General features: G+C 42.1%; 1 pseudogene; it reads left to right on the top strand.

The window, feature by feature from the left end:
* Positions 1-32,090: 32,090 nt before the first annotated feature.
* LOC133086963 (centrosomal protein of 78 kDa-like) lies at positions 32,091-84,398 on the top strand (annotated as a pseudogene).
* The last annotated feature ends 59,781 nt before the right edge of the window (positions 84,399-144,179 follow it).

Raw genomic sequence — 144,179 nt, 5'->3', positions numbered from 1 at the left:
CTCCTGCAGGGAAGCGCGCACAGCAGGCAGAGGCAGCGAGTCCTGCAGCACACAGGTACTCACAGCGGAGAAGCAGTCGGCCGTGTTGTCGTGGGGCAGCTTCACCCAGTGGATCATGGCCTGAGGGTGGCCTCGGGGACGCTAGCTGTGGACACGATGCCCAGACCCGTCTGGGAACACCGGCTCGCCTCCCGGCCTCTCGGGCGCCCACTGCCCGGCCGCTGTGGCTCCGCAGCGTGCACAGGTCCTGCGTCTCAGCCAAAAGACATAGGGCCACAGGCCCCAGCTAGGCCGGCCCCTCCAAGCCGCGCTCCCATGCCTCCTGCCACGCCGCATCGCCGGCAGGTGGCGCGGGCCTCATCACCTTCTGTGCCACGGGGATGCGGTTTAAGCCTGCGGGCAGCCCTGTGGGGGTGGGGCTCGAGGACGTCAGCGCGCTTGCCGTGCGTCAGCACGCAGCCCCGCCTCCCATGGGCACCCGGCCTGAGGAGCAGGGGCCGGAGCTTCTAGACTAGGGCAGCGTGAAAGTTAGGTGGTGTGGAGAATTTGGGGTTTCCAAAAAGCATTTGCTGACTCATCCAAACAAAAGTGAGATATGGTTGTATCAACGCATTTTAAAAGTAGTTTAAACTCCCGATAAGTGTCTGTGCTCGCACTGCCCAGGAGAGAGCGTGCACTCCGTGAGGGACACATGAAAGGCTGAGTGAATGTCTGCCTGTGGACCGTTACCTGGTGCGCGGGTGTGTGAATTTCTGCGGAGAGCTCTCAAGTTCTGTAGTTTCTGCTTACTTGACATGGTTGTTGGCAAATGGTGACGTGTTCCATGCATTCAGGAAGTTATTGTGACTACTAATACTCACTTTGTTCTCACTGTGAATGTCTGTGTCCTAATATTTTCTTTTTATAAGGACACCAGTCATATTGGACTAGAGCCCACCCATGTCACCTCATTTTACCTCAATTACCTATTTAAGGGCCTTATCTCCAAATACAGTCATATTACGAGGTATTGGGGGTTAAGACTTCCACATATTAACTTGAGCAGGACACAATTCAGCTGATAATAGAAGGTAAAAGTAATTTAAGCAAGTAAGTAACTACTTTTTAAAGTGAGTTGCTTAAAGATATGAATTTACTCAAGAAGAACAACAAGAACAAATTACATAACACTGTATGTTATACAAAGATATTAAATTAATCATCATAACATCCTGAGAGATGGGCACTAAATTAGACTAAGCAAGATTAAGCAACTTATCCAGAATTGTATAGTTAGTACTTTCCAGAATTTAAACCAGGTATTTTCCCAGTTCCATTCTACATTATATTTTCATTTCATTATTTGAAATGAATTTTGAGTCTTCATTTTGCTTAGTTTCAGAAGTTATATGGGGCAGAGGGCAGACACCAGAAGCAAGAAGAACTACAATCCTGCAGCCTATGGAACAAAAACCACATTCAGAGGAATACAGACAAGATGAAAAGGCAGAGGGCTATGTACCAGATGAAGGAACAAGATAAAACCCCAGAAAAACAACTAAATGAAAAGGAGACAGGCAATCTTCCAGAAAAAGAATTCAGAATAATGATAGTGAAGATGATCCAGGACCTCAGAAAAACAATGGAGGCAAAGATCGAGAAGATGCAAGAAATGTTTAACAAAGATCTAGAAGAATTAAAGAACAAACAAACAGAGACGAACAATACAATAACTGAAATGAAAAATACACTAGAAGGAACCAATAGCAGAATAACTGAGGCAGAAGAACGGATAAGTGACCTGGAAGACAGAATGGTGGAATTCACTGCTGCGGAACAGAATAAAGAAAAAAGAATGAAAAGCAATGAAGACAGCCTAAGAGACCTCTGGGACAACATTAAACACAACAACATTCATATTATAGGGGTCCCAGAAGGAGAAGAGAGAGAGAAAGGACCCAAGAAAATATTTGAAGAGATTATAGTCAAAAACATCCCTAACATGGGAAAGGAAAAAGCCACCCAAGTCCAGGAAGTGCAGAGAGTCCCATACAGGATAAACCCAAGGAGAAACACACCAAGACACATAGTAATCAAATTGGCAAAAATTAAAGACAAAGAAAAATTTTTGAAAGCAACAAGGGAAAAATGACAAATAACATACAGGGGAACTCCCATAAGGTTAACAGCTGATTTCTCAGCAGAAACTCTACAAGCCAGAAGGCAGTGGCATGATATACTTAAAGCGACAAAAGGGAAGAACCTACAACCAAGATTACTCTACCCAGCAAGGATCACATTCAGATTTGATGGAGAAATCAAAAGCTTTACAGACAAGCAAAAGCTAAGGAATTCAGAACCACCAAATAAGCTTTACAACAAATGCTAAAGGAACTTCTCTAGGCAGGAAACAGAAGAGAAGGAGAAGACCTACAATAAAAAACCCAAAACAATTCAGAAAATGGTAATAGGAACATACATATTGATAATTACCTTAAATGTAAATGGATTAAATGCTCCCACCAAAAGACATAGACTGGATGAATGGATACAGAAACAAGACCTGTACATATGCTGTCTACAAGAGACCCACTTCAGACCTAGGGACACATACAGACTGAAAGTGAGGGGATGGAAAAAGATATTCCATGCAAATGGAAGTCAAAAGAAAGCTGGAGTAGCAATACTCATATCAGATAAAATAGACTTTAAAATAAAGAATGTTACAAGAGACAAGGAAGGACACTACATAATGATCAAGGGATCAATCCAAGAAGAAGATATAACAATTATAAATATATATGCACCCAACATAGGAGCACCTCAATACATAAGGCAACTGCTAACAGCTCTAAAAGAGGAAATTGACAGTAACGCCATAATAGTGGGGGACTTTAACACCTCACTTACACCAATGGACAGATCATCCAAACAGAAAATTAATAAGGAAACACAAGCTTTAAATGACACAATAGACCAGATAGATTTAATTGATATTTATAGGACATTCCATCCAAAAACAGCAGATTACACTTTCTTCTCAAGTGCCCATGGAACATTCTCCAGGATAGATCACATCTTGGGTCACAAATCAAGCCTCAGTAAATTTAAGAAAACTGAAATCATATCAAGCATCTTTTCTGACTACAATGCTATTAGATTAGAAATCAACTACAGGGAGAAAAAGGTAAAAAACACAAACACATGGAGGCTAAACAATATGTTACTAAATAAACAAGAGATCACTGAAGAAATCAAAGAGGATATCAAAAAATACATAGAGACAAATGACAATGAAAACATGACAATCCAAAACCTATGGGATGCAGCAAAAGCATTTCTAAGAGGGAAGTTTATAGCTATACAAGCCTACCTCAAGAAACAAGAAAAATCTCAAATAAACAATCTAACATTACACCTAAAGGAACTAGAGAAAGAAGAACAAACAAAACCCAAAGTTAGCAGAAGGAAAGAAATCATAAAGATCAGAGCAGAAGTAAATGAAATAGAAACAAAGAAAACAATAGCAAAGATCAATAAAACTAAAAGCTGGTTCTTTGAGAAGATAAACAAAATTGATAAACCATTAGCCAGACTCATCAAGAAAAAGAGGGAGAGGACTCAAATCAATAAAATTAGAAATGAAAAAGGACAAGTTAAAACAGACACGGCAGAAATACAAAGCATCCTAAGAGACTACTACAAGCAACTCTATGCCAATAAAATGGACAACCTGGAAGAAATGGACAAATTCTTAGAAAGGTATAACCTTCCAAGACTGAACCAGGAAGAAACAGAAAATATGAACAGACCAATCACAAGTAATGAAATTGAAACTGTGATTAAAAATCTTCCAACAAACAAAAGTGTAGGACCAGATGGCTTCACAGGTAAATTCTATCGAACATTCAGAGAAGAGCTAACACCCATCCTTCTCAAACTCTTCAAAAAAATTGCAGAGGAAGGAACACTCCCAAACTCATTCTATGAGGCCACCATCACCCTGATACCGAAACCAGACAAAGACACTACAAAAAAAGAAAATTACAGACCAATATCACTGATGAATATAGATGCAAAAATCCTCAACAAAATACTAGGAAACAGAATCCAACAACACATTAAAAGGATCATACACCACGATCAAGTGGGATTTATCCCAGGGATGCAAGGATTCTTCAATATATGCAAATCAATCAATGGGACATACCATATTAACAAATTGAAGAATGAAAACCATATGATCATCTCAATAGATGCAGAAAAAGCTTTTGACAAAATTCAACACCCATTTATGATAAAAACTCTCCAGAAAGTGGGCATAGAGGGAACCTACCTCAACATAATAAAGGCCATATACGACAAACCCACAGCAAACATCATTCTCAATGGTGAAAAACTGAAAGCATTTCCTCTAAGATCAGGAATGAGACAAGGATGTCCACTCTCACCACTATTATTCAACTTAGTTTTGGAAGTCCTAGCCATGGCAATCAGAGAAGAAAAAGAAATACAAATTGGAAAAGAAGAAGTAAAACTGTCACTGTTTGTAGATGACATGATACTATACGTAGAGAATCTTAAAAATGCTACCAGAAAACTACTAGAGCTAATCAATGAATATGGTAAAGTTGCAGGATACAAAATTAATGCACAGAAATCTCTTGCATTCTTATGCACTAATGATGAAAAATCTGGAAGAGAAATTATGGAAACACTCCCATTAACCACTGCAACAAAAAGAATAAAATACCTAGGAATAAACCTACCTAAGGAGACAAAAGACCTGTACGCAGAAAACTATAAGACACTGATACCAACAGATGATACCAACAGATGGAGAGACATACCATGTTCTTGGATTGGAAGAATCAATATCATGAAAATGACTATACTACCCAAAGCAATCTACAGATTCAATGCAATCCCTATCAAATTACCAATGGCATTTTTTATGGAACTAGAACAAATCATCTCAAAATTTGTATGTAGACACAAAAGACACCGAATAGCCAAAGCAGTCTTGAAGGAAAAAAACGGAGCTGGAGTAGTCAGACTCCCTGACTTCAGACTATACTACAAAGCTACAGTAATCAAGACAATATGGTACTGGCACAAAAACAGAAACATAGATCAATGGAACAAGATACAAAGCCCAGAGATAAACCCACACACCTATGGTCAACTAATCTATGACAAAGGAGGCAAAGATATACAATGGAGAAAAGACAGTCTCTTCAATAAGTGGTGTTGGGAAAACTGGACAGCTACATGTAAAACAATGAAATTAGAACACTCCCTAACACCATACACAAAAGTAAACTCAAAATGGATTCGAGACCTAAATGTAAGACCAGACACTGTAAAACTCTTAGAGGAAAACATAGGAAGAACACTCTTTGACATAAATCACAGCAAGATCTTTTTTGGTCCACCTTCTAGAGTAATGGAAATAAAAACAAAATAAACAAATGGGATCCAATGAAACTTCAAAGCTTTTGCACAGCAAAGGAAACCATAAACAAGACGAAAAGACAACCCGCAGAATGGGAGAAAATATTCGCAAACGAATCAATGGACAAAGGATTAATCTCCAAATTAGATAAACAGCTCATTCAGCTCAATATTAAAGAAACAAAGAACCCAATCCAAAAATGGGCAGAAGACCTAAATAGACATTTCTCCAAAGAAGACATACAGATGGCCAAGAAGCACATGAAAAGCTGCTCAACATCACTAATTATTAGAGAAATGCAAATCAAAACTACAATGAGCTATCACCTCACACCAGTTAGAATGGGCATCATCAGAAAATCTACAAACAACAAATGCTGGAGAGGGTGTGGAGAAAAGGGAACCCTCTTGCACTTTGGTGGGAATGTAAATTGATACAGCCACTATGGAGAACAGTATGGAGGTTCCTTAAAAAACTAAAAATAGAATTACCATATGACCCAGCAATCCCACTATTGGGCATATACCCAGAGAAAACCATAATTCAAAAAGACACATGCACCCCAATGTTCATTGCAGCACTATTTACAATAGCCAGGTCATGGAAGCAACCTAAATGCCCATCGAGAGACGAATAGATAAAGAAGTTGTGGTACATATATACAATGGAATATTACTCAGCCATAAAAAGGAACGAAATTGAGTCATTTGTTGAGACGTGGATGGATCTAGAGACTGTCATACAGAGTGAAGGAAGTCAGAAAGAGAAAAACAAATATCGTATATTAATGCATGTATGTGGAACCTAGAAAAATGGTACAGATGAACCGGTTTGCAGGGCAGAAGTTGAGACACAGATGTAGAGAACAAACATATAGACACCAAGGGGGGAAAACCGCGGTGGGGTGAGGATGGTGGTGTGCTGAATTGGGCGATTGGGATTGACATGTATGTATATAAAATTGATGACTAATAAGAACCTGCAGTATAAACAAACAAACAAACAAAAAAACAACTAATACTAAACTTTCTTTGGGTTATTTGTATGGAAATATGTTAATATAAATGTTTCAGACATTACATGAAATTTCTAAAAATCTTATATGTTCTGGTATATAATGTTATAAGTCATAAGTCTAGTTATTACATTCAAATGTATATCTCATAAATAACTAAATTTCCTTGTCAATTGCATCATTATGAACTTTCATCAAATCTTTAACCGTGGTCATTTGTAAGTCTTTTGTCATTTACAGACAGTTCTGGGTATACTCTGATGCTTTTGCAAAAATGTTCCTATAAAAGGGTTTCATCTTCAAGGAATTCATGGAAAAGACTCTGACAAGTACAGTTTTCTGGTAACTGATTATACTGCTGAACTGAATGAATAAGCATTTTCAGAACTCTAATGGAAAACTGATGAATTCATAAAAGTGCTAACAAAAGATCAAGATAAAAAAATTAATTACATGGGACTGAGTGAACTGATGAGGATGATTATAATTTTTGTGACTTTCTGTTTGAATAAAAAAAAAAATCCCACAAGGACACAGAGGCAAAAAATATACAAATCAATTTTCATTGCAAAGTAAAGGAGCTGTTACAGTGGAGGATTACTGGACTGAATGTCAATATTATGACATATTATGAGTGTGTTTCATGTTTGGTAATTGCAATCATTGTTGCTTTTGTTGTGGTCATCCAGTTACAATGCTTGGTGTCAGTTTATTTGTCTCTTGTAAAAATAAAATACAGTGTAAAAAAAATAAGCTGTTATGTTCATGCAATGGAAAAGTGTACAGACATTAAGAACAAGATACTCTTTTCTATGAGATTCTCTTTTCATTGAACTCATCAGTGCTGCAAAAACAATGTTACATAATAGTTTTTTTAAACATTATATCAGGCATCTTCATCTTATCCTGCATTTATTGCCAGTGTTACTAAAGTTTATCATTTACCTCTTTCTCTTTTAGATATATAATTTCTTCTTATTGTGGAAGCATTCATCAATCCCTATTTTACTCTTTCTTTTAAATTAGAAATGAATATTGAATTTTATAAAATATCTTTGGGGGATATTTCAAATGATTGTATAGTTTTGTTCTCCTTTGACCTTGTTATATGGTAAATTATATTTTGTCATTTTATATTATGCTATTTATTATATATGGTATTATGTTTACTAACTGCATTTATTATATTATAATTAATTATAATTAAGGTAGCATTTTGTTTCAGATAGACAAAACAACCAGTGGAATAGGAAGCATCTTAAAATCAGATGCAAGAGCATAAGGGAATTGAGATTAAAATAAAATTGACATTTTGGATAGTAGCAAAACTTATTTAACAAAAGTGGGAAAATATGGCTATCATTAATAAATTCTAGATATAGCAACTAGTTAAAAGTAAAAAAATAATAAACTGTAAAAGTATCAGAAACCTGGGAGACTTGAAATAAATTATTCATGAGGAATACCCTTCTAAGATACAAAGAAAAAAGGATACATTTCATTATATAAGAATTAAAATTTTCCTCATGGCAAAATGCTCTACAAAGGTCAGAAAACAAGCAAAAGAAATTGGGAAATATATTTAGAAATAGATATGCTTTCTTTGCAACTTTTGAGAGAAGCACATGTTTCTTTTTCCTTTAACCTGTTATGTGGGTATTAATCTATAATTTAAGTGTATGGTTCCTTTCCTTTAACCTGTAATGTGAGATTTAATCTATATTATAAGTGCATGGGTCTTTTCCTTTCATCTGTAATGTGAGTGTCAATATGGGGCACTGTTTCCAAGCACAGACTTTGGATGTTCCTGTACTGGTCCCATCACTGACCATCCACAAAAACGTGCAAATGTTACTTTACTTTCCTGGGGGTTAGAGTCTTACCTAAGAAATGGAAGCAAAATAGAACCGTCCCCCAGGGATAATAGAAGGTTTAAAGGAGTAAATATGTAAATGACTTAGCACAGTGCCTAGTACAAGAGAGATCAATATAAGTACTTATCAATTTTTTAAAGAGACAGATGAAAGAAATAAAATGTGATTTCAATCTATTGATATATATTCTTGACATTAAACTACCTTTTCATTCACTGGATGACCTAACTTGCTCATGCTTTTTCTTACTCTAGTGAACTTGGGTAGCTAATATCATAGTTTAAAATTTTTGCTTTTATATTTACAAGTAAATTTGACCTGTAAATTTCTTTTTCCTTACAGTCCTAATCTATTTTCAGTATTAGGATTATATAGACTTCATAAGATGAATAAAGGAGCATTCTTCCTTCGCTATTCTCTAGTTTTTCTTTATTAATATTGATGTTATCTGTTTAAGAGAAGTTTGATAGAATTCACCTCCCAAACGATCTGGGTGGGTCTGGTGTTTTCTTGGTGAAAGATTGTAAACTTAATTCCTTTACTGGTGAAAGAATTCCAGCTATATATTTCCTCTTGTGTCAGTTTTGGTAAACTTTAGGAGCTAGGAAATTGTCCACTTTACATAAATGTTCAAATTTACTGGCATTTCATATATTCTGTTTGTACTCTCTGCTATAACATTGTCCTGATTCTTTCTGTATATTATTTACTTATGTTTTTGTTTTGCTTAATCAAAGTGTGTTTTTTAAATCTTTTCAAAGAATATTATTCTGACTTACTAAATCACCTCAATTTTATACTTTTTTCTGTTTTATTAAGTTCTGCTCATATCTTTATTATCTATTTTTTCTATGTTTTCAGGGTTTATTGTTTTGCTCTTCTGGTGTCAATTAAAACACTTGGTTATTAATTTTAATAAATCTTTTTAGTTATAAATAGTTGAACTTTTTGAAGATGTCAGCTTAGTTGTAAGTATCTAAGGGTCAGCACCTCCACATAGTTGCTGGCCTAAGCCTTAGTTCACCCTATAGCAATGTATATATTGACATTTTTCCCCTCGACTTTCTGTGTTTTGCTACTTCTCACTTTTCTTTGGAGAGAAGCCCTTTGAAATATCCTTTACTTATTTTACAGCCAATAAGTCTTTAAAATAATGTGTATTTTTAAAAGTAAATCTACTTATATAATTAGGCAGAAAATCTGATCTGCCATATTTTTTAAAACAGCATAATTTCACTCTTCTTCATGATTCATCTGCTGTTTTACACAACCTTTGAGTTTCTAGCTTTATCAATGACATGTACTTTAAAAATGTTTTAAAGATCCTACCCAGTCTTTTAAAACATCCTTGTTCCTTGTTTCAGTTCTAGTTTTATGTATATTTTCTGCCTTACACTTGATAATTCCAACATCTGATGGATGGCCTTGGGAATCTAATTCTGGTATTGATTTTTTTTGCTGATTCTCTCCCATTGTAGCTGATTTCTTCATTATTGTGTAAATTTAGATCATGAGCTCATGTTTAGTTAAACTTTATCTGCGGGAACGGTATAGGCCTGGGTTGAAGGTCTACCTCTCCAGAAAGGGTTTAGTTTTGTGTTTGGAATACCACCGATTTAGGAGCATTTTAAGTTAATTTCTTAGCTTCTGTTTGCAAGTCCGCAAATAAATGTGCAACCCAAACACTGTGAACACAAATCTGGGGTTCAGAATTCTCAAGATTTCCTACCTGTTTCCTACCCAGAGCAGAGGCCAAGAGAATTTGGTCTTAGTCTCCCTTTGCCAGCAGATATTTTTTCTCCTGGCACACCCTTTCATTAAAGGTGAAGCTAGGGATAGATAGGTTTAGTTCTAACTTCCCATCTAGTAGGGATGGAGTCTTACCTTCTGCCTCCCATGTGGTCATGGCCATTTAAAAACAAGTCTCTATGTCAGGTGTGTCATTAAACTATGGCTTGTATTCCAAATCCAGACAACTGCCTATTTTTTATGGCCTATGAGCTATGAATAATTTTCACATTTTAACTGGTAACATTTTAAATGGTTACCTAAGTACCTAAATAATATCCTCAATTTTGCCTCTTTGGTCTACAAAGCCTAAAATATTTGCCATTTGGCTCCATAAAAACAGGATTTCCAGCCTCTGTTCTAAGCTATCAAGATTTTCAATCTACTCTTAATATAGCTATAACTCTCACACACATACCACCCTTCTTTCATGAGTCCTGGAAATTTCTACTGCACACTTCAAAAATCAACCATGCACTTAAAAATAAGTTGTTTACATTTAACCTAGTATACCTAACTCTTTTCTTTTAGGAGAGTTTTTCAAGTAATCTTGCCCACCGTATTCTTCAGAGCTTCATTAACAATGGCAAAAAATTAAAACAACTTAACATTCAACAAATGGGAATTGTTCAAAACAATTATAGAAGCACATACAGTAGAAAACTATAAACTGTTATTGAGACATAACTACTTTTATTCTTAGGGACCTATGTTTATTTACATCCCATTTGTTTAAATAAGTATATTTCTGTGTATGTATGTATATAATCATGTATTTATATACACATACATTATTTGTGTGATATATTTATAAAAACATATGAAATACATACCTATACATATACCTTTGGTTTATATTTGTATACATCCACAAGAATATATTTATATATATCATATATTTATATACATTGAACTGAAAACTGGTAGTATACATATATAGTGTATAAATGTGTGTATATGTGCATGTGTAGACAAACAGGTTGAGAGATATGTAAGCATAATTTAGACAGGGTTCAAGATTTTAAAAGTAGTTATATGTAGGTAGTGAGATTATGGCCCATTTGATTTAAAATATTGCATATTTTTACATCAATTGTTATGATGAACAGATTCCTATGTAAATAAAATTATAAATAGCTATACATACTTGTATGTGTAATGTATAATTAAAATATATATCGTTTTATATATGTATTATATTTATATTATATACTATAATCGTCATAATACATTATATATTGTGTTATATAGAATATATTAAACATAATGTATTATATCAGATAATAATAATTATATATTTATATATTATGATATAATTGTTTTATAATCAATATTACATGATATATCATATTAATATTATGAATATATTAAGCATATGTATACATTATATTAGTCATATATTTTGTATACAATATATGCTATGCAAAAATATATATTAATATAATACATAATTGTTATACATTAATATAAATAGTAATATATTACATTTATACACCAATATAATATTTAATATTGGTATGTTTATATTATATTTAATATATACATAGCTAATGCTCTTTAAAGCCATCTGCTACAAGAAGTAGAATAAGACCAGGAATATAGCCAAAGCAAATTCTAAAAATATAAGATTATTTATATTCATTTATATGTCATTTTCCTGGAATCTGCATCTGGCTATTAGAGAGCACACACAGCAGAAATCACCAAAAAGTGCCCAGGAGGACATGGGATCCTTTATTTATTGGAACCTCAAAGGAAACATAGTGCTATTCAGTCTCCCATCAAAGAGCCAAGAGCAAATCTTGCAGCACCCAGTAAAAGCCCATTCGAACAAAAAAGCTTTTCCACTTAAACTTGAAAAAGTTAAGTTCCCAAGAGACCCCCTACATCAACCACCGAAGGTCATTTGGCAGTAAAAACAATAACATTCACCGAACAACAAAAAATCTAAAACAATAGTTGTTTTACCAAAAAAAATCCCAGCAGCTAATTAGTGTCTTTCCTGTTTGAAAGAAGGAGGTGGGAAGTGGACAGAAGACCTGATAGGAAAGATAAAAAGAAAAGGAAAAGGAAAATAAAAGTTTCCAGTTTGAAAATCAAGCTGTCTTTTGCATCCCTTTCGTCCCAAGATCACCAAGCCACTGTGGAGGCTTTTTCCTCCTTTCCTTTTCTTTTCATGAGACTGATCACAACCAGCACTGCAGAGTCCATCGAATTAAGGAATGCTGTTGCCTACATGTGTGAATGAACTGTGAGTAAAGTGCTGAAGTAGAGGGGACCTAACTTGAAAAGTCCTCATGAATGTCCATGTGGCTGAGCAGGAAGTTAACCTTTCATAGATGTGCTAAAGAAGAAAAGGTGGGTTTTATTTTATTTACTTTTCCCTGGACTGTGTTGAATGACTATCATCTATAAGTTCAGGCTACTTTTTGCTGAGGATTAATGCACTGGGAGAGCTGAGAGAAAACTGAACAGTAGAGCTGTCTTTTTCTTGACCAGTTCACCTTACTTTCCCAAACTCTAAGTCTTTCCCTAATTCTTTCTCCTTTTTATTGTAGTAAAATGAACATAACATAAAATTCACCATTTTGATCATTTTACAATTCACTGTACAATTCAGTGGAATTTAGTACTGTCACAATGCTGTGCAACTGTCACCACTGCCTAGTTGCAAAACATTTTCATCACCCCAAAAGGAAACGTACACCCATTTTAAGCAGTCATTCCCTATTTCCCTCTATTCCAAACCCCTGGCAACCGCTAATGTATAATATTTTCTGTTTCTGTGGATTTGCCACTGCTGGACGTTTCATACAAATGGAACCATACAATATGTGGCCTTTCGTGTCTGACTTCTTTCACTTAGTTGCATACATAATGTAACATGTATCAGTAATCCATTCACATTTATGGCTGAATTCCCTGATCCTGTTTTCTTCATACTGTTTGAATACAAACTTAAAAATACGTTAAGAGTGAAGCTCTGTTTTAATGGCACATCTATTAGGCCAATTCATTTAAAGAAGGTGAAAATGGAGATACTGTTGTGAAATGATAATCATTGAGAAGCCTCAGCCAATTTGATAATGAAAAGTTCGGGAAATGTTGCAAAAAATTATTTGCTTTATATTAAAAGCCTTTTAAACAAGGATTCAGGAGATTGTCTTTTTCTTGCAGGTAACTTAAATGAGGTAGAAGAAAATAACTGTCCTTTAAAACAGATTTTGAAAGGATTTTATTTATTCTTAATAGACGAATGGGAGTACAGGTTGTTCACATCCAATATGGACTCCCTGTCCAAACACTGTTTATCATTCTAGCCACCATTGTCGAATTATATTTCTTGAGAGTAAGGCAGCTTAATTCCTGCATATTACTTTTTAAAATTCATCTATCAAATCCATTAATACAGTATAAACGAGATATGTTCATGTTTCAGTGCAGTTCAAATATCAGGTATAAAGAATCCCCAGTAAGAAAAAGAATCCTATATCTCTTGCCAGAATGTGGTCAGCTCTGGGGTGCTTTGCTAGCTGAAAGACACTTTTATTGTTAAGAGGATAGAGGTTGTTTAAGAGGGATGAGAGCCAAAAAATTTTAAGTATTTGTATGTGTTAAGAACAGTGCTAGGCTATCTCATACTCTATAACAGTCAAGGCTCACTATTTTACGTATGTGAAAAGGGAAGTTATAAGTGTTTTAGTAACTTACTAAAAGACACTCAACCAGTAAATTCAAGCAAGAATTCAATCCCAAATCTGTCACACTGAAGTTTGAACTAATACTTGACATTAATAAAAATAGCACTAAATTAAAAGTTCACAGATATTTTTTATTTCATACTCTTTCACTAACCCTCTTTGGAGATAAATCATTTCATTTACATGGGCCTTAGTTTTCACAACTATAATAGTTGGAAGCTTGACTAGATGATCTCTATGTAGTCTTCCAATTCTAAAATGTTCCGTTAATTTGGATTCCTACAATAATTGTCCTTGCAATACATGCATGCTGCCACCAAGTAGCAGTAGAGACTACTAGTTCCTTTTTTATCCCTAGTGGTGAGTGTATTTTGACATCAGACTTATCCGTCAATAATACAACCTGTTGATATAACTATAAAATAACAAAATAATCTGGTATTATTCCCTGTAAAGCAGAAGCTTTACATTGTGTCTATGAATCGTATCAGAATCACCTGTAGATTTTTAAACATAGAGGAAATCCAGAACCCATTGAGTGAGAATCTTCAGAGACGGGAGTTGGGTATCTGGATTTTTGGGCTCCCATCATTTATATATTTTATTTTATTTTATTCTTTGCCTATGTACAATATTTGTCACATCCTCTTGAATCTTTAACAATTTTTGTTCTAAAATTTTAGAATATTCCATAATTTTCACCTTGTTTTCATAAGGTGTTATCTGTTACGTTTATTCAATCTTGTGCTTCTCCTGGTTAAGACTTTTTTTCTTTTTTTGGGGGGGCCCTGCCTCATGGTTTGCAGGATCTTAGTTCCCTGACCAGGGATTGAACCCCAGGCCACCAGCAGTGAAAGCGCCAAGTCCTAACCACTAGACCACCAGGGAATTCCCAAGACTTCTTTTTTAAATGACTTTTTTCCCACTCTAATTCATTCCTGGGATCAGTTTCATGTCTGAACATTAAACCAACCTTGGATTACTAGAATAAAGCCACTTTGATTGTGATATATTACTGTTTTACATACCATGGATACAGTTTGTGCTTTTCTTTACAAATTTTCCATGTATGTTCAAAAGAGAAACTGGCCTGTGATTCTATTCTTGTAATATTCTTTTTAGTTTTCATCTGAAGCTTATGTTGGGCTTATAAAAATTTTGAGCAATATATTCTTTTCTGTTTCCTGGAAGATTTTTATGTAAGATTACCGCTATTTCTTCCCTAAATATTTGGAAGAACTTACTTGGAGAGCCATTTATCCCTGGAAATCATTTTCTGTAAAGGTACTTAAGTATACAAACAACTTTCTGAGTAGATATAGATTTTTTAGATATTTTTTCTTTCTTGGGTTAGTCTTGTTAGGTTGTATTTTTTAAGAATGTGTAATTTTGGATGAATTTGCAAATTTATAAATATAAAATTATCATAATTTTAACAGCTTTATTGAGATGTAATTTACATACCATAATTTCAACGCTTTAATGCATACAACTCAGTGGTTCTTAGTGTAACCACTAAAAGACGTGTGTAACCATCACAACAATCCAATTGTAGATTTTTGTCCCCCACAAAAAAACCCACTACACATTAACAAGGTTTTTTCATTCTCCTCAACCCTCTCAGCCCTAGGCAACCACTAATCTCCTTTCTGTCTCTACAGATTTGCTCTTCTGGGCATTTCATATAAATGGGACCATACAATATGTGATCTTTTGTGAGTGGCTGCTTTTACATTACAAAATGCTTTCATGGTTCATCCATGTTGTAACATGGATCAATATTTCATTCCTTTTTATAGCTGAATGCTATTCTATTGTATGGATATTCCACATTTTGTTTATTCATTCATCAGATTGACATTTGAAATTTTTCCACCTTTTGTTTTTAGAAATATGCTTCTGTGAACATTCACGTACAAGCTTTTGTGCAGACAGAAGTTTTTATTTCTCTTAGGTATATATTTAGTAGTGAAACTGCTGGGTCATAGGGTAACTCTATGTGTAACACTTGGAGGAACTGTCAAGCTGTTTTGTAAAATGGCCACACCATTTGATATTCCCACCAGCAATGTATGTGGGTTTCAATCTCTTGTCTTATAGCCTAGCATGTCATCTATGCTGGAAAAATGTTTCACATGTAGTTGAGAAGGATGAGTATTTTACTGTTCGGTTGAGTGTTCCATAGACATTTATTAGGTCTTGATAATTCATAGTGTTGTCCAATTCTTCTATATCCTTATTGATCTTCTGCCTAATTGTTTTATCCATTACTGACCATGGAGTACTGAAGTCTCTACCTAATGTTGTGGAATTATCTATTTCTTCCTTCAATTCTTCATGAATTTTGGTATTTTCTTCTTCATGTATTTTGGTTTTATCTTGTTCAGGGCACATATGTTAATAATTTTTGTATCGTCCCTTTTTTTATCATAAAATGTCCCTTTTCATATCTAGTAATTTTTTGTTTTAAAGTCTATTTTTTCTGGTATTAGTATAGCCACTTCAGCATTCTTAGGGTTGCTATTTGCATGATGTATATTTTTTCATCCTTTTACTTTGTTCACATTAGACCTTTGAATCCAAGGAGTGTCTCCTGTAGAAAACATTTTTTTAAACCCAGTTTGACAATATATGCCTTTTGATTGTATTGCTTAATTCATTACATTTGGTTTTTATTATCGATATGGTAGAATTTACTTATGTCTAACATTTTACCTTTGGTTTTTACATGTCTCATGTTTTTGTTTTTTGTTATTTTTGTTGTACCTCCATTTTGCTTTTATATTAAGTGGATATTTTCTATTGTAACATTTAATTCCTTTAATTATTTTTAACCACATTTTTTGAGTAATGGCTGCACTAGAGCTTATGTAATACATCTTCACAGAATCTCTTCAGATTTATAGTAGCTTCATTCCAGTGAGAAACAGAAACTGTACTTTTATAGAGCTGTATTCCTTCCCCTCTTTTTTGTTTTTATTACATTTATATATGTTACATACTAAACAACATATTATTATAATTATTACTTCACACAACCTTATCTTTTAAAGGAGCTTAGAGAAGAGAGTAGAGCAAATAAATATTTATACAGTTTGTTGGGTTAATCTATTTATTTATCATTTCTGGCTCTCTTCCTTTCTTCCTGCAGATTCAGGTTATGATCTACTGTCATTTTTATTCTAATACAACTTTGTTCCACTGCCTTCTTTGTGCCATATCATCAAATGTATGATATTTCTTTATGTTATATACAGAACAATCGAAATATAGTCATACTGTTTATGCACTTACTTTTAAATTTGTTAAGAGAAGAAAGGAGAAGAAATTTGAAATTACATTATCTTTTATAATTCCCTACACAACTGCTCTAGTCAGCATTCTTTGTTTTGTTTTTATGGCTTGAGTTACTGCCAGCTATCATTTGAAGAACTTCCACTAGTATTGCTTGTGAAGCCCGTCTGCTCATAATGAATTCACTCAGTTTCTGTTTCTGTTTCTGTGTTAAGGTACAGTCTTGATGATAAGTTGTGGAGTGTTAGGAAAAACTAAAATGCAATGTACTATATGATGTATGTTTTACTGAAGTGGCTTTGTCAAATTATAATGATTTATGATAGAAATCACCTAAAGCTAGCATCACAATTCTCCAGGAATGTTCTGTAGAATGCTGCTGTTAATGATGAATATGTGAATCCCAAAGCTTTCATTTGCATTGACCTTATCATCATTAATTCTTCTCCCAACAATGCCATAACTAGAGTTGAGTTCTAAAGTGTACCTTCCTCTTTTCCCATAGAAATTGTCCCACAATTTCAAAAAGTTCTCAAAGGTGAAAAAGTGCACACGACGTTTATCACGTTTGCAAATGCCAATGAAAATGCTAAGGTAACACTGTCCAAAATGCAATATTTTCTGTGAGAGCACCCAATTTTAAACAAATACACATATTCTAAATACATCTTAGATCTGTGACATGTTTTGGCCAATGAAGTATGAGCAGACATGATGGCCTTAAATGAGTCGCAGAGGCCTTAAGTGGGCTTTTGTGGTTGGGCTCACCTCTTATGTTTCAGTGAACTTCGTGAGAAGACAGGGCCTGGGAGCTGCAGCCTCACAGTTGGGCTCCACAGTAAGGTGTGTGGGACAGACCTCAAACTGACCCAAAACACGGAGCAATACCAGCCATCTAGAGGTCTAAAAGACAGCCACTGCAGCTAACCCATAGGTCCAAGAAAAATAAATTCTTATTTATGTAACTGAATTTGGGGAGATTTGTTCCAAAGCATTATCACAGCAAGAGCTGACTAATACAACATCTTCCAAATCACTGTTATGTACATGGCTGCCACCATGCCTACATGTAAGGCAATTGCGTACTCAAACTTTCAGAATTCTTGAATTCTTGGTTCCTCTACAGCACAATGTACATGGCTAAAGTTTCCCCAAATAACTTCACTAATGTACCACAAAGATCTCCCTAAACTTTTATTAAATGTAATGCAAAGTTCTTTCTATTCATTTTCTGTTTCTACATAGTTAAAATGCTTTTTATCAATCTAAAAGGATGGAAAATTGGAACAAAACATCTTTGTGGATAGCTGTTTTTCACAAAGGAAAACAAAAAGGAAAGGCATTTCACTGAGTGTAGAGCACTAATGCCCCTAGAGCCTCTAAATGCCAAGTGAACAAAGGCACTTAATAAATATTGAATCCTGCTCTCTCCACTTGAGAGGGAGAGCAAGCTATTCTAAAGTGGTGGAGGGATGCTCTTAGCAGCTATTTGCAACACTCTGTGAGCCTGGACACTGTGTAGCTACAAAGAAACCTTTTGTCTAAGGAAACTAAGTAAAGAAACTTGAAAGTGGAAAAAGAGAGAAAGAATGAGAGAATACCCTTCACATGGTGACTCATTCACTTATTCGTTCATTTACCAACTATTTACTATGTGTATAATACTGTGCTGAGAACTGCAGAGAACACGGAGATGTACCCCTGTTCTCAGGGAGGTTAGATACCAGAGAGGGAGATAAGATGTAGATGCCTTATGGCAGCTCCACATATGTACTGTTAAAATGTTTACAAGTTCAGGGGAGAGAAGGAATCCAGAAATTGCTTGGATTCTCAGTGAAGTTTTCCCAGAGAAGGAGGTGTAAAATAGATTGACTAGAAAAAAAAAATTAATGTCATAGGTAGATATGAAAGGGAGCAAAGATGCAGAGACAATTAGACCCAGTTATTTTTTAAAAAGTCTAGAAAGTGAAATTAAAGCCAAATTATCGAGGGTCTTGAATGTCAATCTTAAGAGTTTGGCTGTATTGTGCTGACAATGGGTGCCATGGACAGTTTGGAAGAGGGCAATGGCATAACCCAAGAACCTTGGGAGGTGTAATAGAGGTTGTAGGGAGGAAGATAGGAAGACATGCTATTCTCTGAAGCAATCATCGTAATCCAGGTGTAAAATAATAAATGGTAGAACCGGAGTAATGGCAAAACAGATGGAAGGGAGGAGTATGAAAGACACTAGAAAGAAAAACTGTCAGGGCTTGGTCCTTGGTTGGATACAGTCATTTCTCCATTTAACAAAGGTTATCAGTAACTGTGCTAGTCGCTGGGAATCAAGAGTAAGCAAAACAGAGGATTAACCAAGATGGCGGAGTAGAAGGACATGCTCTCACTCCCTCTTGTGAGAGCACCAGAATCACAACTGGCTGCTGGACAATCATCGACAGGAAGACACTGGACTTCACCAAGGAGGATACCCCACGTCCAAGGACAGAGGAGAAGCCACAGTGAGACGGTAGGAGGGGTGCAATCAGAGTAAAATCAAATCCCATAACTGCTGGGTGGGTGACTCACAGACTGGCCAACACTTATACCACAGAAGTCCACCCACTGGAGTGAAGGTTATGAGCCCCACGTCAGGCTTCCCAACCTGGGGGTCCAGCAACCGGAGGAGGAATTCATAGAGAATCAGACTTTGAAGCCTAGTGGGAATTGATTGCAGGACTTCGACAGGACTGGGGGAAACAGAGACCCCACTCTTGGAGGGCGCACATGGAATAGTGTGCACATCGGGACCCAGGGGAAGGAGCAGTGACCCTGGGGGAGACTGAACCAGACCTACCTGCTAGTGTTGGAGGGTCTCCTGCAGAGGCGGGGGCTGGCTCTGTTTCACCATGGGGACAAGGACACTGGCAGCGGAGGTTCTGGGAAGTACTCCTTGGCGTGAGCCCTCCCAGAGTCTGCCATTAGCCCCACCAAACAGCCCAGGTAGGCTCCAGTGTTGGGTTGCCTCAGGCAAAACAACCAACAGGGAGGGAACCCAGCCCCACCCACCAACAGTCAAGTGGATTAAAGTTTTACGGAGCTCTGACCACCACAGCAACAGTCAGCTCTACCCACCATCAGAGCCTTCCATCAAGCCTCTTAGATACCCTCAACCACCAGAGGGCAGACAGCAGAAGCAAGAAAAACTACAATCCTGCAGCCTGTGGAACAAAAACCACATTTACAGAAAGATAGACAAGATGAAAAGGCAGAGGGCTATATACCAGATGAAGGAAGAAGAAAAAACCCCAGAAAAACAACTAAATGAAGTGGAGATAGGCAACCTTCCAGAAAAAGAATTCAGAATAATGATAGTGAAGATGATCCAGGACCTCAGAAAAACAATGGAGGCAAAGATCGAGAAGATGCAAGAAATGATTAACAAAGACCTAGAAGAATTAAAGAACAAACAAACAGAGATGACCAATACAATAACTGAACTGAAAACTACACTAGAAGGAATCAATAGCAGAATAACTGAGGCAGAAGAACGGATAAGTGACCTGGAAGACAGAATGGTGGAATTCACTGCTGTGGAACAGACTAAAGAAAAAAGAATGAAAAGAAATGAAGACAGCCTAAGAGACCTCTGGGACAACATTAAATGCAACAACATTCGCATTATAGGGGTCCCAGAAGGAGAAGAGAGAGAGAAAGAACCAGAGAAAATATTTGAAGAGATTATAGTCGAAAACTTCCCTAATATGGGAAAGGAACTAGCCACCCAAGTCCAGGAAGCACAGAGAGTCCCATACAGGATAAACTCAAGGAGAAACACGCCAAGACACATAGTAATCAAAGTGGCAAAAATTAAAGACAAAGAAAAATGATTGAAAGTAGCAAGGGAAAAATGACAAATAACATACAAGGGAACTCCCATAAGGTTAACAGCTGATTTCTCAGCAGAAACTCTACAAGCCAGAAGGGAGTGGCAGGATATACTTAAAGTGATGAAGGAGAAAAACCTACAACCAAGATTACTCTACCCGGCAAGGATCTCATTTAGATTTGATGGAGAAATCAAAAGCTTTACAGACAAGCAAAAGCTAAGAGAATTCAGCACCACCAAACCAGCTCTACAACAAATGCTAAAGGAACTTCTCTAAGTAGGAAACACAAGAGAAGAAAAGGACCTACAAAAACAAACCCAAAACCATTAAGAAAATGGTCATAGGAACATATATATCGATAATTACCTTAAACGTGAATGGATTAAATGCTCCAACCAAAAGACACGGGCTTGCTGAATGGATACAAAAACAAGACCCATATATATGCTGTCTACAAGAGACCCACTTTAGACCTAGGGACACATACAGACTGAAAGTGAGGGGATGGAAAAACATATTCCATGCAAATGGAAGTCAAAACAAAGCTGGAGTAGCTATACTCATATCAGATAAAATAGACTTTAAAATAAAGAATGTTACAAGAGACAAGGAAGGACACTACATAATGATCAAGGGATCAATCCAAGAAGAAGATATAACAATTATAAATATATATGCACCCAACATAGGAGCACCTCAATACATAAGGCAACTGCTAACAGCTCTAAAAGAGGAAATTGACAGTAACACAATAATAGTGGGGGACTTTAACACCTCACTTACACCAATGGACAGATCATCCAAAATGAAAATAAATAAGGAAACAGAAGCTTTAAATGACACAATAGACCAGATAGATTTAATTGATATTTATAGGACATTCCATCCAAAAACAGCAGATTACACTTTCTTCTCAAGTGCCCATGGAACATTCTCCAGGATAGATCACATCTTGGGTCACAAATCAAGCCTCAGTAAATTTAAGAAAACTGAAATCATATCAAGCATCTTTTCTGACTACAATGCTATTAGATTAGAAATCAATTACAGGGAAAAAAACGTAAAAAACACAAACACATGGGGGCTAAACAATACGTTACTAAATAACCAAGAGATCACTGAAGAAATCAAAGAGGAAATCAAAAAATACATAGAGACAAATGACAATGAAAACATGACAATCCAAAACCTATGGGATGCAGCAAAAGAAGTTCTACGAGGGAAGTTTATAGCTATACAAGCCTACCTCAAGAAACAAGAAAAATCTCAAATAAACAATCTTACCTTACACCTAAAGGCAATAGAGAAAGAAGAACAAACAAAACCCAAGGTTAGCAGAAGGAAAGAAATCATAAAGATCAGAGTGGAAATAAATGAAATAGAAACAAAGAAAACAATAGCAAAGATCAATAAAACTAAAAGCTGGTTCTTTGAGAAGATAAACAAAATTGATAAGCCATTAGCCAGACTCATCAAGAAAAAGAGGGAGAGGACTCAAATCAATAAAATTAGAAATGAAAAAGGACAAGTTACAACAGACACCGCAGAAATACAACGCATCCTAAGAGACTACTACAAGCAACTTTATGCCAATAAAATGGACAACCTGGAAGAAATGGACAAATTCTTAGAAAGGTATAACCTTCCAAGACTGAACCAGGAAGAAACAGAAAATATGAACAGACCAATCACAAGTAATGAAATTGAAACTGTGATTAAAAATCTTCCAACAAACAAAAGTCCAGGACCAGATGGCTTCACAGGTGAATTCTATCAAACATTTAGAGAAGAGCTAACACCTATCTTTCTCAAACTCTTCAAAAAAATTGCAGAGGAAGGAACACTCCCAAACTCATTCTATGAGGCCACCATCACCCTGATACCAAAACCAGACAAAGACACTACAAAAAAAGAAAATTACAGACCAATATCACTGATGAATATAGATGCAAAAATCCTCAACAAAATACTAGCAAACAGAATCCAACAACACATTAAAAAGATCATACACCACGATCAAGTGGGATTTATCCTAGTGATGCAAGGATTCTTCAATATACGCAAATCAATCAATGTGATACACCATATTAACAAACTGAAGAATAAAAACCATATGATCATCTCAATAGATGCAGAAAAAGCTTTTGACAAAATTCAACACCCATTTATGATAAAAACTCTCCAGAAAGTGGGCATAGAGGGAACCTACTTCAACATAATAAAGGCAATATATGACAAACCCACAGCAAACATCATTCTCAATGGTGAAAAACTGAAAGCATTTCCTCTAAGATCAGGAATGAGACAAGGATGCCCACTCTCACCACTATTATTCAACATAGTTCTGGAAGTCCTAGCCACGGCAATCAGAGAAGAAAAAGAAATAAAAGGAATACAAATTGGAAAAGAAGAAGTAAAACTGTCACTGTTTGCAGATGACATGATACTATACATAGAGAATCCTAAAACTGCCACCAGAAAACTGCTAGAGCTAATTAATGAATATGGTAAAGTTGCAAGATACAAAACTAATGCACAGAAGTCTCTTGCATTCCTATACACCAATGATGAAAAATCTGAAAGTGAAATTATGGAAACACTCCCATTTACCATTGCAATAAAAAGAATAAAATACCTAGGAATAAACCTACCTAGGGAGACAAAAGACCTGTATGCAGAAAACTATAAGACACTGATGAAAGAAATTAAAGATGATACCAACAGATGGAGAGATATACCATGTTCTTGGATTGGAAGAATCAACATTGTGAAAATGACTATACTACCCAAAGCAATCTACAGATTCAATGCAATCCCTATCAAATTACCAATGGCATTTTTTAAGGAGCTAGAACAAATCATCTTAAAATTTGTATGGAGACACAAAAGACCCCGAAGAGCCAAAGCAGTCTTGAGGGAAAAAGACGGAGCTGGAGGAATCAGACTCCCTGACTTCAGACTATACTACAAAGCTACAGTAATCAAGACAATATGGTACTGGCACAAAAACAGAAACATAGATCAATGGAACAAGATACAAAGCCCAGAGATAAACCCACGCACCTATGGTCAACTAATCTATGACAAAGGAGGCAAAGATATACAATGGAGAAAAGACAGTCTCTTCAATAAGTGGTGCTGGGAAAACTGGACAGCTACATGTAAAAGAATGAAATTAGAATACTCCCTAACACCATACACAAAAATAAACTCAAAATGGATTAGAGACCTAAATGTAAGACCAGACACTATAAAACTCTTAGAGGAAAACATAGGAAGAACACTCTTTGACATAAATCACAGCAAGATCTTTTTTGGTCCACCTCCTAGAGTAATGGAAATAAAAACAAAAATAAACAAATGGGACCTAATGAAACTTCAAAGCTTTTGCACAGCAAAGGAAACCATAAACAAGACGAAAAGACAACCCGCAGAATGGGAGAAAATATTTGCAAACGAATCAACGGACAAAGGATTAATCTCCAAAATATATAAACAGCTCATGCAGCTCAATATTAAAGAAACAAACACCCCAATCCAAAAACGGGCAGAAGACCTAAATAGACATTTCTCCAAAGAAGACATACAGATGGCCAAGAAGCACGTGAAAATCTGCTCAACATCACTAATTATTAGAGAAATGCAAATCAAAACTACAATGAGCTATCACCTCACACCAGTTAGAATGGGCATCATCAGAAAATCTACAAACAACAAATGCTGGAGAGGGTGTGGAGAAAAGGGAACCCTCTTGCACTGTTGGTGGGAATGTAAATTGATACAGCCACTATGGAGAACAATATGGAGGTTCCTTAAAAAACTAAAAATAGAATTACCATATGACCCAGCAATCCCACTACTGGGCATATACCCAGAGAAAACCGTAATTCAAAAAGACACATGCATCCGAATGTTCATTGCAGCACTATTTACAATAGCCAGGTCATGGAAGCAACCTAAATGCCCATCAACAGACGAATGGATAAAGAAGTTGTGGTACATATATACAATGGAATATTACTCAGCCATAAAAAGGAACGAAATTGAGTCATTTGTTGAGACGTGGATGGATCTAGAGACTGTCATACAGAGTGAAGTAAGTCAGAAAGAGAAAAACAAATATCGTATATTAACGCATGTATGTGGAACCTAGAAAAATGGTACAGATGAGCCGGTTTGCAGGGCAGAAGTTGAGACACAGATGTAGAGAACAAACATATGGACACCAAGGGGGGAAAACTGCGGTGGGGTGGGGATGGTGGTGTGCTGAATTGGGCGATTGGGATTGACATGTATACACTGATGTATATAAAATTGATGACTAATAAGAACCTGCAGTATAAGAAAACAAACAAACAGAACAACTAATACTAAACTTTCATTGGGTTATTGGTATGGAAATATGTTAATATAAATGTTTCAGACATTACATGAAATTTCTAAAAATCTTACATGTTCTGGTATAATGTTATAAGTCATAATCCTAGTTATTACTTTAAAATGTATATCTCAGAAATAACTAATTTTCTTGTCAACTGCATTATTATGAACTTTCATCAAATCTTTAACCGTGGTCATTTTTAAGTCTTTTGTCATTTACAGACAGTTCTGGGTGTACTCTGATGCTTTTGCAAATATGTTCTTATAAAAGGGTTTCATCTTCAAGAAATTCATGGAAAAGACTCTGACAAGTACAGGTTTCTGGTAACTGACTGTACTGCTGAACTGAATGAATAAGCATTTTCAGAACTCTAATGAAAAACTGATGAACTCATAAAAGTGCTAACAAAAGATGAAGATGAAAAAAAAATTAATTACATGGGACTGAGTGAACTGATGAGGATGAGTATAATTTTTGTGACTTGCTGTTTGAATTTAAAAAAACAAAATCCCACAAGGACTCAGAGGCAAAGAATATACAAATCAATTTTCACTGCAAAGTAAAGGAGCTGTTACAGTGGAAGATTACTGGACTGAATGTCAATATTATGACATAGTATGAGTGTGTTTCACGTTTGGTAATTGCAGTCATTGTTGCTTTTGTTGTGGTCATCCATGTACAATGCTTGGTGTCAGTCTATTTATCTCTTGTAAAAATAAAATACAGTGTGTGTGTGTGTGAAAAAAAAAAAAGAGTAAGCAAAACAGTCATGATCTCTTCCTCACGGACCATATGGTAAACACCTATCTAAAACTGGCTGTGAAATGTGATGAAGGCTATAAGCGAGAGGTACCTGGTGTTATGTGAGCTACGGTAGGGGGATGTGATGAGTTGAGTAGGTAAGTGGATACTTTCTTGACAAAGTGACACATGAGAAGAGATGAGAAGGATGAGGAGGCATTAATCAGTGGCAAACTAAACAGAAGGACATTTCATGCAGAGGGGCAGCATGGGCAATGTGCCGTTGTAAGTATGCAGGCCTGAAAGGAGGCCACTGTGGGCTGGATGATTGAGAATGAAAGGAAGGAGGTGCAAGACGAGGCTGCAGAGATCATGCTCCATCATGCCCAGGGGATGTCCTGCCCTGCAGACTAGCACACCCAGAGTGCCAGTGCACAACAAGATGAGAAGCTTGCTCTAGAATGCAAGTCAACACACTGCTTCTTTCATCAAGAAAGTCTTGCCTGTTAAACTAAACAGTATATCTAGTGGACATATGATTTACATTCTGAAGCAAGCTCCTTATCTTACAGAACGGCAACAGTTCTCCACCGGGAAGCCAGCCTGTGACTCCACATTTTAGACCACTGTGAGGAGGTTTGTCTTTATCCTAAGAGCAATGGAAAGTCACAGAAGTATTTGAAGAGGAGATGGTGGTGTCTGCGTCATGGAACATGGATTGGAAGGCAGCCAAAGTTAGCAGAAAGAAGACGAGGAAGTGTGTGTCTGAACCCTTACTTTCCTGGTGAAAGAGGAGGTATCCTCTTCAGGTGAGAGAGCAAGGACACACAACAGAGTCTAGTGGGACATGAAAAGAGTGGAGAAAGAGTAATTGTTAACAGCCATAAGTAAGGGAGTAGAAAAAAGAAATGGGGACCACACGTCAGTTAAAATAAGACAGCCTATGTTGTTGACATAGCTCTGTGACTGGATCTAACAAAACACATTGCTCTGAAAGCAGGTCCAGAGAAGATGAATGTTAGAGATGAGCAGAATGCATCTGCAGTGAGGTTCCATGGGAAGGTAAAATGGCTTGGCAGTCTGGGTATAATGTTGTCGTGATGGACCAGCAGTCAACTACAGGGAATCAGAGGTAAAATGATACACTGTATTCTAGTCAAACTTACACTCACCAGAGACCAGAAGGAGGAGAGCCCGTGTCTTGTACTGCCCAGTAGCCATGTCCCTCCCAGGTCAGGTACCTGCAGGGAAGCCCAGGCATCTTGTCTTGGGCCAGGCATGCACCTGGCTTGTCAGAGGGTCCCAGAGGTGCTGTGGGGAGGCAGCTTTTGCTCACCATGTTCAGGGAAGCTAGAACACACCAGATGCTGAAAGGAGAACCAAAGCCACTATTGAGCCATAATTAAATGTAAGGAGGGAAGAGATGATCAGGCAAGCCTTGACTGCCAGACAGAAAATAGGTAAGCTCGAGGACAACACATTTTAAGTTAATCTGTTACATGATTAATTAATATGATAAAGCTTCCCTGAGCTTCATCTGTGGGCAGTAGCCACAAGGTGCTAGTAATGACTTATATGGAGAATAGATGAGAAAGTTCCAGGAGTCATTAATCAGCACTTCCTGTGTACCAACACTGTGCTAGGCATAAGGAATATAAGGATGAATGAAACACGGTCCCTGCCTTCAAAGGGCTTATAGTCCATGGAAGGAAAACTATCTAAAAAGATGCTTATCGCTGGAGACAGTAAGTATTATGATACAGGGATGTCAGGGAGCAGAGTAGTGAGGCACTAAACAGCAGGGGAGGAGAGATGAGGGTTAGGGAAAGAAGGCCTCCCAGGGAAGCTGGCCCCCAACCTGAGGCTGGGAAACAAGCAGATGTCAGCTCACTGTAGAGCAAGCGGAAGAGGAGGGTCTTAAGTAAAGAAGCAGCATCTGTAAAGGCCCAGGCAGGAATGATAGAACATCAGAAACTACAAGCTGGTCCACATGTCTAGAGAAGACATTCAGGAAGGAATGAAGCCAGAAGTAAGACAAAAGAGGTAGTCCAATCGTGAAGGAGCTTATATGCCAAGCTAAGGAACACAGATCTGATGCTGAGGACAATGAGAAATATGCAGCTTTCCAGGAGGCAGTTTGATGTATGGAGAGCGTTATCTTTCTTAGAAGACATCACCCTGGAGGGGGAAGTTAAGCCTGAACAGGAAAAAAGATCACCCAGAGAAACTGTGAAATGTCCAAAGGGGTGGACGCTGAGGATGGGAACCTAAAGAACACCTACATTGAAACTGGGTAAGCAAGAGACACCCAAGAGTGAGACTGAGAAGAAGGAAGTAGAGAGGCATAAAAAAATCAAGTGGCTTGATGGAAAACGCAGAACAGGGAGCTTTAATTAGACAGGAGACGACTACATTAAGTCATGCTAGAGACTAAAAAAAATGGACATAGTGACACAGAAATCATACTGACAAGGATTCCCACTCTCACCACTTACATTCAACATAGTTTTGGAAGTCCCAGCTGCAGCAATCAGAGAAGAAAAAGAAATAAAAGGAATCCAAATTGGAAAGGAAGAAGTAAAACTGTCCCTATTTGCAGATGCCATGATACTACACAAAGAAAATCCCAAAGAGCCACCAGAAAATTACTAGAGCTCAACAATGAATTTAGTAGAGTTGCAGGATACAAAATTAACACTCAGAACTCTGTGGAACTTCTATACACTAACAATGAACTATCAGAAAGAGAAATTAAGGAAACAATCCCACTTACCATTGCATCAAAAAGAATAAAATACCTAGGAAAAAACCTACCTAAGGAGGCAAAAGACCTGAACTCCAAAAACTATAAGACACTCGTAAAAGAAATTGAAGGTAACACAAACAGATGGAAAGATATTCCATGTTCTTGGATTGGAAGAATCAATACTGTTAACATGACCGTACTACCCAAGGCAATCTATAGATTCAACACAATCCTTATCAAAATGCCAATGGCACTTTTCACAGGACCAGAACCAAAAAACTTTTGAATTTGTATGGAAGCACCAAAGATGCCGAATAGATAAAGCAATCTTGAGAAAGAAGAACAGAGCTGGAGGAACCATGCTGTCTGACTCCAGACTATACTACAAAGCTACAGTTATGAAAACAGTATGGTCCTGGCACAAAAACAGACATATAGATCAATGGAACAGGATAGAAAGCCCAGAAATAAACCCATGCATTAATAGCAATATACGACAAAGAGGGCAAGATTATGCAATGAAGAAAAGACAGTCTCTTCAATAAGTGGTGCTGGGAAAACTGGACAGCTACATGTAAAAGAATGAAATTAGGACATTCTCTAATGCCATATACAAAAATAAACTCAAAATGGATTAAAGAGCTAAATGTAAGACTGGATACTATAAAACTCCTAGAAGATAACATAGGCAGAACACTCTTTGACATAAATCACAGCAATATTTTTTTTGATCCATCTCTTAAAGTAAAGGAAATAAAAGCAAAAATAAACAAATGAGACCTAATGAAACTTAAAAGCTTTTGCAAGCAAAGGAAACAATCAACAAAATGAAAAGACAACCCACTGAATGGGAGAAAATATTTGCAATGGATAGGACCAATAAGGGATTAATAGCCAACATATAGAAACAGCTCATAAAACACATCAAAAAAAACTAACAACCTGATTAAAACATGGGCAGAAGAACTGAATCAACATTTTTCCAAAGAGGAAATGCAGATGACCAACAGGCACATGAAAAGATGCTCGACACTGCTAATCATCAAGGAAATGCAAATCAAAACTAAACTGAGGTATCACCTCACTCCTGTCGGAATGGCTATCATCAAGAAGAGCACAAACAACAAATGTGGGCAAGGATGTAGAGAAAAGGGAACCCTGGTACAGTTGGTAGGAATGTAAATTGGTGCAGCCACTGTGGAAAACAGTATGGAGGGTTCTCAAAAAACTAAAAATAGAACTACCATATGACCCCGCAACTCCACTCCTGGGTATATATCCGAAAAAAACAAAAACACTAATTTGAAAAGATACATGCACCCCAATGTTCGGAGCTGCAGTATTTACAATTGCCAAGTTATGGAAGCAACCTAAGTGTCATCAAGAGATGAATGGATAAAGAAGATGTGGTACATATAACCAATGGCATACTATGCAGCCATAAAAAAGAATGAAATTTTGCCATTTGCAGCAAAATAGATGGACTTGGAGGGCATTATGCTAAGTGAAATAAGTCAAACAAAAATAAATACTGTAGGATATCACCTATATATGGAATCTAAAAAATACAAAAAACTACTGAATATAATAAAAAAGGAGACTCACAGATATAGAGAACAAACTAATGGTTGCCAGTGCGGAGGGGGGGGAGGGGGCGATACAGGGGTGGGGAAGTGAGAGATGTAAACTACTGGGTGTACAATAGGCTCAAGGATGTGTTGTAGAACACAGGGAGTATAGCCAAAATTTTGCAATAACTGTAAATGTAAAGTAACCTTTAAAAATTATATAAAATTTTTTTCAAACAGAAATCATACTGAAAATTGGAAACAATTTAAATGTCCATCAACAGGAAAATACACATATAAATTATTGTATTTCCCTACATGGGAATCCTACATAGCGAGGAAAGTACATGAACTACACAGATCTTTACGTGTCAGCATGGATGAACCAAGCAAAGATAACACTAAATAAAGCAAGTAACAAGAGAAAACATAGTAGAATACTATATGCTGTTTAAGAATACTTAAAAATGTAGCCTAAAAATAAAGACATCCATGGCAGTGATGGAGACCAAGTTCAGATGAGTGGTTACCCAGGGTCAGCTGGAGAGTGGCTGTTGTTTGGGAAAGTGGTTACAGCAGGCTCTTCAGCAGGAATGGTAATGGTTCACCTCACACGCTGGCTGGAGGACGGAGGAGTGTCTGCGATGTTATAATGTGAGCACGCTGCATGTAAAACCCATTGCTGACCACATCTAGGGGATCTGATGCGCGATTGCTGGTAGTGGGTGGAGGTATCCAGAAGGTGGTGGTAGAAGAGGAACGTTGTGCACGTAACGCCTAAGGCCTGACCAGAGGACGACCACTGTTCTAGAAACTGGACACAAATCCAACTTCTAAGGCCAATCTTAAGAGACAAACTGAGGCATGTTTAAAATTTTAAGACTTTATGCGAGCAAAAATAGATTCAACTCAGGCACCACCAAAGCGGAAGTGGTGAGGAGCACTCCAACCACAGGAGCTGCAGAGATGTTTATTTTAAAAGGGCAGAAGCAAAGCAAGGAAAAGACTGATTTGCTATAGCTTTAAAGCCTAGTTGGTGGTTTGTGACTGGTTGTCCTCAACGGTGTTCATCACCCTGAGGCGTTGACAGGCTTAGATTTTGGTTGGTTTACGTAGGGGGCCGCATCACTAGAGCCACCGCAGTCTAACGGCCTCCCTGAAGGGTTAATTTACTAACACCAATTGCCTGAGTCCTTCCTCTTACTCAGTCACTTCACTTCCTACGCCTCAGTTTCTCTTCTGTAAAGTGGATATTCAGTAGTAAATTCTCTGTGGAGTTGTCAGTACAAAACAAAGTGATTATTAGTAACCACGATCATGTCCTGAATGCATGGAACACGTCACCATTTGCCAACCACCGTGTCAAGTCAGCAGAAACTACAGAAATTGAGAACTCTCCACAGAAATTCACACACTCGTGCACCAGGTAACGGACCACAGGCAGATGTTCACTCAGCCTTTCATGTGTCCCTCACGGAGTGCACGCTCTCTCCTGGGCGGGGCGAGCACAGACACTTAGCGGGAGTTTAACTACTTTTAAAATAAGTTGATACAACCAGGTCTCACTTTTGTTTGGATGAGTCAGCAAACGCTTTTTGGAAACCCCAAATTCTCCACACCTCTTACCTTTCGCGCTGCCCTACTCTCTAAGTTCCCGCCCCTGCTCCTCAGGCTAGGTCCCCATGGGAGGCGGGGCTGCGTGCGGACGCACGGCGAGCGCGCAGACGTCCTCTAGCCCCGCCCCCACGGACCCGCCCGGAGGCTTAAACCGCAGCCCTGCGGGGCGGAGGGCTTTGATGCTGGCGCCAACAGCCGGCGATGGGGGCGGCGCGGGAGAGCGGCCTGGAGGGGCTGGCCTAGCTGGGGTCCGTGGCCCAATGTCTTCTGGCTGCGACGCCGGTCCTGCGCACGCAGCGGGGCCGCAGTCGCTGGGCGGTGGGTGCCCGAGGGGCCGGGAGGCGAGCTGGGGCCCCCAGGCGAGTGTGGGCATCGTGTCCGCAGCCAGCGTCCCCGAGGCCGCGCTCGGGCCATGATCACTCGGTGAAGCTGCGCCGGGACAGCGCGGCCGACTTCTCGCACTGTGAGGACCTGTTCGCGCTGCAGGACTTGGTGCCTCTGCCCGCCGTGCGCGCTTTCCTGTGGGAGGGCCTGCTGGACTTAACGCCGACCGCCTCCGCTGGGTGGACTGGGCGCCGCTCCTGAGCACCCTCTGCCCCTGATCTGTATCCAGAGTTTCTTCCAGCCACAGCTTGGCGAGACAGGTTTGTGCTTCCTGCTTCCAGGGGCTCTCGTGTGGGCGCTGCGAAGCGGGGTTTTAGATGGTACAAGGTGGAGGATGGGCGCTAGAACCGGTGCCCAGTGCCCGGGTGTGCGTGCACTAGATGGGGCATGCGGCCTAGGACTCCTGCCAGCTCGGTGACCCGGGCCGAGTGCCTTAAGTCTTCTAGGTCTCAGTGTTCTCATCTGTAGCATGGGCTTAACAGGACCCACTCTTTGTGGCGGTTACAAGGACTCACTCTGTTAATGCTTGTAGGCTCTACAATGTAGAACACATAGCGCACTTTGGAGCATCGTTAATTTTTGCACAGCTGTTACCTGGTCTGTTGAATGACTTTGCCTGGTACACACCAAAGCCATTAGGAAATGGATATATCCCCGCTTCATTTCCTTTCCATTAAAACAGGGCTCAGGAAAAAAAAGTATTTTTTCAATAGTCGTATCATGTAGTGGGAAGAGCACCGGTGTAAAGGCAGCTTAGGGTTTGAATTCCAGGGCTTATGCTCTCTGTGGCCTGGGCAGGTTACTTTTGAACTGCAATCCCCACACTTGCAAAATGACATGAAAAACCACTCTTTCTGTGGGTTCTTAGAATTAATTAAGCAGGTTATGTGTGTGAAGTATCCTGGCACTTGAATGAGTTGTCAGAACCAAGGGCTGCTGGAGACGATGCTTCTGCCCTAGGTAATCTTCCCTTCTACTGGGCGGCAGGTAAACACAAGCACAGTAGTCAGTGCTCTGGAAGAAGTGAGTTCTGGTGCTTTAGAGCACAGAATCTTTTTTTTTTTTAATTTAATTTTTATTTTATATTGGAGGATAGTTGATTTACAATATTGTGTTAGTTAAGTGATTCAGTGATACATATATCCATTCTTTTTCAGATTCTTTTCCCATACAGGTTGTTACAGGATATGGAGTAGAGTTCCCTGTGCTATGCAGTAGGTCCTTGTTGATTACCTATTTTATATATAGTCGTGTGTATATGTTAATCCCAAACTCCTAATTTATCCCTCCCCCCCACCTTTCCCATTTGCAGAGTACAGAATCTTAGAAGGGAAAGTTCAGGGTAGGCTTCTTGGAGGAGGTGCCATCCTTTCTAAGGATGTGTAGAAGCTCCTGGGGTAGCAGAAGGGAGAAGTGTGTGTCAGAGTTTGAGAAATATAAGAAAATATGGCAAAACTAAGGTACAGGACTGGAATTCAGGGTTTGGGAAAGAAATGAGAGTTGATACTGGAAACCTAGTGGGGCCCAACAGAAAGGGGCCTTGTTTGTCCTGTCAGAAGTTTGGATGTTTATCCTGAAGGCTGTGGGAAACCCTGAAGAACAATGAGATGGACTTCTGGTTTAGAGGCTCACTCGGACCTCCATGTGGAAGGCAGTTGATTGGGTGCAGGGTGAATTGTAATCTAAGGGTCCCCTTAAGTTATAAAAGGTTGGACTGGATTTTGGAGATCAGAGACAGAATGGGTGTGGCCTGGTGACCAGTTAGAAAAGGGAGGGCAGCAAGCGTGGGTGACAGTTTACAGCTGCATCTTTTTGTGAGATACAGAGCACAGTAGGAAGGGATTGGGGGTGGGGAGAGGATCTTACTTCATCTTCAGTGCTTTAGAGGGGCCTGGTAGATGGGTCTGGGCCTAAGGTACAGATCTGGGCTTTTTGGGAGGACAGGTGTTTGAAGACATGGGAGAGACTTAGGTTACCCACAAGACGATACAAAGAATCATAGGTCTGAGAGTTTTTTTAATGGGTATATTTGAGGATGTTTATAAGCTGAGAGAAAGTAGCCGGCAGAGGAAGGGTGTGAAGATCTAGGAGAGGAAATGACTGTTCATTTGTTTTCAAAAAGCTGAATACTTATCGTGTGCCTGGCCCCTCTTCTAGGATCTGGGGTTCACACCATCTGTTATCTCTTCTGCAAGGGCAGTTCAACTCATCCCCTGGTGAAGAGAAGTCAGATTATTCTTTGCATACCATTCAGGTGTAGGAACTGTTCTATATCTCTGAAGGGACTTTACTTAAACAGAGTAATAAGTTAGAAATCAAAAGAAATTATAGCTGGAAGGGACCTTAAAGGCCACTGTACTTAATTTTGCCTAATATTTTACATTGAATTTAAGAAAAATTTATTGCAGAGCCCATTCTCTTCAGAGTTCCTTCACTGAACTTTCTTTATGTCTTGCATCCAGTGGGTCCAGCTTGTAGATTTTGGCCTCCTCCTAAATTTGCTTCTTCATCCATATTACATTTTGCCTGGACTATGGCAGAAGGTCCTGGGTGATTTCGTGGCCCCTGGGCTCAGTTCCTCTAACTTCCTCTGCCTGCTCGGATCGATTGATCTTCTAACATAAAAGGATACGCCTAAAATAATGCTGCTAATGGCTTGCCCACACAGAGTTAGTGCATACTAGCCACCCAGCGTGTACTCTGCATAGAGGCGTGTAGCCTGAACTGTGCTTGGCCAAGCCTCATGGGGCTCTTTGACCCTAAGGAAGGGGAGCTTTTTGTGATCACTCCCTTTATGTAATCGGTCCTTCAGCAGTGGGGCACCTTTTTCTAATCAGCGGAGGCACCCTTACTCAGCCAGTGGTAGCCCCAGGGCTCATCACCTGTGAGATACAAGCCATGCTCTCTCCAAGGCTTGCTTCAGCCAACATCTCTATTTTCATTTCTACCTCTTCTCACACTTGGACCCCTGGCCTTTAGTCATTGCCACCTGCAGTATTTACTGTGCCCAGCAGGTGTCAGCCTTGAGTGTCTTTGCACAGGTGCTACCTCTGCAGTTAAGGCACCTCCTACTCCAACTCTGCATACCCTCATCTTTCTAGATTCAACTTCAGGGTTACCATGAAGCCATCACTTCGATATAACATTTTGCCTCCAAATGAACCTCTGGGCGTAAAGGTTATGTTTCTTTATCTCATGTGATTGAAATTTTGAGTTTACACATGTCCCTCCTTAATGAAGGCTTTAAGGGCAGGAGTCATTTCTAATCCTTAGCACAGAGCAGATGCTTTTTTTTTTTTTTTTAAGACACTTTTTAATGATGGTAAAATGTATGGTTTAAATCACTCATTTTACAATAATTTTGCTTTAGGTTCTGACAGAAATAAAGTTTACAGAAGTCGTGTTCCTGAGATAAGAAATAAACATGTGACCTTCCACTTGTGTAAAGCTCTTAATTGCTGTGTAAGTGCGTCGGGTGCACTAAGGAACCTGGAGCTAAATGGGCTAGTTCTGAGAGAGAGAGACTTAACTACGTTAACAAGGGTAAGCCCTCATCGTGTCCTGCCAACATTTGATAGTTGCTTTTGGGGCAAACTAAAGCAATGAAATTTTAAACTTGTTCTCCCCATTAAAGGGATTGAATAAATTGGCCACTTTTGTGCACCTGTGTCTTGCGAATTGTCCAACTGGAGATGGAGGTTTAGAAAGTGAGTTTCAGTCTTGTTTAAGTCTCTTCCCATCAGACTGCTCTCGTGATTTCCTTCACCCTACGTTGCATCCTGTCTACCTTTTCTTGGTGTTGTTCATGCCTAGATTGTCTCCTGTACCTGCTCAAACCTTGGTCCATTCTCATTTGTACCATGGAAGTTTGTCATGCTGGATAGTGTCAGAACTAATTTTACTTAAGTTTGTGTTAAGCCACAAACCACACATTTTGCATATTTTATTGGTTTTGTGTTTGTTCATATTTTTATGGTTTCTCTTCAAGAAATATTATGGGAAGGGAAATAGCAAGATGTAAAGAGCAAAAAAGTCATCATTATCTTTAAATTTTTAGAACATCTATCTGTAGTCATAATTATAATGCATTGTGGTATGTGTTAAAAAAGGAAATATATGTAACGTCCCGTAGGAGCAGCAAACTCAGTGGTGTTGGTGAGGGTGTGTCATGGAAGTAATCACAAAGCAGGTGACTGTTGATTAGGGTCCTGAAACAGTGTGCGTTCCCTATGTCCAGTAGTGGTCTGGAGGGGTCAGGAAGCCTGCCTTTCAATTTGAGGGAAGAGAGGGTTTGAGGTACTCTCTCTCATATTGCTCTAGTATACTGCATAGCACCTCATAACATACTGGGTTTATAGTTGACATTTAAATCGCTGATTGATCATCAAGGTTGGGATGTATCATTGGAAATGAAAATAGGAAGAGTCTTATGCTTTTTAGGTTTTTCTTTTTTTTCCTATGTCTCAAAAGGTACGTAGTACTTTACTGAGCGGTTGGGAATAAAGTTTCCAGTATTCAGTGTATTCAGTTTTAGTATCTAAAAAGAATTAAACTGTTGCTGTAAAGTGGAATAACGCTTTGTTACTGACAAGTTTTAGAATGCATCTGTTCATCAATTACCTGTTTGGGAAGATTGTAGTTAATGATTTTAAGAATGTGCCTATAAACCTCCAATTGACTCAAGAAAGGCAAATAAGTTAAGACTGACAAATGTATAGGCTCTTCATCTTATTGTGTGTGTGGTTTTTTTTTCCTTTAAGTTATTTGTCAAGGTATAAGGAACTCTATCAATCTTAAGACAGTAGACTTCATGGGCTGTAATCTGAAATGGCAGGGAGCACATCACATGTTCAAGATCTTAAAGGTGATTTTATGTTTAAACTTCCATGAAAACATATGTGATTGAAGCACATTAACATATTGATACATATGGCAGTTAATTTTTGTCTTTTAATACATGTGAGTGCAGCTTTCGTTTTGTTGAAAGAATATGACCAGTTTTCAGTTTGAGATTCTACCATTTAGTAAAGATAGTCCACTTAATTTTAGAAATAAGAGATTTAATATATAATACATAATAATACTTTTATGTATTTTTAGTTACTGAAAACTTTGATTGTGATACTGTGAAGAAAGTATGCCATTATAGTCTTAAAGACTTAAATGAATCAAGTGTTTATTAGCTGCTGTAGTTTATAAAGTCAAAAAATCACTACATCAGCGATTTGTAAATACAGTTTTTAAAATAATGCCTTAACAACTTTACAGTGGTTATAATGACCGTATTTAGGCCTAAAGTTATTTAATAATTTGACATGAAGCCTTTTTAATAGTTTGATGGTGCAGATCAGGGATAGGTAAACTATGGCTGGTGGGCCAGATCCAGCCCGTCGCCTGGTTTTGTAAAGAAAGTTTTTTGGAACATAGTCACACCCATTGTTTACATGGTAGTTGTGGCTACTTTCACCCTACACCAGTGGGGCAGAGTAGTTACACCAGAAACTGTAAAGCCCAGAAAGCTGGAAATGTTTAAATTTAGATTTGAAAAATTGAAAAATTCTTTGAGCCTATACAGGGCAAGTCCATTAACCCCTGGGGTAGAAAACAGTCAAGAACTTGGGTGCCGAAGCCAAATGGCCTAGGTTCAAATTCCCTTTCTCCCTTTTCATAGCATTTGACCATGGGCAAATCACTTAACATCTATGCCTCATTATGAGGTTTAAATGAACTCATTTGTATAAATAGTGCCTGGCACATACTAAGCACTGTATAAGTGATTGGTATTATTTGTGCTTGGAGCTTTTATAAGTTATTGTTAATAGAAAAATGACACTAATGATTTTCCTTTTAGAGTATCAAAGGCACTTTGAGTCTTTTATTTTTTCAAGAATGTAGTAAGACTTTTTCCATTTAAAGTCAGTGTTCCCTGTTACCCAAATTTATTTTATGAATATAAAGAATTGAATGTCTTTAAGACAAGACTTGTGGTTAAATGTCAAACCATTATTTTCCCAAGGCACATCAAACTGGCTCTGCATAGTCCAGGCCTCTAAAGTTTGTGTGCATACCCTAGGTAACATGTGAGATACATTTTGTAAATATAGTTTTTAAAATAATGACTGGGACTTCCCTGGCGGTCCAGCAGTTAAGACTCTGCGCTCCCAATGAAGGGGGCCTGGGATCGATCCCTGCTCAAGGAACTAGATCCCACGTGCCTGCCGTAACTAAGAGCCCACATGCCACAACTAAAAGATCCGGCTGCAACTAAATATGCTGCAACTAAAGACCCGGCACAGCCAAACAAACAAACAAACAAATAAATAAATATTTTTTAAAAATAAATAAAATAATGCCTTAGGAGTTAGGAAAAGAAAATATTAGAACCTATTTAGCTTTGTATCATTTAAAATATATCTGTGTAGTTTATAATGTACATACATTATATGTATAGAACTTCGTGTATATAATTTGTTAAAAAATAAGATGCATATTAAAAAGTTTTCTTATGGGTTGCCCAGTCAGGTGTTTGGAGACCATTGGAGGACAGAATGATGAAATTTAGAGCCTCAGCAATGATAGAATTTAGAACCAGTTCCCTGACTTAGAAGATAAGGAAAATAATTCATAGACTGTAACTGAGTTGTCCAACTTTACATAACTGTTCAAAAGCAGGTCATCCAGTGGCTGGAATCTAATCACTGACCAACTAGAATCTGGGTCACTGGACTCGTAAACCAGAACTGACTGTTTAATTTCTCAGGTTGATTCTCCTGGCATATATGCTTGATATGTGTGTGTGTAAATCTCTGACATAATAAGCCATACTCAGTAGGCACACCCTGTTTCCTTATTCAAGCATCGTAATTTCATCCCATTAAATCTTTGAAGTATCAGACTACCAGAAGGCATGAAGAAACCTGGGCTGAGAGTCTTCATTCCAGGAGACCTGATCTTGACTGTATGGCTGGTTTGAGATGCATCACTCTGAATTGCAGCACGCTCATTGGTGACCTGGGTGCAAGTGCTTTGGCAGAATCTCTTAGTGAAGATTTATGGCTTACAGGTAAATTCTAAAATTGAAAATATTGAATTTTTAATATGATATATGCTTAGCTTTTGGCATGATACTATTGTGATAGGATTTCTTTTAAAGCCTCATTTTACTGTTGGCTTTTATTTTGCTTTTAAACTTTCTTAAGAGTTGCGTATATTCTTTACAGAAAATACAGAGTAACAAGAGAACAATTACCTATAATCTTAATACCCAGACATAATCACTGTTAATTTTGGTGCATACACTTTCAGTCTTTTATTTTTCTATAAATATATTTGTACACTTAGGGATTACAAAAATAGAATTGTAGTATACTTGCTATTTCATATTCCTGCTTTTTCACTTAATGATGTATCATGTAGTATTCCATCGTATTGATGTCCCATAGTTTAATCAATTCTTTGCCATTAGATTTACAGTTTGCTTTTCTCTGTCAGAAACAATGTGAATACGTTGTATATACATCTCTGTGTCCATTGGGATTACTTCTGTAGAATAAGGTCCTAGAAGTGGAATGACTAAATGTGACAGATTTTTAAGACTTTTTTTTTTTAATACTGCAGGTTCTTATTAGTCATCAATTTTATACACATCAGTGTATACATGTCAATCCCAATCGCCCAATTCAGCACACCACCATCCCCACCCCACCGCGGTTTTCCCCCCTTGGTGTCCATACGTTTGTTCTCTACATCTGTGTCTCAACTTCTGTCCTGCAAACCGGTTCATCTGTACCATTTTTCTAGGTTCCACATACATGCATTAATATACGATATTTGTTTTTCTCTTTCTGACTTACTTCACTCTGTATGACAGTCTGTAGATCCATCCACATCTCAACAAGTGACTCAATTTCGTTCCTTTTTATGGCTGAGTAATATTCCATTGAACATATGTACCACAACTTCTTTATCCATTCGTCTCTCGATGGGCATTTAGGTTGCTTCCATGCCCTGGCTATTGTAAATAGCACTGCAATGAACATTGGGGTGCATGTGTCTTTTTGAATTATGGTTTTCTCTGGGTATATGCCCAATAGTGGGATTGCTGGATCATATGGTAATTCTATATTTAGTTTTTTAAGGAACCTCCATACTGTTCTCCATAGTGGCTGTATCAATTTACATTCCCACCAACAATGTAAGAGGGTTCGCTTTCGTCCACACCCTCTCCAGCATTTGTTGTTTGCAGATTTTCTGATGATGCCCATTCTGACTGGTGTGAGGTGATACCTCATTGTAGATTTGATTTGCATTTCTCTAATAATTAGTGATGTTGAGCAGCTTTTCATGTGCTTCTTGGCCATCTGTATGTCTTCTTTGGAGAAATGTCTATTTAGGTCTTCTGCCCATTTTTGGATTGGGTTCTTTGTTTCTTTAATATTGAGCTGCATGAGCTGTTTATCTATTTTGGAGATTAATCCTTTGTCCATTGATTCGTTTGCGAATATTTTCTCCCATTCTGAGGATTGTCTTTTCATCTTGTTTATGGTTTCCTTTGCTGTGCAAAGCTTTGAAGTTTCATTAGGTCCCATTTGTTTATTTTTGTTTTTATTTCCATTACTCTAGGAGGTGGATCAAAAAAGATCTTGCTGTGATTTATGTCAAAGAGTGTTCTTCCTATGTTTTCCTCTAAGAGTTTTATAGTGTCTGGTCTTACATTTAGGTCTCGAATCCATTTTGAGTTTATTTTTGTGTATGGTGTTAGAGAGTGTTCCATTTTCATTCTTTTACATGTTTTCCCAACACCACTTATTGAAGAGACTGTCTTTTCTCCATTGTATATCTTTGCCTCCTTTGTCATAGATTAGTTGACCATAGGTGTGTCGGTTTATCTCTGGGCTTTGTATCTTGATCCATTGATCTATGTTTCTGTTTTTGTGCCAGTACCATATTGTCTTGATTACTGTAGCTTTGTAGTATAGTCTGAAGTCAGGGAGTCTGATTTCTCCAGCTCCGTTGTTTTCCCTCAAGACTGCTTTGGCTCTTCGGGGTCTTTTGTGCCTCCATACAAATTTTAAGATGATTTGTTCTAGTTCCGTAAAAAATGCCATTGATAATTTGATACGGATTGCATTGAATCTGTAGATTGCTTTGGGTAGTATAGTCATTTTCACAATATTGATTCTTCCAATCCAAGAACATGGTATGTCTCTCCATCTGTTGGTATCATCTTTAATTTCTTTCATCAGTGTCTTATAGTTTTCTGCATACAGGTCTTTTGTCTTCCTACGTAGCTTTATTCCTAGGTATTTTATTCTTTTTGTTGCAGTGGTAAATGGGAGTGTTTCCATAATTTCTCTTTCATATTTTTCATCATTAGTGTATAGGAATGCAAGAGATTTCTGTGCATTAATTTTGTATCCAGCAACTTTACCAAATTCATTGATTAGCTCTAGTAGTTTTCTGGTGCCATCTTAAGGATTCTCTATGTATAGTATCATGTCATCTGCAAACAGTGAAAGTTTTACTTCTTCTTTTCCAATTTGTATTCCTTTTATTTCTTTTTCTTCTCTGATTGCTGTGGCTAGGACTTCCAAAACAATGTTGAATAATAGTGGTGAGAGTGGACATCCTTGTCTCATTCCTGATCTTAGAGGATATGCTTTCAGTTTTTCACCATTGAGAATGATGTTTGCTGTGGGTTTGTCGTATATGACCTTTATTATGTTGAGGTAGGTTCCCCCTATGCCCACTTTCTGGAGAGTTTTTATCATAAATGGGTGTTGAATTTTGTCAAAAGCTTTTTCTGCATCTATTGAGATTATCATATGGTTTTTATTCTTCAGTTTGTTAATATGGTGTATCCCATTGATTGATTTGCATATATTGAAGAATCCTTGCATCCCTGGGATAAATCCCACTTGATCGTGGTGTATGATCCTTTTAATGTGTTGTTGGATTCTGTTTACTAGTATTTTGTTGAGGATTTTTGCATCTATATTCATCAGTTATATTGGTGTGTAATTTTCTTTTTTTGTAGTATCTTTGTCTGGTTTTGGTATCAGGGTGATGGTGGCCTCATAGAATGAGTTTGGGAGTGTTCCTTCCTCTGCAATTTTTTGGAAGAGTTTGAGAAGGATGGGTGTTAGCTGTTCTCTAAATGTTTGATAGAATTCACCTGTGAAGCCATATGGTCCTGGACTTTTGTCTGTTGGAAGATTTTTAATCACAGTTTCAATTTCATTACTTGTGATTGGTCTGTTCATATTTTCTGTTTCTTCCTGGTTCAGTCCTGGAAGGTTATACCTTTCTAAGAATTAGTCCATTTCTTCCAGGTTGTCCATTTTATTGGCATAGAGTTGCTTGTAGTAGTCTCTTAGGATGCGTTGTATTTCTGCGGTGTCTGTTGTAACTTGTCCTTTTTCATTTCTAATTTTATTGATTTGAGTCCTCTCCCTCTTTTTCTTGATGAGTCTGGCTAATGGTTTATCAATTTTGTTTATCTTCTCAAAGAACCAGCTTTTAGTTTTATTGATCTTTGCTATTGTTTTCTTTGTTTCTATTTCACTTATTTCTGCTCTGATCTTTATGATTTCTTTCCTTCTGCTAACTTTGTGTTTTGTTTGTTCTTCTTTCTCTAATTCCTTTAGGTGTAATGTTAGATTGTTTATTTGAGATTTTTCTTGTTTCTTGAGGTAGCCTTCTATAGTTATAAACTTCCCTCTTAGAACTGCTTTTGCTGCATCCCGTACGTTTTGGATCATCGTGTTTTCATTGTCATTTGTCTCTAGGTATTTTTTGATTTCCTCTTTGATTTCTTCAGTGATCTCTTGGTTATTTAGTAGCGTATTGTTTAGCCTCAATGTGTTTGTGTTTTTTACGTTTTTTTCCCTGTAATTGATTTCTAATCTCATAGCGTTGTGGTCAGAAAAGATGCTTGATATGATTTCAGTTTTCTTTACTGAGGCTTGATTTGTGACCCAAGATGTGATCTATCCTGGAGAGTGTTCCGTGCGCACTTGAGAAGAAAGTGTAATCTGCAGTTTTTGGATGGAATCTCCTATAAATATCAGTTAAATCTATCTGGTCTGTTGTGTCATTTAGAGCTTCCGTTTCCCTATTTATTTTCATTTTGGATGATCTGTCCATTGGTGTAAGTGAGGTGTTAAAGTCCCCCCACTATTATTGTGTTACTGTCGATTTCCTCTGTTATAGCTGTTAGCAGTTGCCTTATGTATTGAGGTGCTCCTATGTTGGGTGCATATATATTTATAATTGTTATATCTTCTTCTTGGATTGATCCCTTGATCATTATGTAGTGTCCTTCCTTGTCTCTTGTAACATTCTTTATTTTAAAGTCTATTTTATGTGATATGGGTTTGGCTACTCCAGCTTTGTTTTGACTTCCATTTGCATGGAATATCTTTTTCCATCCCCTCACTTTCAGTCTGTATGTGTCCCTAGGTCTGAAGTGGGTCTCTTGTAGACAGCATATTTGTGTGTCTTGTTTTTGTATCCATTCAGCAAGCCTGTGTCTTTTGGTTGGAGCATTTAATCCATTCACATTTAAGGTAATTATCGATATGTATGTTCCTATGACCATTTTCTTAATTGTTTTGTGTTTGTTTTTGTAGATCCTTTTCTTCTCTTGTGTTTCCCACTTAGAGAAGTTCCTTTAGCATTTGTTGTAGAGCTGGTTTGGTGGTGCTGAATTCTCTTAGCTTTTGCTTGTCTGTAAAGCTTTTGATTTCTCCATCAAATCTAAATGAGATCCTTGCCAGGTAGAGTAATTGGTTGTAGGTTCCTCCCTTTCATTATTTTAAGTATATCATGACACTCCCTTCTGGCTTGTAGAGTTTCTACTGAGAAATCAGCTGTTAACCTTAAGGGAGTTCCCTTGTATGTTTTTTCTCATTTTTCCCTCACTGCTTTCAGTAATTTTTCTTTGTCTTTAATTTTTGCCAATTTGATTACTATGTTTCTCAGCGTGTTTCTTCTTGGGTTTATCCTGAATGGGACTCGCTGCGCTTCCTGCGCGTGGGTGGCTATTTCCTTTCCCATGTTAGGGAAGTTTTCAACTATAATCTCTTCAAATATTTTCTCTGGTCCTTTCTCTCTCTCTTTTCCTTCTGAGACCCCTAATGCGAATGTTGTTGCATTTAATGTTGTCCCAGTGGTCTCTTACGCTGTCTTCATTTCTTTTCATTCTTTTTCCTTTATTCTGTTCTGCAGCAGTGAATTCCACCATTCTGTCTTCCAGGTCACTTATCCGTTCTTCTGCCTCAGTTATTCTGCTATTGATTCCTTCTAGTGTTGTTTTCATTTCAGTTATTGTATTGGTCATCTCTATTTGTTTGTTCTTTAATTCTTCTAGGTCTTTGTTAAACATTTCTTGCATCTTCTCGATCTTTGCCTTCATTGTTTTTCCGAGGTCCTGGATCATCTTCACTATCATTATTCTGAATTCTTTTTCTGGAAGGTTGCCTATCTCCACTTCACTGAGTTGTTTTTCTGGGATTTTAGCTTGTTCCTTCATCTGGTACCTAGCCCTCTGCCTTTTCATCTTTTCTATCTTTCTGTGAATGTGGTTTTTGTCCCACAGGCTGCAGGATTGTAGTTCTTCTTGCTTCTGCCTTTTTAAGACTTTTGATACACATTGCCAAATTACCATCCAGAAATGCTATGCCAATTTGTAGTCCACCCCAACAGTGGATGTGAAGCCTGCCTCACACAAACACTGGCTTGTAGCACTTTTAAAAAAGTGTAAAACTACAAAAATGAGTACCTCTCCCTTTTTCATGCAAGTGGGATTACTCCAAATTTCATAACTTTCTTCAGTTAATTTAGTGTGAGCATCTTAGCAAGTCAGTAAATTTGCATCTACTGCATGATTTTTTGTGACTGTTCAGTGTTCCATTATATGAATATGCCACAGTACACATAGCTTATCCATTCTTGTATATAAGCTATGTCCAGTTTTTCAGTTCCAAATAGTACTCTGATATGTATCCTTGCCTATATCTCTGACTATTTCTTTTGGTTAAATACTTAGAAAGAGAGTTGTTGGATCAAAAGGGTATATGCATTTTAAAGGCTTTATCTTAATCTGATAGGAGAATAACCACATTTTGTTTTATTTTATATTCATTTGATTTACTGGTGGGTTTACTGGCTGTTTGTATTAATTCGGCTACTTGGTTAATTATACCCTGTGTCCATTCTTCTGTAGTGAGAGTTTGTATCGGTTGTATCCTATCCTGTCAGATCCATATGTCTGACTTTCAATTTCTGTGTGTCATGGGGTTTTGAAAGACTCCAGTTTTTTAATGTGATGCTCCACACAATGCTTAAAAAATGACTCATGATAGTTGCCTTTCATGTAATATTTTTTAATACCTGTGCTTTTGTGATGATCCCTTTTGTTTAAATGAGTAGGTTGTTCAGCCCCAGAACTACTAGAATTCATGATCATTTGTTCTAGTTTTTGTCTGACCTTTTACTGAGAGAGTTCTTGACCATCATACTTTCATGATAGGTTTTTAGTATGTATTGTGTATTCACACATTGTTTGAATTTGTTATTATTTGTATCCTCTTAGACTTGTCTTTTTTATACTAAAACTAACAGTCATTACATTTCTTCTCTTTCGTTTTCCCCTTTTAACTAGTTTCAAGTGTGATTTGAAGCTCAAGATCATGATCAAAAGAATGCAGTGCATTTCTGAGCTCCACCAGTTTTTGCTTGTGAGGTTTACATGCCACTGCTGCCCTTCCTACTTATGAACTGAGATTCATTTTGTGATGTTTTTTGCTCATAGGTTATATACAGTTATTCTTCAGTTCTATAATTGTAAAGTACGTTGGATGATTTTTTGGTACTAAAGGCAGGGTTATCATTGCACATCCAAAAAGAGGTTTTTAGATTGGATTATGCATTATGTGTGTGCATATACGTTTCTGTTTTTTTCCATACCCAAAATTACAAACCTGCCATGGCTGGTCTTGTGCAGGACTCTTCCACACGTGAGAAAATGAGTGTTGTCTATATGTGAAATCTGTATAGACTTCACAAGTGACCTTTTGTCTTTCATCGAAAGCACTTGACCTGCAGCAGTGTGGCCTCACCAGTGAAGGAGCAAAGGCCCTTTACTAAAGGCCCTTGAAACCAACAGAACTCTGGTCGTTCTGGATATAAGAAAAAATCCACTTGTTGGTATGTGGTCACTTTTTTTCTTTTAATTGATTAACACATAGCAAAACAAAAAGTCTGTTCACGTGTTGACAGTTTTTAAAACTTAATGTGTTTAACTTTCCTCATCATATACAGTTGTTCCTTGAACAATGTGGGGGTCAGGGGTGCCAACCTCTATGCAGTTGAAAATCTGGGTATAAGTTTATAGTCAGTGGTTCTGCATCTGTGGATTCAACCAACCTTGGATCGTGTAGGACGATAGTACATACTTATTGAAAAATATCCGTGTCTCAATTGACCCGTGAGGTTCAAACCCATGTTGTTCAAGCGTCAACTGTACTTTTCTAGTGTTGCACTTCCCTTATGTTTTTAGCAGATAATGTACTAATTTAAGTGAGTTATACCTTTAAATTGTTCTTATCTCTACTCTGAATAGAGGTGAACCTAGATACTAAACCTGCTTCCACCAAGAGCATTATTTCCTTCTCGTTCAACCTGTGATTTCTTGCAAGGAGTACTTTATTCATTTGTCAGTTTCACAAGTAATTTTTTTAATACCTTCTGTGTGCCAGATACGGCTCAGGCACTAGGGATAAAGCAGTGAACCAGACAGGCAAAAGTCTTACCCTCATGGAGCTTACATTCTAGTGAAGGAGTTCAGATAGAAATGAGTAAACAGATAAGTAATATAATTTTAGATAGTAGGAAGTGCAAAGATATCTTAATGTAAGGAGAGTGGGAGGGGAGCAGGTAGGACTCCATTGGATAGGTTTGTTAGGGGACAGCTTCACTGGAGAAGTGGCATTTGAACGGAGACCTGAATGAAGAGAGGAGCAAGCCATGGAAGATCTGGGGTAAGCACATTCCAGGACAAGGAGGCAATGCGTATGCAGGCATGTAGGTGGGTGGAGTATTTAAGGAAAAGCAAGGAGGTCAACGTGGCCAGAGTACTGAGTGAAGAAGAGTGTGGTATGACATGAGTTCAAGGAGCTAGCCAGGGGTCTGATCTTGTAAAGTCTTGAAGGCCAGAGTAAAGATGTGGATTATTCTAAATGAGTAGAGGGTTTTGAACTGGAAAAAGGCATGATCCAAATAATATCTGAATAAGATGACCTGGTATAGAGAATAGACTCAGGGGGGAGGGGATAAAGAAGAGAAACAGGGAGACCAGTTAGGAGACTGTCACAGTGGTCCAAATAAGAGATGTTTATGGCTTAGCTTAGGTTGGAAGTTTGGAGCAAGTGAAAAGTGGTTGAATTCAGGTTGTGTTTTGAGGGTGTAGCTAACAAGAATTGTAAATAGATTAGATGTGAGGTATGAAGGAAATAGTAACAAGGAGAGAAGTTGTTGATGATTATGTGTGCAACTGGGTAGTATCACTTAGAAGAAGGGGGCTGATGGGAGGAGCAGCTTTTGAGGGAATATCAGGACTTTGGTTTGATATCTTAGATGCCCTTTAGGTATCTAAGTGTCTGGACAGTGCTCAGACTGTACTTTCTATCCAGAGGTATCCAAAGCCACTTTAGATGCAAAATGTTTTAAGTTGACCTTTGCTGCTGCCAAAATAGTAGCCACTGGGGGCAGTCTGCAAGATGGCATCGTAGGTTTCTGAGGAAGAAATTAGAATACACAAAGGGGGAAATAGGTGTATAATTACATAATGAAGATTTCATGTTTAATTTTATGGGAAAAGCAATAATTAGTTGGCTTTTGGTTTTAAATGGAAATAGCCACTCATTGGGAAATAATTACTCTAATTTCAATTTATTTTACTTTAGATCATTCTGTGATGAAAGCAGTTATCAAAAAAGGTCTCCATAATGGAAGGAGTGCCAAATCAGAGGTATATAACATGTTTTAGTTCTCTCAGAAGAATTTCTCTTTAATGGCTTGTTTTTCTTTCTTTCTTTAAGAAAATTATCAAGGTACTTTCTGCCATCTTAAAACTAAGTTTTTAGTCAAATCAAATGGCTTTTCTGTTTTTGAAAATATTGTGTGATGCTTTAATTTAGGTTCCCAGAAATGCAGATTGAAAGCCTTTTATTAACTTAAAGTATCTTAATTTCCAATTAAGATCAAACCCTCATAAATTACCTGTAACTGAAATGGCATATTTATCATTTCTGTCTCAGTACTAGTGGATAACTTCTCCATCGTGAAGGAACCATCCAAAGCTGCTAGACAGAAAAAGAGAACTATAATTTTGGGAAGTGGTTGAAAAGGAAAAGTTACTATTAGAATTGGTAACTCTTTCTTGTTTTTAATGCTACTAGAACTTATACCCCTTATGTTTTCCGGTGTGCTAAAATTAAAACAGCCAATATTAACCGCATGCATATTAGGAGGCCTAGAATTATTTTGATACTTAAGAGAATTTATAGAATATAGATATAATAAATGAATTTAAAGAGATGTTAATATTAACCATATTAACCAACATGATTGTTTGAATTTCATAAAAAGTTCATTATTTTGAAAATATTTCCTGGTTGATGATTACTTCTAATACTTTGCAATTGAAATTTGGGGTGCACTTTGATGATAATTTTAGTAGTGGTGCTTTTGAGGGATGATTTTTTTTTTATATGAAGATTACCTTTTGTGCTATACGAAACAAAATTTCTTCCCAGTTCCAACCTTCCCATTGTTCCCTGATTCTTTCTTAGAAATTCTTACCTAAATTTTTGAATCAGATAATATCTTGTTTCTCTCAACGATAAAAAAAACTTGAAATATGTATTATCCTTATAAAAGACTTCTACAGACAAGTTTATTGACCTAGATGGAACATTTTAGGAAAACATTTTCTAAGTGTTTACTGTAATGTATATTTAAATTTCCAAATGATAGTTAACCCAGGATTTTACAACTAAGCCTATAATTTTGTTACCAAATATAATAAAAAGCTTTTAAAACCCTTTAACAATCAATGGTATAAGTATCACATTCTCCTGAATATATAAATTTGGTATACTTCGCTTCTACTGATAACGTTTGTATCGTTTCTAAGAGACCTTAACTTTTAATTTTCTGGAACATATTATCGTTAGTCACAAATAGTCTTTTTTTTTTTTTTTTTTTGGTGATAAGAAAGAATAGCAGGAGCAGCATTTGTTAAACCAAATCTAATATGAAACTGACTCTTTCTTGTGAGTAAATTTGAATTTTGAAATAGTAAAACAATAAGGTTTAATATAAAGCAAAATAAATTTTTTATGTTTATGATCTGCCAATTTCCCAGAAAAAGTTTTGTGGTGACTTTAGTTATATACCAGATATATTAAAATCACCAATGGACAGCACATATTTTACTCAGGTGCCATCTGAAAGTTTTAAAAATCTGTTGACATAATATCACTGAACTGTCCACTTTAAAATGGTTGAAATGATAAATTTTCTGTTTTGTGTATTTTACCACAGTTTTTTTAAAATGTGTTGTTTCAAGATTTTTAGGTTTTATGAAGGTATCGTATTAGCATAACAATGAAAAATTTAAAAGACCATCTCTAATCCTATTATCCTTTCAAGCATTGTTTACATTTTTATTTTTCTCTTCCTGTTGTCTATAAACATAATTCCACATAGCTTCAATATAATTTGTCATTCTTATCTTTTCATACTAAATTTAAATTTTATGATTCATTGTTATACTTTTTAACATTAGATTCAGAAGGTTTCATTGAGTTGGTCCATTTTTTAAATTGGTGAAAAATTGGAAATAACCTAAAATAAACTATTGTAAACATCTTCATAAATACAAGTTTTCTTTTTCTACTTAAAGATGTATGTTTTTGATTCTCCATTAATCAACTTGCTTCGACAATAGTGTATTAAATAGAAGTTGTTAAGAGTGTTTTTGAAGTCAAAAAAAAAGCTTATGATTTGTCTGCCAATTGTTATTTCAAGACAGTGATATTTTAATAATCAAATAGTACATACAAAGAAGTTAAGATTTGTGGTATCACACTAATTACATATTATTATTAAAATTTATATGATATGTAAAGCATTCTTAAAATAGCTAAGTTGCCTTTTGCTATAATATTAGAAATGGAAATATATATAAATAAACCATGTATATGTAAAACATAGTAGGAATTCTGTAATATTAGTACCTGGTGGTATATAATAAGGCATCATGGAATGAGAATAAAACAATTAAAAAAATTTTTTTTATTTAGCGTGATTAAACAAAGTGGAAATGTAACTGAAGTATACAAGCTCATTGAGCTATTTTAAGAGTAATTTTATTTCTTGGGCTATTTTTTTATTTGCCTCAGTTATTCGGAGACATAGAGGTAAGCCAAATCAATAGCTGGGTATATACTTAGATCCAGGTGAGTATAGGGGTAAGATAATGGTGTGAATTGTGTCACATTTATATTGTAATTATGTATGCCTAAAAAAGATGGGAACTTTTATTAGAAATTTTTTTTTATCTCCTAACACGAAAAGTGTAATTAAAAAAAATTTTAATACAAATGTATTTGCATTAGTTTCTGAAAGTAAAGGAAGGGTATACACATACAAACCACATGCATACAGACATTTTTTGGGGAGGGTAATTAAGTTAAAAAACAAAATAAAATAGCACAAAATGAACTGAGCTCCTATATATTTTTAAGAGGCATGTTAAATCACACAGGATCGTGTGGTGATTATCAATAAGCTACACTCTATGAAATAGTTATCCTATATTACCACATACACTCTATTTTACACTCCATCCTAATGCTGCTAAAATGTAGTAGAAAGCAGCAGCATAGCACAGGGAGATCAGCTCGGTGCTTTGCGATGACCTAGAGGGGTGGGATAGGGAGGGTGGGAGGGAGGCTCAAGAGGGAGGGGATATGGGGACATGTGTATGCATATGGCTGATTTGCTTTGTTGTGCAACAGAAACTAACGCAGAATTGTGAAGCAATTATACTCCAATAAAGATCTATTAAAATAAATAAATAAAATAACATGAAATATAGTAGATTTGAAGGATAAATATAACCATTTTAACCTATGATGTTTGTTTTCAGTAAATTCAAATTAAATATTTAAATGTGAATTTTAATATATGGCTTGTTCTAAATAAAATGTTAACACATAGGTCTAGTTTTTGCAACCAAATATTTCATATAAAGATACTTGCCTCTTTACTACTGAAATATAGGATAAGTCTCCACATTTCACTCTTTTATCCAGTGGGTTTCATTTGTTTTTTTGTGTGTTGTCTATATGAAATCAAAGGAGCAGTGAAGGTTGACAGGCTTATAGGAGAGTAACATTGACTCACCTACCACCCAGCAACTTGCAGTCTTATAACTTTTATTGTTTTTACATAGAAAAGTTCATCTTAAATTGAAATTTTGGTCTAATTCTGAAGATTCTGTTTGGCAGAAGTCATGGGTGTACCTGTGTTTCGCTATCCTTGAGATTCAGAAATGCCAAAGGTGTTCTAAGATTCAATAAACTTGAGTGTTTCTGTATGATACATAAAATGTATCATACTTTGGGATTTTTAAAAAATTTATTTTTCCATTTCTGCACATCTCAATACTTTTGTTTTAGTTAAAATAACTTGTTACTGTAGAGAACTTATACTTTTAAAAAATGCTGGCTTACGTAAAACCTTTTTACAAAACGATCCTTTTTTTAATGGCCTTGGCATCATCGTCCAGTGCCTGTTTGATTCCTTTCAAACTATACACGTTTGAGAGTTGCTCTGTAGACCTTTGGTGCATCTTGATTCCTTCTTTCGTGCTTTGTCAAACATAGGATTGGCCACAAAGAAACCTGTAAGTAATGGAAGGAAACACTCTGCTGGTAAAGAGTGTTATGGTCCTGAACCTCTACCACCTGGTGTGTCTGGTTTCCTGCCGTGGCGTACTGCAGAACATGCAAAAAGCAACAGGTAATGTGTTTGCATTCCCTGTCTTTTTCAGTTGTTCAGAATTCTTTATTTTGGAACTTCTATTACGTGAGCGGTCTCTGGTGCTTTCTATAGAGGAAAAAAGATAACTCACACATGGCATATGCCTAATGAGCCCTCTAAGGAAGAAAAACAAAAAGTAATTGGGAGTTTCAAGTTGTTTCTCAAGTGTCACAACAGAGGTAACCCCGTGGGAGTCATGAGGAGACTAAAATTATCTCCAATTGTGCAGGTGAGAAAAGTTTCACTAAAGGCAGGTGTAGTTGAGCCAAGCCTTACAGCACAGAAGTAGGAATTTGGATATGTACGAATGGGAAAAAAGACATTTTAGGCATGGGAAGTAGTTTAATGCAGAATGGATGAGAAATCTGCATTAGACTTATTCTAAATCAACTGGCTTATTAACTCAGTAAATCAGATTTAGTGAGTCAAACTAGCTTTAGCTGATTACTTATCCAGGGGATAGCTGTTCATAGTAATTTTTGTCATAGAACAGTAAATAAAATTGTTGAATTATAGCTTTAGGCTTGCTAAGTGAAATAGATTGCTCTAGATGATTTTCAAGTGACTTACTTGGTAGTATTCATGAAATTGGGGGTTAACAATTGCTTCAGAAAACAAAGAGAATTGATTTTAAATAGTACTTGAAGGAGTTACTGTGTAAAGTATCTGTTCAGTAGCTCATGTTAAATGGATGTTTATAATCCCTATTGGACAACCAACTAATTTTTTGCAAATGGTAATGTGAATTGCTGTTGCATAAACTATAGTGTTGAATCCCCAGTCTTTGTACTTGAGTTTAACAACTCTGTGGTTTCCTATCTTCTTGGTGAGACACTTAATCTCAGGTCCATCCTCGTCACACAGAGTGGTAAATTAGAGAACGATTAATATCACCATTTAAAGAAGTGAGACTGAAATCTCAACCATCCTGAACATAGGAACTGAAGGGGCCTCTCAGCAGTTCAGAGAGTCATCACCAAGCCAGTCGGCTGAATTCTGTTCAGTTTTCTCTGTAGCAGAGCCCTCCAGGTCCTTCTTTTGAGCTTATTTATTTTTATACACAATTCTGTATGGATACTGTACATAATACTAAATAGTTGTATTAACTGGATTTAACTGGTGATGTATTTACATCAAGGTCTAACTTCGTTTTGTTGATATCCTTTTAGGGGCTTTCCATTCATCAAACTCGTGATGTATGTAGTCAGGTGCAGGTATGTAGCTATCATATTTATGATATGTAGGGGTCGAATTGGGAAAGGTGGGTGGTCATTCTTTTTGCTTTTTAAACTGACAGAGCCTTACAAGAAGCATTTCCCTCTCTGAAATAAATCCATGTAAAACTTGTCTGGTCGCTCTCCCGATGCAACTGTGTAGTTGTGTGGATTTTGCACACAACTGGCAGCCTTGTGGTTATGTCTGTAAACAAGGAAGCCTGTTCTTCAGTCCGCAAATCAGCTGTTACCCAGTGAAACGAACCTGACTGCCATTTCTGACCCCTCACATGGAGCTGTCATACTCAAGAATGTTCATATGTTTTCAAGAAATGTTGTTTGCAGGCTATATGTACAAATTCCTGATCTGAAAGCCAATATAAAGCAACATCTCCCAAACCTCTGCTCTCTCACCAAGGCCACACACATTCCCTCGCTTATGGCCTCATGGCAAGCTAATACTGTCAGTATCAGATTCTCCTTCCCGTGGTCTTGGGAGACTGCATAGTTGCTCTGTGAAAGGCACCACTGCTGAGATTGAGAGAAGAGCACCTTGGGTGTCAGTCCTGCCCTTGCATGCCCAGAGGGAGGGGTGTGCGCCTCGTTCTCCTGTTGGGAATTTCCTATGCTGCAGGTTTGCTGCTTGTTGTGAAAATGATGTCCTAGTGACTTGTCTTCTGCGTAGTTATATAATCCCAGCACACTTCTGTATGATCTGTAGACTTTTATGGGGTTGTGGCCAGGTCAGTTTTTAAATGTTTGGAAATGTCCTATGGAACAACATTGCAGTGGCAGTGACGCTTGACAGGAGAATTGTATTACTGTTACCCTAGTTTTGGCTTAAGGGTGATGAGAAGATGAAATTTTTGATGGGTCAGTTTTAGTTGTGTATGTGTATGTGATTTATTTTTTAAAATTCTAATGTCTGTTTTTCACAGCTTAGATATGTTGACTTTCTGATTATTCATCAGTCCCTTTACTGATGTATTTTCCTCCAAAAAACTACATTTTCTTCCAGACTGTTTTCGTCTGATGGTAAAGAATAAATTTTTCATTTGCAGTATAAAGTTGATCTGAGAAAAAATGTTTACCTTGGCTCTTCACTTGGCTTCTGTGAAAGAAACTTAATAAAATGATATGGGCAATTACCATTACTAATCCTAACCATGTACAACAGAGGTCTGTACAGTAACATAGCAAAAATAAGTTACTGTACTTTTACTTAGTCATTGCCTGTTTTAGACTAAGGAGCAGTGAGAGACATTTATAAATAATGATACCTCAGATCACTTTTGTTAAATGTCCTCTAATATTTGGATATTTGGTATCTGGCTTGTGTTATCTTTTATACAATCTTGTCTTCTTTCTTTGCACTTCAGTTTAACAACTCTGTGGTTTCCTATCTTCTTCTTGTGACACTCAGGTCCATCAGAATTTCCTGTGACTGTGACAGTAGAGAGTCCTTCCTCCTCAGAAATCGAAGAGGTTGGTGCTTCCTCAGAAGGTGTTCAGGAAGAGCCAGAGAAAATCCGTTTGAAACAAGAAGCATTGCCGGTACAAAGTTATCACTTTAAAGCTATAGAGAAGATTATTTTTCAAATGGAAGCCTGATTGCAATACTACACAGCTTGTGTGAGGGTTCTGTTTTCTCCTCCCATCTGTATTGTATCCCCTTGAATGGTTCCTTAAGCTTAGACCAAGGTGAATGGTGGACATTTGAACTCTAAGAAATAAAAATCAAAACATGTCGTTAGTAATATAATTTCCTTTCCTTATAACCTTAGGATATTAGATTTAGGGAGAACCTTAGTGATCATAAGATAAAGAAATTGAGTTCTGAATGAATATAGTCAGCTGATTCAGTGCTCTTGTTTTATAGAGGAGAAAACTGACAGTTCTAGTTGAACTCTCTTTTTATAAGAGGAAAATATGGCCTCATTTTAAATAAAAGTAAAGTTGAAAAAAGTTTTGATGTTGATATTCTCCTTTCCTAAAATAAAAAATATCAACAAGCTACATTATATTACCTAATAAACCTGACATCTAATGTCATTCCATACTTTTGTTTGTATGGACAGAAAAGAAAAATTGATTTTCATAAGAAATTTTTGCACCTCAAAAATAATATATTTATTTTATTTCAACTTTAATGCAGAGCTGAACATTTCTAGTAAATAAGGGAACACCATTTGGGGGAACCTTGCCTTGTGCTACAAAGTCCATGTTTAATTTTTAAAAATTACTTAATATGATTTTCTTTTCGTATGAATCATGAAACTTGACAGGTTTCAGAACTAATTATCCCATTATTGTAGGACTATGGTAATTACTCTTTGATTTTCAAAAGAGAAAGTTAGATTTTTATTTTTTTAATTAAAATTAATGATAATATAGAGAAATTTCAAGAAAAGAACTTAGAAAATTATGAAATGTTAGAGTAGGAGAAATCTATAGTTCATGTAGAGTTACCCCCTTTCATTTTATAAATGAGCACCTACAATTTGTAGCACATAAGTGGTTTCTTAGTAAATTGCAGAGTACGACAAGGCCCTAGAGCATCTCACCTGCATTCCTTGTCATTTTAGATGTGTTGTATTCATTTCCTTCACGAGTAGACCAGGAGATTGTATTTCTAAAAGCAGTGATAGACACTGGGGAAGACCAAGAAGTTTAAACACTGGGACCACAGAATAGCAGATTCAGAATGCACTGAGAACCCTTTCAGCTCTTCTCCGTTTTGACAAGACACTACAAGGATAGTGTCAAAGTGTTTAAGTATATAAGCACACAACAGTCAAGAGATTTCAACATAGTTTTGAAAGACGGAAGACAAGTGGAAGAGCGTGAAACTGAAGCAGTAGAACAGAGGAAAAGCATCACCTAGAATATGCACAGGGACCACCTGCAACTGAGGAGGATTCTGACCCCACCTGCAGAAGTAGCCCCATGCTCAGGTGCGCATGTAGGAGAGAGGGTGGAGTTAGTTAAAAGTGTGACTGAAATAGGGGAGCTCATTGAAGGGTTGTGTTTGGAGGAGTGGACTCCCAGTCCCGCCCTCATGCTCCTGAAATGAGATGATTTCATTTTGAAAACAGTGAAACGGGAGAACTAGGGCAGCTAGTGTGAGTTTTTACACCCTAGAAAAGAGTGTTTTGGGGGGATCCTATTACAGTTACTCCCCACTTCTTCTTGCATGAAAAGCCAATCAATCATTGACTTCAGGGAGCTTCCTGCACTCATTCTTAAATAGAAAATAACTGTCATTTGCTTGATAGTTGAGTAAAGCTTACAACATGAGAGAGGGGGAAAAAGTGAAAACATATCCTAGTAGGACCAGGGACAATTTAGGGAACAAAATAATTCAAGAAAAAACCCTAATTAGTATCCTGAGAGAGGTTTAAAAAGAGCTAGCAACTATAAAATAAGACTAGTGTGTTAATTAAAAAGAGAATGGTCAGAAAGAAGCAAGAGAGGTCTCTTGGAAATGAAAATATGGTTGCTGAAATAAATTCAGTAGGAATTAAAAAAATTTCCCAGTATATAAAAAAGAAAGACAGAATGGAAAATGTGATAGAAATATGTTAGAGAGGCTGAATCTGGGAGATCCAACATGTTACTATTAGAAACTCCAGACCCAGAAAAAAAATGGAGGGAAGCTGTCAAAGGCAAGAAAATTCCCCCACAGCTGAAAGTAGACATCAGGCCTCAGATTGAAAGTAGTTACTCAAGTTTTGAGCAAGATGAACAAAAATAGACTCATACCTAGGCACCCTTCATTGTGAAGTTTTAAAATACTGAAAAAATAAAATAAAATAGAATAAAATACTGAGAGGATGCATCCATTCCAGAGAGAAAAATACTGGTCACATAAAAAAAAAGAGTTAAAATCTGACTTTACCATAGTTGTCATCAGCACCACGGATCCTGGAAGACATTAGAAAGATACCTCCAAAGAATTTCAGGCACATAATTTTCACCCTAGGGTTTTGTATCCAGCCAAACTATGTCATAAGTGGAGGCTGAATAAGATATTTTGTACACAAAGAAATTTGAAAAATTTACCTCCTGTGCTACACCTTAAGCTATTTATAGAAATAATCCAGCAAAATGAGGGAATAAACCAAGAAGGCAGGTAATAGGGGATTCAGTGCAGAGAGCAGCTAGTCTAGATTGGAGAGGCTTCTATTCATTGTGTGATGAGAGCTTAGAAACACCTTGAGGCATATTTTACTTACTATGTATTAGGCACTGTTGGAAGGGAGGAGGGAGAGGAAGAGGAGAAGGAACTTGAACTCCAGAGGAGAAAAGGCTATACTGACATAAACATGAAGCAAACTAAACTATGGTGGATTTTTAACGTACCATTGGTGAGCAAGAGAAGAATCCACTTAAACTTGACACTATAGATGTCCCCCTTTTCAGTGACATACAGGGGTAATGACCACCTATCTAATTTGTTGTCCAAACTAGAACACTTTAATAGTGTAAGGAGGCGCTATAATGCTGTAACATCAGGACAACAGGTATAACTGGAACAGCCCACGGTGGCTTGGGGTATGTGGTCACCCTACACAAGGGCAGTGACACTGACCCAGTATAGAAGGAGATATAGTCTATACACAGAGACACAGTACATCTGCAGTGGGCAGTATTAATTTAATTGTAATAATGGCAATACTGTCTTGGTTTGCAGCTTTTATTGTCAACTTGCATGTAATCACAAGTAACTAACCTAAACTATAATCAGTATGTATTAGTATTAACTTGGTATGTACTGAAATGTATTGTGTACTAGTATATACTTAGTATATATTAGGCTCTAAGTGTTTTTGCAAATATTAACTCATTTAATCCTCTGAATAGCCTTATGAGGTTGGTGCTAATATCATTCCCACTTTTGAGAACAGGAAGCTAAGACAGGGAAGGAACTTGCCTAGGCTGTACGTAATTTAGAGTTGGATCGAGGCTTTGAGTTTAACCTCTCTGCCTGTTCTCTTAAACCTTACTCCGTACTGACTCCCAAATAACAGAAGACTTAACTGCACATAGAACAGAATATAAATTTCAACTTTGACAACATAAAAACTAGGTTTGGAAGGTAGACAGGAGGTAGAAAAAAGGGAAGATGGTATGAATGTCCTCATTTTAGAAAGCGTGATGTTGAGAGAGTTTATAGTTGATCAACAATGTAGGTTTTTAAGTATATTACTACAAGTCAAAGAGATTATGAGCAGTGGAATAACTAATGATGACATAACTTTACTGGGCAGTGTGGACATAGGAAAGAGTGTAAAGGAACTAAACTTACTTACTTAGTAAATTAGAAGATGAACAGATAATGCCTCAAATTTAGTCAGAAAATAGTCATATAAGAGAGTTACTTGGAAATGGAGAAGAATTCAAAATAATAATAGTTGGACTTCCCTGGTGGCGCAGTGGTTAAGAATCTGCCTGCCAAGACAGGGGACACGGGTTCAAGCCCTGGTCCAGGAAGATCCCACATGCCACGGAGCAGCAAAGTCCGTGCACCACAAGTACGGAGCCTGCGCTCTAGAGCCTGTGAGCCACAACTACTGAGCCCACGTGCCACAACTACTGAGCCCACGTGCCACAACTACTGAAGCCTGCGTGCCTAGATCCTGTGCTCCACAAGAAGAGAAGCCACCACAATGAAGAGTAGCCCCAGCTCTCCGCAACTAGAGAAAGCCTGCATGCAGCAACGAAGACCCAACACAGCCAAAAATAAATTTAAAAAAATAAAAATAAAAAAATAACAATAGTTGACATAAACCTCATAAAAAGAAAATACAAACAGCCGGTAAACACGGAAAAGTTTACTACTTCATTAAGTAATAAGAGAAAAGTGAGTCAAAACCAATGAAACTACATGCCAATCAGATCGACAGATACATAAATAAAGTCTGGTAGTATCAGGTATTGTAGACCTGGAGTACTATGGGAATCTTCTACCCTGCTTATACTGGAGTATAAATCGACACAACTACTTTGGAAAGCGTTTAGCACTCTCCATCAACTGAAGGTATATAAATAGCCTGTGACCCAGCAGCCCTCACCCCCGCCCTGTGTAAATGCACCAGAATAACCAGTACAGCAGGATTCCTGTCCATGATTTGCATTAGCACAAACTGAAAACAAACCAAATGTCCATTAAGAGTCAAAAATTAAATAAATTATGTGTATTTGTACAGTGGGAAAACTATCAAGTAATAAAATTGAATGAACTAGAGCTACAGGCAGCAATGTGGATGAATTTTTTAAACCAATGTTGAGTGAAAGAAATAAGATAGAAAAGACTTCATATACTATGATCCTCTACATAAAGTTAGATGTTGACAAAACTAAACTCTTTTGTTAGGGTTGCATGCAGGTTAAAGGAAATGATTGTCAAGAAATGAGGATGGGGCTTTCCTGGTGGGGCAGTGGTTGAGAGTCTGCCTGCTGATGCAGGGGACACGTGTTCCGGCCCTGGTCTGGGAGGATCCCACATGCCACGGAGCAGCTAGGCCCGTGAGCCACAATTACTGAGCCTGCGAGTCTGGAGCTTGTGCTCCGCAACAAGAGAGGCCGCGGTAGTGAGAGGCTTGTGCACCGCGATGAAGAGTGGCCCCCGCTTGCCGCAACTAGAGGGAGCCCTCGCACAGAAACGAGGACCCAGCACAGCCATAAATAAATAAATAAATAAATAATTTTTTAAAAAAAAGAAGTGAGGATGGTGTTTATCTGGGAAGAGGGAAGGAGCTTGTGATGAGAAAAGGATATGGGGGGGTTTTTGAGATGCTGACAAGTATCAATACTTTCAGATTTCAGTAGTGGTTATGTAAGTATTCTCTTTTTATTTGTCACATTGACAGTTTTGTCCTGTGCACTTCTCAGTACGCATATCGTATTTTACAATTAAAAACCTGCGTAAAGAATCGGTCGCTTCTTGAGTGCTGGATGTGGGAGTCGGATGAGACTATTTCATTTTAAGCCCTTCACTACTGTTTGCGTTCGCATGTTCATTCATTCAGCATTAATTGAACATATTCTATGTACCAAGCACTCTTTTAATTTTATATGTGTTTTTTAACTCATGTAATCCTCACAAGAGCTCTGTGATATGGGAGCTTATCTCCATTTTATAGATGAGGAAGTTGAGGCCTAGAGTTACAGAACTTGTCCAAGGTTATATAGATAATGGGTAGTGCCAGGCCCATTTGCCTCAGAGAATCTGAATTTTTACAATATAATCTAAAAGAGAAATTTAATTACTAATTATAAGCAAAAAAATTGCACATTAAAGAAGATGACAAGTTTTTATCTATCCAGTTAGAGAAAAACATACAGTCTGTCTTTCACACACGTACATCTTGTATTGGCAGGGATTTTCCTTATTAAGCAATTATTTATTGACCGTCTATGTTGTGCTAGGCACAGGTGCTGGGGATAAACACTTAATAAAATACACCCCCTATCTTCAAATAACTTGCACTCTAAGTGAGGAAGTAAGCCAACAGTTATAGTAGAGTGTGGTAGCCCCCAAGCTGTAAGCTTAATCAGCTTTCTGCTTATCGGAGAACTGCTTGTCTCTTTCTTGGTATGCACTCCTGACTCTGTGGTTTTGAGCATAAAAAAGGAAAATGGCTGGAGGCCAGTTTCGTTCCAGGAGCCTGCTCTGGATCTAAAGAGCCCCTGGTTGTTCCCCAGAAGAAGGATGTGCTGCCCTAAAGGGAAAGTCTGTATCTCCAAAGAATGGCCCATAAGGCATGCTGACGCATAGACAGGTGGCGACAGGATTATGTGAAAAACAAGGTTTACTGATTTATTGCCTTCTTTCTGTTCCTTAACTAACCTATATATATGATCATGTTCTTTGAATAAACTTGCCTTGCAACCATCAGTTGTCTTGGCCCTTCTGATCCCATACTGGTGCTTTTCAGTTCCTTACCCCTCACCGCCAGGAACTCTTAGCTTTCTGCAGCCGGTCTGTGGCAAGTGGCGCCCGAACAGGGACCTGAGTGCGTGAGGCATTTTGGAAGATTTCAGGTAAGTAGAACTCTCGAGTGAGATAGTGTGGCCACAAAAAGAAAAGAATTTTAATTTTAGGACGGTAACTCGAGAAAGAGTCAGAAGTAAAATAATATGGGACAAAAGGGCTCTAAGGAGCGTGATTTATTTGCTCAGGTTCTGCTTTCAATGTTAAAAGCTCGTGGAATTAAGGTTACTACCTCACAACTTCTGGAATTTTTGCAGTTAGTATATGATGCTTGTCCCTGGTTTCCTGAAGGAGGATCAGTGGATTTAGCGATTTGGACTCGTGTAGGAGATGAATTATCCAAATATCATGAAGCAGATGGACCATCTTCAGTTCCAAAATTAACAGCTAAATCTGTGGAACATATTGCTGCAGTAGCTACTGCTCCTCCTTTGCCACCGAGAGTAAAAAGTGTTAATTCACTTGACGATGATGATTTTTCTTTTGATCTAGCGGATGAAGAAGCCAAATATGAGGCTGAAAAATATCCTGATGAAAATATTCTTCCACGGTTACAGCAATTACATGTCTCTGTCCCTATCCCTTCTAAGCTTAGTCCTTTGCAACAAGCAGTACGGGGAGCTCTTAATAGAGGGGAGGATCCTTTGTTCTGCTGCCCGGTGGTGGAATGACCCAATCCTCAAAATCCACAACAAAATAATCGGGAATATCAGCCTCTCTCTTTTAAGGTTTTAAAAGATTTAAAGGCAGCTTGTGCGCAATATGGGCCTATAGCCCCTTTTACTGTTACTATGTTAGATACTATTGCAACAGAGGCTTTGCCTCCGGCAGACTGGAAATCTATTGCTCATGCTTGTCTCACTGGTGGCAATTATTTACTTTGGAAATCAGAATATTACGAGAAGCCTGCAGAGCAAGCAGAAAGAAATACTGCACATAATGTGCCAGTAAGTTATGAAATGTTAATTGGAGAGGGCCAATATCAATCTTTACAGGATCAATTGGCTTTCCCTTTTGTGGCCTATGCCCAGATTAATCATATAGCTCTCCATGCATGGAAACATTTACCTGCCTCTGCTAGGACTGAAGACCTTGCAAAAATAAGGCAAGGGGCAGATGAACCTTATGCTGATTTTGTGGATAGATTATTACAGGCAGTTAGTAGAATTATTTCTGATGGTCCTTCTGGAACAATTATTGTCAAGCAATTGGCTTTCGAGAATGCTAATAATATTTGTCAAGCAGCTATACGTCCATGGAAAAAGAAAGGAAATTTAGAGGATTATATCCGAGTTTGTTCTGATATTGGGTCATCTTACTTACAGGGAGCAGCTATAGCTGCAGCCCTAACTAAGGCCGGATTTGGGCCAAATGCTAAAAACAAGAACTGTTTTAAATGTGGGAAACCAGGCCATTTTGCAAAAAGTTGTACTGCTGATAATTCTGGTATGCCTGTCGCAAATTCAGTATCTCAAGCTAAACCTCCTCCTCCCACAGTTTGTCCCCGATGCCAAAGAGGACAGCATTGGGCTAAAAAATGTCGTTCCATGACTCATAAAGATGGAACTCCCTTGTCGAAAAACTTCCGGAGGGGCCTGCTCCGGCCCCATCAAACAATTGGAGCAATGTCAATAATCTCCCCACAACCTGCTCCACCATCTCCAGCCCAGCCCTTTGTTCCTCAGGGAATGGAATCTCCGCCCTTCAAAGGGCCACGCCAAACAGTGCAGGACTGGACCTCTGTGCCTCCACCCAATTCTTATTAACCTCTGATATGGGACCACAGGCTCTTCCTACGGGAACTTTTGGGCCTCTTCCCCAGGGAACAGTTGGTATAATCCTTGGAAGAAGCAGTATGTCTATGAAAGGCTTAACTGTTATTCCTGGGGTGATTGATGCTGATTATGAGGGGGAATTAAAAGTTATGGTTCAAACATCAAAAGAATCTTTTCTTATCACACCCGGTATGCGAATAGCTCAGCTTTTATTAATTCCATACATACCGGAAGGTAAAATTTTACAACATAACAAAAGAGGAACTGGGGCTTTCGGTTCCTCTGATGCAGTTTATTGGATTCAACAAATTGGTAGGGAAAGACCACAATTGGTATTAAAAATAAATGGAAGGCCTTTCTCTGGGTTATTGGATACTGGTGCTGATGTTTCTGTTATTTCATTTATACATTGGCCAAAAAATTGGCCCATACACCAAACAATTACACAGTTACAAGGTATTGGTCAATCTAATTCTGCACAACAAAGTTCGCAATACTTGCATTGGCAGGATGCTAAAGGTAATCAAGGAATATTTAAACCTTACGTATTGCCCGGATTGCCAGTTAACCTTTGGGGAAGAGATATATTACAACAAATGGGAATCTTGTTGCTTAGTCCCAACCCTACTGTTACTAATATGTTATTAAATCAAGGATATGATCCTAGGAATGGATTAGGAAAAAATCAACAGGGAGATAAATTACCCTTACAAATTGATAATAAACGGGATAAAACAGGCTTGGGTTTTTTCTAGGGGCCTTGGATTCTCCTCCACCACATGCTGACCCTATAACTTGGACTTCTGATAATCCTGTCTGGGTGGACCAATGGCCCCTTACTAAGGAGAAATTAATGGCTGCCCATAATATAATTAATGAACAGCTTGCTTTGGGCAGACTAGAAAAGTCCAATAGCCCTTGGAATACTCCTATATTTGTTATTAAGAAAAAATCAGGAAAATATCGTTTATTGCAAGATTTACGTGCTGTTAATCAAACTATGGTAATTATGGGAGCTCTACAACCAGGTTTGCCTTCTCCTGCAGCCATCCCTAAGAACTATATGATTATTATTATTGATCTTAAGGATTGTTTCTTTACTATTCCTCTTTTTCCAGCTGATAAATTGCGATTTGCTTTTAGCATACCCTCTTTAAATTTTATAGAACCTATGCAACGCTATCAATGGAAAATGCTGCCTCAGGGTATGGCTAATAGTCCTACTTTATGTCAACAGTTTGTAGCTCAAGTTATTTCACCTGTTCGTAAACAGTTCCCTCAGATATATTTTATTCATTATATGGATGATTTATTACTTGCTTATTCTGATAAACATATTCTACTTAAGGCCTATAATTCCCTTCAAAGTCATTTATCTCGATCAGGGTTAGTCATTGCTGCTGATAAAGTACAGATGAACCCACCTTTCTCATATCTTGGTAAGTATATCACAAATTATAATATTACACCTCAAAAGATAGAAATAAGGACTGACATTCTTAAAACTTTGAATGATTTTCAAAAGTTATTAGGAGATATTAATTGGCTGCGACCTTCATTAAAATTAACTACAGGTCAATTACAACCTCTTTTTAATATCCTAAAAGGAAGTCCTGATCCTTCTTCCCCTCGCATTTTAACTTCTGATGCTCAACAAGCACTCAAGCTTGTAAACAAAGCGATACAATCTGCTCAGCTAACTAGAGTTGAGCCTTCTTTACCTATATTGTTAATAATCTGTGCTACTGCACATACCCCTACCGCCTTATTATGGCAAGAAACAGGAATTCTTGAATGGATTCATATGAAAAATACGCCTAATAAAGTTATTACACCCTATTATGAGTTAGTAGCAACCCTTGTTCACTTAGGTGGCAGAAGAAATATCCAGTTGGTTGGATATGAGCCAAATTTAATTATTATACCTTGTACTGCTTATCAGTATTCTTGGCTTTTGTTTGCCTCTGATTTTTGGGCTCTTGCTTTTGCTGGATATTCAGGAACTATTGATAATCATTACCCTTCTAATAAACTTCTTCATTTTGCCACTCAGCATCTATTTATTTTTCCTAAAACTATTTGTTCAACTCCTATTCTTAATGCCCCAAATGTTTTTACTGATGGTTCTGCCAATGGTGTTGCTGTGGTTATTTCTGATGACTTAATCCATAAAGAACAAACAGATCATACTTCTGCCCAACGAGTTGAATTGCATGCGATTTCCTTAGCTTTTCAAATCTTTTCACATTGTTCTTTTAATCTTTATACGGATAGCCATTATTTGGTTACTATTTTATGTAACATAGAAACCGCTATTATTGGAAATACAGTCGATTCTCAATTGTTTCAAACTTTCTTTCAATTACAAAAGGTTATTCGTCAGCATGACTTTCCTGTAGCCATATTACATATTTGAGCCCATTCAGGCCTCCCTGGCCCATTGTCTTTGGGAAATCAATTGGCTGACGAAAATACAAAGACTATAGCCTTAAGTTTATCTCAACCTCAGGATCTTGCTACACAATCACATAATTTACATCATCAATCTGCTGCTATGCTTCAAAAGCAGTTTTCTATTTCCAGAGAAACAGCTCGATACATTGTTAAGTCTTGCTCTAAATGCTTACCCCACCTTCCTGTTCCACAATTTGGAGTCAATCCTCGGGGTTTACTCCCTCATCATCTTTGGCAAATGGATGTTACTCATATACCCTCTTTTGGTAAGTTACAATTTGTTCATGTAACTGTTGATACTTACTCTAATTTTATATGTGCTACGCCTTTGGCTGGGAAATCTAAATATGTAATTACTCATTTGTTTCATTGTTTTGCATCTATGGGAATTCCTAAAGCTTTAAAAACAGACAATGCCCCAGGATATACGAGTAAAGCTTTTGCTAATTTTTGTGCAACTTTCCATATTTCGCATAAAATAGGCATTCCCTACAATCCTCAGGGCCAAGGTATTGTAGAACGTGCCAACCAACAATTAAAAATTACATTACAAAAAATAAAAAGGGGGGAATATGATAGATCCCCTCAGATTATGTTAAATCATGCTTTATTTATTTTAAATTTTTTAACTTTGGATGCATTTGGCCACACGCCTTATGAACGATTGTTTACAGGTCTTTCTGGAACACCTCCGGAAAAGGCGCTTGTTAAATGGAAAGATCCTATGACTAACCTTTGGCATGGACCAGACCCTGTTTTAGTATGGGGACGGGGCCATGTTTGTGTTTTTCCTAGGGAAGCAGACTCTCCTCGGTGGCTCCCGGAGCGCTTGGTTCGACATTACCATGCCAATGAACGCCCTGACTCGAAGAATGCGTCGCCTGAGGCTCTCGCAATCTGACGCAACACAGTCCAACCGGTTTCCCCGACGGATGAGAAGAATGCGGCGACGGAATAGGAGACAACTTGTCAGGGAGGCGAAGGGAGATCGAAATCAGATTACTTGGTATCAATTACAATGCTTAGTGTTTCAGGCACGAAGAATTATGGAGGAAAGTGCTCATCCTCGTGCTCCTCTTACCCTTTTTTTTTAGCCATGATAGCTGTATTGGCAGCCCCACCTATAGAGGCTAAATCCTATTGGGCTTATGTACCCGATCCTCCTCTGTTACAACCTGTTACATGGTCTGAAGCTGACCTCCCGATTTTTTATAATGATTCCACTTTTGGAAGAGTGCTGGGAAATCTGCCTATTACTAATACTTCTGTTAATTATTCTAATTGGTTCAATACTCCCCTTGTTTGTTTAAGTCCTATGAGTACCAATTCAGGTTGTGTTAAAGCTGTTGCTTTAGAACATGCTATTTCTTATCAAACCACGGTGAATTCTCAGTTCTTTACTCGCTTACATAAAAACTATAAAGCTGTGGGATCTAATATTTGCCTTCCCTGTAAGCAAACCGTTTCTAAACGAGGAGATTTATCCACCTTTGTATTTTGGTATAAGGATAATGTTCCCCTTCACATGAATGCTAGAGTAACTAAGCTTGCTTCTAATACTCCGTTGGATCATTCTCTATGCATATATCGCTTGAGGATTGAAGATACTGGACATTATTTGTGTATTGAAACTACTATGGGCAATCAAGGGACTTTGTTAGCTGGACATCAGATTACTGTCGTAAAGACTGTCGAAGGACTACGATTCCCTGCTTTTATGGCTTCTGAATTCCCGCAGTCTGATTTTCCTGTTTGTAATGATACTTGGACTAAAGCCTCTGTTTGGTGTACTTTGGATTATGATAATGGCACTATATTAGTTTCTTCTGTCCCTGTTAATAATAACAGCCTTGTTTTTTATAAGCAATGGGAATTTTGGAAACTTGCCTTATCCTTTTCTTAGAGACCGGTGATTACTTGTGTCGCTCCTCCTTATGCTTTGTTGATTGGAGATTTAATTGTAGAATATACTGTGAATCCTATAGGTTATAATATTACTTGTGTTAACTGTACCTTTAGTAGTTGTGTTTTGCCTGTTAAAGGAACCGCATCTGTTATGATTATGAAACAACCTTCTTATATAATGTTACCTGTAAATTTGTCTGAACCATGGTATCATAATACTGGCATGCAAGCCTGGCTGGAATTGACTGAAGCGTTAAAACGACCAAAGAGATTTATTGGCGTTCTGATATGTGCAATTCTTGCTTTGGCAACTTTAACTGCTACTGCGGCTACTGCTGGGGTTGCTCTTTCACAGACTATTCACCAAGCTCATTATGTTAATCAATTATCTAAAAATACTAGTGTAGCGTTAGCCCTACAAATTCATATTGATACCCAACTAAAGACGGAAGTAGATGAATTAAAAAATGTTTTAATAGGATTAGGGGATCAAGTTATGGCTTTAAAGCTAAAAATGCGTTTGATTTGTCATGCCAAATATACTTGGATCTGTGTAACTCAACATCTATATAATGATTCACAATAGGATTGGGAAAAGGTTAAAATGCATATATTAAGTGTATGGACTGATGGACACATTAGCCTTGATATTCAAAAGTTAAATGCCGAAATACAAGCCATTCAAGAGGCCCACCTGGACGAAGATGGACCCCAAAATTTGATTCAAGGACTATTAGATCAACTACAATGGTTAAATCCGATGCAATGGATTCATGGAGGGCTTTCGAGCCTGATATCAATTGGTGTGCTACTTTTACTGGTGATTAGTTTATTGCCCTGTATTATCAGATTTGTAACAGGGCGCCTTGCTGTCTTGCGTCAGGATGTTCATGGCTTAAAGCTACAATATCAAGCTTTAAAAAATAATAAAAAAGGGGGAAATGTGGTAGCCCCCAAGCTGTAAGCTTAATCAGCTTTCTGCTTTCTAGCCCCCAAGCTGTAAGCTTAATCAGCTTTCTGCTTATCGGAGAACTGCTTGTCTCTTTCTTGGTATGCACTCCTGACTCTGTGGTTTTGAGCATAAAAAAGGAAAATGGCTGGAGGCCAGTTTCGTTCCAGGAGCCTGCTCTGGATCTAAAGAGCCCCTGGTTGTTCCCCAGAAGAAGGATGTGCTGCCCTAAAGGGAAAGTCTGTATCTCCAAAGAATGGCCCATAAGGCATGCTGACGCATAGACAGGTGGCGACAGGATTATGTGAAAAACAAGGTTTACTGATTTATTGCCTTTTTTCTGTTCCTTAACTAACCTATATATATGATCATGTTCTTTGAATAAACTTGCCTTGCAACCATCAGTTGTCTTGGCCCTTCTGATCCCATACTGGTGCTTCTCAGTTCCTTACCCCTCACCGCCAGGAACTCTCAGCTTTCTGCAGCCGGTCTGCGGCAGTAGAGGTTATATACCAAGTGATACATCGCTGATGGCAGTATAAAATCTCAGAAATCTTTTGGAAAGAAGTTTGGATATAGGTACCTCAGAGCCTTAAAAATGTTCATTTGCTTTGATCTCAAACTCATTTTTATGGATTTATTGCAAGAACATTATTCTCAATATGGAAAAAAGCTTTCATGCATAAAAACGGTTATTTTGTCTTATAATATTGAAAAGTTGGAAAGAATTTAAATGTGTAAAATGGTTAACCAGTAAACCCACTCAGTGGAATATTTTGTAGCCCACAGAAAAAAATCAAGGTTATGAATCCCCTGATTATATGAGAAATGATTGATTTCAATGTTAAATGGAGAAAAGTTGAACATAAAATTTGATATCCAATATGATGGGAGCTTTGTCCCAGAAAAATCACCCTAGCCAGTGTACAGAAGGGAGGAAGGAGAGCAGATGACAGGAAGGAAAATTATTCCAAAGCCTTATCATTAGTCTTATTTAAGTAATAGAATATCAAGCAATTTTACTTTCTAACTTTTTTTGTTCCATATTTCCATGTAAGGGACATGAATTATTAATACTTTGTAGGAGGAGGGTATACTTTTTCACAAAAATTTCACACTGTGTTCTAATTCCCTCCATTAGAGGGAGAAACTATTTCATGTAATTGCACTTTGATGTGCTATTTAGAACCAGTCAGGAATTTTAGTCTACTTTCCTCTGACTGTGGTGAGGGTTTTTTGTTTGCTCATTTGTTTAGAATTTCTTTGAAGTCAGTTTTAGAAGATTGATTAAACCATTATATTAAAAGTAGAGGAATTTTGCAATTTTTTTCCCTTTTTCCCCATTGAAAACTTGACTGGCTTTAGTAATGAAACATTAAAGAATTTGAAGTTCTTAGACTCTCAATTTTTAAAACATGTTCTGAATATAAAAATATATGTTCATTGAGCAAATCTTTGAAAACAATGAACAACTTATTGAAGGAAATAAAAGCCACCTCTGCATGTACACACACCTAATCTGCTCTTTTGTCTTAAAAAAGTATCAAAAATATTTTGCCATGTCACTAAATACTCTTCTACATCAGAGAATTTGATTAAGCTTATGCATCATCTCCAAGGAAAAACACACAGATATATTTTGAATGTAGAACTCCTGAAGCCCATTCATTAACTCTGGTTGAGACCTCTTGTCGTTCTTTTCTTGGTGGCTTCATAGCGCATTCCTTCATACGGTGAGCTATTTTTATTGAAACCAATCCCAATTTGGAGGCTCTTAGCTTTCTTCTAGGGTTTGGTTATAAACAATCTTATGACATCATGTTGGTAGGTAAATCTTTGCCCACATCTTTGATTTTCTTAGGGTAAACTCCTGATGTAGGATTGTTGTTAGGTACCAAAAGCTACTCTCCAGAAAGTGATACCAGTTCCTCTCCCAATGATGGCATATAATAGAGTTCCTCATTCTTTAAGTGATTGTTCAAAGCAGTTAAAATGTATAAATATACCTTACTGTTTTCATAAGTATAAGTATTCTGATTGTTTATCGCTGCATAAGAAACCACCCCGCAACAGTGGCCTGAAACAATGACAATCATTTATTTTGTTCACGAACCTGGAGGTTGAGTAGAATATTAATGCTTTTACTACACTCTCACTGACTGAAAACAATACCTATTTGACTAACTCACAGTTCTGCAGGTCAGAAGTCCAGGCACAGCGTGACTGGGTTTCCTGCTCAGATACACACTGGAACATGTGGGTTCCCTCCTGAGAGTGTTAAAGCACGTGAAATTTAAGTGTAAGACACTGAGCCCCAAATGTTGGATGTTCACCATAGTTTATGTGGGTCACAGAGCTGAAATCAAGATGTCAGTCTGGCTGTGTTAGCATCCAGAGGCTCTGGGAAAGAATGCCTCCAAGCTTCTTTGGCTTGTTGGCATAATTCAGATTCTGCAGTTGCAGGACAGAGGTCCCCATTTCCTTACTGGCTGTCAGTCGGGGGACAGTCTCAGCTCCTAGAGGCCTCTCGTTTGCCTTCCCTGCCACAGCATTGGACTTCTTCAGAGCCAGCAATGGAGAGTCTCCCTCTTGTCCCTTTTGTACTTCAATTCAGGAAGAGTTCAGGTCTTTTTCATGGGGTGCCTGAGTAGGTCACATCCACCTAGAATAATCTCCCTATCTTAAAAATATCAACTGATTTTGAACCTTAATTCCGTCTGCAAAATCCCTTCACTGCAGCACCTAGATTTAGGGTTTGATTGGATAAGTGGAAGGTTTGTGTACTTCAGTAAGTAGGAGTCTTAGGGTCTCTGTTAGAATTCTGCCTATTGCAAGCAGTGTCCCCACTTCAAGGACCGAAGTGTCTTAGTTCCTAAAACTCCTAAGAGAGTTTATCAGTGTTCATTTTATTTGATTGACCTCGGTGAATGGAAAGACTACCACCTCCGTGAACAGGAATGGCACCCAGCTTCCTGAGTCCACAGTGTGGCTCTGCTACTTAGTGGTGTCACCTCGGTTGTGCTGCTCTACTTACTCTACTTCTCTGCCTCTGTTTCCGTCATCTGTAAAATAACAAGGAGTTAGTGATTGTTCTTTCCTCGTAGGGTTTGTTTTTTTAAAAAATAAATTAATTTTATTTATTTATTTTTGGCTGCACTGGGTGTTTGATACTGCTCACGAGCTTTCTCTAGTTGCGTTGAGCGGGGGCTACTCTTCGTAGTGGTGTGCGGGCTTCTCATTGCGGTGGTTTCTCTTGTTGCGGAGCACGGGCTCTAGGTGCGCAGGCTTCAGTAGTTGTGGCATGCGGGCTCAGTAGTTGTGACACGGGGGATCTAGAACGTAGGCTCAGTAGTCGTGGCGCACGGGCTTAGTTGCTCCAAGGCACGTGGGATCTTCCCGGGCCAGGGCTCGAACCCATGTCCCCTGCACTGGCAGGCGGATTCTTAATCACTGTGCCACCAGGGAAGCCCCCTCTTATGGTTTTGATGATTAGATTATTTACTGGCCAGGGAACTCCAGGAACAGTGCTTGACTGTAAATTGCTTTAAAAGTGATTACTGGAGGGAGGGGCAAGATGGCGGAAGAGTAAGACGCGGAGACCACCTTCCTTCCCACAGATACAGTAGAAATACATCTACACGTGGAACTGCTCCTACAGAACACCCACTGAACGCTGGCAGAAGACCTCAGACCTCCCAAAAGGCAAGAAACTCCCCACGTACTTGGGTAGGGCAAAAGAAAAAAGAAATAACAGAGACAAAAGAATAGGGACGGGACCTGCACCAGTGGGAGGGAGCTGTGAAGGAGGAAAGGTTTCCACACACTAAGAAGCCCCTTCGCAGGTGGAGACTGCGGGTGGCAGAGGGGGGAAGCTTCAGAGCCACGGAGGAGAGCGCAGCCACAGGGGTGCGGAGGGCAAAGTGGAGATATTCCCGCACAGAGGATCGGCGCCGACCAGCACTCACCAGCCCGAGAGGCTTGTCTGCTCAGCCGCCGGGGCGGGCGGGGGCTGGGAGCTGAGGCTCGGGCTTTGGTGCTAGCCGGGAGGGAGTCCGGGAAAAAGACTGCAGCTGCCGAAGAGGCAAGAGACTTTTTTTTGCCTCTTTGTTTCGCGGCGCGCAAGGAGAGGGGATTCAGAGCGCCACCTAAACGAGCTCCAGAGACCGGCGCGAGCCGCGGCTATCAGCGCGGATCCCACAGCAACAGGGGCGCAGAGAGAAAAACGGAGAGATTCCCGCACAGAGGCTCGGCGCCGAGCAGCACTCACCAGCCCGAGAGGCTTGTCTGCTCACCCGCCGGGGCGGGCGGGGGCTGGGAGCTGAGGCTCGGGCTTCGGTCAGATCGCAGGGAGAGGACTGGGGTTGGTGGCGTGAACACAGCCTGAAGGGGCTAGCGCACCACAGCTAGCCGGGAGGGAGCCCGAGAAAAAGTCTGCAGCTGCCGAAGAGGCAAGAGACTTTTTCTTGCCTCTTTGTTTCGCGGCGCGCAAGGAGAGGGGATTCAGAGCACCGCTTAAACGAACTCCAGAGACGGGCGCGAGCCGCGGCTATGAGCGCGGACCCCAGAGGCGGGCGCAAGCCGCGGTTATCAGCGCGGACCCCAGAGATGGGCATGAGACGCTAAGGCTGCTGCTGCCGCCACCAAAAAGCCTGTGTGCGAGCACAGGTCACTCTCCACACCGCCCCTCCCGGGAGCCAGTGCAGCCCGCCACGGCCAGGCTCCCGTGATCCGGGGACAACTTCCACGGGAGAGCACACGGCGCGCCTCAGGCTGCTGCAACGTCACGCCGGCTTCTGCCACCGCAGGCTCGCCCCGCCTCCTCCGTACCGCTCCCTCCCCCCGGCCTGACTGAACCAGAGCCCCCGAATCAGCTGCTCCTTTAACCCTGTCTGGGCGGGGCACAGACGCCCTCAGGCGACCTACATGCAGAGGCGGGTCCAAATCCAAAGCTGAACCCCGGGAGCTGTACGAACAAAGAAGAGAAAGGGAAATCTCTCCCAGCAGCCTCAGAAGCAGCGGATTAAAGCTCCACAAACAACTTGCTGTGCCTGCATCTGTTGAATACCTGAATAGACAACGAATCATCCCAAATTTAGGAGGTGGACTTTGGGAGCAGGATATATTAATTTTTCCCCTTTTCCTTTTTTTGTGAGTGTATATGTGTATGCTTCTGGGTGAGGTTTTGTCTGTATAGCTTTGCTCTCACCGTTAGTCCTAGGGTTAGGTCCGGCCGTTTTTTTTTTGTTTTTTTTTTTAATTAAAATTTTTTTTTCGTCCCTAATAAATGTTTTCTTAATAATTTTTTCCTTATTTTCTATTTTTAAAAAATTAAACAAATTTTTTTAATAAGTTTTTTCATGTTTTATTTTTAAAAATTAAAAATTTTTTTTCTTAATAAATTTTTTTCTTAATTCTTTTCTTATTTTTTATTATAAAAAATTAATAAATCTATTTTTAAAAATTAAAAAAAATTTTTCTTAATAAATTTATTCTTAATAATTTTTTTCTTATTTTTTATTATAATTGCTTTATTTTATTTTATTTTATCCTCTTTCTTTCTTTCTTTCTTTTTTTTCTCCCTTTTATTCTGAGCCGTGTGGATGAAAGGCTCTTGGTGCTCCAGCCAGACATCAGAGCCGTGCCTCTGAGGTGGGAGAGCCAACTTCAGGACACTGGTCCACAAGAGACCTCCCAGCTCCACGTAATACCAAACGGCGAAAATCTCTCAGAGATCTCCATCTCAACATCAAGACCCAGCTTCACTCAACGACCAGCAAGCTACAGTGCTGGACACCCTATGCCAAACAACTAGCAAGACAGGAACACAGCCCCATCCATTAACAGAGAGACTGCCTAAAATCATAATAAGGCCACAGACACCCCAAAACACACCACCAGACGTGGACGAGCCCACCAGAAAGACAACATCCAGCCTCATCCACCAGAACACAGGCACTAGTTCCCTCCACCAGGAAACCTACACAACCCACTGAACCAACCTTAGCCACTGGGGACAGATACCAAAAACAACGGGAACTACGAACCTGCAGCCTGTGAAAAGGAGACCCCAAACACAGTAAGATAAGCAAAATGAGAAGACAGAAAAACACACAGCAGATGAAGGAGCAGGGTCAAAACACACCAGACCTAACAAATGAAGAGGAAATAGGTAGTCTACCTGAAAAAGAATTCAGAATAATGATAGTAAGGATGATCCAAAATCTTGGAAATAGAATAGACAAAATGCAAGAAACATTTAACAAGGACGTAGAAGAACTAAAGAGGAACCAAGCAACGATGAAAAGCACAATAAATGAAATTAAAAATACTCTAGATGGGATCAATAGCAGAATAACTGAGGCAGAAGAACGGATAAGTGACCTGGAAGATAAAATGGTGGAAATAACTACTGCAGAGCAGAATAAAGAAAAAAGAATGAAAAGAACTGAGGACAGTCTCAGAGACCTCTGGGACAACATTAAACGCACCAACATTCGAATTATAGGGGTCCCAGAAGAAGAAGAGAAAAAGAAAGGGACTGAGAAAATATTTGAAGAGATTATAGTTGAAAACTTCCCTAATATGGGAAAGGAAATAGTTAATCAAGTCCTGGAAGCACAGAGAGTCCCATACAGGATAAATCCAAGGAGAAACACACCAAGACACATATTAATCAAACTATCAAAAATTAAATATAAAGAAAACATATTAAAAGCAGCAAGGGAAAAACAACAAATAACACCCAAGGGAATCCCCATAAGGTTAACAGCTGATCTTTCAGCAAAAACTCTGCAAGCCAGAAGGGAGTGGCAGGATATACTTAAAGTGATGAAGGAGAAAAACCTACAACCAAGATTACTCTACCCAGCAAGGATCTCATTCAGATTTGATGGAGAAATTAAGACCTTTACAGACAAGCAAAAGCTGAGAGAGTTCAGCACCACCAAACCAGCTTTACAACAAATGCTAAAGGAACTTCTCTAGGCAAGAAACACAAGAGAAGGAAAACACCTACAATAACAAACCCAAAACATTTAAGAAAATGGGAATAGGAACATACATATCGATAATTACCTTAAATGTAAATGGATTAAATGCTCCCACCAAAAGACACAGACTGGCTGAATGGATACAAAAACAAGACCCATATATATGCTGTCTACAAGAGACCCACTTCAGACCTAGAGACACATACAGACTGAAAGTGAGGGGATGGAAAAAGATATTCCATGCAAATGGAAATCAAAAGAAAGCTGGAGTAGCAATTCTCATATCAGACAAAATAGACTTTAAAATAAAGACTATTACAAGAGACAAAGAAGGACACTATATAATGATCAAGGGATCGATCCAAGTGGAAGATATAACAATTGTAAATATTTATGCACCCAACATAGGAGCACTTCAATACATAAGGCAAATACTAACAGGCATAAAAGGGGAAATCGACAGTAACACAATCATAGTAGGGGACTTTAACACCCCACTTTCACCAATGGACAGATCATCCAAAATGAAAATAAATAAGGAAACACAAGCTTTAAATGAGACATTAAACAAGATGGACTTAATTGATATTTATAGGACATTCCACCCCAAAACAACAGAATACACATTTTTCTCAAGTGCTCATGGAACATTCTCCAGGATAGATATATCTTGGGTCACAAATCAAGCCTTGGTAAATTTTAAAAAATTGAAATCGTATCAAGTATCTTTTCGGACCACAACGCTATGAGACTAGATATCAACTACAGGAAAAGATCTATGAAAAATACAAACACATGGAGGCTACACAATACACTACTTAATAACGAAGTGATCACTAAAGAAATCAAAGGGGAAATCAAAAAATACCTAGAAACAAATGACAATGGAGACACGACGACCCAAAACCTATGGGATGCAGCAAAAGCAGTGCTAAGAGGGAAGTTTATAGCAATACAAGCCTACCTCAAGAAACAGGAAACATCTCGAATAAACAACCTAACCTTGCACCTAAAGCAATTAGAGAAAGAAGAACAAAAAAACCCCAAAGCTAGCAGAAGGAAAGAAATCATAAAGATCAGATCAGAAATAAATGAAAAAGAATTGAAGGAGACAATAGCAAAGATCAATAAAACTAAAAGCTGGTTCTTTGAGAGATAAACAAAATTGATAAACCATTAGCCAGACTCATCAAGAGAAAAAAGGAGAAGACTCAAATCAATAGAATTAGAAATGAAAAAGGAGAAGTAACCACTGACACTGCAGAAATACAAACGATCATGAGAGATTACTACAAGCAGCTCTATGCCAATAAAATGGACAACCTGGAAGAAATGGACAGATTCTTAGAAATGCACAACCTGCCGAGACTGAACCAGGAAGAAATAGAAAATATGAACAGACCAATCGCAAGCACTGAAATTGAAACTGTGATTAAAAATCTTCCAACACACAAAAGCCCAGGACCAGATGGCTTCACAGGCGAATTCTATCAAACATTTAGAGAAGAGCTAACACCTATCCTTCTCAAACTCTTCCAAAACATTGCAGAGGGAGGAACACTCCCAAACTCATTCTACGAGGCCACCATCACCCTGATACCAAAACCAGACAAAGATGTCACAAAGAAAGAAAACTACAGGCCAATATCACTGATGAACATAGATGCAAAAATCCTCAACAAAATACTAGCAAACAGAATCCAACAGCACATTAAAAGGATTATACACCATGATCAAGTGGGGTTATTCCAGGAATGCAAGGATTCTTCAATATACGCAAATCAATCAACGTGATACATCATATTAACAAATTGAAGGAGAAAAACCATATGATCATCTCAATAGATGCAGAGAAAGCTCTCGACAAAATTCAACACCCATTTATGATAAAAGCCCTGCAGAAAGTAGGCATAGAGGGAACTTTCCTCAACATAATAAAGGCCATATATGACAAACCCACAGCCAACATTGTCCTCAATGGTGAAAAACTGAAACCATTTCCACTAAGATCAGGAACAAGACAAGGTTGCCCACTCTCACCACTATTATTCAACATAGTTTTGGAAGTGTTAGCCACAGCAACCAGAGAAGAAAAAGAAATAAAAGGAATCCAAATCGGAAAAGAAGAAGTAAAGCTGTCACTGTTTGCAGATGACATGATACTATACATAGAGAATCCTAAATATGCTACCAGAAAACTACTAGAGCTAATCAATGAATCTGGTAAAGTAGCAGGATACAAAATTAATGCACAGAAATCTCTTGCATTCCTATATACTAATGATCAAAAATCTGAAAGTGAAATTAAGAAAACACTCCCGTTTACCATTGCAACAAAAAGAATAAAATACCTAGGAATAAACCTACCTAAGGAGACAAAAGACCTGTCTGCAGAAAATTATAGGACACTGATGAAAGAAATTAAAGATGATACAAATAGATGGAGAGATATACTATGTTCTTGGATTGGAAGAATCAACATTGTGAAAATGACTCTACTACCCAAAGCAATCTACAGATTCAATGCAATCCCTATCAAACTACCACTGGCATTTTTCACAGAACTAGAACAAAAAATTTCACAATTTGTATGGAAACACAAAAGACCCCGAATAGCCAAAGCAATCTTGAGAACGAAAAATGGAGCTGGAGGAATCAGGCTCCCTGACTTCAGACTATATTAAAAATCTACAGTAATCAAGACAGTTTGGTACTGGCACAAAAACAGAAATATAGATCAATGGAACAGGATAGAAAGCCCAGAGATAAGCCCACGCACATATGGTCACCTTATCTTTGATAAAGGAGGCAAGCATATACAGTGGAGAAAAGACAGCCTCTTCTAATAAGTGATGCTGGGAAAATTGGACAGGTACATGTAAAAGTATGAAATTAGAACACTCCCTGACACCATACACAAAAATAAACTCAAAATGGATTAAAGACCTAAGTGTAAGGCCAGACACTATCAAACTCTTAGAGGAAAACATAGGCAGAACACTCTATGACATAAATCACAGCAAGATCCTTTTTGACCCAGCTCCTAGAGAAATGGAAATAAAAACACAAACAAATGGGACCTAATGAAACTTAAAAGCTTTTGCACAGCAAAGGAAACCATAAACAAGATCAAAAGACAACACTCAGAATGGGAGAAATTATTTGCAAATGAAGCAACTGACAAAGGATTAATCTCCAAGATTTACAAGCAGCTCATGCAGCTCAATAACAAAAAAACAAACAACCCAATCCAAAAATGGGCAGAAGACCTAAATAGACATTTCTCCAAAGAAGATATACAGATTGCCAACAGACACATGAAAGAATGCTCAACATCATTAATCATTAGAGAAATGCAAATCAAAACTACAATGAGATATCATCTCACACCGGTCAGAATGGCCATCATCAAAAAATCTAGAAACAATAAATGCTGGAGAGGGTGTGGAGAAAAGGGAACACTCTTGCACTGTTGGTGGGAATGTAAATTGATACAGCCACTATGGAGAACAGTATGGAGGTTCCTTAAAAAACTAAAAATAGAACTACCATCCGACCCAGCAATCCCACTACTGGGCATATACCCTGAGAAAACCATAATTCAGAAAGAGTCATGTACCAAAATATTCATTGCAGCTCTTTTTACAATAGCCAGGACATGGAAGCAACCTAGGTGTCCATCATCGGATGAATGGATAAAGAAGATGTGGCACATATATACAATGGAATATTACTCAGCCATAAAAAGAAATGAAATGGAGGTATTTGTAATGAGGTGGATGGAGTTAGAGTCTGCCATACAGAGTGAAGTAAGTCAGAAAGAGAAAAAGAAATACAGTATGCTAACACATATATATGGAATCTAAGGAAAAAAAAAAAAAAGGTCATGAAGAACCTAGTGGCAAGACGGGAATAAAGACACAGACCTACTAGAGAATGGACTTGAGGATATGGGGAGGGGGAGGGGTGAGATGTGACAGGGTGAGAGAGTGTCATGGACATATATACACTACCAAATGTAAAATAGATAGCTAGTGGGAAGCAGCCAAATAGCACAGGGAGATCAGCTCGGTGCTTTGTGACCACCTAGAGGGGTGGGATAGGGAGAGTGGGAGGGAGGGAGATGCAAGAGGGAAGAGATATGGGAACATATGTATATGTATAACTGATTCACTTTGTTATAAAGTAGAAAGTAACACACCATTGTAAAGCAATTATACTTCAATAAAAAAAAAAGTGATTACTTTTTTAAAAAAGCTTTTGAATCTGCAATTATGCAATTCAGGTATGTTAAGCATGTTCATTAATAGGACTTCCTACTATAAAGAGACCCACAAATAAAAATAGAATTTTTCTTTCTTGGTCTTAACTATTTATTTCTGACTTGCTATGTTATACGCATATGCCTTTTATGGTGGGCTGCCAAAAATTTATGTTGGAAAAAGTGGAATTTAAATAAATCTTTACTATGCTAATTTGATAGATTTTCTAATTTTGATAATTCATTTCACTAGCATGGTATGATATTATCAGTAGCAGACTAAAATCTGAGTTCACTTCTGGCTCTGCCCCTAAATCCTGATGAGTCCTATAGCTGGAAAGGCTTTTGGATATTATACTATGAATTAGTTATAACATTTACTCTGTTTGTTTAGGAAAAACTGGAGGAGTGCCTAAAGCAGTTAAAGGAGGAAAGAGTAATAAGACTGAAGGCTGATAAATGAGTCAATGAAGTAAACAATTTCTTATACTTTTGAGAGTGTTTTGGTTTTATTTTTATTTGATTTAAGCCATATACACAGTTTGTAAACTTTAAAACTGTAATATGTTGCAAATTGGTTGTATCATATGGACTTTTGCATTTACTGTTATTTAGTGATCATATGATCTATATTCCAGAAAGCATGTTTTTAAAAATGTGAAAATCTCGTTTTGTGTGTGTGTGTGTGTGTGTGTGTGTGTGTGTGTGTGCTTTCTTATTACATTAGCTTATTTTCTGTTCATGATTCTTTGATTCAAGAAAGCACTTTTTGTGCATATACTGTATATACAGTAGCATAAAAGACATGATGAGACTCTCCTGGCAATGAGTTAGGAAAGTGAATCATTTAAATAAATTTAAGATATTGGAAAACTTCTAAGAATGCAATGAAAGATAAAAATATATACTATAAGAATTTCATTAGGTAATGTGCATGAAAGCAGGGCATAATCTAAAAAGTTCTACATAAATATACTTTATCATAGGTTGAGCGTAGGGAGGAATTTTTCAAAGTGCATCCACTGGATTGGCGGACACTCATTCAATAAATGTTGAGCACCTGCTTATATAAGGCAAAAGGGGCATCACGAACATAACAGCCTTTCTGAGAAATACTAGAGTTGAGCTTATAGGGGGTTTTAAGTGCATAGGTGGTGAGCGGAAGGGGAAGAGTGCACGGGAGTGAATATTCTGAAGAAGCCAAAGGAAATATTGGTGGTCGTACATTTAGTAAATTGGGTTGGATATGTTTTAGGACTTTTAAACGTAAGCATTAGATATTTTGCTCACTAAAGTTAATCCTTAACATTCAGCAGAGTTGTAATATGTTTTGCTCAAATCAGATTCTATAATTCACTTTCTAATTTAAGGGAAACTTAAAGCAGGTATTTTTCTAATGTGGAATGAGGCTCCATTATGAATTTAACCAGTTAGAAATGTGATCTTTTGTGAAAGATCATTAATAAAACGATATCTTTGGTTTATTTATATACCACCTAAGTGTTATATAGGAAACTTTGTTGGGTGCCTGGGGGTTTTGGTTATTATGTGATATGGTCTATGTCTTTACTGGTGGAACGTTAGGTTAATTACAGATTAATTACATTTTGCGTGTTTTAGTTTTGTTCCTTGAAACTAGACAAGACAGCTTTTGTTGACAATGAGAAAAAATCATGTCAGACATTTTCAGTCTTCTTTTATAGCTGGAACATGAAAATGCCCAGTTAAAAAATATAAATTTCTCTTTGTCTGAAGCCCTTCATGCTCACTCATTGACAAGCATGATCCTGGATGATGAAGGTGTTTTGGGCAGCACTGAGAATTCTTTTCAGAAGTTCCATGCTTTCTTGGATCTCCTTAAAGATGCTGGGTTAGTTCATTTCTCTTCATGGCGTTCTTCTCTTTGTGACTATAATGGTAGTTTGCTGAGGAACTGGAGCAATTTTCATCACTTATGTGGCCATATTTAGCCAAATTTAGTGTAATTGTAGGTAATATAGTTGACGTTTTAAAATGAGGAATTAAATTTTTTAAGAAATGCAAATAGGGGAGCCTGCTTTGGTAGAGTGGGGAGCCCATTATAAAAGAGTAACCTGTAGACAGAGTAATTAGTAGGTATAGTTTTTTGTAAGGACTAAATTGAAGGCAGTTTTCATTGAAAATATTCGGGAATGGATAAGAATTTTCCTATCTTTCATTTATTTTGCTTGTTTGATAAGTTTGAATTAAAGTTATTTTTGTCTTAGACATAAAAATTATTATTAATCTGCAGGGAAGATATAGGTCAGTGGTTCTCAACCGGGAGCAATTTTGCTGAAAGAGGGAAGTGGAGATTGATAGTTGATGGAGTGGTGTTTTGTCAGTGAATGAATTGGTGTTGGGAAGGAAGGAACAAACACATTCTTGGAAACTGGAGGAAAGGTGATAAAGAAGTGTGGGAGTGGAGGTATGACAGGCAGTGGATGGGGTGCGTAGTACATGTTGAAGCTGCTAGTGAGACAGTGGGATGTCTCCTAGAAGATGAATCTGGAAAGGGCTGAGAATTTGGGGGAGAGAGAGGCTTGTAGTCTGGAGTAGGATGTTGGCTTTTAAGATTTTAGAAGTATTTCATGATTGTAGGTCTGGGGAAATCTAAACTGTTCTTATGTGATTATAATAACCTTTGTCTTTTCTCCTTTCCTCCTCTGGTCCAGGCTTGGGCAGCTGGCCACAATGGCTGGTATAGATCAGTCAGATTTTCATTTACTAGGTCGTCCCCAGATGAATTCTACTGTTAGCAGTCCACCTAAAGAAGAAAAGAAGGCACTTGAAGAAGAAAAATCAGAATCAAAGCAGAGTGCCCCAGTACAAACGCAAAGTCTCCAAGTAAGTGGACAGGAGAGCACTTAATGATTCTAAGAGTGATTAGTAAAAAGGAAATGACCAAGTCAGAGAGAAAATAATAATGGTCAGTCTCTAATAGTTCACATGCCCGGGAGCTAGAAGACTCTGGAGTCCTCTCCAAATCTGAGATTAGTAAATGTGGGCCCATTTCATGATACTGTATTGTTGTACATAAGAAAACTGGAAGTTCTTTAGAAAATTTATGAGTTAAAGCAAACTCTCCTTAATGAAGAAAGAAAACATTACAGAAAATATTCCAAATTTTAAATTGAATAAATGTCTATTCTATTCATATTTTATCTAGGTTTCTATTTGTATGCAGTCAGCTTACAATGAAGGAACACTAATGAAGGTACACGTACTGATAGAATTTTTAAAATAAGTAATCTTGACATAGCTAATACGTAAGATGTTATAGTGACTCACCTGGTCATGGGAATGGGAGGGGAAACCTGTCAGCTTTTCCTCTAGCCTTACTTGGAGCCCCCTTCGCCCACCTCAGCCAATCTCAGACTGGTCTTGGGAACTGACAGCTTGAGAACACAGTCTGGTCACAAACTATATACTGTTTACATGTGCCTGGAGGATAGAAAAGAAATTAATTTTCTTACAGAGTAGGGTTTCATTTTTAGTGAGGGAAAGGAAATGGGTAATAATTTCCCCAATCACCAAAATCTGAAAATGTAGCGGACATAGCCTTGGATATAGCTAGATTAAGTTGAGAATCACTTGGCAAGATATAATTAGAAAAAAACTGGCTCTGAAATCTTCTGAATAATCAATTGACTGTGTTAATAATAAGATCACAGAGTAACATTGAAGTTTTGAACTCTACTTTTTAATGGTTGGCTTTGTTCATCACTGAATTTTTGTCTTGTCTTTCCCTCCAGTTTCAGAAAATTACAGGTGATGCTGGGATTCCTTTGCCTCTTGACTCCTTCCATGTCCCAGTCTCTACTCAGGAGGCCTTAGAAACTTCCAAAGACAACCTGGGTGTCCCAGTCACAGAGCAGCGGCAGGAGTCTTTTGAAGATTTCATTGCTAGAACATGTTTTCCTTCAGCAGACGTCATTTCTGGAACTGGAAGTCAAAGAAGAGAAGAGGAATTATCTAGAAATAGCAGGTCTTCTTCAGAGAAAATGACCAAAGAATAATATATCAAAAAATACTCTGCTAAGAAACAACCTGGGAAGGACCTGCATTCCTGCTCTGACTCACCTGTAAAGCAGAAAAGCAAAGGAATTGGGCAAAATAATTCTTTGCTTAATGAACCAATTAGAAGTGAGTCTCCAAAAAAACACATTTCTGTTAAGAAAGAGAGTAGAATAGTGACTGTTTCATCAAAGACAACTAAAAGTAAACTCAATCTACTAGAACATTCTGAAAGTGATACTCTTGGATCTGATTGTGAATTTCCAGAAAGCATCCATACTCCATCATGCCTAACATAGGTCTAAATATTTTAAAATCTTTTAAAATTATGTTTTTGCCTTCAAATTTTAATAAATTACTTATGTTTTTATTATAGCATATGGTGTTTTAAAATACTTGACTGGAAGCCATTAGAGAAAGATTTATCTATACTTTTTATTAAATTGAAATTTTGGTGTATTTTTCCTTGTGACACTTTGCACCATTCATTCAGCTAGTGTTTACTGAGGGCTTCATATGTACCATACTTTTCTGGGTGCTATTGCTTTCAGCAGTAAACAAAATAAAGCCTTTGCTCTCCTGGAACTAACACTCTGTGGTGGGTGAAAACATAAACAACAAAACAGGGTAAGGGGTAAAAAGAGATGGGAATAATAAATGGAATAGTTTTACCATTTGGTTAAATGTCAAACTATTATAAATCATATGGCCAGGAGCCATTGACATATTTTAATTCACAATAACCAGAGAGCATCAAACATTTACCAAGGCACTTAACCGTGTTTATGGATTACAGCAACACTATGAGGTAGGGAACTATTACCATCCCCATTTTATAGATGAGGAGTCTGAGGAGACATTATGTGAGTTACCCAGAATTACACAGCTATAAGTAAGTGGTAACCTGGGATGTGACCAGAACCCATGCTCTTTTTTTTAATGTATGGACTTTATTATGTTTCATTTGTTTCTGATTTATGTGATTTTTTTTAAAAGATTTTTTTTTGATGTCGACGATTTTTAAAGTCTTTATCGAATTTGTTACAGTATTGCTTCTGTTTTATGTTTTGGTTTTTTGGCCGCAAGGCATGTGGGATCTTAGCTCTCCGACCAGGGATCGAACCCTCACCCCTTCCATTGGAAGGCGAAGTCTTAACCACTGGACCACCAGGGAAGTCCCCTTTATGTGATGATTTTTATGGCAGTTTTTTTAAATTTTATTTTCTAGTGACGTATAGTAGAATTACAGTGTTGTGTTAATTACTGCTGTACAGGAAAGTGACTCAGTTATACATTTATATACATTCTTTTTCATATTCTTTTCCATTACAGTTTATCACAGGATATTGAATATAGTTCCCTGTGCTATACAGTAGGACCTTTTTGGGTTTTTTAAAATACATCCACTTTTTTAAAAATAAATGTATTTATTTATTTTTTTATTTTTGGCTGCATTGGGTCTTTGTTGCTACATGCGGGCTTTCTCTAGTTGCGGTGAGCAGGGGCTACTCTTCTTTGCGGTGCGCGGGCTTCTCATTGTGGTGGCTTCTCTTGTTGTGGACCATGGGCTCTAGGTGCATGGACTTCAGTAGTTGTGGCACACGGGCTTCAGTAATTGTGACTCACAGGCTGTAGAGCGCAGGCTCAGTAGTTGTGGCACACGGGCTTAGTTGCTCTGCGGCATGTGGGATCTTCCCGGACCAGGGCTTGAACCCGTGTCCCCTGCATTGGCAGGCATATTCGTAACCACTGCACCACCAGGGAAGTCCCATGTAGGACCTTTTTGTTTATCCATCCTGTATATACACCAGTTTACATCTGCTAATCCTAAACTCCCAATCCAACCCTCTCCCACCCCCTCCCCCTTGGCAACCACCAGTCTATTCTCTATGTCCTTGGTTATGTTTCTGTTTCACAGATAGGCAGAACCCAGGCTCTTAATTACTTTGTTATCCTGTTTCCTTGTTAAGAGAAGAAGGGTTTAAGGAAGGCACCGAGAGAGAAGCCAGTGAGCAGTGAGCAGTAGAAGTGCAAAACAGTGGGGCTGTCAGAAAGCACACCTGTCTCCTTCCCCCATCTGAGCAGAATTTTTAAATGGCAGTGTATGTAAGAGTATGTGATGACACATCTCTGGATTAAATTATGTCTCCCTGGTAAAACATGCACAGATAAGTCTTTAGTTCAATCAGACTGAAAGGTGAGATCAGAGAAAATCTAGAGTGTCAGATTTCTTCTAAAAGGTCCTGCCTGATTGTTACTAAGAGGACTGCTAGAGTACTAGTTAGTTCGTTAGTCATGGATTGAGTGTTAGAGGAGTGAAACAATGAGCAAGATGTAGCGTTGGCCCTTTAGCAGTGGAGTGAGAGGGGAAGACACACAGCAGATGTCTCATCCTGCACGTGACATGCTGTGACGGGCATATTCAGGGCGTTTCGTCAGTGTTTGTGGAAGAAGAGGGGGAGCTGTGAGGCAAAGAAAAGTCATCGAAAGAGGCAGTCCCTAAGCTAAGTCTTAAAGGACTCGTGAAAAACTGGTGAGTCCGCCGGTGAAGGGCAAGGACACTCAAGGCAGAGAGGACAGCGGAAGTCCAGAGCCATGAATGTGCGAGGGGTGTTACGGAGCCACAGGCACAGGCTCTGGAGCATCAGTGCAGTGTCACCAGGCAGTGGCAAGCGCCCCTAAAGGAGGCAGCGAGGAGGAGGAGAGCGGGTCTTAGCCATCCATGTGTGTGGAGCTGTTTTCCTCAGAAAATAGCTAAGAATGGAAAGGACAAGTTCAGGTGGCATTTTAGACCACTGACGTCAGTATGGATGAGGAATTTGAAGAAGCCTGGAGACAATTATGCCCCACTCTTCTGAGGAGCAGTGTTTTTTATTTTCGAGTGGGACTTTCACGCTGCCACCTCCTCTCCTGTCCCTACTGAAAGGTTTGTAGGCTGGCAGAAGGGAGAACCTAGCTTAAGTAGAGGTAATCAGGTTTCTTTACTGTACAGCTTCTCGGGGCTGCTGTAGACTAATGTTCATTCTGGATCGTCACAGCAGGCGTATGGTACACAGCCATCCTCAAAGCTATTTGACTCTAGAGTCCTTTTTTAATAGAAGTGTCTAACAACTGGTTCCACCAAACAGCAATTTGGTAACTTCTAGACCAGGTAATAACAAGAAGAAAGGGGTCTGAAATAAGGTATAGATGAAGGGAGGAAAGAAGTTCTAATTTTATTTAGGAAATTACAAGCAAGACTTGATCTTGGGAAGTAAGGAAGAAGTAGGAGGCAGAGGCTGAACCCCCATCTGTGTGACTAAGGTTGGGTGGTGGTATCACTGAGTTTGGAAATAGGGGATAAAGAACTGAATTGGGGAAAAGACTTTAGTTCTGGACATGTTGAATTTTAAAGCACCTGTAGAATTCAGGAGACAAACTGGTAGATAACTGGACATGCACGTGAAGACATGGAAAGATAAAAATTTCAATGTCATCAGCACATATCAGCAGTCATTAAAATCATGAAAATGGATGAGATTTCAGAGAATTGCGAGTACTGACAACGTTTAAGTAATAAGCAGAGAAAGAATTCTGGGAAGGAGAGAGGTGATAGAGTTTCAAGAAGGAGGAAGTAGATGACAGTGTCATCCTTCAGAGAATGTAAGTATCCATTGGATTTGAGCAGTTAAGTCCCCAGTGACCTTAGAGCAGTTCAGTGAAGTGGTGGACAGGAAAGCCAGATGGCAATAAATTGAGGGTGTAGGGCTGCCTGTGGGGGCCAGGCGGGGCTAGTGAAGACAGTGGGAATAGGCTACTCTGAAGGAGTTTGGATGAAAAGAGAAAATAATTAGCAAAAAAGAATTTTTTAGAATGAGAAGGACTTATATTTTATATGTTGAAATGAAGGAACCGATAAAGGAGATCCTGAAGATGTAGATAATAATTTAGAGAACTGGGGAAACATGGACATATGAATAAGAAAAAAACCTTGCACAGTATATAAAAATCACTTGTATCCTTCGAGTTGGATGGATACTGGTAAGTTTGGGAGGAAATAAAGGTAAGAAGAGATAGAAGTTAAATGAGTTTATACTGATAGGCTCAGTTTTCTTTGACACAGATTTTTCAGAGACACATATATACACATACATAATTACAGTTTTAAAGTTCTTTCGTAGTTACATGTTTTATTAATCACATCTGAGAAAAGTCACTGATTTTCATTTTGTACAGCATTATCTTGTAAGGACAAGATACAGTGACAACTTCCAAGTTTTTGCATATCAGAGCTGAAACTGAAAGTATCTCCATAATTGAATTTTCACTTCTTATTTGTAATAAGTTTATCCTTAGGAGGATACTTTCATAGTGTTTGATCACAGATGAGTTTGGGCATTGTTATCACTCAATAATGTTAAGCATCTGTCAGGTTCTCTCCTGTACTATATATTAATTTTTTCTCCATTAAGCAAATATTTATTGGCAGCCTGTGGGAATAAGATACACCTAGGTCCTCTTTCCTTGGTATATTCACAAAAGCCTCTGAAACTAAATTTCCAAGCCAGACCATACCAAGACCTGGCATAATAAATTTTCATCGTTAACAGTTTTTTTGTGTTTGTGGGGTTTTTTTGTTTTTATTTTTTTGAAGCAAGGATAAGACACTGTCTTAACTCAGTAGTTGTTCATTGATGAATAAGTCAAAGAAGACACTGATGAAGCATGGTATTTTGAATATCCTTTCCACAGAGTAGGTAATGGGCCGTCCTGAAACTCTGGTGAGATGTTTATCATTTTCAGATTTTGGAGTGGCAGAGAAAACCCTATTACACCTTGAATTATCTCTAGAAACATGAATTCAGCCAAATAAAAACAGTGCCTCTGCCTACTGAGGTTGTCAATTTCCATCTTAACAAAAGTGAACATTTTTCCTTTAGATTAAAATCAAGAAAATCCCCTCTGTCCAGGATGCAATAATGGGGTACAAGAAAGAGGAGAACTGAAGGTATTCCCTCTTTACACCTGAATAGTGAATTCATTCTGATATCAAATATTTGTTATGATTCTGCTATGACCAGGTGCTTTATTGTGTTTAGAGATCAAGTTACTGTTCTTTCTTGGTAAGTAAGAAAAATCCATGTTTTAGGACTCTGAATAGTAACTTTATATATTTTATATATATATTAAAAATAAATATATATATTACATATAATATATATTCCACCTATTCAACAAAATTGTAATTTTCATCATCTCTTACAAATGATGAACTGTATTTACTCTTTGGAAAGGGCTTATAGGGGATTAAAGTCTCCATATACTTTTTATATAAGACCATGGAAACCAAATTCTCAACTGGGAGCAAACTTAGGTTTTGCTATGAAGGTTTATGCTTGCCTGGCCTTAGCGTGGTAGGCCAGGAACTCAAGGTCTAGTTTCTCTCCTCTAAGTTACTTTCATTGATGCCACCCTGAAAAAATTTGGAGGGAGTATTTTTTGAAATAGCTTTATCTCAGTAACCCTTTAAAAATGCTTCAGGGTATGGGGGACATAGCTGTCAAAATGTTCAAGCAACTCTTGTTGATTTAAGTGAAATTGATCAGGAGCAATACAGGAAAGAGCTGGGTACAAAAGACAAAAGGCCCGAGGCTATTTCATGTATAGTTTTTGGCTTATTGTACAAAACAGAGAAAGTCTCATACACTCACACAGCCAAGGTCCCCTACTGTTCTCTCCCTTTAGTAGAAATAAAAGAGAGCTAGTTTCTCAATAGCAGCATTGTATCTTTAAGTGGGTACACAGTGATATTCTAATGGCCTCTGGAGCAGAGAATAATTCCGTGGCAGCTCTGACCTCCAGTCACGGGGTTATCTGTAACTTAGTCTTTCATGGCCAAGGACTAAAATAATTATTTCGATTTCTATTTAGCATCTCAAAATTGAAAGGATTCCATGGACAACAAAACAGTAAGTGATTTCATGAAGTGTTTTAGTATGGATAAAATAATAAACTGTAAAAATACAAATCATCAGTAAAGCTTTTTCTTTCTGGAGAACTATATTCAGAAATTAATGTAAGCATCTAAGGTGCACATGTGTGTTTTTTCACCCATGATCATGTTTGTGTGTGTGTGTGTGTGTGTGTGTGTGCGCGCGTGCATTCCACTGCTACAGGAGACATGAAAAATAATATCAGATTTGCTACTATATGAAGTACTGGTTTCTCCCAAGAACTGTGTGCTCACAGGGTTCGTTCAGGAAGGTGAGTGCCCTACCACCACATCGCAGTCATATCTCATCACCTTCGGCAGGAATAATTTACACTTTAACCTTACATGCAGGCATATTAAATTAGTATTACTCATCAGAACTTGCTTATTAATAAAACAAGCTGAATTAGCCACTGCAGAATCATATTTGGAAATTCAATGACAATTTTACATTTTTAATAAAGGCTCAGAAATATTATTGCAGAGCAGGTGGTACAGAAAACTGTGGTCAAATTTGACATTCATTAATAATTGAAGTGTGGAACGTGACAGGTGAAAATTGATATTGATTTCTTTCCTCTGATATTTGGAAGAGTTCTAAAAGGTAAATAAAATGAGATAACAAGACATATCAAGTCTCACTGATTTCTTTGATCACCTCCTCCCCACATATCACTCCTTCGCCTACCATGTTTTGAATAATTCAATGCCCATAGTCTTTCCAGTTCAGTGCATTATAAAACACACTCAAGCTGGGTTTCAATCATATTAGACTGAAAGCTGAACTTTTTATGAAGGATTATTTAAAACAAAATGCGTCTTGAGCCCAACAGCCTTTGAAACCAAACAATCCTGGGAGTTCAGTAAGGAAATGTCAACACTGTGGAGAACTTTTGGATTCAGAAAATTCAGTAATCCTATTTGATGTATGTTAACCGTATCAATATTAACAACCTTCTGCTTGATTTCAGCACTGATTTGAGAGCTGAGTTACTACTGGTCTTGTATTTTAACTAGTTGTGAAAGCACTGAGAGAGTTGTTCTTGGGTTGAACTTGACCTGCCTCTGGGAATGCTCTCTGTTCTATCCATCTTGAAAAGCTTTATTCAAGTGCATTTCTCTGCCTTCCTTCTTCTCATCTGCACCCCTTGGGAAAACGAAAGATGCTCAAATATAGATGTTAACACTGCAGATGCTCTGTTTGGCAATGGTGTCTTTCAGCTTCCCCATAAAAAATTATATTGCTGACCACCCATTTGACTGAAAAGTGACTCATTTTACTGACAGATATCTGGATTGAGATGCCAAAAGAAATAGGTCATTTCAAATTTCCTTTTTAATTTGAAGTCATAGCTTTGTGTTGCAACACTGCTTGTTCAAAAGTTAGATCATGAAGGTTCCTTCCTATGACCTCCAAATAATCAAAATGTTCTTCAATCGGCTATATAAAAAGCAAGCAGAATATTCCTAATTATCAATCTTTCTCTTGAGTCATATAGTTCTTGTAATTTCAAGGAAGAGAAACTCAAATGTAAAGTGTTACAATAGCCAAGCATACCAGCACTGTTATCTAACCATTCAGCAATTTTCTCTGCCAAGTCACTCTGAACCTTAGACTATTGAGAATGTCTTTTTAATTAATTTTTAAGGTTCTCCTCTTTTGAGTTAAAAAATGGTCACAATTTTATAAGTAAAATTAAAGAAAAAACACAAAATAGACCATCTGAGATATTTCCATTAGGCATTATATATATATATACATAATTTTAATATATATACATGTATAAATGCACTGGGCTAAATCTCCATCTTCTGTGTCAGTCAGACATAGGTCCATTTTCTTCGGAATAGGGAACTCTTTTCACAATGGAAGTGAGGAAATTGGCTGGACCATCCTTCTTGAATATAATTCCATGAAGCCGCCATTTAAGGTTGTCTGGATCTTGGTTCCTTCTAGCAATCTACTACTCCAACAGTGTGTAGTTCATCAAATTCAGGTCTTTCTGAAGCCAGGCTAGAAATACAAAGTGAGGTGGACGACTAAGGTAACTGACCAAAAAGGAGGAGGAAGAGAGCAAAACAATTTCCCAATTTCATTTTTCCCCATATTCTCTGTGCTTTACAAGGGAAAAAAATATTTGGGTCTGAGTTCCTTTCATTCTTAGCCATTGTTGGTTCAAAGTCTGGGGGGAAAAAAAAAAAAGGTAAAAATGAAAATATGGAGTCCAGAATTCCGTTAGCTCTCTTGCATGCAATATCACAACTTAAAAGGTCTTCCAAAATGAAGGGATAAACTTTAAAAAATATAGCCCAATCTTTTCAATCTAAACAAGTAAACACTAAAAATATATTTTAGAAATCCAGCAAACACACTAACCACAGTCAAAGCAAAGAAAGGCTTATGGCTTACCAAATGACAGTGGCTGTCTACAAGAGAGATAAAGAGTACTCCAAAATTCTATCTGACCTGGCAGAGCTCAGCACAGCTACTATTCTTCTTTCCTAAAATCAAGGCATAAAGAAATTGAATAAAACTTGCCAAAATGTCACCCGCTGCCTCCAAAAGCTGATTAAAGAAGGGAGTGTCCAGAAATCAGGATGAAGAAAACTACTTAGAGAAGACCCTTCTCCTATCAGTGGACCACCAGGGTTTATCTGGGTAATAAAATGATAATAGGCCTTTTTGTCATCTTCTTTTTATAATTTATACATTTAAATTTCAGTTAACATTTAAAAAATATCCAATCAGAATGACAGGCATTTTCAGAAGTATCAGTTTTTTTAATCCTCACCCTTTTACAAATGTGAAAACTGAGGCTCAGTATAGCTGTCAAGAAATTTTCCTAAATCATTGAAGCTGTAAATTTGGGACCTAAGTCTAAATCAGTTTCTCATTTTATCTTGGCTAACATCTTAAAATTCTGTTCAGGGACATGGGGAGGGGGAAGGGGAAGCTGGGACGAAGTGAGAGAGTGGCATGGACATATATACAGTACCAAATGTAAACTAGATAGCTAGTGGGAAGCAGCCAAATAGCACAGGGAGATCAGCTCGGGGCTTTGTGACCACCTAGAGGGGTGGGATAGGGAGGGTGGGAGGGAGGGAGATGCAAGAAGGAAGAGATATGGGAACATATGTATATGTATAACTGATTCACTTTGTTATAAAGCAGAAACTAACACACCATTGTAAAGCAATTATACTCCAATAAAGATGTTAAAAATATATATATGAAAGCTATACTATAAAATAGATACAGTGATAATATATCTGAGAGGTGGAATTATGGCTGCTTTTTAATCTATTTTTGGATTATTTGATTACTTGATTTCTCTATAAAGAATATGAATCCCTTGTGTAATAAAAGTTACTCAAAACCAAAAAACAAAACAAAAAAAACCCAATTCTGTTTAGGAAGAGAGGACAGAATGAAGGTTTGAGCATAGAAATCATCTAGAAATCACTGAAGATACTGGGCCTGTAGTGCAGTTTCATTTGTAGTGGGTTTGGCTTACATTCTTATGTTTAGTTTTATTTCTATACAACTATCAAAGAAGGAGAAAGAAGTTGGGTAATATTTGCATTTGCAGCTAATCAAAGCAGAATTGCTTTTAGCTTTAACAAAAAGATGGTTTTGTGATCTCAGATTAACATCTTTATTCTTTTTTTTTTTTAAATAGATTTATTTATTTATTTTTGGCTGCGTTGGCTCTTCCTTGCTATGCGCGGGCTTTCTCTAGTTGCGGTGAGCGGGGGCTACTGTTCGTTACCGTGCGCGGGCTTCTCATTGTGGTGGCTTCTCTTTTTTGCTGAGCACAGGGTCTAGGTGTGTGGGCTTCAGTAGTTGTGGTTCACGGGCTCTAGAGTGCAGGCTCTGTAGTTGTGGTGCATGGTCTTAGTTGCTCCGTGGCATGTGGGATCTTCCCGGACCAGGGCTCAAACCCGTGTCCCCTGCACTGGCAGGTGGACTCTCAACCACTGCGCCACCAGGGAAGCCCTACTAAAACACTTTTAACTTCGCTTTTCACATATGTAAAATGGTGAGCCTTGACTGATATAGAATATGAGATAACCTAGCACTGTTCTTTTTTTTTTTTTTTAACATCTTTATTGGAGTATAATTGCTTTACAATGGTGTGTTAGTTTCTGCTTTATAACAAAGTGAATCAGTTATACATATACATATGTTCCCATATCTCTTCCTTCTTGCATCTCCCTCCCTCCCACCCTCCCTATCCCACCCCTCTAGGTGGTCACAAAGCAACGAGCTGATCTCCCTGTTCTATGCGGCTGCTTCCCACTAGCTATCTATTTTACATTTGGTAGTGTATATATGTCCATGCCACTCTCTCACCCTGTCACATCTTACCCCTCCCCCTCCCCATATCCTCAAGTCCATTCTCTAGTAGGTCTGTGTCTTTATTCCCATCTTGCCACTAGGTTCTTCATGACCTTTTTTTTTCCCTTAGATTCCATATATAGGTGTTAGCATACTGTATTTGTTTTTCTCATTCTGACTTACTTCACTCTGTATGACAGACTCTAGGTCCATCCATCTCACTACAAATACCTCCATTTCATTTCTTTCTATGGCTGAGTAATATTCCATTGTATATATGTGCTGCATCTTCTTTATCCATTCATCCGATGATGGACACTTAGGTTGCTTCCATGTCCTGGCTATTGTAAATAGAGCTGCAATGAACATTTTGGTACATGACTCTTTTTGAATTATGGTTTTCTCAGGGTATATGCCCAGTAGTGGGATTGCTGGGTCATGTGGTAGTTCTATTTTTAGTTTTTTAAGGAACCTCCATACTGTTCTCCATAGTGGCTGTATCAATTTACTTTCCCACCAACAGTGCAAGAGTGTTCCCTTTTCTCCACACCCTCTCCAGCATTTATTGTTTCTAGATTTTTTGATGATGGCCATTCTGACCGGTGTGAGATGATATCTCATTGTAGTTTTGATTTGCATTTCTCTAATGATTAATGATGTTGAGCATTCTTTCATGTGTCTGTTGGCAATCTGTATATCTTCTTTGGAGAAATGTCTATTTAGGTCTTCTGCCCATTTTTGGATTGGGTTGTTTGTTTTTTTGTTATTGAGCTGCATGAGCTGCTTGTAAATCTTGGAGATTAATCCTTTGTCAGTTGCTTCATTTGCAAATAATTTCTCCCATTCTGAGTGTTGTCTTTTGGTCTTGTTTATGGTTTCCTTTGCTGTGCAGAAGCTTTTAAGTTTAATTAGGTCCCATTTGTTTATTTTTGTTTTTATTTCCATTTCTCTAGGAGCTGGGTCAAAAAGGATCTTGCTGTGATTTATGTCATAGAGTGTTCTGCCTATGTTTTCCTCTAAGAGTTTGATAGTGTCTGGCCTTACATTTAGGTCTTTAATCCATTTTGACTTAATTTTTGTGTATGGTGTTAGGGAGTGTTCTAATTTCATACTTTTACATGTACCTGTCCAATTTTCCCAGCACCACTTATTGAAGAGGCTGTCTTTTCTCCACTGTATATGCCTGCCTCCTTTATCAAAGATAAGGTGATGATATGTGCATGGGTTTATCGCTGGGCTTTCTATCTTGTTCCATTGATCTATGTTTCTGTTTTTGTGCCAGTACCAAACTGTCTTGATTACTGTAGATTTGTAATATAGTCTGAAGTCAGGGAGCCTGATTCCTCCAGCTCCATTTTTCGTTCTCAAGATTGCTTTGGCTATTCGGGGTCTTTTGTGTTTCCATACAAATTGTGAAATTTTTTGTTCTAGTTCTGTGAAAAATGCCAGTGGTAGTTTGATAGGGATTGCATTGAATCTGTAGATTGCTTTGGGTAGTAGAGTCATTTTCACAATGTTGATTCTTCCAATCCAAGAACATAGTATATCTCTCCATCTATTTGTATCATCTTTAATTTCTTTCATCAGTGTCTTATAATTTTCTGCAGACAGGTCTTTTGTCTCCTTAGGTAGGTTTATTCCTAGATTTTTTTTCTTTTTGTTGCAATGGTAAACGGGAGTGTTTTCTTAATTTCACTTTCAGATTTTTCATCATTAGTGTATAGGAATGCAAGAGATTTCTGTGCCTTAATTTTGTATCCTGCTACTTTACCAAATTCATTGATTAGCTCTAGTAGTTTTCTGGTAGCATATTTAGGATTCTCTATGTATAGTATCATGTCATCTGCAAACAGTGACAGCTTTACTTCTTCTTTTCCGATTTGGATTCCTTTTATTTCTTTTTCTTCTCTGGTTGCTGTGGCTAACACTTCCAAAACTATGTTGAATAATAGTGGTGAGAGTGGGCAACCTTGTCTTGTTCCTGATCTTAGTGGAAATGGTTTCAGTTTTTCACCATTGAGGACAATGTTGGCTGTGGGTTTGTCATATATGGCCTTTATTATGTTGAGGAAAGTTCCCTCTATGCCTACTTTCTGCAGGGCTTTTATCATAAATGGGTGTTGAATTTTGTCGAAAGCTTTCTCTGCATCTATTGAGATGATCATATGGTTTTTCTCCTTCAATTTGTTAATATGATGTATCACGTTGATTGATTTGCGTATATTGAAGAATCCTTGCATTCCTGGAATAAACCCCACTTGATCATGTGTATGATCCTTTTAATGTGCTGTTGGATTCTGTTTGCTAGTATTTTGTTGAGGATTTTTGCATCTATGTTCATCAGTGATATTGGCCTGTAGTTTTCTTTCTTTGTGACATCTTTGTCTGGTTTTGGTATCAGGGTGATGGTGGCCTCGTAGAATGAGTTTGGGAGTGTTCCTCCCTCTGCAATGTTTTGGAAGAGTTTGAGAAGGATAGGTGTTAGCTCTTCTCTAAATGTTTGATAGAATTCGCCTGTGAAGCCATCTGGTCCTGGGCTTTTGTGTGTTGGAAGATTTTTAATCACAGTTTCAATTTCAGTGCTTGTGATTGGTCTGTTCATATTTTCTATTTCTTCCTGGTTCAGTCTCGGCAGGTTGTGCATTTCTAAGAGTCTGTCCATTTCTTCCAGATTGTCCATTTTATTGGCATAGAGTTGCTTGTAGTAATCTCTCATGATCGTTTGTATCTCTGCAGTGTCAGTGGTTACTTCTCCTTTTTCATTTCTAATTCTATTGATTTGAGTCTTCTCCCTTTTTCTCTTGATGAGTCTGGCTAATGGTTTATCAATTTTGTTTATCTTCTCAAAGAACCAGCTTTTAGTTTTATTGATCTTCGCTATTGTCTCCTTCAATTCTTTTTCATTTATTTCTGATCTGATCTTTATGATTTCTTTCCTTCTGCTAGCTTTAGGGTTTTTTTGTTCTTCTTTCTCCAATTGCTTTAGGTGCAAGGTTAGGTTGTTTATTCGAGATGTTTCCTGTTTCTTGAGGTAGGCTTGTATTGCTATAAACTTCCCTCTTAGCACTGCTTTTGCTGCATCCCATAGGTTTTGGGTCGTCGTGTCTCCATTGTCATTTGTTTCTAGGTATTTTTTGATTTCCCCTTTGATTCCTTCAGTGATCACTTCGTTATTAAGTAGCGTATTGTGTAGCCTCCATGTGTTTGTATTTTTCATAGATCTTTTCCTGTAGTTGATATCTAGTCTCATAGCATTGTGGTCGGAAAAGATACTTAATATGATTTCAATTTTCTTAAATTTACCAAGGCTTGATTTGTGACCCAAGATATATCTATCCTGGAGAATGTTCCATGAGCACTTGAGAAAAATGTGTATTCTGTTGTTTTGGGGTGGAATGTCCTATAAATATCAATTAAGTCCATCTTGTTTAATGTCTCATTTAAAGCTTGTGTTTCCTTATTTATTTTCATTTTGGATGATCTGTCCATTGGTGAAAGTGGGGTGTTAAAGTCCCCTACTATGATTGTGTTACTGTCGATTTCCCCTTTTATGCCTGTTAGTATTTGCCTTATGTATTGAAGTGCTCCTATGTTGGGTGCATAAATATTTACAATTGTTATACCTTCTTCTTGGATCGATCCCTTGATCATTATATAGTGTCCTTCTTTGTCTCTTGTAATAGTCTTTATTTTAAAGTCTATTTTGTCTGATATGAGAATTGCTACTCCAGCTTTCTTTTGATTTCCATTTGCATGGAATATCTTTTTCCATCCCCTCACTTTCAGTCTGTATGTGTCCCTAGGTCTGAAGTGGGTCTCTTGTAGACAGCATATATATGGGTCTTGTTTTTGTATCCATTCAGCCAGTCTGTGTCTTTTGGTGGGAGCATTTAATCCATTTACATTTAAGGTAATTATTGATATGTATGTTCCTATTCCCATTTTCTTAAATGTTTTGGGTTTGTTATTGTAGGTGTTTTCCTTCTCTTGTGTTTCTTGCCTAGAGAAGTTCCTTTAGCATTTGTTGTAAAGCTGGTTTGGTGGTGCTGAACTCTCTCAGCTTTTGCTTGTCTGTAAAAATTTTAATTTCTCCATCAAATCTGAATGAGATCCTTCTTGGGTAGAGTAATCTTGGTTGTAGGTTTTTCTCCTTCATCACTTTAAGTATATCCTGCCACTCCCTTCTGGCTTGCAGAGTTTCTGCTGAAAGATCAGCTGTTAACCTTATGGGGATTCCCTTGGGTGTTATTTGTTGTTTTTCCCTTGCTGCTTTTAATATGTTTTCTTTATATTTAATTTTTGATAGTTTGATTAATATGTGTCTTGGCGTGTTTCTTCTTGGATTTATCCTGTATGGGACTCTCTGTGCTTCCAGGACTTGATTAACTATTTCCTTTCCCATATTAGGGAAGTTTTCAACTATAATCTCTTCAAATATTTTCTCAGTCCCTTTCTTTTTCTCTTCTTCTTCTGGGACCCCTATAATTCGAATGTTGGTGCGTTTAATGTTGTCCCAGAGGTCTCTGAGACTGTCCTCAGTTCTTTTCATTCTTTTTTCTTTATTCTGCTCTGCAGTAGTTATTTCCACTATTTTATCTTCCAGGTCACTTACCCGTTCTTCTGCCTCAGTTATTCTGCTATTGATCCCATCTAGAGTATTTTTAATTTCATTTATTGTGTTTTTCATCGTTGCTTGGTTCCTCTTTAGTTCTTCTACGTCCTTGTTAAATGTTTCTTGCATTTTGTCAATCTATTTCCAAGATTTTGGATCATCTTTACTATCATTATTCTGAATTCTTTCTCAGGTAGACTGCTTATTTCCACTTCATTTGTTACGTCTGGTGTGTTTTGACCCTGCTCCTTCATCTGCTGTGTGTTTTTCTGTCTTCTCATTTTGCTTATTTTACTGTGTTTGGGGTCTCCTTTTCACAGGCTGCAGGTTCGTAGTTCCCGTTGTTTTTGGTATCTGTCCCCAGTGGCTAAGGTTGGTTCAGTGGGTTGTGTAGGTTTCCTGGTGGAGGGAACTAGTGCCTGTGTTCTGGTGGATAAGGCTGGATCTTGTCTTTCTGGTGGGCACGTCCACGTCTGGTGGTGTGTTTTGGGGGTGTCTGTGGCCTTATTATGATTTTAGGCAGCCTCTCTGCTAATGGATGGGGCTGTGTTCCTGTTTTGCTAGTTGTTTGGCATAGGGTGTCCAGCACTGTAGCTTGCTGGTCATTGAGTGAAGCTGGGTCTTGATGTTGAGATGGAGATCTCTGAGAGATTTTCGCCATTTGGTATTATGTGGCGCTGGGAAGTCTCTTGTGGACCAGTGTCCTGAAGTTGGCTCTCCCACCTCAAAGGCACAGCCCTGGTGCCTGGCTGGAGCACCAAGAGCCTTTCATCCACATGGCTCAGAATAAAAGGGAGAAAAAAAAGAAAGAAAGAAAGAAAGAGGATAAAATAAAATAAAATAAAGCTATTATAATGAAAAATTTTTTTAAATTAAGAAAAATTTATTAATTTTTTAAAATAAATTTATCAATTTTTTATAATAAAAAATAAGAAAAAAATTATTAACAAAAAAATTTATTAAGAAAAAAATTTTAATTTTTTTAAATTAAAAATAAGAAAAAAGTTATTAAGAAAAAATTTTTTAATTTTTTAAAATAAAAAATAAGGAAAAATTATTAAGAAATAATTTATTAAGAAAAAAAAATTTTTTAAGTAAAAAAAAAAAAAAAAAGGACGGACCGAATCCTAGGACAAATGATGAAAGCAAAGCTATACAGACAAAATTTCACCCAGAAGCATACACATATACACTCACAAAAAAAGGAAAAGGGGAAAAATTAATATATCCTGCTGCCAAAATCCACCTCCTGAATTTTGGATGATTCGTTGTCTATTCAGCTATCAACAGATGCAGGTACATCAATTTGTTTGTGGAGCTTTAATCCGCTGCTTCTGAGGCTGCTGGGAGAAATTTCCCTTTCTCTTCTTTGTTGTACAGCTCCTGGGGTTCAGCTTTGTATTTGGACCCGCCTCTGTGTGTAGGTCGCCTGAGGGCGTCTGTTCTTCGCTCACACAGGACGGGGGTTAAAGGAGCAGCTGCTTTGGGGGCTCTGGCTCACTCAGGCGGAGGGGAGGGAGGGAGGGGTACGGATGCGGGGTGAGCCTGCGGCAGCAGAGGCCAGCGTGATGTTGCAGCAGCCTGAGGTGCACCGTGCGTTCTCCCGGGGAAGTTGTCCCCAGATCACGGGAGCCTGGGCGTGGCGGGCTGCACAGGCTCCTGGGAGGGGCGATGTGGATAGTGACCTGTGCTCACACACAAGTTTCTTGGTGGTGGCAGCAGCAGCCTTAGCGTCTCATGCCCATCTCTGGGGTCCGCGCTGATAGCCGCGGCTCGCGCCCATCTCTGGAGCTCGTTTAGGCGGCGCTCTGAATCCCCTCCCCTTGCGCACCGCGAAACAAAGAGGCAAGAAAAAGTCTCTTGCCTGTTCGGCAGCTCCAGACCTTTTCCCGGACTCCCTCCCGGCTAGCTGTGGTGCACTGACCCCTTCAGGCTGTGTTCACGCTGCCAACCCCAGTCCTCTCCCTGCTATCCGACCGAAGCCCAAGCCTCAGCTCCCAGCCCCCCCTGCCCAGGCGGGTGAGCAGACAAGCCTCTCGGGCTGATGAGTGCTGCTCGGCGCCGAGCCTCTGTGCGGGAATCTCTCCGCTTTGCCCTCCACACCCCTATTGCTGTGCTCTCCTCCGTGGCTCTGAAGCTTCCCCCCTCTGCCACCCGCAGTCTCCACCTGCGAAGGGGCTTCCTAGTGTGTGGAAACCTTTCCTCCTTCACAGCTCCCTCCCACTGGTGCAGGTCCCATCTCTATTCTTTTGTCTCTGTTATTTCTTTTTTCTTTTGCCCTACCCAAGTACGTGGGGAGTTTCTTGCCTTTTGGGAGGTCTGAGGTCTTCTGCCAGCGTTCAGTGGGTGTTCTGTAGGAGCAGTTCCACGTGTAGATGTATTTCTAATGTATCTGTGGGAAGGAAGGTGATCTCCGTGTCTTACTCTTCCGCCATCTTGCCCAGCGCCTAGCCAACATCTTTATTCTTAAATGGAGCATAAATAACATTTATTAGCTAAGATTATTTGCAATAAACAAGACTGTTTACTGTTTACCACCTAGCAGATGACTATTTGAAAGTCTCACTGAGTGTGCTAAAAGCTTATACTGAGCTCTCATTTTACCAGAGTGAATTTAAATTAACTTCAGCAGCCAGAATTAATGAAACTGTGTAAATGATGCAAAGATATTCCACAGGGTATTCTGTTTTAGTTAGAGATAGAAAATGTGAGTCATTAGAGGTTTTTAAAAATGTTGCATTCTATTACTTTCTCATATTTTAAATCTAGGAATATAGATGAAAACTAAAAATGTTAGCCACCTTAGTTCAGTTTTTAATGTATATCAGCTCTGAATTTATATTGAGTGAATAGTAAAGAGTCTGAATGAAGAACATAATCTGGAGGCATTCAGGTACAAGTCATAAATTTTATTAGAAGTTTAGTATCTGTTAATTAGCAGGCAGCTATATAACTTAAGTATAAAGCCACTACAATTCAAACATTGTAGCATTACTACATGAATGAACACATATACAAATTAAACAGAAAAGAATATCCACAAATAGTTCTAAGTATGTCTGGGAGGTTTGATTGTGATAAAGTCAAGTTATAATCTTTAAAATTGATGCCTAGAAAGCTACACACCCATTGAAAACTAAAGTCTGTACCTCACAGTACATACCAAAATAAATTACATCAGTTGCACCTGTAAGAAGCTTGCAAGTTGCCACTTTACCCTAACAAGATGCGTCTTTTACAAATGTTTTCTCCTGCTCTGTGGCTTGTCTTTTCATTATCTTCTTAGTGATTTTCACAGAGCAGAAATTTTCTATTTTAATGAAGTCTAGCTTATCAATTCTTTCTTTCATGGATTGTGCCTTTGGTGTTATATTTTAAAAGTCATTGCCATACCCAAGGTCATCTAGGTTTTCTCCTATGTTATCTTCTGGGAGTTTTACAGTTTTGTGTTTTACATTTAGGTCTGTGGTTCATTTTGACTTAATTTTTATGAAGGATATAAAGTCTGTGTCTAGATTTTTTTTTTTAACTATGGACATCCAGTTGTTTCAGCACTATTTGATGAAAAGACTATCTTTGCTCCATTGTATTGCCTTTGTTCTTTTGCCAAAGATCAGTTGACTGTATTTATGTGGGTCTATTTTGGGGCTCTTTATTCTGTTCCATTGATCTATTTGTTCTTTCACTAATACCACCCTGTCTTGATTACTGCAGCTTCATAATAAGTCCTCAAGCTGGGTAGTGTCATCCCTTCAACTTTGTCCTTCTTCAATGAGGTGGTAGCTATTCTGGGTCTCTTGCCTCTTCATATGGACTTTAGAATCAGTTTGCCAATAACCATAAAATAACTTGCTGAGATTTTGATTGGGATCGCACTGAATTTCTATAGATTAAGTCAGAAAGAACTGACATTTTGATAATACCGAGTCTTCCTATTCATGAACATGCAATATCTCTCCATTTATTTAGTTATTCTTTGACTTCATTCATCACGGTTTTTTAGTTTTCCTCCTATAGAGGTTGTACTTATTTTATTAGATTTATACTGAAGTATTACATTTTTGGCAATGCTAATGTAAATAGTGTGGGGTTTTTTAAACCTATTCCACTTGCTCATTATTGGTATATAGGAAAGCAATTGCCTTTTGTATATTAACCTTGGATCCTGCAACCTTGCTATAATCACTTGTTACAGGAGTTTTGTGTCAACTCTTTAAGATTTTCTACATAGATGATCATGTCACCTGTGAACAAAGACAGTTTTATGTCTTCCTTCTCAATCTGTACACGTTTTATTTCCTTTTCTTGCCTTATTGCATTAGCAAGGACTTGCAGCACAATACTGAAAAGTTATAATAAAGGAGGACATCCTTACCTTGTGCTTAATCTTAGTGGGAAAGCATTTTCTCTCCAGTAAGTATGATGTTAGCTGTTGGTTTTTTTGTAGATTGTATTTATCAAGTTAAGAAAGTCCCTCTGTATTCCTAGTTTACCGAGAGTTTTTCTCATGAGTAGCTGGATTTTGTCAAATGCTTCTTCTGCAAAACATATTTATATGTTTTTTTCCTTTTTTGTCTTGGATGGATTATATTAATTAATTTTCAAATGTTGAACCAGCCTTACATACCTGACACAAATCCCGTTTGGTCATGGTATATAATTGTTTTTATACTTTTTGGCTTCTATTTGCTAACATTTTGTTGAGAATCTCTGACACAATTTTTTATCACATTTCTACTATAAAAGGTTTGGCAGTCTAACGACTTTAAGCTATTAATTAGTCTTATCAAATTGTGCTTTTTATTCAAAGATACACCATAGCAGAACCCTGAAGGAATGGATGGTGAATGGTAAGGCCTGAATTTATGCTTCTTTTATTCTTTATACCCTGAACCCGTCTCTCAACAAGTGTTTATGGCTGATGTTTATTTTTTTGGAAATTAGACATAGCTCACTCCATTCATTCATTCAACAGATTCTACAGCAGAAGGGAGGCTTCTTAGGAGGTAGGGTGTATTAGTGGGGCTGCAGCTTATTACAGGGAATCCAAGCAAGGCCTCATAATGGAGACCATGATATTTGAGAAAAGACCTTAAAAAGTGAGTGGATGAGTACTGTAGATAGTAAAGAGAACAGCAATTCAGGTAAAGGGAACAGCAAGGGAAAATGTCTGCCTACTATACTTGTTGAACATCAAGGACTAAAGAGTATAAGGTGTTTGGAAAAGAGTGAGTAAGGAGTAGAGGTGGAGGAGATGAGATCAAATATATAAGGTGGAGGGTAATCATGTAGCAACTTTCCAGCATTTAAAGAACTTCAGCTTCAACTATGATGAAGGGGAAGACACTGAAGTCACATAATTCTTCCGACTTAGATTCTCAAAGGGTTCTCCGGCCACTGTGTTAAGGACAGATTTCAGAGGGATAATAATTAAGATGACAGACAAGGAAATCTTAATCCTGAGTGGTAATAGTGGAAAAATCGAGAAATTGTCAAATTCTGCTTCTATCTCAAAGATAGGGCTGACACATTTTGCTTCTGTATTGGGTGTGAAAGGAGAGAGAAAGAAAAAATTCAAAGATGAATCACATTTTGTAACTGAGCACCGGGAAGAATGGAGCTGCCCTTTTCTGTTTTGGAAAGGCTACAGGAAAAGCATGAGTGACTATGTGTGTATTTGATTGCAAGGTATATTAAGTTTGGGATGTCTGTTAAATGACAAAACAGAGATATTCTTTTAGTAAGCAGTCTTGTTAGGTGGACCCAGTCCATAAAGGACAACCATCAACCTACCTAATCTGCTCAATTTGAAGACCCATAAAGGACTTTGGGGCATTAGTGTGAAGAGGGCTTCCTTTTGCGTTTCTGTGTATGTGTGTTATTTGCTTTGACACTGTGGTTAGGCTAAAGTAGCACTATTCTGGGTTTTCATCTTTGGCAACTTTTTTCTCACCAAGAAGCTTTTTTATTGGGTTGACGCCAAATGAGTATTTGCCTGATTCTTCATGTCCTGATTCTTTAACTATTTTCGTAGTTTGGACAGCCACAAATTTGGTTAGTATTTGTTAATTTCACCCTTCAACGTGGACACACTTGAAGCGAAGTGAACTCCCACCACATTGATGGTAGACTCCATCTGAGCATGCTCAAAAGAGCACAGAAGGTTGTCCACGGGGAGGGTACTATCAGAGGCTGATTGACAGTATCTGTGTTGTAGACCAACTTAAGGGCAAACACATACGGTTCTTACGCTTTCCTGCTCCTGATAATAGGCAATGGCAGGCTCTGGATCACAATGTTTGAACCCAGCAGGAATAGTTTTGCACTCTATGTGGCATGACTATGATAAGGGGCCTATATCTTATCTAGCATGTATCTTCTTTTTTATGCTACACAAATACAAGGCTGAATAAGTAATAGAGGGATATTGTTTTACTAATAACTGCCAGCATTTAGTAACGACAAGCCAAACATTAAGCCTTTAGGAAATCTGTGAACTCCTTCATTTCTTACAATAACTCTGTCAGATTGGTACCAGTATTTATCCCCATTGATGAAGAAACTCAGTTTCAGAGGAAGACACTGAGGCACAGAGAGGTTAAATGTAACTTGTCCATAATCGCCTTAGCTGCTATGCTAGTCTGTTTCATCAACCACTAGCACCACTATCACATTTCTTTAATTGGACTTTAGATTCAGATAAACAATTTTTCCTGGTTGCAAGGAAATCATTTAACAAGCCCAGATTGCAATGCTTGAAATGCAAGTCTGAGCCCAAATCTGAGAACCCTAAACCATGTGATCAATAAAAATACTGAGTATCAATTCTGAGCCTTCTAATATGACTTCGCATTTAAAATAACAGGTCCTATTAGGAATAAGTGTACAAATGGCATTCTAAGAGGGAATATATCCAACAGGTGTTTTAAATTCCTTTAGTGGCAATGAAAAAGTATGAAGGCATTTCCTGCAATACTAAATGAGCTGATTTGCTTTTGGTGGGTAAACACTGAACTTTGTTTACAAAACTTAACCTGAAAGTATTTTCTAAGTATCTTGCTATTACTCTACTCAAAGTTAGCCTTGTTATCTCCTTTAACAAACAAGAATGCTAAGACACAGTCTCAGTTAGTATAGTATGGATAAATCATTTGCAGTCTTGGGGAAACTTGTACCTTAATGAGTGTCTTCAATTTGGGGAAGACAGGAAATCACAATTGCCATTCTCTATGCATATTATTGCCATATAAATTAATTCCAACAAAAGAAAGCTGTAGTTAGGTAGATCCTTTCATAAAGTGATGCAGTCACTCAGGAATACTTTATGACCTAAAACGATTGGCCAGTCGGTAACCAATGAATTATCCTAATGCTGATTCATCTGAGAGGTCCTTTAGTCCCATGACCCTTGTCATGGCGGTGTTTGTTCCAGTGCAGCTCAGGTTTACAAACTGGGGTCCCCTTGCATTGCCCAGAAGACCAGGGAGAAAACTCGTCCTGAGGATTCTTCTATGCTGTGGCTATCTGGCTCCCCGATGGAGGAAACACATTGCTGCCTGGCCTTCTGCATACCAACAGTAGAGCCCAAAGACCATCATGAGGCATGAGGTTGCTCAGAAGGCACAGATGACACTTTGGGTACACAGTGATTTTCCTCGGAAAATGGTGCAGACGTGAGCGTCCTCAGATATGTGAAAGGCACACCAGCATTACAGCACTTCAGTGGTGAAAGCCTCGGGTCTACTTGTGACCACCAACTTTGCTGATGGAAACACTGCCCCTTACTTTGAGTATGCCGCTCAGTCGACATTCGCCTTAGCTGAAGCAGTCTGCTGCATGAGCTCCTGGCAAGGAACGGCAGGCGCACTGTTTCTTTCGAGAAAACTCACTCTTCCTCCCGGGCAATTCCTGCAGGGTGTCCAACATGGGCGCCACCCCGTGCCTTTCGTTCAGTTTTCTCGCCCCAAGCCTCCTGCTTCCAAAGGGGCAAAGAATGCTTTAGCCCTCAGGATCCAGTTTCTACGTGCAAACCCAGCCTGTGGAGCAGCACCTTCTGCCCAGCTACGAGAGAGCCATGCGACACACTAGGCGCTCCTGTGAGGACCCTTTTGTAAGCAGAGGTTCTGCGCGAGGTGACGTGCCTAGTCACCACAGTGCTTCAGTCAGGCGATGTCGACTTTGGAACTTTCAATCGCCCAGCAGTGCTTCGGGAGAGGGGTCCATCATATCAGACTGGTTGTAAAGTCACATTTCTGCTTGAGGTGAAGGGTCGTCAGCTTTGAGTTCATACAATCAATGTTACTCTCCGGATATGATTCAGGGCAGCTAATATCTAAGCCGGGAGTGTGACATGCATTGCTCATGACACCGGCCCCCACTCTGTTACCAAGACTGGTTTCCAGAGGTGGAGGTCTGGCTCTCCGCCGGAGCAGGCCGTGTGTTGCCCTGCCCTCTGCATGCACAGAGTGGAGGCCAACGACCCATGTGGCTGGAGCTCACTCAGAAGCCGCAGTTGACACTTTGGGTACACCGTGTTCTTCCATGACCTGGGTCCAGGCGCGAGAGACCCTGCAGTCCTGAGAGGCCTACCAGTGTTAAAGCAGTACCTTCACTAAGGCTTCTCAGACAGAGCTGCACTCCCAACACTTTTCACGGCTCTCGAGGACTTTCCTTTGGCAGCATGCGGGCAGGTTTCCGAACCACTAGCCAAGAAGGCTTTGGGATGAGCTCCTAGCGAGGAACTGCACACACCCCCTCGTTCTTGCGAGAAAACTCACTCTTCCTCACTTTGCCTCCCCGGGAACTCCTACGGTGATTACAAGACGGGCAACAGGACCCTTTTTCAGGCAGCTCTGAGCACCCAGCTCTCCGGGTTGCCAACGGGACAGATTTCGCTTTTCTCGTCCGGCCTCCTTTTCACGGTTGCCACACAGCTCATGTAGTTGACGTTCCGGGAACCAAAGGAGGCCCGTGTCACATACTGTACTTCTTCGCTGAAAGCGCTTTGGAAAGCCAGTGTTCCTCCTGAAGTAAATTGCGCGAGCCAGTGAACGCCTTCGTTTCGCCTAGGTCATGGTACATCTCCCGAAGGCCTAGCCACCTTCAGAGGACGACTGCCTATTTCTCCCTCTAGAGGTAAAGTCCTGGTGCTGCTTCAGGGAGCAAGAGGTCAGGTATGAAGTCCGAGAACTCACCGTGTAAGCACGGTGGTTTTCCAAAAGCAGCTCAGGGTTACAAAATGAGGCCCCCTTGCATTGCCCAGAAGCCCCGGTATCAACGTGTTCTTCAGGCTTCCTCTAAGCTCTCCAAATCTAGCTCTCCCATGGAGGAAAAACGTTGTTGCCCAGCCTCCTGCATACAAAACAGTAGAGTCCAAAGACCCATGTGGCTGGATGGTGCTCAGCAGGCACAGATGCCACTTTTGGTACACAGGGACCTTCCTTGGAATACGGTGCAGACGCTCGCATCCTCAGACTTTGAAAGGCACACCCGCATTTACAGCACTTTAGTGGGGAAGGCCTCTTTGAAACTGCTGACTGCGACTCTGCTGGTGGAAACACTGCACCTTACTTTGACTCTGGCGCTCGGCTGACATTCGCCATAGATAAAGTCCTGTGCTGGATGTGCTCCTAGCAAGGCATTGCAAGCACTCTGTTTCTTTGGGCAAAGTCTCCGTTCCTCCCCGGGTATTCCTGCAGGGTTGAGAAAGTTGGCGACCACAGTGCTTTTCATGAAGCACTGATCATCCAAAACACGGACTTTCCTTGCAACACGCGGGCAAGTTTCCTTATGACTAGCCAAGAAGGCTTTGGGATGAGAACCTAGCAAGGAACGGCACGCACTCCGGTTCTTCCAAGAAAATTCACTCGGCCTCAGGTTACCTCTCAGGGTAATCCTGGGGTGAATAGAAGACCGGCAACAGGACTGTTTCTCAGGCAGCTCTGAGGACACATCTCTCTGCTTTGTCACTGGGGCAAATTGTGCTGTTCCCGTCCCTCTCCACTTTCACGGTTGGCACCTAGCTCATGTACCTGAAGTCCACAAGCAGGTGAAAGAGACATGCCACACACATGTGCCCTTCCATGAAAACACTTTGGCAAGCAGGAGTCCTCCTGAGGTGAATGGTGTGAGCCAGTGAATGATCTAGTTTCACCTACATCACCGTGGATCTTGCAAAGGCCTGACAGTCTTCAAAGGCTGAGAGCACATGTCTCCAGCTGGATCTGAAGTCGACGTGATGCATGCGAGGGGAAGACGTCAGCTATGAATTCTGAGAACACTTGCCATGGCGGTGTTTGTTCCAGTGCAGCTCAGGTTTACAAACTGGGGTCCCCTTGCATTGCCCAGAAGACCAGGGAGAAAACTCGTCCTGAGGATTCTTCCATGCTGTGGCTATCTGGCTCCCCGATGGAGGAAACACATTGCTGCCTGGCCTTCTGCATACCAACAGTAGAGCCCAAAGACCATCATGAGGCATGAGGTTGCTCAGAAGGCACAGATGACACTTTGGGTACACAGTGATTTTCCTCGGAAACTGGTGCAGACGTGAGCGTCCTCAGATATGTGAAAGGCACACCAGCATTACAGCACTTCAGTGGTGAAAGCCTCGGGTCTACTTGTGACCACCAACTTTGCTGATGGAAACACTGCCCCTTACTTTGAGTGTGCCGCTCAGTCGACATTCGCCTTAGCTGAAGCAGTCTGCTGCACGAGCTCCTGGCAAGGAACGGCAGGCGCACTGTTTCTTTCGAGAAAACTCACTCGTCCTCCCGGGCAATTCCTGCAGGGTGTCCAACATGGGCGCCACCCCGTGCCTTTCGTTCAGTTTTCTCGCCCCAAGCCTCCTGCTTCCAAAGGGGCAAAGAATGCTTTAGCCCTCAGGATCCAGTTTCTACGTGCAAACCCAGCCTGTGGAGCAGCACCTTCTGCCCAGCTACGAGAGAGCCATGCGACACACTAGGCGCTCCTGTGAGGACCCTTTTGTAAGCAGAGGTTCTGCGCGAGGTGACGTGCCTAGTCACCACAGTGCTTCAGTCAGGCGATGTCGACTTTGGAACTTTCAATCGCCCAGCAGTGCTTCGGGAGAGGGGTCCATCATATCAGACTGGTTGTAAAGTCACATTTCTGCTTGAGGTGAAGGGTCGTCAGCTTTGAGTTCATACAATCAATGTTACTCTCCGGATATGATTCCGGGCAGCTAATATCTAAGCCGGGAGTGTGACATGCATTGCTCATGACACCGGCCCCCACTCTGTTACCAAGACTGGTTTCCAGAGGTGGAGGTCTGGCTCTCCGCCGGAGCAGGCCGTGTGTTGCCCTGCCCTCTGCATGCACAGAGTGGAGGCCAACGACCCATGTGGCTGGAGCTCACTCAGAAGCCGCAGTTGACACTTTGGGTACACCGTGTTCTTCCATGACCTGGGTCCAGGCGCGAGAGACCCTGCAGTCCTGAGAGGCCTACCAGTGTTAAAGCAGTACCTTCACTAAGGCTTCTCAGACAGAGCTGCACTCCCAACACTTTTCACGGCTCTCGAGGACTTTCCTTTGGCAGCATGCGGGCAGGTTTCCGAACCACTAGCCAAGAAGGCTTTGGGATGAGCTCCTAGCGAGGAACTGCACACACCCCCTCGTTCTTGCGAGAAAACTCACTCTTCCTCACTTTGCCTCCCCGGGAACTCCTACGGTGATTACAAGACGGGCAACAGGACCCTTTTTCAGGCAGCTCTGAGCACCCAGCTCTCCGGGTTGCCAACGGGACAGATTTCGCTTTTCTCGTCCGGCCTCCTTTTCACGGTTGCCACACAGCTCATGTAGTTGACGTTCCGGGAACCAAAGGAGGCCCGTGTCACATACTGTACTTCTTCGCTGAAAGCGCTTTGGAAAGCCAGTGTTCCTCCTGAAGTAAATTGCGCGAGCCAGTGAACGCCTTCGTTTCGCCTAGGTCATGGTACATCTCCCGAAGGCCTAGCCACCTTCAGAGGACGACTGCCTATTTCTCCCTCTAGAGGTAAAGTCCTGGTGCTGCTTCAGGGAGCAAGAGGTCAGGTATGAAGTCCGAGAACTCACCGTGTAAGCACGGTGGTTTTCCAAAAGCAGCTCAGGGTTACAAAATGAGGCCCCCTTGCATTGCCCAGAAGCCCCGGTATCAACGTGTTCTTCAGGCTTCCTCTAAGCTCTCCAAATCTAGCTCTCCCATGGAGGAAAAACGTTGTTGCCCAGCCTCCTGCATACAAAACAGTAGAGTCCAAAGACCCATGTGGCTGGATGGTGCTCAGCAGGCACAGATGCCACTTTTGGTACACAGGGACCTTCCTTGGAATACGGTGCAGACGCTCGCATCCTCAGACTTTGAAAGGCACACCCGCATTTACAGCACTTTAGTGGGGAAGGCCTCTTTGAAACTGCTGACTGCGACTCTGCTGGTGGAAACACTGCACCTTACTTTGACTCTGGCGCTCGGCTGACATTCGCCATAGATAAAGTCCTGTGCTGGATGTGCTCCTAGCAAGGCATTGCAAGCACTCTGTTTCTTTGGGCAAAGTCTCCGTTCCTCCCCGGGCATTCCTGCAGGGTTGAGAAAGTTGGCGACCACAGTGCTTTTCATGAAGCACTGATCATCCAAAACACGGACTTTCCTTGCAACACGCGGGCAAGTTTCCTTATGACTAGCCAAGAAGGCTTTGGGATGAGAACCTAGCAAGGAACGGCACGCACTCCGGTTCTTCCAAGAAAATTCACTCGGCCTCAGGTTACCTCTCAGGGTAATCCTGGGGTGAATAGAAGACCGGCAACAGGACTGTTTCTCAGGCAGCTCTGAGGACACATCTCTCTGCTTTGTCACTGGGGCAAATTGTGCTGTTCCCGTCCCTCTCCACTTTCACGGTTGGCACCTAGCTCATGTACCTGAAGCAAGCAGGTGAAAGAGACATGCCACACACATGTGCCCTTCCATGAAAACACCTTGGCAAGCAGGAGTCCTCCTGAGGTGAATGGTGTGAGCCAGTGAATGATCTAGTTTCACCTACATCACCGTGGATCTTGCAAAGGCCTGACAGTCTTCAAAGGCTGAGAGCACATGTCTCCAGCTGGATCTGAAGTCGACGTGATGCATGCGAGGGGAAGACGTCAGCTATGAATTCTGAGAACACTTGCCATGGCGGTGTTTGTTCCAGTGCAGCTCAGGTTTACAAACTGGGGTCCCCTTGCATTGCCCAGAAGACCAGGGAGAAAACTCGTCCTGAGGATTCTTCCATGCTGTGGCTATCTGGCTCCCCGATGGAGGAAACACATTGCTGCCTGGCCTTCTGCATACCAACAGTAGAGCCCAAAGACCATCATGAGGCATGAGGTTGCTCAGAAGGCACAGATGACACTTTGGGTACACAGTGATTTTCCTCGGAAACTGGTGCAGACGTGAGCGTCCTCAGATATGTGAAAGGCACACCAGCATTACAGCACTTCAGTGGTGAAAGCCTCGGGTCTACTTGTGACCACCAACTTTGCTGATGGAAACACTGCCCCTTACTTTGAGTGTGCCGCTCAGTCGACATTCGCCTTAGCTGAAGCAGTCTGCTGCACGAGCTCCTGGCAAGGAACGGCAGGCGCACTGTTTCTTTCGAGAAAACTCACTCGTCCTCCCGGGCAATTCCTGCAGGGTGTCCAACATGGGGCGCCACCCCGTGCCTTTCGTTCAGTTTTTCCCTCGCCCCAAGCCTCCTGCTTCCAAAGGGGCAAAGAATGCTTTAGCCCTCAGGATCCAGTTTCTACGTGCAAACCCAGCCTGTGGAGCAGCACCTTCTGCCCAGCTACGAGAGAGCCATGCGACACACTAGGCGCTCCTGTGAGGACCCTTTTGTAAGCAGAGGTTCTGCGCGAGGTGACGTGCCTAGTCACCACAGTGCTTCAGTCAGGCGATGTCGACTTTGGAACTTTCAATCGCCCAGCAGTGCTTCGGGAGAGGGGTCCATCATATCAGACTGGTTGTAAAGTCACATTTCTGCTTGAGGTGAAGGGTCGTCAGCTTTGAGTTCATACAATCAATGTTACTCTCCGGATATGATTCCGGGCAGCTAATATCTAAGCCGGGAGTGTGACATGCATTGCTCATGACACCGGCCCCCACTCTGTTACCAAGACTGGTTTCCAGAGGTGGAGGTCTGGCTCTCCGCCGGAGCAGGCCGTGTGTTGCCCTGCCCTCTGCATGCACAGAGTGGAGGCCAACGACCCATGTGGCTGGAGCTCACTCAGAAGCCGCAGTTGACACTTTGGGTACACCGTGTTCTTCCATGACCTGGGTCCAGGCGCGAGAGACCCTGCAGTCCTGAGAGGCCTACCAGTGTTAAAGCAGTACCTTCACTAAGGCTTCTCAGACAGAGCTGCACTCCCAACACTTTTCACGGCTCTCGAGGACTTTCCTTTGGCAGCATGCGGGCAGGTTTCCGAACCACTAGCCAAGAAGGCTTTGGGATGAGCTCCTAGCGAGGAACTGCACACACCCCCTCGTTCTTGCGAGAAAACTCACTCTTCCTCACTTTGCCTCCCCGGGAACTCCTACGGTGATTACAAGACGGGCAACAGGACCCTTTTTCAGGCAGCTCTGAGCACCCAGCTCTCCGGGTTGCCAACGGGACAGATTTCGCTTTTCTCGTCCGGCCTCCTTTTCACGGTTGCCACACAGCTCATGTAGTTGACGTTCCGGGAACCAAAGGAGGCCCGTGTCACATACTGTACTTCTTCGCTGAAAGCGCTTTGGAAAGCCAGTGTTCCTCCTGAAGTAAATTGCGCGAGCCAGTGAACGCCTTCGTTTCGCCTAGGTCATGGTACATCTCCCGAAGGCCTAGCCACCTTCAGAGGACGACTGCCTATTTCTCCCTCTAGAGGTAAAGTCCTGGTGCTGCTTCAGGGAGCAAGAGGTCAGGTATGAAGTCCGAGAACTCACCGTGTAAGCACGGTGGTTTTCCAAAAGCAGCTCAGGGTTACAAAATGAGGCCCCCTTGCATTGCCCAGAAGCCCCGGTATCAACGTGTTCTTCAGGCTTCCTCTAAGCTCTCCAAATCTAGCTCTCCCATGGAGGAAAAACGTTGTTGCCCAGCCTCCTGCATACAAAACAGTAGAGTCCAAAGACCCATGTGGCTGGATGGTGCTCAGCAGGCACAGATGCCACTTTTGGTACACAGGGACCTTCCTTGGAATACGGTGCAGACGCTCGCATCCTCAGACTTTGAAAGGCACACCCGCATTTACAGCACTTTAGTGGGGAAGGCCTCTTTGAAACTGCTGACTGCGACTCTGCTGGTGGAAACACTGCACCTTACTTTGACTCTGGCGCTCGGCTGACATTCGCCATAGATAAAGTCCTGTGCTGGATGTGCTCCTAGCAAGGCATTGCAAGCACTCTGTTTCTTTGGGCAAAGTCTCCGTTCCTCCCCGGGCATTCCTGCAGGGTTGAGAAAGTTGGCGACCACAGTGCTTTTCATGAAGCACTGATCATCCAAAACACGGACTTTCCTTGCAACACGCGGGCAAGTTTCCTTATGACTAGCCAAGAAGGCTTTGGGATGAGAACCTAGCAAGGAACGGCACGCACTCCGGTTCTTCCAAGAAAATTCACTCGGCCTCAGGTTACCTCTCAGGGTAATCCTGGGGTGAATAGAAGACCGGCAACAGGACTGTTTCTCAGGCAGCTCTGAGGACACATCTCTCTGCTTTGTCACTGGGGCAAATTGTGCTGTTCCCGTCCCTCTCCACTTTCACGGTTGGCACCTAGCTCATGTACCTGAAGTCCACAAGCAGGTGAAAGAGACATGCCACACACATGTGCCCTTCCATGAAAACACCTTGGCAAGCAGGAGTCCTCCTGAGGTGAATGGTGTGAGCCAGTGAATGATCTAGTTTCACCTACATCACCGTGGATCTTGCAAAGGCCTGACAGTCTTCAAAGGCTGAGAGCACATGTCTCCAGCTGGATCTGAAGTCGACGTGATGCATGCGAGGGGAAGACGTCAGCTATGAATTCTGAGAACACTTGCCATGGCGGTGTTTGTTCCAGTGCAGCTCAGGTTTACAAACTGGGGTCCCCTTGCATTGCCCAGAAGACCAGGGAGAAAACTCGTCCTGAGGATTCTTCCATGCTGTGGCTATCTGGCTCCCCGATGGAGGAAACACATTGCTGCCTGGCCTTCTGCATACCAACAGTAGAGCCCAAAGACCATCATGAGGCATGAGGTTGCTCAGAAGGCACAGATGACACTTTGGGTACACAGTGATTTTCCTCGGAAACTGGTGCAGACGTGAGCGTCCTCAGATATGTGAAAGGCACACCAGCATTACAGCACTTCAGTGGTGAAAGCCTCGGGTCTACTTGTGACCACCAACTTTGCTGATGGAAACACTGCCCCTTACTTTGAGTGTGCCGCTCAGTCGACATTCGCCTTAGCTGAAGCAGTCTGCTGCACGAGCTCCTGGCAAGGAACGGCAGGCGCACTGTTTCTTTCGAGAAAACTCACTCGTCCTCCCGGGCAATTCCTGCAGGGTGTCCAACATGGGCGCCACCCCGTGCCTTTCGTTCAGTTTTCTCGCCCCAAGCCTCCTGCTTCCAAAGGGGCAAAGAATGCTTTAGCCCTCAGGATCCAGTTTCTACGTGCAAACCCAGCCTGTGGAGCAGCACCTTCTGCCCAGCTACGAGAGAGCCATGCGACACACTAGGCGCTCCTGTGAGGACCCTTTTGTAAGCAGAGGTTCTGCGCGAGGTGACGTGCCTAGTCACCACAGTGCTTCAGTCAGGCGATGTCGACTTTGGAACTTTCAATCGCCCAGCAGTGCTTCGGGAGAGGGGTCCATCATATCAGACTGGTTGTAAAGTCACATTTCTGCTTGAGGTGAAGGGTCGTCAGCTTTGAGTTCATACAATCAATGTTACTCTCCGGATATGATTCCGGGCAGCTAATATCTAAGCCGGGAGTGTGACATGCATTGCTCATGACACCGGCCCCCACTCTGTTACCAAGACTGGTTTCCAGAGGTGGAGGTCTGGCTCTCCGCCGGAGCAGGCCGTGTGTTGCCCTGCCCTCTGCATGCACAGAGTGGAGGCCAACGACCCATGTGGCTGGAGCTCACTCAGAAGCCGCAGTTGACACTTTGGGTACACCGTGTTCTTCCATGACCTGGGTCCAGGCGCGAGAGACCCTGCAGTCCTGAGAGGCCTACCAGTGTTAAAGCAGTACCTTCACTAAGGCTTCTCAGACAGAGCTGCACTCCCAACACTTTTCACGGCTCTCGAGGACTTTCCTTTGGCAGCATGCGGGCAGGTTTCCGAACCACTAGCCAAGAAGGCTTTGGGATGAGCTCCTAGCGAGGAACTGCACACACCCCCTCGTTCTTGCGAGAAAACTCACTCTTCCTCACTTTGCCTCCCCGGGAACTCCTACGGTGATTACAAGACGGGCAACAGGACCCTTTTTCAGGCAGCTCTGAGCACCCAGCTCTCCGGGTTGCCAACGGGACAGATTTCGCTTTTCTCGTCCGGCCTCCTTTTCACGGTTGCCACACAGCTCATGTAGTTGACGTTCCGGGAACCAAAGGAGGCCCGTGTCACATACTGTACTTCTTCGCTGAAAGCGCTTTGGAAAGCCAGTGTTCCTCCTGAAGTAAATTGCGCGAGCCAGTGAACGCCTTCGTTTCGCCTAGGTCATGGTACATCTCCCGAAGGCCTAGCCACCTTCAGAGGACGACTGCCTATTTCTCCCTCTAGAGGTAAAGTCCTGGTGCTGCTTCAGGGAGCAAGAGGTCAGGTATGAAGTCCGAGAACTCACCGTGTAAGCACGGTGGTTTTCCAAAAGCAGCTCAGGGTTACAAAATGAGGCCCCCTTGCATTGCCCAGAAGCCCCGGTATCAACGTGTTCTTCAGGCTTCCTCTAAGCTCTCCAAATCTAGCTCTCCCATGGAGGAAAAACGTTGTTGCCCAGCCTCCTGCATACAAAACAGTAGAGTCCAAAGACCCATGTGGCTGGATGGTGCTCAGCAGGCACAGATGCCACTTTTGGTACACAGGGACCTTCCTTGGAATACGGTGCAGACGCTCGCATCCTCAGACTTTGAAAGGCACACCCGCATTTACAGCACTTTAGTGGGGAAGGCCTCTTTGAAACTGCTGACTGCGACTCTGCTGGTGGAAACACTGCACCTTACTTTGACTCTGGCGCTCGGCTGACATTCGCCATAGATAAAGTCCTGTGCTGGATGTGCTCCTAGCAAGGCATTGCAAGCACTCTGTTTCTTTGGGCAAAGTCTCCGTTCCTCCCCGGGCATTCCTGCAGGGTTGAGAAAGTTGGCGACCACAGTGCTTTTCATGAAGCACTGATCATCCAAAACACGGACTTTCCTTGCAACACGCGGGCAAGTTTCCTTATGACTAGCCAAGAAGGCTTTGGGATGAGAACCTAGCAAGGAACGGCACGCACTCCGGTTCTTCCAAGAAAATTCACTCGGCCTCAGGTTACCTCTCAGGGTAATCCTGGGGTGAATAGAAGACCGGCAACAGGACTGTTTCTCAGGCAGCTCTGAGGACACATCTCTCTGCTTTGTCACTGGGGCAAATTGTGCTGTTCCCGTCCCTCTCCACTTTCACGGTTGGCACCTAGCTCATGTACCTGAAGTCCACAAGCAGGTGAAAGAGACATGCCACACACATGTGCCCTTCCATGAAAACACCTTGGCAAGCAGGAGTCCTCCTGAGGTGAATGGTGTGAGCCAGTGAATGATCTAGTTTCACCTACATCACCGTGGATCTTGCAAAGGCCTGACAGTCTTCAAAGGCTGAGAGCACATGTCTCCAGCTGGATCTGAAGTCGACGTGATGCATGCGAGGGGAAGACGTCAGCTATGAATTCTGAGAACACTTGCCATGGCGGTGTTTGTTCCAGTGCAGCTCAGGTTTACAAACTGGGGTCCCCTTGCATTGCCCAGAAGACCAGGGAGAAAACTCGTCCTGAGGATTCTTCCATGCTGTGGCTATCTGGCTCCCCGATGGAGGAAACACATTGCTGCCTGGCCTTCTGCATACCAACAGTAGAGCCCAAAGACCATCATGAGGCATGAGGTTGCTCAGAAGGCACAGATGACACTTTGGGTACACAGTGATTTTCCTCGGAAACTGGTGCAGACGTGAGCGTCCTCAGATATGTGAAAGGCACACCAGCATTACAGCACTTCAGTGGTGAAAGCCTCGGGTCTACTTGTGACCACCAACTTTGCTGATGGAAACACTGCCCCTTACTTTGAGTGTGCCGCTCAGTCGACATTCGCCTTAGCTGAAGCAGTCTGCTGCACGAGCTCCTGGCAAGGAACGGCAGGCGCACTGTTTCTTTCGAGAAAACTCACTCGTCCTCCCGGGCAATTCCTGCAGGGTGTCCAACATGGGCGCCACCCCGTGCCTTTCGTTCAGTTTTCTCGCCCCAAGCCTCCTGCTTCCAAAGGGGCAAAGAATGCTTTAGCCCTCAGGATCCAGTTTCTACGTGCAAACCCAGCCTGTGGAGCAGCACCTTCTGCCCAGCTACGAGAGAGCCATGCGACACACTAGGCGCTCCTGTGAGGACCCTTTTGTAAGCAGAGGTTCTGCGCGAGGTGACGTGCCTAGTCACCACAGTGCTTCAGTCAGGCGATGTCGACTTTGGAACTTTCAATCGCCCAGCAGTGCTTCGGGAGAGGGGTCCATCATATCAGACTGGTTGTAAAGTCACATTTCTGCTTGAGGTGAAGGGTCGTCAGCTTTGAGTTCATACAATCAATGTTACTCTCCGGATATGATTCCGGGCAGCTAATATCTAAGCCGGGAGTGTGACATGCATTGCTCATGACACCGGCCCCCACTCTGTTACCAAGACTGGTTTCCAGAGGTGGAGGTCTGGCTCTCCGCCGGAGCAGGCCGTGTGTTGCCCTGCCCTCTGCATGCACAGAGTGGAGGCCAACGACCCATGTGGCTGGAGCTCACTCAGAAGCCGCAGTTGACACTTTGGGTACACCGTGTTCTTCCATGACCTGGGTCCAGGCGCGAGAGACCCTGCAGTCCTGAGAGGCCTACCAGTGTTAAAGCAGTACCTTCACTAAGGCTTCTCAGACAGAGCTGCACTCCCAACACTTTTCACGGCTCTCGAGGACTTTCCTTTGGCAGCATGCGGGCAGGTTTCCGAACCACTAGCCAAGAAGGCTTTGGGATGAGCTCCTAGCGAGGAACTGCACACACCCCCTCGTTCTTGCGAGAAAACTCACTCTTCCTCACTTTGCCTCCCCGGGAACTCCTACGGTGATTACAAGACGGGCAACAGGACCCTTTTTCAGGCAGCTCTGAGCACCCAGCTCTCCGGGTTGCCAACGGGACAGATTTCGCTTTTCTCGTCCGGCCTCCTTTTCACGGTTGCCACACAGCTCATGTAGTTGACGTTCCGGGAACCAAAGGAGGCCCGTGTCACATACTGTACTTCTTCGCTGAAAGCGCTTTGGAAAGCCAGTGTTCCTCCTGAAGTAAATTGCGCGAGCCAGTGAACGCCTTCGTTTCGCCTAGGTCATGGTACATCTCCCGAAGGCCTAGCCACCTTCAGAGGACGACTGCCTATTTCTCCCTCTAGAGGTAAAGTCCTGGTGCTGCTTCAGGGAGCAAGAGGTCAGGTATGAAGTCCGAGAACTCACCGTGTAAGCACGGTGGTTTTCCAAAAGCAGCTCAGGGTTACAAAATGAGGCCCCCTTGCATTGCCCAGAAGCCCCGGTATCAACGTGTTCTTCAGGCTTCCTCTAAGCTCTCCAAATCTAGCTCTCCCATGGAGGAAAAACGTTGTTGCCCAGCCTCCTGCATACAAAACAGTAGAGTCCAAAGACCCATGTGGCTGGATGGTGCTCAGCAGGCACAGATGCCACTTTTGGTACACAGGGACCTTCCTTGGAATACGGTGCAGACGCTCGCATCCTCAGACTTTGAAAGGCACACCCGCATTTACAGCACTTTAGTGGGGAAGGCCTCTTTGAAACTGCTGACTGCGACTCTGCTGGTGGAAACACTGCACCTTACTTTGACTCTGGCGCTCGGCTGACATTCGCCATAGATAAAGTCCTGTGCTGGATGTGCTCCTAGCAAGGCATTGCAAGCACTCTGTTTCTTTGGGCAAAGTCTCCGTTCCTCCCCGGGCATTCCTGCAGGGTTGAGAAAGTTGGCGACCACAGTGCTTTTCATGAAGCACTGATCATCCAAAACACGGACTTTCCTTGCAACACGCGGGCAAGTTTCCTTATGACTAGCCAAGAAGGCTTTGGGATGAGAACCTAGCAAGGAACGGCACGCACTCCGGTTCTTCCAAGAAAATTCACTCGGCCTCAGGTTACCTCTCAGGGTAATCCTGGGGTGAATAGAAGACCGGCAACAGGACTGTTTCTCAGGCAGCTCTGAGGACACATCTCTCTGCTTTGTCACTGGGGCAAATTGTGCTGTTCCCGTCCCTCTCCACTTTCACGGTTGGCACCTAGCTCATGTACCTGAAGTCCACAAGCAGGTGAAAGAGACATGCCACACACATGTGCCCTTCCATGAAAACACCTTGGCAAGCAGGAGTCCTCCTGAGGTGAATGGTGTGAGCCAGTGAATGATCTAGTTTCACCTACATCACCGTGGATCTTGCAAAGGCCTGACAGTCTTCAAAGGCTGAGAGCACATGTCTCCAGCTGGATCTGAAGTCGACGTGATGCATGCGAGGGGAAGACGTCAGCTATGAATTCTGAGAACACTTGCCATGGCGGTGTTTGTTCCAGTGCAGCTCAGGTTTACAAACTGGGGTCCCCTTGCATTGCCCAGAAGACCAGGGAGAAAACTCGTCCTGAGGATTCTTCCATGCTGTGGCTATCTGGCTCCCCGATGGAGGAAACACATTGCTGCCTGGCCTTCTGCATACCAACAGTAGAGCCCAAAGACCATCATGAGGCATGAGGTTGCTCAGAAGGCACAGATGACACTTTGGGTACACAGTGATTTTCCTCGGAAACTGGTGCAGACGTGAGCGTCCTCAGATATGTGAAAGGCACACCAGCATTACAGCACTTCAGTGGTGAAAGCCTCGGGTCTACTTGTGACCACCAACTTTGCTGATGGAAACACTGCCCCTTACTTTGAGTGTGCCGCTCAGTCGACATTCGCCTTAGCTGAAGCAGTCTGCTGCACGAGCTCCTGGCAAGGAACGGCAGGCGCACTGTTTCTTTCGAGAAAACTCACTCGTCCTCCCGGGCAATTCCTGCAGGGTGTCCAACATGGGCGCCACCCCGTGCCTTTCGTTCAGTTTTCTCGCCCCAAGCCTCCTGCTTCCAAAGGGGCAAAGAATGCTTTAGCCCTCAGGATCCAGTTTCTACGTGCAAACCCAGCCTGTGGAGCAGCACCTTCTGCCCAGCTACGAGAGAGCCATGCGACACACTAGGCGCTCCTGTGAGGACCCTTTTGTAAGCAGAGGTTCTGCGCGAGGTGACGTGCCTAGTCACCACAGTGCTTCAGTCAGGCGATGTCGACTTTGGAACTTTCAATCGCCCAGCAGTGCTTCGGGAGAGGGGTCCATCATATCAGACTGGTTGTAAAGTCACATTTCTGCTTGAGGTGAAGGGTCGTCAGCTTTGAGTTCATACAATCAATGTTACTCTCCGGATATGATTCCGGGCAGCTAATATCTAAGCCGGGAGTGTGACATGCATTGCTCATGACACCGGCCCCCACTCTGTTACCAAGACTGGTTTCCAGAGGTGGAGGTCTGGCTCTCCGCCGGAGCAGGCCGTGTGTTGCCCTGCCCTCTGCATGCACAGAGTGGAGGCCAACGACCCATGTGGCTGGAGCTCACTCAGAAGCCGCAGTTGACACTTTGGGTACACCGTGTTCTTCCATGACCTGGGTCCAGGCGCGAGAGACCCTGCAGTCCTGAGAGGCCTACCAGTGTTAAAGCAGTACCTTCACTAAGGCTTCTCAGACAGAGCTGCACTCCCAACACTTTTCACGGCTCTCGAGGACTTTCCTTTGGCAGCATGCGGGCAGGTTTCCGAACCACTAGCCAAGAAGGCTTTGGGATGAGCTCCTAGCGAGGAACTGCACACACCCCCTCGTTCTTGCGAGAAAACTCACTCTTCCTCACTTTGCCTCCCCGGGAACTCCTACGGTGAGTACAAGACGGGCAACAGGACCCTTTTTCAGGCAGCTCTGAGCACCCAGCTCTCCGGGTTGCCAACGGGACAGATTTCGCTTTTCTCGTCCGGCCTCCTTTTCACGGTTGCCACACAGCTCATGTAGTTGACGTTCCGGGAACCAAAGGAGGCCCGTGTCACATACTGTACTTCTTCGCTGAAAGCGCTTTGGAAAGCCAGTGTTCCTCCTGAAGTAAATTGCGCGAGCCAGTGAACGCCTTCGTTTCGCCTAGGTCATGGTACATCTCCCGAAGGCCTAGCCACCTTCAGAGGACGACTGCCTATTTCTCCCTCTAGAGGTAAAGTCCTGGTGCTGCTTCAGGGAGCAAGAGGTCAGGTATGAAGTCCGAGAACTCACCGTGTAAGCACGGTGGTTTTCCAAAAGCAGCTCAGGGTTACAAAATGAGGCCCCCTTGCATTGCCCAGAAGCCCCGGTATCAACGTGTTCTTCAGGCTTCCTCTAAGCTCTCCAAATCTAGCTCTCCCATGGAGGAAAAACGTTGTTGCCCAGCCTCCTGCATACAAAACAGTAGAGTCCAAAGACCCATGTGGCTGGATGGTGCTCAGCAGGCACAGATGCCACTTTTGGTACACAGGGACCTTCCTTGGAATACGGTGCAGACGCTCGCATCCTCAGACTTTGAAAGGCACACCCGCATTTACAGCACTTTAGTGGGGAAGGCCTCTTTGAAACTGCTGACTGCGACTCTGCTGGTGGAAACACTGCACCTTACTTTGACTCTGGCGCTCGGCTGACATTCGCCATAGATAAAGTCCTGTGCTGGATGTGCTCCTAGCAAGGCATTGCAAGCACTCTGTTTCTTTGGGCAAAGTCTCCGTTCCTCCCCGGGCATTCCTGCAGGGTTGAGAAAGTTGGCGACCACAGTGCTTTTCATGAAGCACTGATCATCCAAAACACGGACTTTCCTTGCAACACGCGGGCAAGTTTCCTTATGACTAGCCAAGAAGGCTTTGGGATGAGAACCTAGCAAGGAACGGCACGCACTCCGGTTCTTCCAAGAAAATTCACTCGGCCTCAGGTTACCTCTCAGGGTAATCCTGGGGTGAATAGAAGACCGGCAACAGGACTGTTTCTCAGGCAGCTCTGAGGACACATCTCTCTGCTTTGTCACTGGGGCAAATTGTGCTGTTCCCGTCCCTCTCCACTTTCACGGTTGGCACCTAGCTCATGTACCTGAAGTCCACAAGCAGGTGAAAGAGACATGCCACACACATGTGCCCTTCCATGAAAACACCTTGGCAAGCAGGAGTCCTCCTGAGGTGAATGGTGTGAGCCAGTGAATGATCTAGTTTCACCTACATCACCGTGGATCTTGCAAAGGCCTGACAGTCTTCAAAGGCTGAGAGCACATGTCTCCAGCTGGATCTGAAGTCGACGTGATGCATGCGAGGGGAAGACGTCAGCTATGAATTCTGAGAACACTTGCCATGGCGGTGTTTGTTCCAGTGCAGCTCAGGTTTACAAACTGGGGTCCCCTTGCATTGCCCAGAAGACCAGGGAGAAAACTCGTCCTGAGGATTCTTCCATGCTGTGGCTATCTGGCTCCCCGATGGAGGAAACACATTGCTGCCTGGCCTTCTGCATACCAACAGTAGAGCCCAAAGACCATCATGAGGCATGAGGTTGCTCAGAAGGCACAGATGACACTTTGGGTACACAGTGATTTTCCTCGGAAACTGGTGCAGACGTGAGCGTCCTCAGATATGTGAAAGGCACACCAGCATTACAGCACTTCAGTGGTGAAAGCCTCGGGTCTACTTGTGACCACCAACTTTGCTGATGGAAACACTGCCCCTTACTTTGAGTGTGCCGCTCAGTCGACATTCGCCTTAGCTGAAGCAGTCTGCTGCACGAGCTCCTGGCAAGGAACGGCAGGCGCACTGTTTCTTTCGAGAAAACTCACTCGTCCTCCCGGGCAATTCCTGCAGGGTGTCCAACATGGGCGCCACCCCGTGCCTTTCGTTCAGTTTTCTCGCCCCAAGCCTCCTGCTTCCAAAGGGGCAAAGAATGCTTTAGCCCTCAGGATCCAGTTTCTACGTGCAAACCCAGCCTGTGGAGCAGCACCTTCTGCCCAGCTACGAGAGAGCCATGCGACACACTAGGCGCTCCTGTGAGGACCCTTTTGTAAGCAGAGGTTCTGCGCGAGGTGACGTGCCTAGTCACCACAGTGCTTCAGTCAGGCGATGTCGACTTTGGAACTTTCAATCGCCCAGCAGTGCTTCGGGAGAGGGGTCCATCATATCAGACTGGTTGTAAAGTCACATTTCTGCTTGAGGTGAAGGGTCGTCAGCTTTGAGTTCATACAATCAATGTTACTCTCCGGATATGATTCCGGGCAGCTAATATCTAAGCCGGGAGTGTGACATGCATTGCTCATGACACCGGCCCCCACTCTGTTACCAAGACTGGTTTCCAGAGGTGGAGGTCTGGCTCTCCGCCGGAGCAGGCCGTGTGTTGCCCTGCCCTCTGCATGCACAGAGTGGAGGCCAACGACCCATGTGGCTGGAGCTCACTCAGAAGCCGCAGTTGACACTTTGGGTACACCGTGTTCTTCCATGACCTGGGTCCAGGCGCGAGAGACCCTGCAGTCCTGAGAGGCCTACCAGTGTTAAAGCAGTACCTTCACTAAGGCTTCTCAGACAGAGCTGCACTCCCAACACTTTTCACGGCTCTCGAGGACTTTCCTTTGGCAGCATGCGGGCAGGTTTCCGAACCACTAGCCAAGAAGGCTTTGGGATGAGCTCCTAGCGAGGAACTGCACACACCCCCTCGTTCTTGCGAGAAAACTCACTCTTCCTCACTTTGCCTCCCCGGGAACTCCTACGGTGATTACAAGACGGGCAACAGGACCCTTTTTCAGGCAGCTCTGAGCACCCAGCTCTCCGGGTTGCCAACGGGACAGATTTCGCTTTTCTCGTCCGGCCTCCTTTTCACGGTTGCCACACAGCTCATGTAGTTGACGTTCCGGGAACCAAAGGAGGCCCGTGTCACATACTGTACTTCTTCGCTGAAAGCGCTTTGGAAAGCCAGTGTTCCTCCTGAAGTAAATTGCGCGAGCCAGTGAACGCCTTCGTTTCGCCTAGGTCATGGTACATCTCCCAAAGGCCTAGCCACCTTCAGAGGACGACTGCCTATTTCTCCCTCTAGAGGTAAAGTCCTGGTGCTGCTTCAGGGAGCAAGAGGTCAGGTATGAATTCCGAGAACTCACCGTGTAAGCACGGTGGTTTTCCAAAAGCAGCTCAGGGTTACAAAATGAGGCCCCCTTGCATTGCCCAGAAGCCCCGGTATCAACGTGTTCTTCAGGCTTCCTCTAAGCTCTCCAAATCTAGCTCTCCCATGGAGGAAAAACGTTGTTGCCCAGCCTCCTGCATACAAAACAGTAGAGTCCAAAGACCCATGTGGCTGGATGGTGCTCAGCAGGCACAGATGCCACTTTTGGTACACAGGGACCTTCCTTGGAATACGGTGCAGACGCTCGCATCCTCAGACTTTGAAAGGCACACCCGCATTTACAGCACTTTAGTGGGGAAGGCCTCTTTGAAACTGCTGACTGCGACTCTGCTGGTGGAAACACTGCACCTTACTTTGACTCTGGCGCTCGGCTGACATTCGCCATAGATAAAGTCCTGTGCTGGATGTGCTCCTAGCAAGGCATTGCAAGCACTCTGTTTCTTTGGGCAAAGTCTCCGTTCCTCCCCGGGTATTCCTGCAGGGTTGAGAAAGTTGGCGACCACAGTGCTTTTCATGAAGCACTGATCATCCAAAACACGGACTTTCCTTGCAACACGCGGGCAAGTTTCCTTATGACTAGCCAAGAAGGCTTTGGGATGAGAACCTAGCAAGGAACGGCACGCACTCCGGTTCTTCCAAGAAAATTCACTCGGCCTCAGGTTACCTCTCAGGGTAATCCTGGGGTGAATAGAAGACCGGCAACAGGACTGTTTCTCAGGCAGCTCTGAGGACACATCTCTCTGCTTTGTCACTGGGGCAAATTGTGCTGTTCCCGTCCCTCTCCACTTTCACGGTTGGCACCTAGCTCATGTACCTGAAGTCCACAAGCAGGTGAAAGAGACATGCCACACACATGTGCCCTTCCATGAAAACACCTTGGCAAGCAGGAGTCCTCCTGAGGTGAATGGTGTGAGCCAGTGAATGATCTAGTTTCACCTACATCACCGTGGATCTTGCAAAGGCCTGACAGTCTTCAAAGGCTGAGAGCACATGTCTCCAGCTGGATCTGAAGTCGACGTGATGCATGCGAGGGGAAGACGTCAGCTATGAATTCTGAGAACACTTGCCATGGCGGTGTTTGTTCCAGTGAAGCTCAGGTTTACAAACTGGGGTCCCCTTGCATTGCCCAGAAGACCAGGGAGAAAACTCGTCCTGAGGATTCTTCCATGCTGTGGCTATCTGGCTCCCCGATGGAGGAAACACATTGCTGCCTGGCCTTCTGCATACCAACAGTAGAGCCCAAAGACCATCATGAGGCATGAGGTTGCTCAGAAGGCACAGATGACACTTTGGGTACACAGTGATTTTCCTCGGAAACTGGTGCAGATGTGAGCGTCCTCAGATATGTGAAAGGCACACCAGCATTACAGCACTTCAGTGGTGAAAGCCTCGGGTCTACTTGTGACCACCAACTTTGCTGATGGAAACACTGCCCCTTACTTTGAGTATGCCGCTCAGTCGACATTCGCCTTAGCTGAAGCAGTCTGCTGCATGAGCTCCTGGCAAGGAACGGCAGGCGCACTGTTTCTTTCGAGAAAACTCACTCGTCCTCCCGGGCAATTCCTGCAGGGTGTCCAACATGGGCGCCACCCCGTGCCTTTCGTTCAGTTTTCTCGCCCCAAGCCTCCTGCTTCCAAAGGGGCAAAGAATGCTTTAGCCCTCAGGATCCAGTTTCTACGTGCAAACCCAGCCTGTGGAGCAGCACCTTCTGCCCAGCTACGAGAGAGCCATGCGACACACTAGGCGCTCCTGTGAGGACCCTTTTGTAAGCAGAGGTTCTGCGCGAGGTGACGTGCCTAGTCACCACAGTGCTTCAGTCAGGCGATGTCGACTTTGGAACTTTCAATCGCCCAGCAGTGCTTCGGGAGAGGGGTCCATCATATCAGACTGGTTGTAAAGTCACATTTCTGCTTGAGGTGAAGGGTCGTCAGCTTTGAGTTCATACAATCAATGTTACTCTCCGGATATGATTCCGGGCAGCTAATATCTAAGCCGGGAGTGTGACATGCATTGCTCATGACACCGGCCCCCACTCTGTTACCAAGACTGGTTTCCAGAGGTGGAGGTCTGGCTCTCCGCCGGAGCAGGCCGTGTGTTGCCCTGCCCTCTGCATGCACAGAGTGGAGGCCAACGACCCATGTGGCTGGAGCTCACTCAGAAGCCGCAGTTGACACTTTGGGTACACCGTGTTCTTCCATGACCTGGGTCCAGGCGCGAGAGACCCTGCAGTCCTGAGAGGCCTACCAGTGTTAAAGCAGTACCTTCACTAAGGCTTCTCAGACAGAGCTGCACTCCCAACACTTTTCACGGCTCTCGAGGACTTTCCTTTGGCAGCATGCGGGCAGGTTTCCGAACCACTAGCCAAGAAGGCTTTGGGATGAGCTCCTAGCGAGGAACTGCACACACCCCCTCGTTCTTGCGAGAAAACTCACTCTTCCTCACTTTGCCTCCCCGGGAACTCCTACGGTGATTACAAGACGGGCAACAGGACCCTTTTTCAGGCAGCTCTGAGCACCCAGCTCTCCGGGTTGCCAACGGGACAGATTTCGCTTTTCTCGTCCGGCCTCCTTTTCACGGTTGCCACACAGCTCATGTAGTTGACGTTCCGGGAACCAAAGGAGGCCCGTGTCACATACTGTACTTCTTCGCTGAAAGCGCTTTGGAAAGCCAGTGTTCCTCCTGAAGTAAATTGCGCGAGCCAGTGAACGCCTTCGTTTCGCCTAGGTCATGGTACATCTCCCAAAGGCCTAGCCACCTTCAGAGGACGACTGCCTATTTCTCCCTCTAGAGGTAAAGTCCTGGTGCTGCTTCAGGGAGCAAGAGGTCAGGTATGAATTCCGAGAACTCACCGTGTAAGCACGGTGGTTTTCCAAAAGCAGCTCAGGGTTACAAAATGAGGCCCCCTTGCATTGCCCAGAAGCCCCGGTATCAACGTGTTCTTCAGGCTTCCTCTAAGCTCTCCAAATCTAGCTCTCCCATGGAGGAAAAACGTTGTTGCCCAGCCTCCTGCATACAAAACAGTAGAGTCCAAAGACCCATGTGGCTGGATGGTGCTCAGCAGGCACAGATGCCACTTTTGGTACACAGGGACCTTCCTTGGAATACGGTGCAGACGCTCGCATCCTCAGACTTTGAAAGGCACACCCGCATTTACAGCACTTTAGTGGGGAAGGCCTCTTTGAAACTGCTGACTGCGACTCTGCTGGTGGAAACACTGCACCTTACTTTGACTCTGGCGCTCGGCTGACATTCGCCATAGATAAAGTCCTGTGCTGGATGTGCTCCTAGCAAGGCATTGCAAGCACTCTGTTTCTTTGGGCAAAGTCTCCGTTCCTCCCCGGGTATTCCTGCAGGGTTGAGAAAGTTGGCGACCACAGTGCTTTTCATGAAGCACTGATCATCCAAAACACGGACTTTCCTTGCAACACGCGGGCAAGTTTCCTTATGACTAGCCAAGAAGGCTTTGGGATGAGAACCTAGCAAGGAACGGCACGCACTCCGGTTCTTCCAAGAAAATTCACTCGGCCTCAGGTTACCTCTCAGGGTAATCCTGGGGTGAATAGAAGACCGGCAACAGGACTGTTTCTCAGGCAGCTCTGAGGACACATCTCTCTGCTTTGTCACTGGGGCAAATTGTGCTGTTCCCGTCCCTCTCCACTTTCACGGTTGACACCTAGCTCATGTACCTGAAGTCCACAAGCAGGTGAAAGAGACATGCCACACACATGTGCCCTTCCATGAAAACACCTTGGCAAGCAGGAGTCCTCCTGAGGTGAATGGTGTGAGCCAGTGAATGATCTAGTTTCACCTACATCACCGTGGATCTTGCAAAGGCCTGACAGTCTTCAAAGGCTGAGAGCACATGTCTCCAGCTGGATCTGAAGTCGACGTGATGCATGCGAGGGGAAGACGTCAGCTATGAATTCTGAGAACACTTGCCATGGCGGTGTTTGTTCCAGTGAAGCTCAGGTTTACAAACTGGGGTCCCCTTGCATTGCCCAGAAGACCAGGGAGAAAACTCGTCCTGAGGATTCTTCCATGCTGTGGCTATCTGGCTCCCCGATGGAGGAAACACATTGCTGCCTGGCCTTCTGCATACCAACAGTAGAGCCCAAAGACCATCATGAGGCATGAGGTTGCTCAGAAGGCACAGATGACACTTTGGGTACACAGTGATTTTCCTCGGAAACTGGTGCAGACGTGAGCGTCCTCAGATATGTGAAAGGCACACCAGCATTACAGCACTTCAGTGGTGAAAGCCTCGGGTCTACTTGTGACCACCAACTTTGCTGATGGAAACACTGCCCCTTACTTTGAGTATGCCGCTCAGTCGACATTCGCCTTAGCTGAAGCAGTCTGCTGCATGAGCTCCTGGCAAGGAACGGCAGGCGCACTGTTTCTTTCGAGAAAACTCACTCGTCCTCCCGGGCAATTCCTGCAGGGTGTCCAACATGGGCGCCACCCCGTGCCTTTCGTTCAGTTTTCTCGCCCCAAGCCTCCTGCTTCCAAAGGGGCAAAGAATGCTTTAGCCCTCAGGATCCAGTTTCTACGTGCAAACCCAGCCTGTGGAGCAGCACCTTCTGCCCAGCTACGAGAGAGCCATGCGACACACTAGGCGCTCCTGTGAGGACCCTTTTGTAAGCAGAGGTTCTGCGCGAGGTGACGTGCCTAGTCACCACAGTGCTTCAGTCAGGCGATGTCGACTTTGGAACTTTCAATCGCCCAGCAGTGCTTCGGGAGAGGGGTCCATCATATCAGACTGGTTGTAAAGTCACATTTCTGCTTGAGGTGAAGGGTCGTCAGCTTTGAGTTCATACAATCAATGTTACTCTCCGGATATGATTCCGGGCAGCTAATATCTAAGCCGGGAGTGTGACATGCATTGCTCATGACACCGGCCCCCACTCTGTTACCAAGACTGGTTTCCAGAGGTGGAGGTCTGGCTCTCCGCCGGAGCAGGCCGTGTGTTGCCCTGCCCTCTGCATGCACAGAGTGGAGGCCAACGACCCATGTGGCTGGAGCTCACTCAGAAGCCGCAGTTGACACTTTGGGTACACCGTGTTCTTCCATGACCTGGGTCCAGGCGCGAGAGACCCTGCAGTCCTGAGAGGCCTACCAGTGTTAAAGCAGTACCTTCACTAAGGCTTCTCAGACAGAGCTGCACTCCCAACACTTTTCACGGCTCTCGAGGACTTTCCTTTGGCAGCATGCGGGCAGGTTTCCGAACCACTAGCCAAGAAGGCTTTGGGATGAGCTCCTAGCGAGGAACTGCCCACACCCCCTCGTTCTTGCGAGAAAACTCACTCTTCCTCACTTTGCCTCCCCGGGAACTCCTACGGTGAGTACAAGACGGGCAACAGGACCCTTTTTCAGGCAGCTCTGAGCACCCAGCTCTCCGGGTTGCCAACGGGACAGATTTCGCTTTTCTCGTCCGGCCTCCTTTTCACGGTTGCCACACAGCTCATGTAGTTGACGTTCCGGGAACCAAAGGAGGCCCGTGTCACATACTGTACTTCTTCGCTGAAAGCGCTTTGGAAAGCCAGTGTTCCTCCTGAAGTAAATTGCGCGAGCCAGTGAACGCCTTCGTTTCGCCTAGGTCATGGTACATCTCCCAAAGGCCTAGCCACCTTCAGAGGACGACTGCCTATTTCTCCCTCTAGAGGTAAAGTCCTGGTGCTGCTTCAGGGAGCAAGAGGTCAGGTATGAATTCCGAGAACTCACCGTGTAAGCACGGTGGTTTTCCAAAAGCAGCTCAGGGTTACAAAATGAGGCCCCCTTGCATTGCCCAGAAGCCCCGGTATCAACGTGTTCTTCAGGCTTCCTCTAAGCTCTCCAAATCTAGCTCTCCCATGGAGGAAAAACGTTGTTGCCCAGCCTCCTGCATACAAAACAGTAGAGTCCAAAGACCCATGTGGCTGGATGGTGCTCAGCAGGCACAGATGCCACTTTTGGTACACAGGGACCTTCCTTGGAATACGGTGCAGACGCTCGCATCCTCAGACTTTGAAAGGCACACCCGCATTTACAGCACTTTAGTGGGGAAGGCCTCTTTGAAACTGCTGACTGCGACTCTGCTGGTGGAAACACTGCACCTTACTTTGACTCTGGCGCTCGGCTGACATTCGCCATAGATAAAGTCCTGTGCTGGATGTGCTCCTAGCAAGGCATTGCAAGCACTCTGTTTCTTTGGGCAAAGTCTCCGTTCCTCCCCGGGTATTCCTGCAGGGTTGAGAAAGTTGGCGACCACAGTGCTTTTCATGAAGCACTGATCATCCAAAACACGGACTTTCCTTGCAACACGCGGGCAAGTTTCCTTATGACTAGCCAAGAAGGCTTTGGGATGAGAACCTAGCAAGGAACGGCACGCACTCCGGTTCTTCCAAGAAAATTCACTCGGCCTCAGGTTACCTCTCAGGGTAATCCTGGGGTGAATAGAAGACCGGCAACAGGACTGTTTCTCAGGCAGCTCTGAGGACACATCTCTCTGCTTTGTCACTGGGGCAAATTGTGCTGTTCCCGTCCCTCTCCACTTTCACGGTTGACACCTAGCTCATGTACCTGAAGTCCACAAGCAGGTGAAAGAGACATGCCACACACATGTGCCCTTCCATGAAAACACCTTGGCAAGCAGGAGTCCTCCTGAGGTGAATGGTGTGAGCCAGTGAATGATCTAGTTTCACCTACATCACCGTGGATCTTGCAAAGGCCTGACAGTCTTCAAAGGCTGAGAGCACATGTCTCCAGCTGGATCTGAAGTCGACGTGATGCATGCGAGGGGAAGACGTCAGCTATGAATTCTGAGAACACTTGCCATGGCGGTGTTTGTTCCAGTGCAGCTCAGGTTTACAAACTGGGGTCCCCTTGCATTGCCCAGAAGACCAGGGAGAAAACTCGTCCTGAGGATTCTTCCATGCTGTGGCTATCTGGCTCCCCGATGGAGGAAACACATTGCTGCCTGGCCTTCTGCATACCAACAGTAGAGCCCAAAGACCATCATGAGGCATGAGGTTGCTCAGAAGGCACAGATGACACTTTGGGTACACAGTGATTTTCCTCGGAAACTGGTGCAGACGTGAGCGTCCTCAGATATGTGAAAGGCACACCAGCATTACAGCACTTCAGTGGTGAAAGCCTCGGGTCTACTTGTGACCACCAACTTTGCTGATGGAAACACTGCCCCTTACTTTGAGTATGCCGCTCAGTCGACATTCGCCTTAGCTGAAGCAGTCTGCTGCATGAGCTCCTGGCAAGGAACGGCAGGCGCACTGTTTCTTTCGAGAAAACTCACTCGTCCTCCCGGGCAATTCCTGCAGGGTGTCCAACATGGGCGCCACCCCGTGCCTTTCGTTCAGTTTTCTCGCCCCAAGCCTCCTGCTTCCAAAGGGGCAAAGAATGCTTTAGCCCTCAGGATCCAGTTTCTACGTGCAAACCCAGCCTGTGGAGCAGCACCTTCTGCCCAGCTACGAGAGAGCCATGCGACACACTAGGCGCTCCTGTGAGGACCCTTTTGTAAGCAGAGGTTCTGCGCGAGGTGACGTGCCTAGTCACCACAGTGCTTCAGTCAGGCGATGTCGACTTTGGAACTTTCAATCGCCCAGCAGTGCTTCGGGAGAGGGGTCCATCATATCAGACTGGTTGTAAAGTCACATTTCTGCTTGAGGTGAAGGGTCGTCAGCTTTGAGTTCATACAATCAATGTTACTCTCCGGATATGATTCCGGGCAGCTAATATCTAAGCCGGGAGTGTGACATGCATTGCTCATGACACCGGCCCCCACTCTGTTACCAAGACTGGTTTCCAGAGGTGGAGGTCTGGCTCTCCGCCGGAGCAGGCCGTGTGTTGCCCTGCCCTCTGCATGCACAGAGTGGAGGCCAACGACCCATGTGGCTGGAGCTCACTCAGAAGCCGCAGTTGACACTTTGGGTACACCGTGTTCTTCCATGACCTGGGTCCAGGCGCGAGAGACCCTGCAGTCCTGAGAGGCCTACCAGTGTTAAAGCAGTACCTTCACTAAGGCTTCTCAGACAGAGCTGCACTCCCAACACTTTTCACGGCTCTCGAGGACTTTCCTTTGGCAGCATGCGGGCAGGTTTCCGAACCACTAGCCAAGAAGGCTTTGGGATGAGCTCCTAGCGAGGAACTGCACACACCCCCTCGTTCTTGCGAGAAAACTCACTCTTCCTCACTTTGCCTCCCCGGGAACTCCTACGGTGAGTACAAGACGGGCAACAGGACCCTTTTTCAGGCAGCTCTGAGCACCCAGCTCTCCGGGTTGCCAACGGGACAGATTTCGCTTTTCTCGTCCGGCCTCCTTTTCACGGTTGCCACACAGCTCATGTAGTTGACGTTCCGGGAACCAAAGGAGGCCCGTGTCACATACTGTACTTCTTCGCTGAAAGCGCTTTGGAAAGCCAGTGTTCCTCCTGAAGTAAATTGCGCGAGCCAGTGAACGCCTTCGTTTCGCCTAGGTCATGGTACATCTCCCGAAGGCCTAGCCACCTTCAGAGGACGACTGCCTATTTCTCCCTCTAGAGGTAAAGTCCTGGTGCTGCTTCAGGGAGCAAGAGGTCAGGTATGAAGTCCGAGAACTCACCGTGTAAGCACGGTGGTTTTCCAAAAGCAGCTCAGGGTTACAAAATGAGGCCCCCTTGCATTGCCCAGAAGCCCCGGTATCAACGTGTTCTTCAGGCTTCCTCTAAGCTCTCCAAATCTAGCTCTCCCATGGAGGAAAAACGTTGTTGCCCAGCCTCCTGCATACAAAACAGTAGAGTCCAAAGACCCATGTGGCTGGATGGTGCTCAGCAGGCACAGATGCCACTTTTGGTACACAGGGACCTTCCTTGGAATACGGTGCAGACGCTCGCATCCTCAGACTTTGAAAGGCACACCCGCATTTACAGCACTTTAGTGGGGAAGGCCTCTTTGAAACTGCTGACTGCGACTCTGCTGGTGGAAACACTGCACCTTACTTTGACTCTGGCGCTCGGCTGACATTCGCCATAGATAAAGTCCTGTGCTGGATGTGCTCCTAGCAAGGCATTGCAAGCACTCTGTTTCTTTGGGCAAAGTCTCCGTTCCTCCCCGGGCATTCCTGCAGGGTTGAGAAAGTTGGCGACCACAGTGCTTTTCATGAAGCACTGATCATCCAAAACACGGACTTTCCTTGCAACACGCGGGCAAGTTTCCTTATGACTAGCCAAGAAGGCTTTGGGATGAGAACCTAGCAAGGAACGGCACGCACTCCGGTTCTTCCAAGAAAATTCACTCGGCCTCAGGTTACCTCTCAGGGTAATCCTGGGGTGAATAGAAGACCGGCAACAGGACTGTTTCTCAGGCAGCTCTGAGGACACATCTCTCTGCTTTGTCACTGGGGCAAATTGTGCTGTTCCCGTCCCTCTCCACTTTCACGGTTGGCACCTAGCTCATGTACCTGAAGTCCACAAGCAGGTGAAAGAGACATGCCACACACATGTGCCCTTCCATGAAAACACCTTGGCAAGCAGGAGTCCTCCTGAGGTGAATGGTGTGAGCCAGTGAATGATCTAGTTTCACCTACATCACCGTGGATCTTGCAAAGGCCTGACAGTCTTCAAAGGCTGAGAGCACATGTCTCCAGCTGGATCTGAAGTCGACGTGATGCATGCGAGGGGAAGACGTCAGCTATGAATTCTGAGAACACTTGCCATGGCGGTGTTTGTTCCAGTGCAGCTCAGGTTTACAAACTGGGGTCCCCTTGCATTGCCCAGAAGACCAGGGAGAAAACTCGTCCTGAGGATTCTTCCATGCTGTGGCTATCTGGCTCCCCGATGGAGGAAACACATTGCTGCCTGGCCTTCTGCATACCAACAGTAGAGCCCAAAGACCATCATGAGGCATGAGGTTGCTCAGAAGGCACAGATGACACTTTGGGTACACAGTGATTTTCCTCGGAAACTGGTGCAGACGTGAGCGTCCTCAGATATGTGAAAGGCACACCAGCATTACAGCACTTCAGTGGTGAAAGCCTCGGGTCTACTTGTGACCACCAACTTTGCTGATGGAAACACTGCCCCTTACTTTGAGTGTGCCGCTCAGTCGACATTCGCCTTAGCTGAAGCAGTCTGCTGCACGAGCTCCTGGCAAGGAACGGCAGGCGCACTGTTTCTTTCGAGAAAACTCACTCGTCCTCCCGGGCAATTCCTGCAGGGTGTCCAACATGGGCGCCACCCCGTGCCTTTCGTTCAGTTTTCTCGCCCCAAGCCTCCTGCTTCCAAAGGGGCAAAGAATGCTTTAGCCCTCAGGATCCAGTTTCTACGTGCAAACCCAGCCTGTGGAGCAGCACCTTCTGCCCAGCTACGAGAGAGCCATGCGACACACTAGGCGCTCCTGTGAGGACCCTTTTGTAAGCAGAGGTTCTGCGCGAGGTGACGTGCCTAGTCACCACAGTGCTTCAGTCAGGCGATGTCGACTTTGGAACTTTCAATCGCCCAGCAGTGCTTCGGGAGAGGGGTCCATCATATCAGACTGGTTGTAAAGTCACATTTCTGCTTGAGGTGAAGGGTCGTCAGCTTTGAGTTCATACAATCAATGTTACTCTCCGGATATGATTCCGGGCAGCTAATATCTAAGCCGGGAGTGTGACATGCATTGCTCATGACACCGGCCCCCACTCTGTTACCAAGACTGGTTTCCAGAGGTGGAGGTCTGGCTCTCCGCCGGAGCAGGCCGTGTGTTGCCCTGCCCTCTGCATGCACAGAGTGGAGGCCAACGACCCATGTGGCTGGAGCTCACTCAGAAGCCGCAGTTGACACTTTGGGTACACCGTGTTCTTCCATGACCTGGGTCCAGGCGCGAGAGACCCTGCAGTCCTGAGAGGCCTACCAGTGTTAAAGCAGTACCTTCACTAAGGCTTCTCAGACAGAGCTGCACTCCCAACACTTTTCACGGCTCTCGAGGACTTTCCTTTGGCAGCATGCGGGCAGGTTTCCGAACCACTAGCCAAGAAGGCTTTGGGATGAGCTCCTAGCGAGGAACTGCACACACCCCCTCGTTCTTGCGAGAAAACTCACTCTTCCTCACTTTGCCTCCCCGGGAACTCCTACGGTGATTACAAGACGGGCAACAGGACCCTTTTTCAGGCAGCTCTGAGCACCCAGCTCTCCGGGTTGCCAACGGGACAGATTTCGCTTTTCTCGTCCGGCCTCCTTTTCACGGTTGCCACACAGCTCATGTAGTTGACGTTCCGGGAACCAAAGGAGGCCCGTGTCACATACTGTACTTCTTCGCTGAAAGCGCTTTGGAAAGCCAGTGTTCCTCCTGAAGTAAATTGCGCGAGCCAGTGAACGCCTTCGTTTCGCCTAGGTCATGGTACATCTCCCAAAGGCCTAGCCACCTTCAGAGGACGACTGCCTATTTCTCCCTCTAGAGGTAAAGTCCTGGTGCTGCTTCAGGGAGCAAGAGGTCAGGTATGAATTCCGAGAACTCACCGTGTAAGCACGGTGGTTTTCCAAAAGCAGCTCAGGGTTACAAAATGAGGCCCCCTTGCATTGCCCAGAAGCCCCGGTATCAACGTGTTCTTCAGGCTTCCTCTAAGCTCTCCAAATCTAGCTCTCCCATGGAGGAAAAACGTTGTTGCCCAGCCTCCTGCATACAAAACAGTAGAGTCCAAAGACCCATGTGGCTGGATGGTGCTCAGCAGGCACAGATGCCACTTTTGGTACACAGGGACCTTCCTTGGAATACGGTGCAGACGCTCGCATCCTCAGACTTTGAAAGGCACACCCGCATTTACAGCACTTTAGTGGGGAAGGCCTCTTTGAAACTGCTGACTGCGACTCTGCTGGTGGAAACACTGCACCTTACTTTGACTCTGGCGCTCGGCTGACATTCGCCATAGATAAAGTCCTGTGCTGGATGTGCTCCTAGCAAGGCATTGCAAGCACTCTGTTTCTTTGGGCAAAGTCTCCGTTCCTCCCCGGGCATTCCTGCAGGGTTGAGAAAGTTGGCGACCACAGTGCTTTTCATGAAGCACTGATCATCCAAAACACGGACTTTCCTTGCAACACGCGGGCAAGTTTCCTTATGACTAGCCAAGAAGGCTTTGGGATGAGAACCTAGCAAGGAACGGCACGCACTCCGGTTCTTCCAAGAAAATTCACTCGGCCTCAGGTTACCTCTCAGGGTAATCCTGGGGTGAATAGAAGACCGGCAACAGGACTGTTTCTCAGGCAGCTCTGAGGACACATCTCTCTGCTTTGTCACTGGGGCAAATTGTGCTGTTCCCGTCCCTCTCCACTTTCACGGTTGGCACCTAGCTCATGTACCTGAAGTCCACAAGCAGGTGAAAGAGACATGCCACACACATGTGCCCTTCCATGAAAACACCTTGGCAAGCAGGAGTCCTCCTGAGGTGAATGGTGTGAGCCAGTGAATGATCTAGTTTCACCTACATCACCGTGGATCTTGCAAAGGCCTGACAGTCTTCAAAGGCTGAGAGCACATGTCTCCAGCTGGATCTGAAGTCGACGTGATGCATGCGAGGGGAAGACGTCAGCTATGAATTCTGAGAACACTTGCCATGGCGGTGTTTGTTCCAGTGCAGCTCAGGTTTACAAACTGGGGTCCCCTTGCATTGCCCAGAAGACCAGGGAGAAAACTCGTCCTGAGGATTCTTCCATGCTGTGGCTATCTGGCTCCCCGATGGAGGAAACACATTGCTGCCTGGCCTTCTGCATACCAACAGTAGAGCCCAAAGACCATCATGAGGCATGAGGTTGCTCAGAAGGCACAGATGACACTTTGGGTACACAGTGATTTTCCTCGGAAACTGGTGCAGACGTGAGCGTCCTCAGATATGTGAAAGGCACACCAGCATTACAGCACTTCAGTGGTGAAAGCCTCGGGTCTACTTGTGACCACCAACTTTGCTGATGGAAACACTGCCCCTTACTTTGAGTATGCCGCTCAGTCGACATTCGCCTTAGCTGAAGCAGTCTGCTGCACGAGCTCCTGGCAAGGAACGGCAGGCGCACTGTTTCTTTCGAGAAAACTCACTCGTCCTCCCGGGCAATTCCTGCAGGGTGTCCAACATGGGCGCCACCCCGTGCCTTTCGTTCAGTTTTCTCGCCCCAAGCCTCCTGCTTCCAAAGGGGCAAAGAATGCTTTAGCCCTCAGGATCCAGTTTCTACGTGCAAACCCAGCCTGTGGAGCAGCACCTTCTGCCCAGCTACGAGAGAGCCATGCGACACACTAGGCGCTCCTGTGAGGACCCTTTTGTAAGCAGAGGTTCTGCGCGAGGTGACGTGCCTAGTCACCACAGTGCTTCAGTCAGGCGATGTCGACTTTGGAACTTTCAATCGCCCAGCAGTGCTTCGGGAGAGGGGTCCATCATATCAGACTGGTTGTAAAGTCACATTTCTGCTTGAGGTGAAGGGTCGTCAGCTTTGAGTTCATACAATCAATGTTACTCTCCGGATATGATTCCGGGCAGCTAATATCTAAGCCGGGAGTGTGACATGCATTGCTCATGACACCGGCCCCCACTCTGTTACCAAGACTGGTTTCCAGAGGTGGAGGTCTGGCTCTCCGCCGGAGCAGGCCGTGTGTTGCCCTGCCCTCTGCATGCACAGAGTGGAGGCCAACGACCCATGTGGCTGGAGCTCACTCAGAAGCCGCAGTTGACACTTTGGGTACACCGTGTTCTTCCATGACCTGGGTCCAGGCGCGAGAGACCCTGCAGTCCTGAGAGGCCTACCAGTGTTAAAGCAGTACCTTCACTAAGGCTTCTCAGACAGAGCTGCACTCCCAACACTTTTCACGGCTCTCGAGGACTTTCCTTTGGCAGCATGCGGGCAGGTTTCCGAACCACTAGCCAAGAAGGCTTTGGGATGAGCTCCTAGCGAGGAACTGCACACACCCCCTCGTTCTTGCGAGAAAACTCACTCTTCCTCACTTTGCCTCCCCGGGAACTCCTACGGTGATTACAAGACGGGCAACAGGACCCTTTTTCAGGCAGCTCTGAGCACCCAGCTCTCCGGGTTGCCAACGGGACAGATTTCGCTTTTCTCGTCCGGCCTCCTTTTCACGGTTGCCACACAGCTCATGTAGTTGACGTTCCGGGAACCAAAGGAGGCCCGTGTCACATACTGTACTTCTTCGCTGAAAGCGCTTTGGAAAGCCAGTGTTCCTCCTGAAGTAAATTGCGCGAGCCAGTGAACGCCTTCGTTTCGCCTAGGTCATGGTACATCTCCCAAAGGCCTAGCCACCTTCAGAGGACGACTGCCTATTTCTCCCTCTAGAGGTAAAGTCCTGGTGCTGCTTCAGGGAGCAAGAGGTCAGGTATGAATTCCGAGAACTCACCGTGTAAGCACGGTGGTTTTCCAAAAGCAGCTCAGGGTTACAAAATGAGGCCCCCTTGCATTGCCCAGAAGCCCCGGTATCAACGTGTTCTTCAGGCTTCCTCTAAGCTCTCCAAATCTAGCTCTCCCATGGAGGAAAAACGTTGTTGCCCAGCCTCCTGCATACAAAACAGTAGAGTCCAAAGACCCATGTGGCTGGATGGTGCTCAGCAGGCACAGATGCCACTTTTGGTACACAGGGACCTTCCTTGGAATACGGTGCAGACGCTCGCATCCTCAGACTTTGAAAGGCACACCCGCATTTACAGCACTTTAGTGGGGAAGGCCTCTTTGAAACTGCTGACTGCGACTCTGCTGGTGGAAACACTGCACCTTACTTTGACTCTGGCGCTCGGCTGACATTCGCCATAGATAAAGTCCTGTGCTGGATGTGCTCCTAGCAAGGCATTGCAAGCACTCTGTTTCTTTGGGCAAAGTCTCCGTTCCTCCCCGGGTATTCCTGCAGGGTTGAGAAAGTTGGCGACCACAGTGCTTTTCATGAAGCACTGATCATCCAAAACACGGACTTTCCTTGCAACACGCGGGCAAGTTTCCTTATGACTAGCCAAGAAGGCTTTGGGATGAGAACCTAGCAAGGAACGGCACGCACTCCGGTTCTTCCAAGAAAATTCACTCGGCCTCAGGTTACCTCTCAGGGTAATCCTGGGGTGAATAGAAGACCGGCAACAGGACTGTTTCTCAGGCAGCTCTGAGGACACATCTCTCTGCTTTGTCACTGGGGCAAATTGTGCTGTTCCCGTCCCTCTCCACTTTCACGGTTGGCACCTAGCTCATGTACCTGAAGTCCACAAGCAGGTGAAAGAGACATGCCACACACATGTGCCCTTCCATGAAAACACCTTGGCAAGCAGGAGTCCTCCTGAGGTGAATGGTGTGAGCCAGTGAATGATCTAGTTTCACCTACATCACCGTGGATCTTGCAAAGGCCTGACAGTCTTCAAAGGCTGAGAGCACATGTCTCCAGCTGGATCTGAAGTCGACGTGATGCATGCGAGGGGAAGACGTCAGCTATGAATTCTGAGAACACTTGCCATGGCGGTGTTTGTTCCAGTGCAGCTCAGGTTTACAAACTGGGGTCCCCTTGCATTGCCCAGAAGACCAGGGAGAAAACTCGTCCTGAGGATTCTTCCATGCTGTGGCTATCTGGCTCCCCGATGGAGGAAACACATTGCTGCCTGGCCTTCTGCATACCAACAGTAGAGCCCAAAGACCATCATGAGGCATGAGGTTGCTCAGAAGGCACAGATGACACTTTGGGTACACAGTGATTTTCCTCGGAAACTGGTGCAGACGTGAGCGTCCTCAGATATGTGAAAGGCACACCAGCATTACAGCACTTCAGTGGTGAAAGCCTCGGGTCTACTTGTGACCACCAACTTTGCTGATGGAAACACTGCCCCTTACTTTGAGTATGCCGCTCAGTCGACATTCGCCTTAGCTGAAGCAGTCTGCTGCACGAGCTCCTGGCAAGGAACGGCAGGCGCACTGTTTCTTTCGAGAAAACTCACTCGTCCTCCCGGGCAATTCCTGCAGGGTGTCCAACATGGGCGCCACCCCGTGCCTTTCGTTCAGTTTTCTCGCCCCAAGCCTCCTGCTTCCAAAGGGGCAAAGAATGCTTTAGCCCTCAGGATCCAGTTTCTACGTGCAAACCCAGCCTGTGGAGCAGCACCTTCTGCCCAGCTACGAGAGAGCCATGCGACACACTAGGCGCTCCTGTGAGGACCCTTTTGTAAGCAGAGGTTCTGCGCGAGGTGACGTGCCTAGTCACCACAGTGCTTCAGTCAGGCGATGTCGACTTTGGAACTTTCAATCGCCCAGCAGTGCTTCGGGAGAGGGGTCCATCATATCAGACTGGTTGTAAAGTCACATTTCTGCTTGAGGTGAAGGGTCGTCAGCTTTGAGTTCATACAATCAATGTTACTCTCCGGATATGATTCCGGGCAGCTAATATCTAAGCCGGGAGTGTGACATGCATTGCTCATGACACCGGCCCCCACTCTGTTACCAAGACTGGTTTCCAGAGGTGGAGGTCTGGCTCTCCGCCGGAGCAGGCCGTGTGTTGCCCTGCCCTCTGCATGCACAGAGTGGAGGCCAACGACCCATGTGGCTGGAGCTCACTCAGAAGCCGCAGTTGACACTTTGGGTACACCGTGTTCTTCCATGACCTGGGTCCAGGCGCGAGAGACCCTGCAGTCCTGAGAGGCCTACCAGTGTTAAAGCAGTACCTTCACTAAGGCTTCTCAGACAGAGCTGCACTCCCAACACTTTTCACGGCTCTCGAGGACTTTCCTTTGGCAGCATGCGGGCAGGTTTCCGAACCACTAGCCAAGAAGGCTTTGGGATGAGCTCCTAGCGAGGAACTGCACACACCCCCTCGTTCTTGCGAGAAAACTCACTCTTCCTCACTTTGCCTCCCCGGGAACTCCTACGGTGATTACAAGACGGGCAACAGGACCCTTTTTCAGGCAGCTCTGAGCACCCAGCTCTCCGGGTTGCCAACGGGACAGATTTCGCTTTTCTCGTCCGGCCTCCTTTTCACGGTTGCCACACAGCTCATGTAGTTGACGTTCCGGGAACCAAAGGAGGCCCGTGTCACATACTGTACTTCTTCGCTGAAAGCGCTTTGGAAAGCCAGTGTTCCTCCTGAAGTAAATTGCGCGAGCCAGTGAACGCCTTCGTTTCGCCTAGGTCATGGTACATCTCCCAAAGGCCTAGCCACCTTCAGAGGACGACTGCCTATTTCTCCCTCTAGAGGTAAAGTCCTGGTGCTGCTTCAGGGAGCAAGAGGTCAGGTATGAATTCCGAGAACTCACCGTGTAAGCACGGTGGTTTTCCAAAAGCAGCTCAGGGTTACAAAATGAGGCCCCCTTGCATTGCCCAGAAGCCCCGGTATCAACGTGTTCTTCAGGCTTCCTCTAAGCTCTCCAAATCTAGCTCTCCCATGGAGGAAAAACGTTGTTGCCCAGCCTCCTGCATACAAAACAGTAGAGTCCAAAGACCCATGTGGCTGGATGGTGCTCAGCAGGCACAGATGCCACTTTTGGTACACAGGGACCTTCCTTGGAATACGGTGCAGACGCTCGCATCCTCAGACTTTGAAAGGCACACCCGCATTTACAGCACTTTAGTGGGGAAGGCCTCTTTGAAACTGCTGACTGCGACTCTGCTGGTGGAAACACTGCACCTTACTTTGACTCTGGCGCTCGGCTGACATTCGCCATAGATAAAGTCCTGTGCTGGATGTGCTCCTAGCAAGGCATTGCAAGCACTCTGTTTCTTTGGGCAAAGTCTCCGTTCCTCCCCGGGTATTCCTGCAGGGTTGAGAAAGTTGGCGACCACAGTGCTTTTCATGAAGCACTGATCATCCAAAACACGGACTTTCCTTGCAACACGCGGGCAAGTTTCCTTATGACTAGCCAAGAAGGCTTTGGGATGAGAACCTAGCAAGGAACGGCACGCACTCCGGTTCTTCCAAGAAAATTCACTCGGCCTCAGGTTACCTCTCAGGGTAATCCTGGGGTGAATAGAAGACCGGCAACAGGACTGTTTCTCAGGCAGCTCTGAGGACACATCTCTCTGCTTTGTCACTGGGGCAAATTGTGCTGTTCCCGTCCCTCTCCACTTTCACGGTTGGCACCTAGCTCATGTACCTGAAGTCCACAAGCAGGTGAAAGAGACATGCCACACACATGTGCCCTTCCATGAAAACACCTTGGCAAGCAGGAGTCCTCCTGAGGTGAATGGTGTGAGCCAGTGAATGATCTAGTTTCACCTACATCACCGTGGATCTTGCAAAGGCCTGACAGTCTTCAAAGGCTGAGAGCACATGTCTCCAGCTGGATCTGAAGTCGACGTGATGCATGCGAGGGGAAGACGTCAGCTATGAATTCTGAGAACACTTGCCATGGCGGTGTTTGTTCCAGTGCAGCTCAGGTTTACAAACTGGGGTCCCCTTGCATTGCCCAGAAGACCAGGGAGAAAACTCGTCCTGAGGATTCTTCCATGCTGTGGCTATCTGGCTCCCCGATGGAGGAAACACATTGCTGCCTGGCCTTCTGCATACCAACAGTAGAGCCCAAAGACCATCATGAGGCATGAGGTTGCTCAGAAGGCACAGATGACACTTTGGGTACACAGTGATTTTCCTCGGAAACTGGTGCAGACGTGAGCGTCCTCAGATATGTGAAAGGCACACCAGCATTACAGCACTTCAGTGGTGAAAGCCTCGGGTCTACTTGTGACCACCAACTTTGCTGATGGAAACACTGCCCCTTACTTTGAGTATGCCGCTCAGTCGACATTCGCCTTAGCTG

This window comes from Eubalaena glacialis, chromosome 3, assembly GCF_028564815.1.
Source record: "Eubalaena glacialis isolate mEubGla1 chromosome 3, mEubGla1.1.hap2.+ XY, whole genome shotgun sequence".
NCBI lineage: Eukaryota > Metazoa > Chordata > Mammalia > Artiodactyla > Balaenidae > Eubalaena > Eubalaena glacialis.
Note: the sequence above shows the minus strand (reverse complement) of the source record. Positions and strands in the feature narration are given on the sequence as shown.